Below are 144,179 nucleotides of genomic sequence, written 5' to 3' on the forward strand. Positions count from 1 at the left end.
TATTTACTCATGTAAGCCTATGGTGTAGCTAGATTGAAGTTTTATAGTTAATCATAAGCAAAGTTGGCGATTATAGTCTGTTGTCACACTCAACGTAAATTTTTCTAATTTGTTCTGTTCAAAATATGTCTAAATGTCAGTGTGATTTTAGCAACTGACTGAAAGCGATCATTAGTTCATCAGCTATTATTTCACAGGAACATACAGTTCCACAACTGAAACAATGACCTTCAGTAACATTCAGTGTTCGGTTATAACTTTAATTTTCGTTAGATTGTGGTAACATTTGGTGAACCCCATGTATACAGCGCGCACCTTCTCCATAGAAAACATGGAAAATAGACAGCTAAAAAGAAAATCTAATTCTAAATGCATTTGAATGCTTGCCGGGCTCGTTAGTGCCACTGCGTTTTGTCGAAGCTGTAAAAGTAGAGTCTGTGTTTCCTTACTCTCATGGAAAGGCCATACGGCTGTTGCCCGTCACTCGGTGTGTGAGCGCCACGTGATGCTAGTGAGTGAACTGGAAGCAGCGTGCTTCCGTGTGGGTGTGTATAGCGAGCGCTAGTCACGCGGATTGGCCACGCGGCAGGAGTGCTCTAGTGAGCAGCAATCCGGGACTGTTTGCTGCTGACACTGTGGTATACTAGAAAGTATCGTCGTTGGGTGTCTGTAGAAGGGTACAGGGTGACTTTGGATTCCTATTTGGTGTGTTGAATGGGAACTTGCTGTAAATGTAGGAAAATGTAAGTTAATGCAGATGAGCAGGAAAAAGAATCCTGTGATTTTCGAGTACAGCATTAATAGCTGCTTCATACGGTAACGTCGATTAAATATCTAGGCGCTGCGTTTCAAAGCGATATGAAATGGAACGTGCACTTAATGACGGTATTAGGGAAGGCGAATGAACACGAAGGTTATCACGTGTAGAACATTTGTGCGACCCATTCTTTAGTACTGCTCGAGTTGTTTGCGATCTCCACCATGTCACGTTAAAGGAAGACATCCAATCGATTCAGAGGCGTACTGCTACGTTTGTTACCAGTAGGTTCAGTCAACACAAGTCTTACGGAGATGCTTCCCAAACTCAAATGGAAATCTCTTGAGTGAATACGGCGTTCTTTTCGCAATACACTGTTGAGACAATTTAGAGAACCGACATTTGAATCTGATACCAGAACGATTCTACGGTCACCAACGTATATTCTACATACCTCGAATTCAAGATAAGAGAAATTGGGATCGAACAAAGACACATGGACAGAAGTTTTTCCCTCGCCTCATTTGTGAGTGGAGTACGTATATAAATGTAGAAAGGTGCAGATATACCTTCATATTTCGTATATGAGTAGCATCATATCGTCAGAAAATTCAGAAGCTAAGCATGACTACAGTGGTCGGTGTGCAACATTCATATCAATTAAATAATAGTCAAGATATGTATTTCTAGTTTGCTAGTTAAAGCGTAGATACCACAAATTCTTCATGCCTAGGTGATACGTCTGTAAGGAGGTTATTGTCCGGTATTTTCCCCATTACGGATATTGCATTTATTTTGCTTCAATAAATTTTTTTTGCCAACAATATAGTAGTACTACTACATACAACAGTATATGATATACTGTGATCCTTCCTTAATAATAAATTAGTGAGCGTGGAAGTTGTGTAATAAAGACAACCTTGCAAGACTAGACTTACAATCTCGTCTCTTATTTAAACTTTACTGAAGGAGGAACATTGCTTTTATACTAGCACATGGTTTGTTTTGAGTGATTACTTTTCAAGTGTCACGCAAACGGCTTTAGAATCCTGGTGTTTGTCCTGCAGATTTGAATTTTCCTTGTAAAACCATGTTTTGTGACACACATTGGTTACCTTTTTCTGCTCCTCAGAAACTGAAATGATCAGTTGAAAGCAACACTAAGTATTTTAGCTTGTTGCTGTATCAGGAACTATAAAATCTATCGCTGTCGCTGTTGATGGATCTTAACTAAAACAAGTTTTACCTAATCAGAAAATGTGTTTTCCCGACACATAATGCTACAATTTCTTTCACCTGAAGATTCAGACGTTCGCTTTGCCGCTTATACTTTTCCTTAGTAATGTGTTACGTCCGTGTGCGCGCTTCTCTAACAAAAAACAAAAAAAAGGCTAAAGACCCCAGAAAACGCACCAAGTTATCGGCTGACCAACCAATTTCGTGGCAACCTACGCACGTCCCGATCGATTTCACTGAGGGATTACAGCGCTGCCCTGTTTCTATCGCTGATAGCGAATAGGTTGTGGTAAGTTCATAAGGTCATGTTAAACAAGATGCCGCCCGATTATACACAGAAACAAAAACTGGGTTTTGCGTTGGCTGCTTCAGAGGTAAGAATGCCAAAAAAGTCGAAAGAAGCTATGGGCAAAGAAGTGGCTAATGCATAGAATGTGATTCACCGACACTCTGCTACGTTAGGAGATGAGAGCCAATGATTTGCATAATTACATAAGAAAAGATGGAACATGCTTTTAGGAGCTGCTGAACATCATCAAACTATTCTTAAAGGGAAAGAATACAGTCATGACAGGGGCTGTAGGCTGCGAAGAGAGACTGTTAACTACATTTCGGTTTCTAACCACAAGCAGGAGCTACGATGATCTCAAATTCAATGCAGTTGTAACACCACAATTATTATTTAAAATGATACCCGAAACCTGCAATGTGATTTATAGTTGTATGAAGAAATACATCGCGCTAAAGCAAAGAAATATAAAATATTCAGGTGAAAGTTATTAATTTATACAGATATGTAGAATAAAAGACGTTCCTGCAAGATTAACGAATTCGTTTCAGATTAGAAGAAAGGAAAACTACAGATTTCGCAATGTCTAAAATCAAACAAATACAACAGAAACAAAATAATGAAGCATTTAGCAACAGTTATTACTGTAAAAGAAGTCACAGACATCGCTGACATCGCTCTTCATAGCAGAAGGCTTGGATATAGGTTGAACTTTTTAACACTTCTAACAACAAATTTATCTCATGAATACAAGATCTAATTTATATATATTTACATTTTTAGATTTACTCTCTGTTAAGCATCGTAAATAAAACCTAAAAATCGAAATACAGGCGGTCGAGGGGCTTTTATTCGTAAAATGTATACTATAGTTCCGTTACTTTCTCCATGTGTTATATGAAACCGTTCTCCATTCGTTAAAAGTGAAACGAGTGCTTAATTTCTTGCATTGCTATTGGTATAATCCTAACACGACGTGTCCTACAAACATCTGCAGTCTTTAAATTTCATCAGAAACTGCCATTAAACTTTTGTCCCCATCGCAATCCGTCGGTTATGTTAGAAAAGCATTTAATTCCGCGCACATTGACAAAAGACGAACTTTTGTCGGGAGGTTGGCACGACAACGCTACGAAATGAAGTTGGGGGGAGGGGCAGGAGTGTCTGCTGTCGAGCGATCATACCCAAGCAACAACTCGTCAAGAAAAGTCGGTCGGTTGGTGCTTTTTCCCTTTTTTTTTTTCTTTAGTAATTTTCAATTCCCCCGGAAGGGGGCGGGCTGGCAGCAGCTTAGTACGCTGCTCTACAGCCTACAGACTTTTTTAAAAACGGAAGAAGAAAAGAAACACGAAAAACAGGCGATAAAACGGTGACTTAAAGTGTAAAATGGCGGAAAAATGCGGAATGCTGTCGGTTGGTGCGTGTGTAGGGCCCTTAAATACCCTATAGCGGTCAGTGTATACCCAACAGCGCGACAGGCCAAGTACTGCGGCCGCCGGCAGGTTGGCCATACTTTCCCTATAGGCGCCTACATACGCTCCAAATTCATCGGCCGACCGACCGACCAATTTCGTGGCAGCCTACAGACGTGCCGACTGATTACACTCAGCGGAGCGATTACAGCGAAACCCTGTTGTTTTGATTTGTTTATCTTAAGTTCATTGAGTGTATATTCTACAAGATCCCGCTCGGTTTTAGAGAAGCACAGAAACAGGGGTTTGCCTTGGTAGATTTAGAGGTAACAAGATAAAAAAAAATCCGAGAGAAAGCTCTGGGTGAAGAAGTGGCTAATGCAAGGAAAAAAATTCGCCTCGTCCTGTTACTTAAGGGGATACGGAATCGGATTTTGGGTTAAAAAATCGAATTTTTTTTATTGGCGTATTATATTCTGCCATGATTCCTCTTTAAAATGACGTATCATACATAGCTCTACTACAATTATAACTATTTTATTTTTATATATTTGTGAGATCGGGTATTGCGCTTTAGTTATACACGTCTCTCGTGGCTGACCATGAACTTTTTGGCAGTGCCTTTAAAGTGACATGAATTCAAATATCCCGGTTTCCAGCGACTATTTATACACTAGTTGCCCGAAAATGTTTCTCTCTGGTTTCCTCAAGTTACTCTTTGACTTTGTGGCGGGACTGTTTTGTAAACAGTGTGTTATAAGAAAGTAGTTGTTGTTGAGTTATTTCGTATTTAGTGCTTCATTTTTCGCAGTGAAAATGCCTAGAGCTAAAGCAAAAGTATTTAAAAAGCGTGTGAACTGGCAAAAGAAAAGAAATAATGATTCATTAGCAAAGCAAAGCAGTTCATCATCATCACTGTTGGAAAATGTGAATCCACTTATTACTGATTTGCCGAACGAACTTAGACCAAATGAAACCAGTGCTTCTCATAAAAAACTAAGAGATTTGGAAGAGAAATATAATTTACTTGATAGAGGGAATGAAGTTTTTGAACTCATTGATACGAATATATTGTGTGAAGCTCTTGAAAACAGTTTGTGCTGCAAAAAATGTCATGGAAACGTTTCTCTGAAAGTAGAATCCCATGTTGGCCTGGCTGCCCAGTTTAATTTAATATGCAGTGTTTGTAAATACAGCTGTAAGTTTCCAAGTTCGGTTTCAGTAACTGTAAATAATGGATACAAGAAAACTGAACTTTATAGTGTAAATATTAGGTTAGTTTATGGATTGCGAGCAATTGGTAAGGGCAAAGCAGCTGGTGATATGCTATGTGGTGTTCTAAATCTTCCAAGTGCACCTTCAAAGTTTGAAGCTTACAATTATGTACTAGGATCTGCAGTTGAAGATGTAGCACAGAAGTCAATGCAGGTTGCTGTGGAAGAAGCAGTGGAAGAAAATGACGGCAGTCGTGACCTCACAGTGGCGTTTGATGGCAAGTGGCAGAAAAGGGGCCACACCTCCAACAATGGTGTTGTAACAGCAACTAGTGTTGATACTGGCAAGGTTATTGATGTTGCAATAATGTCTAAATACTGTAGGTGCACAGGCAGGCTGAAAAATGAACACAGTGATGACTGTATTGCTAATTATTATGGTAGTAGTGGTGGCATGGAGGTTGCTGGGGTGAAGAAAATTTTTCATCGCTCTTCACAGTGGTATAATGTTCGCTATGTCAAATATCTGGGAGATGGTGACTCTAAAGCATTCAAAGAAGTTTTGGAAAGCAAACCATATGGGAACAGTGTAAATATAAGCAAACTTGAATGTATAGGACATGTGCAGAAGAGAATGGGTGCCAGGCTGAGAAGGTTAAAATCAGTTATGAAAGGGAAAAAACTAGATGATGGGAAAACCTTGGATGGCAGAGGAAGATTGACTGATTCCATAATAGACCACATTCAGAACTGCTATGGCCTTGCAATCAGGCAAAATACAGGCAATCTTGAAGAAATGAGGAGAGCTATATGGGCTTTATATTTCCACACCGCATCCACGGACGAGCATCCACAACATGGTTTGTGCCCCAAAGGTGAAAACAGCTGGTGTAAATACAATAGGGGACTAACAACAGGAGAGAAATACATTCACCACCACAGTCTACCATCAGCCATCATGGCAGAAATAAAGCCCATTTTCAGAGATCTGGCTGACAGAAGTCTTCTGATGAAATGTCTTCACGGAAAAACGCAGAACCCCAACGAGTGCTTGAATAGTGTGATATGGCATCGTCTCCCAAAAACAGTGTTTGTCGGAATTAATACACTACATTTTGGTGTGTATGATGCTGTGGCAACCTTCAATCTTGGAAATATAACTAAATGCCAGGTCCTTCAAAAGTTGGGTATGTGTGTTGGTTCCCGTACGGTATGTGCTATGTTCTTTTTAGATCAGCACAGACTAAGGCATGCTGATAATATAATCAAGACATTAGTGAAAAAAGCAAGACAGGTGCAGAGGGGTGCCAAAAGAAGACTTGAAGATGATTATGAAGACTGTGAAGGGGGTATTAGCTACGGATCAGGAATGTTTTAATCTTCTTTCTCCGTTTCCCGTAAGTTTACTTTTTACTTCATCTAGGAACATTATCTCAGGTACTGGTCAACCTAGAAGTCTGAAATTTTTATGACGTAGTGACATAGGTCCCTATTACATACTGAAACAACGATTTTTTAATTACTTGATTTACAAAAGACTTAGGGGTGATAGTCTAGTAAAAAGCGATGGAAAAAATTTACTTAAAAATAAATGTACAATATCTCTGTAAGAAAATACTTTGACAATAAACTGTTGTTTCAGTATTGTTGTAACATATGAATGCACATACAGTAAAATTTTTACCTCTCTGTCTCCAGTAGTTTGTGAGAAAATGTTCCCTATAGTAGGCATATTTTAACATTGCGGGGATAGGTGATTCCGTATCCCCTTAAGGAGCTGATGATTTTCGTAATAATCTAAGAATGCATGAATCATGCGCTTCAGAGCTGTTGAACATCATCAAACAATTCTTACCGAAAAAGAATAGTCATGAGAGAGGCTATAAGCTGCGAGGTGAGCCTCTTAGCTACATTACGATTTCTAGCCGTTGGCAGAAGTTAAGAGAACCTCAAATTCAATGCTCTTATATCCCCACGAGTATTAACTAAAATTATTCCTGAAACTTACAATAAAAGACTTTCACCTAATTTATTTATGTATGTAACATAAAAGATGACCGGCAAGTAAGAGAAACTCACTTCAAATCCGAATAACAAGGACCACACATGTTGTCGCGCACAACACCTAATATACACAACAGATACATAAGAAACGAAGCATTTAGCGACTGTTATAACTGTAAGAAAGTCACACACTTTGATTTTCATAGAAGAGGCCTTGGATATAGACTGGACTTTTTTAACACTTACAACAATGAAGCAAATATAATATATAAATTAAAGTTCATTGAACGTCGATATTTCGGTTTTTAGCTTTTATTTCCGACAAGTACCGGAAATAAAACGTAAAAAGAGAAATACAAAAGATCGATGGACTTTTATTCTCTATATACGCCACACGAAACCATTATGGATTCGTTAAAAAAATGAAAAAAAGTGCTTCACTTCTTGCATATCTGTATTTCCTATACTCCTCGCATGACACGTCCCACAGACATCTGCAGCTATTAAATTTCTTCAGAAACACTGTCCTTATAGTGTCGTCCGTCTCGCACTCTGTCACGTATTTCAGAACAACATTTAATCCCACAAGCATTGTCAAAAGTAAGATTTTGTCGGGCAGTTGGCACTACAGCGGTACACACTGTACAGTTCGTTGGGTGGAGTGGAGTGTTCGGAAAGGTCGCTGGGGGCGGTCGGCTGTCTGGTGGTCCTTCCTGCCCGACATCCCGACAACAGGAAAGTTTGTCGGTCGGTCAGAACACCTATACACATCCAATTTGTCCGTCGGTGGATGTGCAGGAGCCGTATCAGAGCTTTGCCAGCCCTTAGCAGTTTGGCCGGCGTGTCTTCAGCCAGCAGTTGGTTTCCGGCATCGCCTCAATAGGAACTAAACCTGGAAGTGTTTGTTTACACAGCCACATAAGTATGCGGGAAATTCTGCACATACAGTGTGGTCAGTGTGGAAATCAAATCGGCAGCAAGGTAAGCCGGCTCAGAATTACATTTGAATTTTTCTTCACGGTCACTATGGGAGCAATACGTGGTGAGGTTGTCGTACATTCCTCGGTTCCTCAGTACATACTGGATTTTGGAAACCTTTTGTGGAGACTTTCGCGTTATAGTTGGCATCTACCTTAAACTGTATGCCAGGTCAGGGTTTCCAGTGTTCTCTCTCGGGGAGGAAAAAAAAAAAAAAAAAATCCCTGCGACCATTTGTGTTGCCCTGAAAGTTACTGAGCTGCGAGTTCGTGTTCATACTATTTACTGTAGCAGTATGGAAGACAGTTGGTTAAATTTTTAGCTAAAACCTGTCGACGAAACGAACATTACTGCATTTACTCATTCTGTACATTGGACGATGTAAGTTTGTGCTACTGCGTTTAGTAAACGTTGTTCGTTGGCATCCCGCTTTCAGATATACTACGTGCAAATAATGTATACCAATATCTCAGTACTAAGGTTTTGAAACGTCTTTTTTGCTACCGACCTGTGTAATGCAGTCAAATAATTTCCACCTACTTTTTAGATTCTCGTGGAAGCAGCTAATGTTGAAGCTCTCATGATTGGATGTGTAAAGATGTTTGTAACTAGTGCAAGGTTTCCAAGAGTGACAAATATAGTAAATTTCATGTTGCAGTGATAAATTTGAGTCGCTGTATCATATTAGCGAAAAACCACACCTGTTAAAGAAAAAAGGTCAAATGGTTTGTGTATGATTTGTTTAAAAGTAAGAAATAAACATCAATAATTCCCGAAGCTATGCGCAACAAATGAGGTGCTGATTGAGAATGCGCAATCCCTCTTATGGTATCTGAATGATTCTCTCATATTTTAAACCGAAGAATCGTTGCAACTCTTACACCTTCGGGCACAGATGATAGAACTGTTCAGGCCACATAACAAAAGGTTGCGCGGTCCACACAGTACACCAAATATCATAAAGTATTCAAATTCTAAGGTTCTAAGTCAGATGCGTACCTTTAAACTAGCAATCGGCTCCTCAGTTGCTATACATAATGCCGAGCGACATTAGAGAGGGTCGTCAAATGTGTATCTAACCTGTTTTATTTCTTACTTTTAAATTATTTGGCAAAACATTTGATACCGGTAGTTTTTCAAAAATTCTTAGTTTGTTGAGAAAGCATGGTCCTTTCTGCAGCGCATTTGCTTTCCAACTGTCTTGTCATCGAACTGTCTCGAATATAGTACGTGAGGTGAAGGAAACAGTTTTTCATACGTAAATATCACACCAATGCAGCTTTTAATACCTGAAAAAGCTATGACCTGAAGAGATTAACTTTTTGACACTCCATTTACATAACTATAAATAGTTAAAATTTCCTTCAAAGTTTTCGTAATTAGCCTTCAGCAGTAATTACGTGTGTGTGTGTGTGTGTGTGTGTGTGTGTGTGTGTGTGTACACTGGTCATTTTGATGCCCCATTCCATTCGTGTATTTCACCAAGAACTCGATATTATATAGTCCATATTTTCAAGTTGAATGTTTACTCTCATGTAACCGTTAGTGTATGTAACTAAGTTGCTCAAGCATCGGTGTTCAAACTATTACGTATTGCACTTCAGGTAAAGTTTATAAAATCAGAAATTTGCGTTAACAGCACAGTCTTTCGGGCTTAGTGATTTTTAACGATTTGTGGAATTTGGCGCATTACATATGGCAGAAAGGATGGTTTGTACACTGTAGGATTACCAGCAGGAAGGGCTAGTGGATTGCAAAAATTTTCTGGCAAGCCTCGTTCCGTAGCAGAAAATCCCCTTTCGCCTGCGATCACAGCTGTTTGTCACAGGCTCAGATCCGAAACTGAGTAAAACGAAATATTTAATCGAAACTATTAAATGATCTAATGGATTAATGAAGCTTCATTGAAAATTTTTCGAGTTAGGTTTCGCTAAATGACATCAAAAGTTTGTAGTGTGAACACAAGACAGTAACAGGAAGTACGTTATGGAAACTTCAGTCTCCATTACCTAGCTTAATCATGTCTCAATAGATCTGTGAGTAAACTACCCATCCTGACATGGGTATGAGCCGATGTAAAAGTAACGGACATAGGTAACCGGACAGTTTAGAATACTGGTTCCCGAGTAATAATTAGGACGTTCATCGAAAAGCTTTACTGTTTTCCACTAAGTGGAGTTTCTCCACCTTGTAGGCCTAATTTAGAAACTAATCTCAGAATTTTTCTTTCCCAAAGAAAGCAGGTGTTGACAGATGTGAAAATTACCGAACTATCAGTTTAATAAGTCACAGCTGCAAAATATTAACGCGAATTCTTTACAGACGAATGGAAAAACTGGTAAAGCCGACCTCTGGGAAGATAAGTTTGGATTCCGTAGAAATATTGGGACACGCGAGGCAATACTGACCTTACGACTTATCTTAGAAGAAAGATTAAGGAAAGGGAAACCTACGTTTCTAGCATTTGTAGATTTAGAGAAAGCTTTTGACAATGTTGACTGGAATACTCTCGTTCAAATTCTAAAGGTGGCAGGGGTACAATACAGGGAGCGAAAGGTTATTTACAATTTGTACAGAAACCAGATGGCAGTAATAAGAGTCGAGGGACATGAAAGGGAAGCAGTGGTTGGGAAGGAAGTGAGACAGGGTTGTAGGCTCTCCCCGATGCTATTCAATCTGTATATTGAGCAAGCAGTACAGGAAACAAAAGAAAAATTCGGAGTAGGTATTAAAATCCATGGAGAAGAAATAAAAGCTTTGAGGTTCGCCGATGACATTGTAATTCTGTCGGGGACAGCAAAGGGCTTGGAAGAGCAGTTTAACGGAATGGACAGTGTCTTGAAAGGAGGATATAAGATGAACATCAACAAAAGCAAAACGAGGATAATGGAAACTAGTCGAATTAAGTCTGGTGATGCTGAGGGAATTAGATTAGTAAATGAGACACTGAAAGTAGTAAAGGAGTTTTGCAATTTGGGGAGCAAAATAACTGATGATGGCCGAAGTAGAGAGGATATAAAATGTAGACTGGCAATGGCAAGGAAAGCGTTTCTAAAGAAGAGAAATTTGTTAACATAAAGTATAGATTTAAGTGTCAGGAAGTCGTTTCTGAAGGTATTTGTATGGAGTGTAGACATGTATGGAAGTGAAACATAGACGATAAATAGTCTGGACAAGAAGAAAATAGCTTTCAAAATGTGGTGCTACAGAAGAATGCTGAAGATTAGATGGGTAGATCACATAACTAATGAGGAGGTATTGAATAGAATTGGGGAGAAGAGGAATTTGTGGCATAACTTGACAAGAAGAAGGGACCGAATGGTAGGACATGTTCTGAGGCATCAGGTGATCACAAATTTAGCATTGGAGGGCAGCGTGGAGGGTAAAAATCGTAGAGGGAGACCAAGAGACGAATACACTAAGCAGATTCAGAAGGATGTAGGTTGCAGTAAGTACTGGGAGATGAAGCAGATAGCACAGGATAGAGTAGCATGGAGAGCTGCATCAAACAGGTCTCAGGACTGAAGACAACATTTTTTTACTTCTAAAACGAGGAGATATAGATTAATTTTCCGCGAAGTAATATTTTCACTGCTGGGAATATACTGCATGTCGTGCTAGAAGTAAAAATGATAATATTCTGTTGGCATTTGACGTATTAAACAGGGTGAAGTAGAAAGGCATGTGGGCCGTCGGTCATGGGTGCGGAGTGGACAGTGTTCAGTGGCTAGATGTCGCCAAAACGAGAAATATTTTTATCCGTGACTTTTTATCCTGTCAGCTCTTCCAGGTTAATGTCGAAAGAGCGGCCAGTTGGGTCAATACCTTCATATGCTCTGATATTTTCAGTTAGCAGTGCCCCTTTACCACTGCACTAGAAGACGCAGTCGTTAGTGTCTGTCAGTTCGGATGACAATATGTAATGTTTATCTATCCCCAGATGGACGTTTCCATTATCATGAACTGTTAGTGGCACAGCTCCCTGTCCCCTTCCTCTTGTTGGGGGACTTTAATGCCCATAATCCCCAGTGGGCTAGCGACGCTGTCTCTCACAAAGTACTAGAACACCACCTTTAAGAATTGGACGTCTGCCTACTCAACACCGCAGCTGCAACCCATTTCCGTGTGGCCCACAGAACGTTTTCAGCTATTGATCTCGCAGTTCGCAGCCCGAGTATCTTACCCCTGATTGAGTGGCACGCCCAAGGCGATCTTCGTGACCGCGACCATTTTGTTATTGTTCTGTCTCCGCTCGGACATCTAGAACATGTTCCACGTTGGTCGCTTAGGAAAGCTAATTGGCAGGCTTTCTCCTCTGCAGCCACTTTTGTAGCTAGTCGTGTGATGAATATCGACAAATTGGTACAGGATACTATTGATACTACTAATCATGCTACAGCAGCAGCGATATACTTCTCCGGCTCATCCCGACGACCACCGGTGCAATGGTGGTCTCAAGATACAGCCACAGCTATCAGGGGACACCGCTTTAACAACACATGCGCAATCCCTCTATGAATGGTTTAACAACATTCAAGAGACTGCGTGCGAAATGCGGTTTTTAATAAGGAAAAGGGAGCTGTCGTGTTGGGAGCAATATGCCTCAACTACGTGATCCTGCACCCCATCGTCCCAAGTATGAACGAAACTCCGCCGCACTTGGGGCCATCCATCACCCATGGCAGTTCCTGGCATCCTTGTCAATGGTAACATCTGCACTGATCCCGTGGTACTTGCCGAATGTTTTGTAGCACACTTTGGTGAAGTTTCCGCTTGCAGTAAATACCATCCTCATTTCCTGGCCCGGAAACACCTTACTGTGTGCCGCCCGCTATCTTTCCATGCACGTGGCTCTCTATTGTACAATGTCCCTTTTAGTGAACGGGAGATTCGCAGTGCTTTGGCAGTGTGTCGCAATATGGGACCTGGACGCAACAAAATTGACAGCTAAATGCTCAAACATATTCATGCCGACAGCATGAAACATATCCTCTGGCTTTTTAATTGCAATTGGCAGAAAGAAATATTTCCCTCCCATTTACGGTAAAGTATTTTTATTCCTGTCCCGAAACTGGGTAAGGACCCACATATTTTAACTAATTACCGACCATTCTCTTTAGCGAATGGGCTGTGTAAGCTATTCAAACAAATTGTCAGGGGCCATCATTGTTGGTGCCTTGAAGTCTGAGGGCATATACAGATTCCAAAGCGTTTCTGGTCCACCATAGATCACCTGGTTCGTTTGGAATCGGCAATGCGCAATGCTTTCACGTATCGCCAACATCTGATAGCTGTGTTCTTTGACCTACAGAAGGCATCCTATACCACCTGGGTGACATCACACTGCATTAGTGGAGTTTATGGGCCAATTTACCCATTTTTATGCAGACTTTCCTATCTTTTTTTTGTCCAAATAGACTCGACTGTTAGCAACCACTATGTGCAGGAAACTGGAGTCCCTCAGGGATCGGTTCTGAACGTAACGATGTTTGCTATCGCCATCAGTGGTATTGTAAGTGCAGTGGGCCCCACAGCTCCTCTGTCACTGTACATGGATCTCTGCCTGCGCTATGCCTCTGCGTCACTGTGCACCCCTGAGCGCCAGCTTCAGGGGGCTGTCTGGAGAGTCCATGACTGGGTCCTGAAACACAGCCACCAATATTCCCCTGCACAATCACTAGTTATGCATTTTTGACTACAAATTGTGCACCCACACCCAGAAATTTATTTTGGTGACCAGTTGCTAGAAATGCCAATTCGTAGGTATTTCGACTACACGCTAACTTGGCCCTCGCATGTCAGCCAGCTTAACTTGCATTAAGAAGCTGAATGCTCTCCGTTTTCTTAGTCAATCCTCATAGGGCGCGGACCGTACAGTTCTTCTGAGGTTTTACAAAGCACTTATTTATCCTGCTTGGACTATGGATGTGTTGCCTGTGGGTCGGCAGCGTTGTTGGTACTGAGCTTGCTGGAGGCTGTTAACCACGCTGGCTAGCGGTTGGCCTTCCATACGAGCCCTGTGGAAGCCGGTATCACACCACAGTGGGTTAAAAGACAGTAGCTTCTGGCAAGTTACACAGTCACGGTCTATGAGATGCCTACCCACCCATGTCACTCAACACTGTTCCACAATCCCCACAGGAGACTCGTCACTCTTCAGCGGATTCGTGCTTGGCTACCACGGGGCCCCAGCCTCTGCAACATTTTTCCCTTCCGTATAGTGTGTCTGTCGTCCTGCTATTCTTTCCCCTCCCCCTCCCCCCCCTCCCCCCCCCGGGAAATACGTCTGGGGAATTCTTTACAATGTTCTGCATTCTGTCGCTGGTGTACGAACAGTCTCACCTTTATTTTTGGCTCCCTTTTCCTTTCTTTGTTTCCCTTCTCTCGTTCCTCCGCTTCAGCGTTAGAGAATGCTCTTTTTTCTTTTTCCTCCCTGTGCTCTTCTGAAGGCTCACCCACGGATCTGACACATAACGGATAATTAGGTAACGTGTAATTCAAAGCCCAGATCGACAGGTAGGGTTCACATGTACCGCCTGGTACAGGCCAGGCACAGGGAGGGGTAATTGCCTGAGCTGCAACCTTCCCAAATTGCAGATTAGTCGCTGTGTCAGATGTTCAGGAGGTGTGACCTGAGGTGTGAACAATCGTCTAAGGCGGGTGCTCCCCCTTGTGGAGGGAGCTCCTAGTTGGAACGAGCGCACCATCGGAGACGCTGCCAACCATGGGGATATTCTTGCAATGAGTCACTCATCTTCCCAATCAACGTCTACAAAACCCGTAAACGTAATGAAGCTATTGATTCGAAGACCCTTCCTGCTGCACTACAGTTTCTTGTGGTCTCACGTACTGAAGACGGTCAGTCCTTCGCCACGGTCAATCCGTTTATTACTGAGGAAGGTGTTGATGCAATTGCTGGCCCTGCGAAATCCTGCTCTCGTTTACAAACTGGCACTTTGCTTTTGGAGACGGCTTCAGATTCTCAAATACAGCTACTGCTTGCTGCCTCGCTTCACCACAGCTACCCTGTTGATGTCAAGGCCAACAGAGCTTTGAATTCTTCCTGTGGTGTAACTAACACCAGGCTGTTCGACGGTCTAACCGAGTCCGAAATACAGTCTTACCTTTCTGGTCAGGCTGTCATCGCCATCCATTGTGTAATGAAAAAGGTAGATTATTCCTTAGAGCCCACGCATACTCTTTTCCTCACCTTTGATAGAGTGGTGCTGCCGTCAAAGATGAAAGCAGGCTATGAAATTACCACAGTCCGGCCATACATTCAGAACCCGATGTGCTGCTGCCAGTGTCATCGTTTTAACCACACTAGAATATCTTGTTGACACCAGCCTAATGTGTAACCTGTGGCAGGGATACACACGAGGACGATTGTCCACCTCCTCTTCCCCACTGTATCAACTGAATGGCAGCCATGCCGCCTCATCTCTGGATTGTCCCATGTACCTAGATGAGTGGGTTGTCAAAGAGGGTCAGGTAATGGAAAAAGTGCCTTACCTAGTAGATCGCAAGTTACTGGCTAGTCGTAAACCCTGTGTTCTCCAGTCTGGCACCTACAGTTCTGTTCTTCTTACCCTCGATCCATGAAGGACATGGCCACGCAAACATGCGACCTGAAATTCGGCTCTGAGGTTGTGAAGTCGCCCAGTGTCAAGGTGGCATCGCCATCCCCCCCCCCCCCCCCGTCCTGCTGTGCAACAAATGGTCAAATTCTCGCCTCAAGGGGCGAAGCGGCAAACTACACAACCAGTAGGCAGGAAAAGACAGAAGTAGTACTCTCATGACGACTTCCTCCGTCCCTCCAGCCAAACACTCGAGACTTTCTCTAATCAGAAAGGCTCGAAGAAGTCCGCCAAAGGGAAACAGTCTTCTCCTTCGCCAACTTGAAGATTCTGTTCGATGGTGTCGCCACGTGGTACTTAGCCCAGCCGCCCTCCGTCTCGTCGGTGCGCACCACCAACCGTTTTACAGCATTTGACTCTACAGACCGACCGCACGAGCAAGCCGATGCTTCTGTGGACCTCGGGGAGCAGGATCCTTCTGCTCCTGTGCCCTGTAGTAGCGACTCCACACCGGCTATCACTCGGCAACCACCGAGTTTACACGCCTCCATCTCTTCCTCCCCAGCCGGCCGCGGTGGTCTCGCGGTTCTAGGCGCTCAGTCCGGAACCGCGCGACTGCTACGGTCGCAGGTTCGAATCCTGCCTCGGGCATGGATGTGTGTGATGTCCTTATGTTAGGTTTAAGTAGTTCTAAGTTCTAGGGGACTGATGACCACAGCAGTTAAGTCCCATAGTGCTCAGAGCCTCTTCCTCCCCATGAATGTCCTCCAATGGAACGTCCACGGCCTTTGGTCCCACAGAGGATTTACGGCTGCTTTTAGCATCGCAGCATTCCCATGTACACTATCAGGAAACGAAATTTCGCCCACACAACCGCTTTGAGCTTTCACGTTACTTACCGATTCGTTTCGACCTTCCCCTTGAGGTCGGCATTCCGTCCCATGGGGGTGTCATGCTGCTCTTATGAAATGATTCATAGTCAACCCATCTCCTTGACTACCTGTCTTCAAGCTGTTGCAGTTCGCCTTTTCCTTCCCTGCCTGTCTTTCTCCCTTGAACCATTTATGTACCTTCGTCCTCCGATGTCACCAGGACAGACTTCCTTCAGCTTATTTGGCAGCTGCCTCCACCGTTTTTGCTACTCGGTGACTCTAATGCGAATCATCCACTCTGGGATTCTCTCAGGACTTGTCAGAGAGGTGCCCTCTTTGCTGACCTTAACTAACTCATCCTCTTCTGCCTTAACACTGGAGCACCCACTTTCCTTTCTGACTCCTCGCACATCTATTCCCATTTGGACCTATACTTCTTCACTGCCCATTTTTCCTATCGTCTTGAATGGTCCGTTCTGACACTTTCTCGAGGGACCATTTCCTGTGTTCTCTCTGTTTGCTGACTCCTACCCTGTCCACATGCACCCCCCAATGGTAGCTTACTAAGGCGCTCTTCCCATTATCACCCTGCCTTCCTCCATTGGAAACGAAGAGGAGCTGGCTTGGGCGATACCCTTCTCTTCTACGAATCGTGAGTACTTCACTGCCGCCTTTACGATGAGGGGGCCAGATCATGCTCTCAGTTTATCCTGATCCTCTGCCCCAGGGCCAGACGCCATCCGCATTCAGATGTGTAGTAACTTTCTCTTACAGGGAAGCAATTTCTGCTTAACACATACAACTGCATCTGGGTAGAGGGCACATTTTCCAGACGCTGACCTGAAGCCACTGTCGTACCCATACCTAAGCCCAGCTAGGACAAAAATCTTCCTTCTAGCTACCGCCCCATCTCTCTTACCAGCTGCGTTTGCAAGGTGATGGAATGTACGATTCATGCCCGGCTGGTAATTTTGCTAGAGTCTCGCAATTTACTGACGAATGCACAGTGTGGATTTCGAGCACGACGTTCTGCAGTTGACCATCTAGTTACTATGTCCACCCGTGTCATGAATGGCTTTCTGCGGAAAACAGACACTGGCCGTGTTTTTTTTCCATTTGGAGAAGGCCTAGGACTCCTGCTGAAGTACTGGTATCCTCCATACTCTTTACACGTGGGGTTTCCGTGGGCACCTGCCATGTTTTCTTCAGGCATTTTTACAAGAGCGAGATTTCAGGGTGCGAGTGGGTTCTGCCTTGTTGGACACATTTATCCAGGAAAACAGTGTGCCTCAGGGTTCTGCCCTGAGTGTCGACCTCTTTGCTATTACTATTAACCCTATAATGGCCTGTCTCCCACTGGGCATCTCTGGCTCCCATTTTGTTGACGATTTTGCCATCTATTGCAGTTCTCCATGGACCTGTCTCACTGAGTGGCGTCTTCAGCGCTGTCTTGATCGTCTTTACTCCGGGAGCATCGACAATGGGTTTCGCTTTTCCACTGACAAGATAGTCTGTATGAATTACTGGCAGCGCAAATGGTTTCTCCCACCATCACTACATCTTGGGCGTCTTGCCCTCTTGGTCCTCCCATGTGTCTTATCTGGCAGCCCGCTTTACATGGTTCCTCAATGCCCTACGTGTTCTCAATGTTACTTCCTGGGGTGCCGATCGAACCATCCTACACTGTTTGTGCCAGTCCTTTGTCCGTTCGAAACTAGACTATGGGTGCTTTGTTTATGCATCTGTACACCCATATCTCTTAACCCGTCTCAACACCATCCATCATCATGGCATACATTTGGCCATGGGCGCCTTCTACACCAGCCCAGTTGAGAGTCCGTATACTGAAGCTGCTGAACTACTATTGTCCTGAATGAGATTTTCACTCTGCAGCTGATTGTGCGCTGATATGAAACTTCCTGACAGATTAACTGTGCTGGACCGAGACTCTAACTCAGGACCTTTGCCTGTCACGGGCAAGTGCTCTACCAACTGAGCTACCCAAGCACGACTCACACCCTGTCCTCACAGCTTTACTTCTGCCAGGTTCGCAGGCGAGCTTCTGTAACGTTTGGAAGGTAGGAGACAAGGAACTGGCAGAAAATCTGTGAGGATGGGGCGTGAGTCGTGCTTGGGTAGCTCAGTTGGTAGAGCACTTGCCCGCGAAAGGCAAAGGTCCCGAGTTCGAGTCGCGGTCCGGCACACCGTTTTAATCTGCCAGGAAGTTTCATACCACATTGCTGGAACTTCCTCCTCAGCTGGTATGCATGCCGTTTGTCTGCCATGCATGGCCACTCGTCCCATGCCTCCTTCTTTGATGATTCCTTTGGCCATCAGTATGGGGCTTGTCGTTTTTATCTGTTCCCTCCTGGAATCCACTTTCGGCACTTGCTACAGCGGTTTAACGTCACGCTACATGCACCTTTCCCGGTGGGTATGAACCCTTCACCACCTTGGCTTCGTGAAGTGGCCCCCTGTTAACCTTGGCCTTCGTTCTCTTCCTAAGGACACTACGGCAGCCTCGATCTATCGCCTCAAATTTCATGATCTTCGCATGAAACTTCGCCATAGTACTCTTGTCTACACTGATGGCTCTCGGACTGGCCATGGGGTCGGGTGTACCTTCGTCATTGGCACCTGTGTCTTTCGATATCAGCTTCTGGCACACTCCTCAGTCTTTACAGCCGAGCTCTTTGCTTTGTTTCAGGCCACGTAGTACATCTGGCGACACAGCCTTTTCAATTGCGACTCACTCAGTGCCCTCCAAAGGCTATGTGCACTGTACACTGCTCATCCCTTAGTGCAGCAGGTACAGGAAACCTGTCACTTGCTCACTGTTGTATAGCCAGTGTCCTGTTTCTGTGGGTCCCTAGTCATGTCGGTCTGCCAGGAAACGACGCTGCTGACGTAGCTACCAAGGCTGTGGTCCTTGTACCTCAGCCCGCGAGTACCTATATTCTCTTCGATGTTATCTGCGTTGCTGTCAGGAGCTGGAGTCCCTTTGGCATCTCCAATGGTCCTCTCTTCACGGGAATAAGCTTATTAAGCCTCTCCAAGCGCTTTGGACGACCACCTCTCGGCCCTCCCGCTGGGAGGAGATTATTTTAACTCGGCTGTGTATTGGGAACTGCCTTTCTAGCTATCGTCATTTGCTAAGTGGCGCTACCCCACCACTTTGTGAATATAGCGCCTAAATTTTAACTATCCGCCGCTTTCTCTTGAATGCCCTTTATAACAATTTACATTCCAGCTCGGGTTTGCCATCTGATTTGAGCCGTTTTAGCGAATGACCCGCGGGCGCAGTTGTTTTTGCGCTCTAAAGCAAAACACAACTGTTCCACAATCTGCAGTTCAGACTGTTTGTGCATAGCCCAAAACTGGAAAGACCAACTGGGATCCGACTCAGTTTTCCACTGAAGAACCTCCTACAGCGTCTGTTAGCCTCTGTTAGTCTGTGTTCTACAGCTCCCTCTAGACATCCCCCATGGGCCGTACTGTCTCCTGCGATAGGGATGGACCTCTGGTTGCCCCAAGGATGTTAATTCTACCCTTCTCAGACAAGTTTCTTTCAATCCTCCACTATTGTTTTAATTCAGTATGCATGTACACAAATGGATCGAAAGTTAACAAGAGTCGGTTACTTTTGCACATGCAGGTAGACATGAGAAAAACACACTGCCGAGTGCCTGCAGTGTATACCTTGTAAAGTTGATTGCTGTATCTCAGGCTTTCCAGTATGTCAAATGCCACGTCACGACGATATTTCTGATCTGTAGTGATTCCATGAGTTACTTAAAAGGCATAACCCTGTGCTCTCCCATAAATCATTTGGTCACAAATATCTGGAAGCTACCGCCTGACACATACGGCTCTGGACAGATGGTGAGCTTCATCTGGACGCCGAGCCACATAGGCATTCCAGCAAATGAACTCGCCCGACCATCTATCTAAATACGCAGCTACTGGAGATCAGCTTGACATCAGGATATCAGGCCCAGACGTCAGATTACAATTCCAAGGCAATAATTTGAGGCTCCGGGAATTGGAATGGCAGGCTACTACGACCCAAAACACGTTGAGAGCGATTGAAGGCTCCAGTAAGGCTCTCGGAAAGATGCCATTGTGTCGTGCCGACTACACATTGACCATACAACTCACCCACAAGTTCCTTCTGTGTCAGGATGGTGGTCCTCACTGCAGCTGCGGTAGCCTACTGACGATAGCGCATGTTCTTGATGCACCATTCTGGTTGATCTGCAGCACGGTCTCAGCTTGCCTATCTCACTACCTAAGGTGCTTATGGGTGATGTGCAACCACTGCCGAAGTGTTGCGTTTCCTGAGGGAGAGTGGATTTTATTCTAACATATAATACTCTTCCACTTCCAATGTTAAGAGCGGTTGTCGGGGCGACTGCCTTCCCCTTTGGCGGGTACCCATTGCGCAACCACAGATTACTTTCCCCCCAGGGGGTCCACAACTCTTTTGTGGATACGTGCGTGGCGAGCATGGGGCCCCGAGCTATTGCAACCTTCTTTCTCTCCAGGGCTGCATTTCCATTCCCCTCCGTGCTCCATTCCCCTCCGTGCTCCATTCCCCTCCGTGCTCCATTCCCCTCCGTGCTCCATTCCCCTCCGTGCTCCATTCCCCTCCGTGCTCCCCCCAGGGGGTCCACAACTCTTTTGTGGATACGTGTGTGGCGAGCACGGCGCCCCGAGCCATTGCAGCCTTCTTTCTCTCCCAGGCTGCATTTCTTTCCCTTCCCCTCCTTTCCCCTCCATGCTCCTTTCCCCTCGCCCTCTCCTCTCCCTCTATTGGTGTCCTTGCTTATGTTGGCCCCCGCTATCCTCCTGGTTCTGTTGGTTTTACACTCCGGCTTTGTTGCGTAATCATCTCCTCCTTTTGGCATTCCTTGGTCCCCCTCTGGGGTTTGACCTCCATTACAAAATTTCTCCTCCATAGTGTGAGCCATTTGGGGAAGAGCACCTTACCTAGTGTCTCTGACGTGTGCCCTCCTAGTACATTCCACCTTTTCTTTCACGTCGTTGTCAGATGCTAGGGTGCATAGCCAGCACGGTAGCCAGCCCATGTGGTGGGGTCGCTATGGACCCTTTTGGTTGAGCCCCCTGAACACACAGGGATCACACTTCTGATACCTGAGCTGTGACCTCCTCATGCATGCCTTGGAGTCGTTGCTCGTCATCCTGGAGCATCGGAACTCCCGGCAATGGCCGCTGTGCCAGACGGCTCTTGCTGTGGCTGTGTGGCGCCCGTGAGGAGAGCCCCTGATCGGAGTGGGTGGTATCAGGGCGGACACTATGCAAATGAAACGCATATGGGTCCAGAACTCTGGCCGTTCTTCTGCGGCCATCTCTCTGCATGGAACTGATTCTTCAAGTGCTGCTTCTCTTGCCCCTTCGGCCTTCCCTTCCATGGCTATCCCCCTGGGAAGGTCAGGCCTGTCAGCTATGGGCGAAACCTTTCCCCTTTCCCCTTTTACCTAGTTTGCACTCGGACTGATGGAGATACTTTCACGAGTACCACACCTTTATTCTTTGTGGAACATGTAGAAGACAAGTTTGATGAAGTGGACTCCCTGACCAAGATGCGGTCGGGTTCGTTGCTTATGAAAACTGCTTCAGCTGCCCAATCTGCGGCCCTTCATGCCTGTAAACATCCTGGCACAATTCCTGTGTCAATTACCCCCACCAGTCTCTAAATATGGTACAAGGTGTGATTTTTCACAGGGACCTCATCCTTCAAACTGATGAGGAACTTCGGGACAATCTTGGACAGCGGGGTGTTCACTTTGTTCGGCGTGTTCAGAAGGGTCCTAAAGACAATCACATTGATACTGGTGCCTTTATCCTGGCCTTTGAAGGGGATACCCTCCCTGAGAAAGTTAAGATTATGGTTTATCGATGTGATGTGAAGCTGTACATCCCACCTCCTATGAGGTGTTTTAAGTGCTTGCGTTTTGGACACATGTCTTCCCGCTGTTCACAGGCCCCTCTCTGTGGTGACTGTGGACGTCCACTCCATGAGGGGAGTCACTGTGTTCCTCCTCCTGTGTGTGTAAATTGTCATGGTAGCCATTCTCCACGTTCACCAGATTGCCCAGTATATAAGAAGGAAAAGAAGATAAAGGAGTATAAGTCCCTCAATCGTTTAACCTACACAGAAGCCCGTAAGAGATATACACGTCTTCACCCTGTGTCCATGACATCTAGTTACGCCTTGGTTACATCTTCACCCCTTCCTCAACCCCATCCCGGACCGCTCTCCTCCCCCACTTCCCTGCGGCTCCCACACCTTCTCCTCTGAGCGCTGCTCCCCCTCCCCAGCCAGAGAAGTGTCCCACTCCTTTGGCGTCTGCCGGTCAAGGGCGCCTCGCCTGGGATGCCCCTTCCCGGCACCTTCCAGGCCAAAGGTCTGCTGCCGCATGATGCCCGCGAGAACAGTGGTCTGTCGGCCCCCAGGTTGCCCGGTCTCTTTCTGTTCCTGATCTTGCTGCAGCTGGCTCCTTTATGCCACACAGCCCTCCTCGATCTCAGCCTGAGAAGAAGAAGAAACAAGTCCCGGGACAAAGAGCCTCTGGTGTCACCAGAGGTCCCTTCCCAGACTTTACAACCGGATTCTGACCTGTCGTTCATGGATGTCGCCCCCTCCTTGTCGGTGATAGGTGGGGACCCGGCGGTATGACTGGCTTTAGCGTGTTCAGCCCCCATTTAAATCATCGTTCTGTAGTTCTCGAATGGAACTGTAATGGATACTATCGTCACCTTCCGGAATTGAAAACCCTTCTTTCGTCTTACTCTGCAGCTTGTGTGGTTCTCCAGGAATCTCACTTTACTGATAACTCACCGACCCTCTGTGGGTTCTGTGTTTTCTGTCGAAATCTGGTCGGACCCCTGCGGGCTTCTGGTGGTGTTTGCATGTTGTTCTGTACAGACATTGCTAGCACGTGGATTCCTCTTCAAACTACATTGGAAGCAGTTGCTGTTAGGGTCCACCTAGACTCTGCGGTCACAGTTTGCAATCTTTATCTCCCTCCTGACAGGACTCTTACACCTGATGCCTTAACCACCCTTCTGCAGCAACTTCCTCCTCCCTTCCTCCTCCTTGGGGATTTTAATGCTCATCATCCTTTGTGGGGCAGTGCCTTTCCATCTAGACGAGGTCTTCTTATAGACCAATTTCTTGCAGACCATGACTTGCGCCCTCTTAATGATGGCTCCCTTCTCATTTCAGTGCCGGTCATGGTACCTTTTCTGCCATTGATCTTTCTCTTTCTTCTCCCTCTCTCCTCCCTTCATTACACTGGTCGCCACACGACGACCTTTGTGATAGTGACCATTTCCCGCTGATTATCTCGCTCCCTTCCCGCTCCCTGATGGACAGGTTACCTCGTTGGTCTTTCCAACACGCCGATTGGCCTCTATACACTGCACAGGTCGTGTTTTCTCCCTCTTTCTCGGGTTGTATTGATGATGTCCTATGTGACGTGTATAACGCGATTGTTCGCGCTTCTAACCTTGCTGTCCCGCGCTCATCTGGACCATTTCGTCGCCGGCAAGTCCCATGATGGAGTACGGCCATTGCCATCTGTGATCGCCGTCGAGCATTGCAACACTTTGAGGCACCCATCCGTAGCCAGCCTTACTACCTTTAAACGCCTCCGCGCTTATGCCCGTTATTTAATCAAACAGAGCAAGCAGATATGTTGGGAACGATTCGTTTCTACCCTTGGTTCTACTGTCCATCTGTCACGGGTATATTGTGGGGAAGGCGAGCCATAGGTTGCGTTTAATTGGCAGGACACTTAGAAGATGCAACAATCCACTAAAGAGACAGCTTACACTACTCGTTCGTCCTCTGTTAGAATATTGCTGCGCGGTGTGGGATCCTTACCAGGTGGGATTGATGGAGGTCATCGAAAGGGTGCAAAAAAGGGCAGCTCGTTTTATATTATCACGTAGTAGGGGAGAGAGTGTGGCAGATATGATACGCGAATTGGGATGGAAGTCATTACAGCAAAGACGTTTTTCGTCGCGGCGAGATCTATTTACGAAATTTGTCACCAACATTCTCTTCTGAATGCGAAAATTTTTTGTTGAGCCCAACCTACATAGGTAGGAATGATAATCAAAATAAAATAAGAGAACTCAGAGCTCGAACAGAAAGCTTTAGGTGTTCTTTTTTCCCGCGCGCTGTTCGCTAGTGGAATGGTAGAGAGATAGTATGATTGTGGTTCGGCGAACCCTCTGCCAAGCACTTAAATGTGAATTGTGGAGTAGTGATGTAGATGTATGGGCTCCACTTCGCTCTCTCCAAGGTTGCCATCGGCAGTCCACCCTCCCAGGCCTTCACCTCCCAGATGGCCTTTGTACGGACCCATTAGTTCTTGCAGAACATCTTGCGACCCATTTTGCAGTGGCATCAGCATCAGCCTCCTATCCAGATGCGTTCCTTCACCAGAAACAGCGGGCTGAAGCTTCCACCTTATGTTTTACCCCTTGTGAGTCAGAATCTTACAACGAACCTTTTACTGAATGGGAATTTCTTTCTGCTCTATCTTCTTCTCATGATACGGCCCCTGGCCCACATTCCATTCATAACCAACTGCTTCAACATCTCAGTGCTCCACAACAGCAACATGTTCATTGGGTGTTTAACAGTATCTGGCTCCAGGGTGACTTCCTTCTCAGTGGAGGGATAGCATTGTGGTTCCTGTCCTTAAGCCTGGTAAAAACCCCATATCTGTTGATAGCTATCGGCCAATTAGTTTGACCAATGTTGTTTGTAAGTTACTTGAACGGATGGTAGCCCGTCGGCTCAATTGGGTCCTCGAATCTCGGGATCTATTGTCCCCTTACCAGTGTGGCTTTCGAGAGGGACGGTCTCCAATCGATCATTTACTTCGCTTGGAATCCGCAGTTCGGCAGGCTTTTTCCCAGCGCCGCCATTTGGTTGTAGTGTTTTTTGACCTTCGCAAGGCCTATGACACGGCCTGGCGCCATCACATCTTACTTACCCTTCATCAGTGGGGTCTTCGGGACCCACTCCCGATTTTTATCCGCCAGTTCCTGTTCCATCGGTCATTCAGAGTTCGAGTTGGTACTGTTTTTAGTTCTCCACGGACCCAGGAGACGGGCATCCCACAGGGTTCTGTCTTGAGTGTCCTTTTCCTCATTGCTATCGATGGACTTGTGGCCTCTGTCGGTCCTTTGGTCGCCCCTGCCCTCTATGTGGATGATTTCTGCATTTGGGTTAGTTCCTCTTCGATTGCATCTGCAGAGTGGCAGCTCCAGGGAGCTATACGGCGTGCCACTGCATGGACCCTCTCACACGGGTTTCAATTATCTCCTCCAAAATCGCGAGTGGTCCACTTCTGTCGCCGTACTACGATCCACCCTGATCCAGAGCTCTATCTCGATGCCAAACGATTGCCTGTGGTCCCACAGTTTCGTCTCCTGGGTCTTCTTTTTGACAACAAGCTCACTTGGCTGCCCCATATCACTCCTGAAGGTAGGATGTTTCCATAAACTCAATGTCCTTCGCTTCCTTGCCCACTCCTCTTGGGGTGCGGACCGTTCCCTCCTTCTCCGTCTTTATCGTGCTCTAGTTCTGTCTCGCTTGGACTATGGTTGTCAAGTTTTGGTTCAGCTGCTCCTTCCACACTGCATGTGCTGGATCCAGTCCACCATCGTGGTATCCGTTTGGCTACCGGTGCCTTCCCTACTAGCCCTGTTGATAGTCTCCTGGTTGAAGCTGGGATCCCCCTCCCCCTTTCTGTTCGGCGGTCCCAGCTTCTGGTGTCTTATGCACTCGCTATCCGTTCCTCTCTCTCATGCTTCCTATTCTATCCTGTTCCCAGACCATTGACGTCGCCCACCCGACTCCCACCCTCGGGCGGGTTTACCGGTTGGGCTCAGCCTTGCGTCTCTTACCCGTGATTTTCAGCTTCCTTCTTTGTCCTGCCTTCCTCGCTCCCTCCCCTCCACCCACCCTTGGTTAGTTCCTCGGCCTCGAATTCGGATGGATCTCCGCCAAGGTCCAAAAGATTCCATTCACCCGGTGGTTTTCAGTTCCTTTTTCCGCCAAATTTTATGGGAGTTTCGGAATGCTCTTGTTTTTTACGCTGATGGCTCTAAATCTGCTGATGTGGAGTATGCCTTCACGTCCTCTGTCGGAACGGAAAATGATCTGCTGCCACCTACATGTGGGGTGTTTACTGCGGAATTGATGGCAATTTCCCAGGCCCTTACCTTTATTAAACAGTCCTAACACAACCGCGTTTTGTTATGTACGGACTCATTGAGTGGCCTTCTTGCTATTGACCGGTGTTTTTCGCGCCATCCCTTGGTCTCTGCCATCCATGACCATCTCGCTGATATTCACCGTGCTACTTGTTCCATTGACTTCCTTTGGGTCCCTGGCCATGTGGGTATCCCAGTTAATGAGCTCGCTGATCGTTTGGCTGGGGGAGCAGTCACTTAACCCCCCCCCCCCGTTTTCTGTAACCTCTCCTGTAGCGGATTTACAGCTTCACATCAAATCCCACTTCGCGCAGTCATGGGCCAATTCTTGGGAGGCTACTCCCCTGTCTAATAAACTTCATGCGATTAAGGTGACACCAGGTCCGTGGCGTTCTTCCTTTCGCCTCTCCCGAAAGGACTCGACCACACACTGTCGTCTCGGCATTGGCCATACCAGGCTGACCCATGGTTTTCTTTTGCGTGATGAGCCACCCCCACTTTGTGGTTGTGGAGCCTTCCAGATAGTAGCCCACATTTTGGTTGAATGCCCCCTTCTTTTGGCTCTGCATGCTAAGTACAGACTCCCCCACACTTTACCTTTGATGTTGGCTGACGATTCCTGGATGGTCTCTCTGGTTCTCGGTTTCCTCCGGGAAAGTGGTTTTTATTCTCAGTTTTAAGGTTTTTAATCTCTCTCTGGTATTGGGGCAGGGCGGTGAGTGTTGGGCGTCTCCCACTGTAAGCAGTGTTCGGAGATTCCCGATTCACCTCCCTGACCGAAATCCTCTTTTCTTCCCCTTTTACTCTGGTTTTACCTTTTTTGGGATTGGTTAGTCTCCTTTTCCCATACGTACTTCTACATTATAGCGGTTGTACCTTTTAAGTCACAGGTGGTCTTGCCTATGCTGCTTCAGCATAGCGTTGGGTTCGTTCTCTTGCTGACTTCCCTCGTTTTGTTTTTACCATTGACAACGTGACTGCTCCTTTACAATTTTAGCCTTTTCCCTTTTATTGTTCTGACTTTCCTGAGATGTCACATTGGCGGAATGGACCGCATTTGAAACAAGGGACTGATGACCTTGCTGTTTGGTCCCTTAAACCTCAAACAACCAACCAACCAACCAACAAACAGATTCCTTTTCCCCCCCTCACCTTTTTGTGCTCTTAGTCCCCCTTGTGCAAGATGCTAAGTGGTTTCTCTCTTTTCTTTTACCTGATTTGGTACAACTACTGTCACGACGTTTTAAACTCTTTGACTTGCTCGTTTAGTTTGAGCAGCCTAGCACCATTGTTTTCGATTCTTACCTATGAAATGTATCTCTCGTAGTGAGGAGGGACGGGTGGCCCCGTTGTTTAGCCCCTTAAGCACACGACCATCAACAACAACAACATTGTACCGTCAAAGGAAAAGTGTATCATCTCGACTGAGGATATTATGCGTGACATGACTCAGAGACTTGGGTTATAGTAGCATTGTTTGTAAAGGCATTTGCTGATTAGATCCATAAGTTAGTTTTATGTGGGATCGGTTCATAGTACTTAGTTTCTAGACCATTTCCTGAAACCCGAGTCTTGGGTTGTCAGCGTGCACCCACGAAGATACGCTGTAAAATAGGAATCAGTCAGGAAAATGCTTTATACGGTCTCTCATTCGCGGAGCTCCATCTGAATGCGGCTTGGGGAAACGTAATTTTCATTGCGCAGAAGGTGTTTTCCAGCAGCTAAGACGATCAAAGAATAATTTATAGACCGCTACGGACTAGACATCATGAAGAATACGTAGGAACGACAAGGAGTTGGTGGCTATCTGTCTCAAGCTAGGGATGGGTTTCTGGGAAGGTGCTAAGAGTGATTCAGAATTGAGGGAACTGTTGAAAACAAATATGTTGACGTAATTGATACTGTCTTCAATGCAAATACTAAACAGTGAACGAGAATTCACATTACAAGATCGTCTTTTGCATAAACCACATTCGTTCGGCAACAGCTGTCCAACATGGGCATTAACGTTACGGACTCTCAACCACACTACCTGCCGATTCGAATCGCATGGAGAACCTGTGTGCTGAGGTAGCTTAATCACTGTCAGATAACTAAGATACCAATTGGCTACAGCTAATGCTCATTGAGACTGCATTCTTGAAGCCTGGGATGAAGTAGACATCTATGACTATCCTCCAAAAACAATGCAGAAGATATCTTCTAATATTTACTCACCTTGAATTTCCACTCTCACCTCTTTCTCTTACACTCTCGTCTCACTTGCCTGTCACTCCATCCTCTGAAGATTAATAAAAAAATCAGTTTTCGTTGAAATTATATTTTCTTGTAATGTCTGCCTCACGCCTCACTTTTTTCCTTACTTTTCTCTATCAATCCTACCGGTACCTATGAAATAGTTCTTTTAAATCCCCATTTGGTTACTGATTCTTCGTTCTGAAAATATCCTTTCCGTTCCCATTTTCTATCTCCCCTCTAAGTTAAAAGACACTGTGACATACTTTCTTAAACGATCTATTATTCATGTCTCTTTTATTTTACTCTTCTACCCTCCAGCCTGTTCCTTGCTCATTCAATCGTAATGATTTTGCTACAGATCTTTCTTGACGTTCACCATCTGAGAACAGAGTAGAGTGGGAGGAGGGTAGAAAATAGTGATACTCGATATACCCTCTACTACACAACGTCTAGACACTTAATGAGTACCTCTGTAGGTGTGGAGGTGCTCTTAAGTGTCTCGTGAGAAATTTCTGCTCAGCAGAAGGCGCGCAGATGAAAGTTTAGACACTGATGCAATGATGGAAACTAATTATTATTTCACAGTCTAATTTGGTGGGGGGAATTGACTGACAAATGTACTAGCAACTTTCCACGTGTTTGACATCGTGATGCAGCTATCGAAATAACTGTGCTTCCTCTCTTCATTGGCAAGGTGACTGAGTTAAATTACTGTATGGGCCTGTATCGACAGTTCCTCTACAGGTGCAAACAAGGGCCAAATGACGGGCACAGTCTCTAGTCTCTGTTCTCCGCCACGTACCACTCCATGGCCCGCAAATTATATACATAGATGTGAAAGTAAGTGTAAATGTGGTAAAATCACGCCGTTACTTATGACAATTTTTACAGTGTGACGTGTTTTTCCCGTATTTCAGTTCTGGGAAACGATATCAGGAGAGCATGGCATAGACTCCAATGGTGTCTACATCGGTAACTCCGACCTGCAGCTGGAGCGCATCACTGTTTACTACAATGAGGCCTCAGGTGAGTTTTTAGATTTTTTAGCAGCCGATACCAGGTATAGCACAATGAAAATTATAAATTCTTCGATGTAACGAGGGGCAGCATGTGTAGGGATATATCAGTAACTCCAGGGTTTCAGAAGACATACGGAAAATATCCACTTCAGTGGATAGAGAATCTCTCGAAGGTTTTAGCACGCCCTACAGGGGCTCAATGAGGGCACTGTTTGTGACGTGGGAACCATCAATACGTGCATGAAATTGACGTCGGTGCTGCTTTTGCTGGAAAGGCGAAAAGACAGCAAATCACTTTGCTTATCTGCAGGCGAGATCTAATTATATGTGGCAGTAGAGCTGATTCAGGGTGACAATTACTGAACTATATGAAAAAAATTAGTTAGAAACTACGGCATGCACATTTCATTCACCATGTACGTGTCACTACAGATATTCTGATCTAAGGTGTTATATGTCCGATATGCCTGCCATCATTGGCGATGATGCGGCTCAGACGAATAGCGAAATTCTGCATGAGCCACTGACGTGTCGGAACATCGATGCTGTCGATGACCGACCTCCTGAATGACTGTTTTCAGCTCAGTAAAGGTTTCGGAATTATTGCTGTACATCTTGTGTTGAATACAATCCCACAAAAAGAAGTCACATGTGTTCAGATCCGGAGCATATGGCGGCCAATCGAGGCCCATACCAGTGGCCTCTGGGTACCCCAGAGCCAGACTGCGGTGCCCAAAGTGCTCCTCCAGGACATCAAATACTCTACTGCTTCGATGGGGTCAAGTTCAGTCTTGCACGATCCACATCTTGTCGAAATCAGGATCACTTTGGGTAATAGGGATGAAATCATCTTGTAAAACCTTCACGTACCGTTCGGTAGTCGCCGTGCCATCAAGAAATATCGCACAGATTATTCCGTGACTGGACATTGCACACCACACAGGCACCCGTTAAAAGTAGAGAGACTTCCCAATCGCGAAATGCGGATTGTCAGTCCCCAAATGAGCCAATTTTGCTTATTGACGAACCCATCCAAATGAAAGTGGGCTTCGTCTCTAAACCAGATCATCCTAATTCCCATCATGCCCCATGTACAATCGTGCAGTTTTAACGTCCTGACGTAAACTGTTCAGAAGTTATGAAGATTGCATTTCATATAGTTCAATAAATGTCATCCTGCATTTGTCTAAATGTGCTGACAGGTCTGCCTGCTGTATCCTCTAGAGTCCTGATTGTTGTTCCAAGGTTTGATTTTATTGAAGCTGATATTCACAAGCGATAAGGACACAAATAAGACAAAAATACGGAGGAAAATTTTTTCATTTTTCCATACTTTTAAGGTTTTTTTCAGTTGATATCATATATCGAAGATCGCTGTGGATGGAGACATCTGTATGAAGTTTCAACTGCGTAAGAATGAATGAGGAAATGAGGTCAAGACACTAAGCAATGAGCAAAATGATTAATTAATGAATCATAAGTGATACCCGCGGCCTAAGTTAATACAAAGTAATATAATACATATGAGCGTTAAGAAAAAATTTTAACATATAAAATAATCCTATTTTTGAAACTTCCTGGCGGATTAAAACTGTGTGCCGGACCGAGACTCGAACTCGGGACCTTTGCCTTTCGCGGGCAAGTGCTCTAGCTCTAGGATTCTGTGAATCCTATTTTTGTATGAAAAACGTAACATAGGTTCAAATTCAATTCTTGTGAAAAAGAAAAAAACAATTTCTTTCAGACTTAAAGCACAGGAACATTTGACACGTGCTACATCGTACAAACTTTAGGCCTCTACAACCCTCTAATCTGCATTTTAATCTATTTTTCTGTATGTTGTTCATCTGAGGCATGTGCTTTGCATTTGATACCCTGAATGGCAGAGATGGTAAAGTTTTTGGTGCTCTTGCCCGTTTTGCTGGTAGACCTTCATCACCACCACCACCCTCATCATAATCATCGACTGAGTCTGATCTTTGCTCTTGCTGACAAACTGTAGAAAATAAGACTTTGTGCAAACAGCAAGCTTGAAAGCTTAATATTGCATGATGTCCGTTCTCATAAATTTATTACTTTGCGTTGCTTGGCTATATTCTAGCCAAACTGCTGCAACAGCAAAATCTATGAAGTTGTGGATCACGTGTACTGTCCATTTGTCAGTTCTGCTTGTCATTGGGTATTTTCCCTCCAATATCAAAGTTGTCAGGTACTAGAATTTTTCCAGACACGATATCTTTACCCTTTCTTGGTATATCAAAAAGTAGTATACCGTTAGATGTAGATAGCACAACGTTCTTAAAGCCGACTGGGTGAGGTTTGACCCTTACATACTGTCTCTTTCTTGAAGAATGAGATTTTCACTCTGCAGCGGAGTGTGCGCTGATATGAAACTTCCTGGCAGATTAAAACTGTGTGCCCGACCGAGACTCGAACTCGGGACCTTTGCCTTTCGCGGGCAAGTGCTCTACCGTCGTGCTTCGGTAGCTCAGATGGTAGAGCACTTGCCAGCGAAAGGCAAAGGTCCCGAGTTCGAGTCTCGGTCGGGCACACAGTTTTAATCTGCCAGGAAGTTTCAAGTCTCTTTCCTACTTGACCTGTAAACTGTATCATCTGCTCATCTATACGTGCATGAGTTGGTCGGGTATGATTTCAAAATGCATTTCTTAGTCGGTCAAGGAGTAACTACCACTTTGTTTGATTTCCTCTGATGCAGCATTATCATTAACCAGTTTCAGATTATTTCTTACCAGGTAAAACATGTATCTGCAATCGTTGGATGTGTTCTCCTTTCCCCAACACATTCTCAATCTAGGGAGCCCCAGTAATGCAATCAGCATACTAACCACTCAAAACTTTAATTCTACTCCAATACCGGCCATTGACTTTACTGTTAGTGTAACATGATGTAAATTTATTTAATAAGCCATATCATCAAATCTTTGGACAATATATTGCGTGAAATATTGAAATGGTGACTCCACAGTTGGAATTTCAGATGTTGCAAATTCTGGTACTTCAGGATTAAACCTAGAAATTAAAGTAAAATAACGTAACCTTTTCAAACTATACGTTAAATATGACATAAAAATTTGTATCTAGCAACCGCTTACTGTCATGTCTCCATTTTGCACCTCTGTTGAATCTCACTCAAAGGTACTCAGTTGTTATCTGATTCGGATGAGGACTCATCAGCTGCTGGAGTTAGTGATCTGACAGCTATATCACGCTCATCTTCAGACAAATCAAAGTGAGAAATATTTGGGTCTTCGACTGCCAAAAGTTCATCAGTTAGGCCTACAGCAAGGAAAATTGGGATTACTGGGTTCATTATTTTCATTACAGTAACACAATAAATATCCAATATATTTACATGTAAGAGAAACACACAATTTAATACAGGATAACGACAGCAAACAGAACAACATTCAGCAAAAAATGAAGATACACACACACGCGCCACTATAACCATGAAACAATGACAGGAGATCTATAGTAACAGTCCCGAGGTATCAGGGATGATACCTGCAATTAAGGAGAACATTTTGTTCATGAAGAGTAGTTTCTTGGTAGAGATATTTACAGGTTAAATGAACCATTTGCGAATACAAGTATCCTTCTAAATGTGTGAAATTGCAAAAGATAAGAATACCTACCTTTTTTTATTCCCGACATGCTGCATGCCATTGTAACACAAACTTTCCTGATGCTGCTGCTACTGCTGCTGCCACCTGTTGATGGCGTGAAGAAGTTTAAACAAATGACGAACAGCATGAGCTGAATGTATACCCTGTGATACCGGCAGGAGCTCTCGCTAAAGCGGTCGAAAAACGAGTAAAAATATATTTTAGACTATAGGCATCTCCCATGATACCTACGGACGCTAGAGTATATAGGAAGGTGGGTATTGGGCCAGGGCCAGCTGAATAGGCAATCTGCACTAATAGTGAAACACAGTTCAAAGACAAGGTCACAATGCAACCCACAGACACATCTAAGGCAATCGTATGTGGTGAATTCGACGTCATGATATAAGCTAATACCTATAACGAGTCAAGGTAAGGATCCCCTTTCTGCCATTCATGTATGTAGGCCAGTTCTATGACTTAACTAATGGTGTGAAAATAGTCATCCATCACACTGAACATACGAAGACAGTTAATCATCCTTCCATTGATCTAGGCCAATTGGATGACATAAAAACGGCGCGAAAACAAATTCCTTCCCTTCACTTACCCTAAAAGCTATGGCAAATACTTAATACCACCAATTATCCAAAGTGGCCACCTTAAAGCTTCTAGATCAGCACACTTGACAGGAGAGTATTCGTCATTATCTGTAAATACTCAAACGTAAGATCACTTGCCATTGCTATTTACAGTTTTGTGGTAATTTGCTATGTTTTTGACCATTGTCCCACTTTCGAGAATGGTCAGCCCAGGATCCACGTAAATACTAGACCGAGGGGTATCTGTTGAGAGGCCAGACAAACGTGTGGTTCCTGAAGAGGGGCAGCAGCCTTTTCAGTAGTTGCAGGGGTAACAGTCTGGATGACTGACTGATCTGGCCTTGCAACACTAACCAAAACGGCCTTGCTGTGTTATACTGTGAACAGCAGAAAGCAAGGGGAAACTATAGCCGTAATTTTTCCCGAGGGCATGCAGCTTTACTGTATGACATTGTAATTGTCAGACAGCAAAGGACCTGGAAGAGCAGCTGAACGGAATGGACAGTGTCTTGAAAGGAGTATATAAGATGAACATCAACAACAGCAAAACGAGGATAATGGAATGTAGCCGAATTAAATCGGGTGATGCTGCGGGAATTAGATTAGGAAATGAGACGCTGAAAGTAGTAAATACGTTTTGCTAGTTGGGAGCAAAATAACGAATGATGGTCGAAGTAGAGGGGATATAAAATGTAGACTGTCAATGGCAAGGAAAGCGTTTCTGAAGAAGAGAAACTTGTTAACATAGAGTATAGATTTGTCAAGAAGCCGTTTCTGAAAGTATTTGTGTGGAGTGTAGCCATGTATGGAAGTGAAACATGAACGATAAATAGTTAAGACAAGAAGAGAATAGAAGCTTTCGAAATGTGGTGCTACAGAAGAATGCTGAAGGTTAGATGGGTAAACAACGTAATTAATGAGGTATTGAATAGAATTGGAGAGAAGAGAAATTTGTGGCACAACTTGACTAGAAGAAGGGATCGGTTGGTAGGGCATATTCTGAAGCATCAAGCGAATACCAATTTGGTATTAGAGGACAGCGTGGAGGGAAAAAATCGTAGAGGGAAACCAAGAGATAAATACACTAAACCGATTCAGAGGGATGAAGGTCGCAGTAGCATGGAGAGCTGCATCAAACCAGTCTCTGGGCTGAAGATAAGTGTTTAATGATTACAATATTGTAATATTGTAACAAATACAGATATTCCCCTATAAACAATTTTCAAATATCAACAAATACGCTCTTGCTACGTACTAAGTCCGTTTCACTGTAAAGATCATATTCCTGCAGGTAAGAGATATTTAAAAATTGCACTCGAAACAATTTCCTGCCCTTGTGCTGCTACTATCACTACAAGGGACAGTATCAAAATAGGAGAGGGACGTAATTTATTTGAAACCACCTAAAAATACAATGTAATAGTCCAAATCATGTTCATAAAGTCTGTTATCACGAATTGCTCTACACATAGTCTGCAGTGTCTAAGCTGTCGCCACCCCAGCCTCTCGTGTGTGCTAACAGCTTGTGGCAAGAGGAACTACAGCTCGCCTAGATAGATAGATCTGTGCTGAGACACTGCCCCGACTGCTCAGTTCAGAATACGGGGCCAGCATCTCTGTGCCTCACACGAGAATGACTCTTGCAATGATCGGCCAGCATCCATACTGAACTAAAGTGTAAGTCCTACCTCCAGCCGCGATAAGGCTGACTTGACAGGTGCATGGAACATTCAGCAGAGGAGAATGTAATGGCTATAATCTTAAATTGCTCTTATATTTTTATTATATGTCTAATTTTCGAGGCTATTTCCAGTAATGAGTCATTAACATTCAATCACTTTAAGGTAATATCAATGCTAGCAAAGTTCTCCTGTACCGTAACAATTTTTTCAAGTCGACTGTTCTAAAAAATGTACTAGTAGCAGTCCCAAATGAGTCTAGTTAGATATTAATTTGTTCGCTATGTATTAACAGGGACATCAGGAACACGAAGAATCGCCAGTACTGACAGGGAATAACTATCCCTGTCAGCTTCCCAATTTGATTCTCCTTATACAGCGCCTCCGCCTACAAGTCTTCCTCGTTTCTAACCTTAGCATTTTCTAGTATAGCATCTCATAATGCTCCACGTTTTCTTCCTTGAAGTTACTCTAAAGTTGTGGCTGCCGACGTCATGTGTGGAGTTTTGAGGTATCAAGTACCCTCCATGTACAGGTGTACTGTCGAACGATCGCGAAATTGTGTTGTGACAGTCTGAGATAAAAGCACTTCATATCTCAAGGCCAGCAGTTTTTGATTAACAGTTTCCTAGAGCAATGATCAAATAAGTCTCATTTCTGCGACTTTAATTACACATTAGTTTCCTGTCACTGTTGCACATTTTGCTTCGTATGTAGGAGTAGTACTATTCTTACCCTGACTTCATGTTTCACAGAGAGAAGGCAAACAATTGCCCTAGACTCTACGAACTGACGTTCTATTACTGTTAGTCACCATCCAAATACCACATGTAGATCACTGTAAGTAGCAGACTTTTTAGAATCTCTTCTTATGGCAGGGCAAACTATGTATTTTGCATATAGTCACACACAAAAAAGTGTTTGCTTGGTATAGTAATACAGTAAATTTTCATGGGTCCATTGATTTCTGAAAGTTTTTAGGGGTGGAACTTCTTAAATGGGGTATGGTTTAAGTCTGCTCAATCCATTGGATCCTTCAGGTATTGTAAGTCTCGATACAGAATTTTGATACATGGTACATTACTTTGAGGTCCTTGGTCGAGGAAAACATATGTCCGCCATTTTAATGTACCACCTGTTCGTAGCACCTGTCATCTGTTTGTCAGTGTTAACAAAGATCGTCCACACTATGCCTGTAAGCCTCTTTTTTTGGTAGATTGTAGTTTTGTAGGGCTGTCACTCTTTTTAGCAGACCATTGCTGTGTGGTACTGCCTCCCACCACTAACAAATGTGCATTAAGAAAGACTAGTCCCACATAGTACATACACCTAACATCGATTCTGATTCTGAAATGCAATTTCCTTGTGAAGTATAGCACGTAATTTAGCTGAGCAATGGAATCAGTTGTGTAACATTGATGTTCACAGAGTTTACAATCAAATAATTAAAACTATAGGCGGCCAGAGCATAGTTTAACCTTTTCCCCAGTCTTGATTGCCTCTGAAGTGTACTTCATCAGTAAATTTCCGTCTGATCACAGTACTCTAATAGGCTAATTACTGAATGGGAATAGTAAAATAGTGCTACATATGTTTTATATGTTTTATACTGACAAGAGCCAGTTCTAATTTGTCAATACGTAAATTTTTTATGGTTCTCAGTAGTACATCCCAGACTGAGAAAGTTTCTCCAGCTTCAGTAATAAGACACGTTAATTCTAATACTTATCATGTAAAGTGGTAGTCGTTGACGTGAATGTTGCAATAGTTCAGGCAATTACAACACACATTTTAACATCTGTCTCTTCCACTTCGCGAAGAGTGTGTATTCGTCAAAAGAATGTACTGTGGCAACTAATAAACATTAAATCATGGGACACTGACACACATGCAAGCTGTAAGACAGCATTGCTGCACTGATGTGGAATGGCTCCAGTCAGCGATGACAGCCTCATCAACCATACAGTATTGTGTTCAGGCAGGTGCAGTTAAGAGTGTAAAGTAAAGCAGGATTCTCAAGCAGGCGGTTTCCATCGAGCATTGTCAATATCCAGGGAACTGATTCTAAAATTTAAGAATGTGTATATATAATGCAACTTAAACTATGAAGAATATTCAAAACACCAACTTACCCACAATGTTTGTGTCCGAAGCATTGGGTAGTGTGTGTATGGTAAAAAGTATCGAATCGATATTTATGCAAGTACCCCAACGTGTGGTCACTCTCCCCAAAAACCAGTCGTAAACAGAGATCAGTGACTTTTCCACCGCTGATAGCGATAGAGATATAGATATAGAGAGATATATAGAGAGATATAGATATAGAGAGATATAGATATAGAGAGATATAGATATAGAGAGATATAGATATAGAGAGATATAGATATAGAGAGATATAGATATAGAGAGATATAGATATAGAGAGATATAGATATAGAGAGATATAGATATAGAGAGATATAGATATAGAGAGATATAGATATATATATATTACTCCGCAAGCCACCTAACGGTGTGTGGCGGAGGGCACTTTACGTGCCACTGTCATTACCTCCCTTTCCTGTTCCAGTCGCGTATGGTTCGCGGGAAGAAAGACTGTCTGAAAGCCTCCGTGCGCGCTCTAATCTCTCTAATTTTACATTCGTGATCTCCTCGGGAGGTATAAGTAGGGGGAAGCAATATATTAGATACCTCATTCAGAAACGCACCCTCTCGAAACCTGGCGAGCAAGCTACACCGCGATGCAGAGCGCCTCTCTTGCAGAGTCTGCCACTTGAGTTTGTTAAACATCTCCGTAACGCTATCACGGTTACCAAATAACCCTGTTACGAAACGCGCCGCTCTTCTTTGGATCTTCTCTATCTCCTCCATCAAACCGATCTGGTACGGATCCCACACTGATGAGCAATACTCAAGTACAGGTCGAACGAGTGTTTTGTAAGCCACCGCCTTTGTTGATGGACTACATTTTCTAAGCACTCTCCCAATGAATCTCAACCTGGTACCCGCCTTACCAACAATTAATTTTATATGATCATTCCACTTCAAATCGTTCCGCACGCATACTCCCAGATATTTTACAGAAGTAACTGCTACCAGTGTTTGTTCCGCTATCATATAATCATACAATAAAGGATCCTTCTTTCTATGTATTCGCAGTACATTACATTTGTCTATGTTAAGGGTCAGTTGCCACTCCCTGCACCAAGTGCCTATCTGTTGCAGATCTTCCTGCATTTCGCTACAATTTTCTAATGCTGCAACTTCTCTGTATACTACAGCATCATCCGCGAAAAGCCGCATGGAACTTCCGACACTATCTACTAGGTCATTTATGTATATTGTGTAAAGCAATGGTCCCATAACACTCCCCTGTGGCACGCCAGAGGTTACTTTGTCTGTAGACGTCTCTCCATTGATAACATGCTGTGTTCTGTTTGCTAAAAACTCTTCAATCCAGCCACACAGCTGGGCTGATATTCCGTAGGCTCTTACTTTATCAGGCGACAGTGCGGAACTGTATCGAACGCCTTCCGGAAGTAAAGAAAAATAGCATCTACCTGGGAGCCTGTATCTAATATTTTCTGGGTCTCATAAACAAATAAAGCGAGTTGGGTCTCACACGATCGCTGTTTCCGGAATCCATGTTGATTCCTACAGAGTAGATTCTGGGTTTCCAGAAATGACATGATACATGAGCAAAAAACATGTTCTAAAATTCTACAACAGATCGATGTCAGAGATATAGGCCTATAGTTTTGCGCATCTGCTCGACGACCATTCTTGAAAAGTGGAACTACCAGTGCTCTTTTCCAATCATTTGGAACCTACCGTACCTCTAGAGACTTGCGGTACACGGCTGTTAGAAGGGGGGCAAGTTCTTTTGTGTACTCTGTGTAGAATCGAATTGGTATCCTGTCAGGTCCAGTGGACTTTCCTCTGTTGAGTGATTTCAGTTGTTTTTCTATTCCTTGGACACTTATTTTGATGCCAGCCATTTTTTCGTTGGTGCGAGGATTTAGAGAAGGAACTGCAGTGCGGTCTTCCTCTGTGAAACAGCTTTGGAAAAAGGTGTTTAGTATTTCAGCTTTATGCGTGTCATCCTGTGTTTCAATGCCATTATCATCCCAGAGTGTCTGGATATGCTGTTTCGATCCACTTACTGATTTAACGTAAGACCAGAACTTCCTAGGATTTTCTGTCAAGTCGGTACATAGAATTTTACTTCCGAATTCACTGAACGCTTCACGCATAGCCCTCCTTACGCTAACTTTGACATCGTTTAGCTTTTGTTTGTCTGAGAGGTTTTGGCTGCGTTTAAACTTGAAGTGGAGCTCTCTTTGCTTTCTCAGTAGTTTCCTAACTTTGTTGTTGTACCACGGTGGGTTTTTCCCGTCCCTCACAGTTTTACTCGGCACGTACCTGTCTAAAACGCATTTTACGATTGCCTTGAACTTTTTCCATAAACACTCAACATTGTCAGTGTCGGAACATAAATTTTCGTTTTGATGTGTTAGGTAGTCTGAAATCTGCCTTCTATTACTCTTGCTAAACAGATAAACCTTCCTCCCTTTTTTTATATTCCTATTTACTTCCATATTCAGGGATGCTGCAACGGCCTTATGATCACTGATTCCCTGTTCTGTACATACAGAGTCGAAAAGTTCGGGTCTGTTTATCAGTAGGTCCAAGATGTTATCTCCACGAGTTGGTTCTCTGTTTAATTGCTCGAGGTAACTTTCGGATAGTGCACTCAGTATAATGTCACTCGATGCTCTGTCCCTACCACCTGTCCTAAACATCTGAGTGTCCCAGTCTATATCTGGTAAATTGAAATCTCCACCTAAGACTATAACATGCTGAGAAAATTTATGTGAAATGTATTCCAAATTTTCTCTCAGTTGTTCTGCCACTAATGCTGCTGAGTCGGGAGGTCGGTAAAAGGAACCAATTATTAACCTAGTTCGGTTGTTGAGTGTAACCTCCACCCATAATAATTCACAGGAACTATCCACTTCTACTTCACTACAGGATAAACTACTACTAACAGCGACGAACACTCCCCCACCGGTTGCATGCAATCCATCCTTTCTAAACTCCGTCTGTACCTTTGTAAAAATTTCGGCAGAATTTATCTCTGGCTTAAGCCAGCTTTCTGTACATATAACGATTTCAGCTTCGGTGCTTTCTATCAGCGCTTGAAGTTCTGGTACTTTACCAACGCAGCTTCGACAGTTGACAATTACAATTCCGATTGCTGCTTGGTCCCCGCATGTCCTGACTTTGCCCCGCACCCGTTGAGGCTGTTGCCCTTTCTGTACTTGCCCAAGGCCATCTAACCTAAAAAACCGCCCAGCCCACGCCACACAACCCCTGCTACCCGTGTAGCCGCTTGTTGCGTGTAGTGGACTCCTGACCTATCCAGCGGAACCCGAAACCCCACCACCCTATGGCGCAAGTCGAGGAATCTGCAGCCCACACGGTCGCAGAACAGTCTCAGCCTCTGATTCAGACCCTCCACTCGGCTCTGTACCAAAGGTCCGCAGTCAGTCCTGTCGACGATGCTGCTGATGGTGAGCTCTGCTTTCATCCCGCTAGCGAGACTGGCAGTCTCCACCAAATCAGATAGCCGCCGGAAGCCAGAGAGGATTTCCTCCGATCCATAGCGACACACATCATTGGTGCCGACATTAGCAACCACCTGCAGATGGGTGCACCCTGTACCCTTCATGGCATCCGGAAGGACCATTTCCACATCTGGAATGACTCCCCCCGGTATGCACACGGAGTGCACATTGGTTTTCTTCCCCTCTCTTGCTGCCATTTCCCTAAGGGGCCCCATTACGCGCCTGACGTTGGAGCTCCCAACTACCAGTAAGCCCACCCTCTGCGACTGCCTGGATCTTGCAGACTGAGGGGCAACCTCTGGAACATGACAAGCAGCCATGTCAGGCCGAAGATCAGTATCAGCCTGAGACAGAGCCTGAAACCGGTTCGTCAGACAAACTGGAGAGGCTTTCCGTGTATATATATATATATATATATATATATATATATATATATATATATATATATATATATATAATTAAACACACTCTTAGCAGTAGTGTTACTTGCTAATTTCATGAAGATGAATGTAGACCAAATATTTAATATATCTATCGTGGGGATGGTAACAAATTTTTTGTGTGAATTCATTTGATTTTTACCGTCAATTGCGCTGTTGCAATGAATGTATTTGTTTTACTTTGTCTATCACCTTACCAGCTGAGCAATAACTTGTACACACATCTATAGCCTTTATGTGTATTCTCTCTCCACAGGTGGTAAGTGTCCTACGTGGAAAGCGAATGGAATGTGGTTATTGGCAAAATGTTTCGTTACTCATTCAACCGCATTTTCCACATTTTATGTGAAAATGTACATGAATATCTCTACTCTTAATGCTTACCATACCTTTTTTCGTTAGCAGCTATCAGTGATTGGATATTCACACCAGGCAAGGAATAATCTGCAGTGTCTGCATGATCACTTGATATTATTCTTCTTCCGCATGTCAACGCAAATCTTCTGCCAACACAATGCTAACTGCCAAAATCCAAATCTTACATGCACTAAAACACGCATGGGCAGTAGTGGAGGTTGAGTTCTGAATTTAGCCATATTAATTACAGCTTTATGCCTACCTACTGATCTTTACACAATCTTGCTCTTTGTTCACCTAACAATGATACCCGTTTGTCCCTTCTTGGGAGTTAGTAATACCGAATGAAGTCAAACTATGGTTGTTGGTTTCGTATATACTCTAAAGATATAAAACGTAACATGGAAATTTCATAATACAGATTCACTGGAGCTCTCTCACAGCTTCTTATATACGCCGAAGATATATTCTATACATTAGTTACATCCGTATTTACACACAGTGAGCTGATAATGTCGATGGGCGTTGTGCGCACATTTGCCTCTCTCGTTTTACTACAAACAAAAGTACGAAATGAACAAGTGGACGTAAAGGGCTGTCACTGCTACGCAACTGAAGTATTAAATGTCGTGTCAAGATGAGTCGTCAGTGGACTACAGGAGGCGAAAATTTGAAACACTGTTCGCGAAACGGCGGCATTTTTAAGCCACGCAAATAAGTTTCCGAGATGTACGGTTCCAGCTGCGACGAGACGTCCCATTTGGTTCATGGAGTGCGTATTTTACGTACTTTTATCATCTCCATCGAATCATTCAGGAACTCTTCTCGGCACTTCAGTGTGCTGTAGCATTTCTGAAGTGAGACGCATATTTAGAATTATCAGTGTCCAAAAGTCGGATCATACTGCGTTCAGCCTAAGGCCGACACGTGACGGGTCATGACATCACTTAAAAATGGACATCTACCGGAAATCATGATACATGGAAATACTATCACTTTCTCAATTAAAAACCAAATCGGACAATATCTTCCGTGAAATCTCGTCGCTCTGCAGACTGAGAATTCTTACTTCCGCCTTCACCACAGTTCCAACAGCACCAAGGGGCACTATTTTATTATCCCCCAGGGGGTCCACAACTCTTTCGTGGATACGTGCGTGGCGAGCACGGGGCCCCGAGCCATTGCAGCCTTCTTTCTCTCCCGGGCTGCATTTCCTTTCCCTTCCCCTCCTTTCCCCTCCATACCCCTTTCCCCTCGCCCTCTCCTCTCCCTCTATTGGTGTCCTTGCTTATGTTGGCCCCCGCTATCCTCCTGGTTCTGTTGGTTTTACACTCTGGCTTTGTTGCGTAATCATCTCCTCCTTTTGGCATTCCTTGGTCCCCCTCTGGGGTTTGACCTCCATTCCAAAATTTCTCTTCCGTAGTGTGAGCCATTTGGGGAAGAGCACCTTACCTAGTGTCTCCGACGTGTGCCCTCCTAGTATATTCCACCTTTTCTTCTACGTCGTTGTCTGATGCTAGGGTGCATAGCCAGCACGGTAGCCAGCCCGTGTGGTGGGGTCGCTATGTACCCTTTTGGTTGAGCCCCCTGAACACACAGGGATCACACTTCTGATACCTGAGCTGTGACCTCCTCATGCATGCCTTGGAGTGGTTGCTCGTCATCCTGGAGCATCGGAACTCCCGGCAATGGCCGCCGTGCCAGACGGCCCTTGCTGTGGCTGGGTGGCGCCCGTGAGGAGAGCCCCTGATCGGAGTGGGTGGTATCAGGGCGGACGCTATGCAGATGAAACGCATAAGGGTCCAAACCTCTGGCCGCTCTTCTGCGGCCGTCTCTCTGCGTGGTACTGATTCCTCAAGTGCTGCTTCTCTTGCCCCTTCGGCCTTCCCTTCCGTGGCTACCCCCTGGGAGGAGGGTCAGGCCCGTCGTCTAGGGGCAAAACCTTTCCCCCGTTATCTAGTTTGCACCAGGACTGATGGAGATACTTTCACCAGTGTCAAACCTTTATTCTTTGTGGAACACATTGAAGACAAGTTCGGCGAAGTGGACTCCCTGAGCAAGATGCGGTCGGGTTCATTACTGATAAAAACTGTTTCGGCTGCCCAATCTGCGGCCCTTCGTGCCTGTACCCATCTTGGCACAATTCCCGTGTCCATTACCCCTCACCAGTCTCTAAATATGGTACAAGGTGTGATTTTTCACAGAGACCTCATCCTTCAAACTGATGAGGAACTTCGGGACAATCTCGGACGGCGGGGTGTTCACTTTGTTCGGCGTGTTCAGAAGGGTCCTAAAGATAATCGTATTGATACTGGTGCCTTTATCCTGGCCTTTGAAGGGGATACCCTTCCTGAGAAAGTTAAGATTATGGTCTATCGCTGTGATGTGAAGCCGTACATCCCACCTCCTATGCGGTGTTTTAAGTGCTTGCGTTTTGGCCACATGTCTTCTTGCTGTACCCAGGACCCTCTCTGTGGTGACTGTGGACGTCCACTCCATGAGGGGAGTCCCTGTGTTCCCCCTCCTGTATGTGTAAATTGTCATGGTAGTCATTCTCCACGTTCAGCAGATTGCCCAGTCTATAAGAAAGAAAAAAAGATACAGGAGTATAAGTCTCTTGATCGTTTAAGCTACACAGAGGCCCGTAAGAAATACGCACGATTGCACCCTGTGTCCATGACATCTAGTTACGCCTTGGTTACATCTTCATCCCTTCCTCCCCCTTCCTTACCCCCGTCCCGGACCCCTCTCCTTCCCCCCTCCCCTGCGGCTCCCACACCTTCTCCTCTGGGCGCCGCTCCCCCTCCCCAGCCGGAGAAGTGTCCCACTCCTTCGGCGTCTGCCGGTCAAGGGCGCCTCTCCCGGGATGCCCCTTCCCGGCACCTTCCAGGTCAAAGGTCTGCTGCAGCGCGGCGACCGCGAGAGCCGCGGTCTATCGGCCCCCAGGTCGCCCGGTCTCTTTCTGTTCCTGATCTTGCTGCAGCTGGCTCCATTATGCCACACAGCCCTCCTCGATCTCAGCTTGAAAAGAAGAAGAAACATAAGTCCCGGGACAAAGAGCCTCTGGTGTCACCGGAGGTCCCTTCCCCGGCTTCACAACCGGATTCTGACCTGTCGTTTATGGATGTCCCCCCTCCTTGTCGGTGACAGGTGGGGACCCGGCGGTATGACTGGATTTAGCGTGTTCAGCCCTCATTTAAACCTTCGTTCTGTGGTTCTCCAATGGAATTGTAATGGCTACTATCGTCACCTTCCGGAATTGAAATCCCTTCTTTCGTCCTACTCAGCAGCTTGTGTGGTTCTCCAGGAATCTCATTTTACTGATGCTCACTCACCGACCCTCCGTGGGTTCCGTGTTTTCTGTCGAAATCGGGTCGGACCCTTGCGGGCTTCTGGTGGCGTTTGTACGTTGGTCCGTACAGACATTGCTAGCACGTGGATTCCTCTCCAAACTACATTGGAAGCAGTTGCTGTTAGGGTCCACTTAGACTCTGCAGTCACAGTATGCAATCTTTATCTCCCTCCTGACAGGACTCTTACACCTGCTGCCTTGACCACCCTTCTTCAGCAACTTCCTCCTCCCTTCCTCCTCCTTGGGGATTTTAATGCTCATCATCCTTTGTGGGGCAGTGCCTTTCCATCTAGACGAGGTCTTCTTATCGACCAATTTATTGCAGACCACGACCTGTGCCTTCTTAATGATGGCTCCCCTACTCATTTCAGTGCTGGTCATGGTACCTTTTCTGCCATTGATCTTTCTCTTTCTTCTCCCTCTCTCCTCCCTTCATTACACTGGTCGCCACACGACGACCTTTGTGATAGTGACCATTTCCCGTTGATTATCACGCTCCCTTCCCGCTCCCCGATGGAGAGGTTACCTCGTTGGTCCTTCCACCGCGCCGATTGGCCTCTATATACTGCACAGGTCGAGTTTTCTCCCTCTTTGTCGGGTTGTATTGATGACGTCCTACGTGACGTGTCTGACGCGATTGTTCGCGCTGCTAACCTTGCTGTCCCGCGCTCATCTGGACAATTTCGTCGTCGGCAAGTCCCGTGGTGGAGTACGGCCATTGCCATTGCCATCCGTGATCGCCGTCGAGCTTTGCAACACTTTAAGCGGCACCCATCTGTAGCCAGCCTTTCTACCTTTAAGCGCCTTCGCGCTAAAGCCCGTTATTTAATCAAACAGAGCAAGCGGATATGTTGGGAACGATTCGTTTCTTCCCTTGGTTCCACTGTCCCTCTGTCACGGGTATGGGCTACACTTCGCTCTCTCCAAGGTTGCCATCGGCAGTCCACCCTCCCAGGCCTTCACCTCCCAGATGGCATTTGTACGGACCCATTAGTTCTCGCAGAACATCTTGCGACCCATTTTGCAGTGGCATCAGCGTCGGCCTCCTATCCAGCTGCTTTCCTTCATCAAAAACAGCAGGCCGAAGCTGTCACCTTATGTTTCACCACTTGTGAGTCAGAATCTTACAACGAACCTTTCACTGAATGGGAATTTCTTTCTGCTCTATCTGCTTCTCATGATACGGCTCCTGGCCCAGATTCCATTCATAACCAGCTGCTTCAACATCTCAGTGCTCCACAACGGCACCATCTTCTTCGGGTGTTTAACCGTATCTGGCTCCAGGGTGACTTCCCTTCTCAGTGGAGGGATAGCATTGTGGTTCCTGTCCTTAAGCCTGGTCAGAACCCCCTATCTGTTGACAGCTATCGGCCAATTAGTTTGACCAATGTTGGTTGTAAGTTACTTGAACGGCTGGTAGCCCGTTGGCTCACTTGGGTCCTCGAATCTCGGGATCTATTGTCCCCTTACCAGTGTGGCTTTCGAGAGGGACGATCTCCAATCGATCATTTGCTTCGCTTGGAATCCGCAGTTCGGCAGGCTTTTTCCCAGCGCCGCCATTTGGTTGCAGTGTTTTTTGACCTTCGCAAGGCCTATGACACGGCCTGGCGCCATCACATCTTACTAACCCTTCATCAGTGGGGTCTTCGGGGCCCACTCCCGATTTTTATCCGCCAGTTCCTGATCCATCGGTCATTCAGAGTTCGAGTTGGTACTGCTTTTAGTTCTCCACGGACCCAGGAGACGGGCATCCCACAGGGTTCTGTCTTGAGTGTCCTTCTTTTCCTCATTGCTATCGATGGACTTGTGGCCTCTGTCGGTCCCTTGGTCGCCCCTGCCCTGTATGTGGATGATTTCTGCATTTGGGTTAGTTCCTCCTCGATGCCATCTGCAGAACGGCAGCTCCAGGTGGCTATACGGCGTGCCTCTGCATGGACCCTCTCCCACGGGTTTCAATTCTCTCCTTTAAAATCGCGGGTGGTCCACTTCTGTCGCCGTACTACGGTCCACCCTGATCCAGAGCTCTATCTCGCTGCACAAAGATTGCCTGTGGTTCCACAGTTTCGTTTCCTAGGTCTTCTTTTCGACAGCAAGCTCACTTGGCTGCCCCATATCAGACTCCTGAAGGTAGGATGTTTCCGTAAACTCAATGTCCTTCGCTTCCTTGCCCACTCCTCCTGGGGTGCGGACCGTTCCCTCCTCCTCCGTCTTTATCGTGCTCTAGTTCTGTCACGTTTGGACTGGTTGTCAAGTTTATGGTTCAGCTGCTCCTTCCACGCTGCACGTGCTGGATCCAGTCCACCATCGTGGTATCCGTTTGGCCACCGGTGCCTTCCCTACTAGCCCTGTTGATAGTCTCCTGGTTGAAGCTGGGATCCCCCCCCTTTCTGTTCGGCGGTCCCAGCTTCTGGTGTCTTATGCCCTTACTATCCGTTCTTCTCCCGCTCATCCTTCCTATTCTATCCTATTCCCAGACCATGGGCGTCGCCCGCCTGACTCCCGCCCTCGGGCGGGTTTACCGGTTGGGCTGCGCCTTGCGTCTCTTACCCGTGATTTTCGGCTTCCTTCTTTGTCCTGTCTTCCTCGCTCCCTCCCCTCCACCCCTCCTTGGTTAGTTCCTCGGCCTCGAATTCGGATGGATCTCCGCCGCGGTCCGAAAGATTCCATCCCCCCGGTGGTGTTCCGTTCCTTTTTCCGCCAAATTTTATGGGAGTTTCGGGATGCTGTTGTTTTTTACACTGATGGTTCTAAATCTGCTGATCATGTTGGGTATGCCTTCACGTCCTTTGTTGGAACGGAAAATCATCTACTGCCACCCTCATGTGGGGTGTTTACTGCGGAATTGATGGCAATTTCCCGGGCCCTTACCTTTATTAAACAATCCCAACACAACCGCGTTTTGTTATGTACGGACTCGATGAGTGGCCTTCTTGCTATTGACCGGTGTTTTTCGCGCCATCCCTTGGTCTCTGCCATCCATGACAATCTCGCTGATCTTCACCGTGCTGCTTGTTCCATTGACTTCCTATGGGTCCCGGGCCATGTGGGTATCCCGGGTAATGAGCTCGCTGATCGTTTGGCTGGGGGAGCAGTTACTTACTCCCCGTTTTCTGTAACCCCTCCTGCAGCGGATTTACGGCTTCACATCAAATCCCACTTTGCACAGTCATGGGCCAATTCTTGGGAGGCTACTCCACTGTCTAATAAACTTCGTGCCATTAAGGTGAATACAGGCCCATGGCGTTCTTCCTTTAGCCTCTCCCGCAAGGACTCGACCACACTGTGTCGTTTCCGCATTGGCCATACCAGGCTGACCCATGGTTTCCTTTTGCGTGATGAGCCACCCCCGCTATGTGGTTGTGGAGCCTTCCAGTCAGTGGCCCACATTTTGGTTGAATGCCCCCTTCTTTTGGCTCTGCGTGCTAAGTACAGACTCCCCCACACTTTACCTTTGATGTTGGCTGACGATTCCCGGATGGTCTCTCTGGTTCTAGGTTTCCTCCGGGAGAGTGGTTTTTATTCTCAGTTTTAAAGTTTTTAATCTCCCTCTGGTGTTGGGGCAGGGCGGTGAGTGTTTGGGTGTCTCCCACTGTAGGCAGTGTTCAGAGATTCCCGATTCACCTCCCTGACCGGAATCCTCTTTTCTTTCCCTTTTACTCTGTTTTCACCCCTTCTTTTTAAGGCTTGGTTAGTTTTTCTATTCCCATACGTACTTTCTGCATTATAGCAGTTGTACCTTTTAAGTCACAGGTGGTCTTGCCTATGCTGTTTCAGCATAGTGTTGGGTTCGTTCTCTTGCCAACTTCCATCATTTGTTTTTACTAATGACAACGTGACTGCCCTTTTACGTTTCCCCTTTATCCGTTTTATTTTTCTGACTATACTGAGATGTCCCGTTAGCAGAATGGAGTCTATTTGAAACAAGGGACTGATGACCTTGCTGTTTGGTCCCTTTAACCTCAAACAACCAACCAACCAACTATTTTATTAGTACATGCAGTTCAGAGTTAACTAGTTACTGATTTGTGTTATGACAGCTGGGAGCCAATCGTGCAGCAGCAGGTACGTGCCGAGAGCCATTATGCTGGACCTGGAGCCTGGTACGATGGAAGCGGTACGCTGCGGGCCCTACGGACAGCTCTTCCGGCCTGACAACTTTGTGTACGGTCATGGCGGCGCCGGCAATAACTGGGCCAAAGGCCACTACACCGACGGCGCCGAGCGCGTGGACTCGGTGCTCGACGTGGTGCGTAAGGAGGCAGAGAGCTGTGACTGCATCCAGGGGTGAGTACACTCCATCACTACTACATTCTTTTTCTTGCAGGGACTACTTGTACTTTGGTCTTCATCAGTCATATCCATTCCTTGATTCGGCACACCAAGACTTCCTCTCCTGTGCCAATCTCATCTCAGGGTAGCACTTGGACTCAGCGTTCTGTATTAGCTAGATATATTTGTCTGTCCATCGCCTAGAGCTTTTGCCTTATGTGGCTTATTCTAGCACTGTGGAATTTACTCCCGTCGTCTTCATGCATGTCCCTTCGCACTGGTTCCTGCATATTACGCTCTTCGCAAAAATTCTGCAGAGGACCACCTCATACAACAATTTACAAAGTCGTATCGAGAGATGTTGCAGATGATCTTAGAAAATTCTCCTCCTGCCTAAAATCGCTAAGTGGAACAGACTTCAACTCACTCTTCGACCAGTCTGGTGTAACTTAAGCTTTGATTTTGTCGTTTTCTATTGCTACACACACTTCCATGCAACTGGAAAAAGAGCAGGTAACTCTCACATATAAGGTGGTCAGAAAGTGTCTGAACAGCTTTGTTAGGCTGTTGCACGGTAGGTTGCGCTGAGACATAACTGACAAAAGAAAGGCACTTCGCGCCATTTACGGTTTACTTAGCATTAAAGTTAGCCAATCAGGTAACTGCGCGCGAAAAATCAAGCAGCCTGCTTGAGACAGTGTCGCCAAACCGAACAAAAGCAACTTTCGCTCACGTTTTAACAAGTGATAACTCACGGACCCGCAGATGTGCGTTTTAGCATGTGCAATTGCCAGCATCTGCGCGCGCCACTATCTGACTAGCTAAAGTCAATGCCAGTTGAATCGGAAACAGCGCAACGTATCGATTTTCTTTCTTTACAATTATTTCTCAGCACAATCCACCCTGCAACACCCTTAAAAGCTTTTCAGACATTGACTATCCTGTTTAAGAATAATAGGGTAATTTTGGGTATAATCGGGTAGCTAAGGAGAAAGCTAGATAACAATGATTTTCATTTTTTGGGCGCCGAATTTATTTCAGTGAAAGATAAAAATGCATAAACTTAAGTTACATACCATACGATACAATACCATAAACTTTGTGATCAAAAGTATCCGGACACGTGGCTGAAAATGACTTAAAAGTTCGTGGCTCCCTCCATCGATAACGCTGGAATTAGATATGGTGTTGGCCCACCCTTATCCTTGATAGCTTCCACTCTCGCAGGCACACATTCAACCAGGTGCTGGAAGGTTCCTTGGGGAATGGTAGCCCATTCTGCACGGAGTGCTGCACTGAGGAGAGGTATCAATGTCGGTCGGCGAGGCCTGGCACGAAGTCGGCGTCCAAAAACTCCCAAAGGTGTTCCATAGGATCCAGGTCAGGACTCTGTGCAGGGATGTTACGATCGTGTAACCACTTCGGCACAGTCCCTGGGATATGAACATGTACTCGATCGTTTTGAAAGATGCAATCGTCATCCCCCAATTGCACTTCAACAGTGGGAAGCAAGAAGGTGCTTAAAACATCAATGTAGGCCTGTACTGTGATAGTGCCACGCAAAACTTGTGCAAGGCCCGTCCATGAAAAACACAACACCATCGCTTCCTATTTTTACTGTTGGCACTACACACGGTGGCAGATGACATTCACCAGGCATTCGCCATACCCAGACTCCGCCATCGGACGCCACATTGTGTACCGTGATTCGTCACTCTACACAGCGTTTTTCCACTGTTCAAGCGTCCAATGTTTACAGTCCTTACACCAAGCGAGATGCCGTTTGGCATTGCCGTTTGGCATTGCCGTTTGGCATTGCCGTTTGGCATTGCCGTTTGGCATTGCCGTTTGGCATTGCCGTTTGGCATTGCCGTTTGGCATTGCCGTTTGGCATTGCCGTTTGGCATTGCCGTTTGGCATTGCCGTTTGGCATTGCCGTTTGGCATTGCCGTTTGGCATTGCCGTTTGGCATTGCCGTTTGGCATTGCCGTTTGGCATTGCCGTTTGGCATTGCCGTTTGGCATTGCCGTTTGGCATTGCCGTTTGGCATATGAGCAGCTGCTCGACCATGAAATCAGTTTTCTCACCTACCGCCTAACTATAATAGTACTTACAGTCGATCCTGTTGCAGTTTGGAATTCCTGTGTGATGGTCTGGATAGATGTCTGCGTATTTCACATTGCGACCCTCTTCAACTGTCAGCGGTCTGTCAGTCAACAGACGAGGTCGACCTGTACGTTTTTGTGCTGTGTGTGTCCCTTCATGTTTCCACTTCACTATCACATCGGAAACAGTGGACCTAGGGATGTTTAGGAGTGTGGAAATCTTGCGTACAGGCGTATGACGCAAGTGACAATCACCTGACCACGTTCGAAGACGATGAGTTCTGCAGAGTGCCCCTTCTGCTCTCTCACGATGTAAAGAGAGCCGGCCGAAGTGGCCGTGCGGTTCTAGGTGCTGCAGTCTGGAACCGCGAGACCGCTACGGTCGCAGGTTCGAATCCTGCCTCGGGCATGGATGTGTGTGATGTCCTTAGGTTAGTTAGGTTTAACTATTTCTAAGTTCTAGGGGACTAATGACCTGAGAAGTTGAGTCCCATAGTGCTCAGAACAATTTTCTTAAAAAGAAATGACTCCCGGTTCTTCCCCAAACCCGATTATACCCCAATTTTCCGTAAAAGAACAGACCCACAAACGTAGATCCATATCCTTAACAACAGTTTTCTACAGAATTGTTCAGTGAGTTGAAATATACTAAAGTTTTTTGTGACAGAAAAGATCTTATCCACAAATCAGTACGGATATAGAAACCATTGCTCTTGCGATACTTGGCTTTCCTATTTCTCGTACGATATCCTGTGAACCATTGACGAAGTGCATCACGCAGATTCCATATTCCAGAAAGTGTGTTCATACTACAGATTGACGAAGATCCGAGAATAAGGAATATGTTCTTATGTATGTGAGTGGCTCGAAGATTTAATTAATAGAACCTCGTATGTTTTCCTGGATGGAGAATGATCATCAGTCAAGGGTATCATCAGCAGTATATCCAATCTGCTTTTCAAATCCGGATCACATGAATATGTTTCTTGAAACGTCCACCGAATGTAATACCCTTTCTGTACAAATTTTAGACCCATAAAATCTTAAAACGCTTACTAAACTTTTCCGAAGGAACAGAACAGGAATAGCTCATTTTGTTCAACGTAATGTTAATGTACACAAGTACATATGAATTACATGAATATTATAAGTTGGGATAAGCACATAGGCTATTATTAACAACGTCTAAGTAACCCAGCTTGTAACACAGGTACGTGGAGTGGACACGCTTGGCTCAGTATGTTAGACTGTCTTTGTTCAATCATTACTAGACATCACTCGCTCGCTCGCCCGCCTCATTGCCTAGTGTATTTCTTTTCTTTCATTATTACTCCCAAAATAGCACAGCAACGATGGCCAGATTCAGTGTCAGTGCTGAATGTCTTCATCACTGTTTGCTTCGTGTATCAGTATGATACCCTTTTTTCAGTAAGCTTCTGTATGGTTAAAATGGCTCTGAGCACTATGGGACTTAACATCTGAGGTCATCAGTCCCCTAGAACTTAGAACTACTTAAATCTAACTAACCTAAGGACATCACACACATCCATGCCCGAGGCAGGATTCGAACCTGCGACCGTAGTGGTCGTGTGGTTCCAGACTGAAGCGCCTAGAACCGCTCGGCCACACCGGCCGGCTAGCTTCTGTATGTTCGCAGCAGAAGAGTGGAATATGCCTGAATAAGACTCTTATTTTGGTTGTGTTGTAAGTTCCTCAGCTGTCCTTTATTTTCCGATTGTAGCTTTAATCACGTAAATCGTCCTTAAGCAAACTTTTGTGCTTAATTATCTCTCCAGCAGGAAAGGGAAGGTGACATCTTGGTCATGGTCAGGACACGGAGCAATTGTGCTGTTCCAGCGATAGCACGAGAAGACCATAGTGGGCCCTGTGTTCTTGCTACATGCCGTCGCGGCTGCTGCCTCTTAGTCCCCTCTGCTGCTGTGCATTTTGAGTTACTATCTCTCATGGATTTCTTCGCCTTCATCATCTTGCTACCCAACCTGTGTTACCTCCATACACCTTGGCAGGCCCTCTCTAGTGGCTGAGCGTGTCTAACACTTCATCGTTCCTCATGGATATTCTTGTCTAGCTTGATTCCATTTTTCCTACTTAAGTGGTTCTAGTCGTGTCCCTTCTAGTTTCTATTTCCGAAAAACCTTAGTTTTGCTGCTTAAATTTTGTTTCCAAAAACTCTCTCTCTCTCTCTCTCTCTCTCTCTCTCTCTCTCTCTCTCTCTCTCTCTCTCTCTCTGTGTCTGTACGGCTTGCCCGCTCTGTGTGTTCCCATGTTGAGCCAACAGCAGCTTCAATTGCGATTACAATGGGCACTGCGTCATCAAGATTGGACCGTGGATCAATGGAATCGTGTCGCCGGGTCTGATGACTCCCGTTTTCTATTAAACCAGGTTGAAGACGAACGGTTGCTCGAAACATGTAGCGCGCCACGTACTCAGGCCAGTGGGAGCTGTATTACGTTATGGTGCATATCAAAGTGACTTCAGTGGGACATGCGGTAGTATTCCAAGGCACCATAACTGTGGATTACGTGAACATTATTAGGAACCACCTGTAACCCCTAAAGCTTGATGTCTGCCCCAACAGCGATGGCATCTTTCAGCTGGATAACTGTCAGTGTCACAAGACTAGAATCGTTCTTCAATGGTTCGAGAAGCGTGATAGCGAACTCACGCTGATGTCTTGGCCATCAAGTTCGGCTTATCTGAACGCGATGAAACCCAACTGGAACGTTATCGGGCGCCAGCTTGCGTCCACAAACAAACCGCCTGTAGTGATTCTTCAGTTTCTCCCGGCGTATTTGTTCCTCGAACAGTCCACGGGCATACTGCCGGTTCATAGTGTCCAATGGGCACAATATTTCGGCGATCAGACATGTCGCCATCGTCAGGTGCGCTGACGTTAGAGGACCTGACGATGGCGATATGTCTGATCGCCGAAATATTGTGCCCGTTGGACACTATGAACCGGCAGTATACCCGTGGACTGTTCGAGCAAACTGCCTGTAAATTACGGGAAGTGTGTGGCCTGCTACGCATAGGCATCTGGTGCCACAAACTTCTGGAAACCTCTCAAGTATTTATCGAATCCATGGCACGCAAAATGGCTGTTGAATTGCTTTCCAGAGATGGACCAACACGCTTTCGCGTAGGTTGTCATAATGTTTTTGCCGGCCGCGGTGGCCGAGCGGTTCTAGGCGCTTCAGTCCGGAACCGCGCTACTGCTACGGTCGCAGATTCGAATTCTGCCTCGGGCAAGTATATGTGAGATGTCCTTAGGTTAGTTAGGTTTAAGTAGTTCTAAGTCCAGGGGACTAATGACCTCAAATGTTAAGTCCCATAGTGCTTAGAGCCATTTGAACCATTTCATAATGTTTTGGCTCATCAGTGTATGTAGACCTACAGACAACATACGTTTCCCATGAGACACTTCGCTTGTTAAAGTTATCTAGCTGCCTTAAACGGTCTGCTGCTCCCAATTATTCCTCGTTTTTCTCATATTCCCTTCAAAATATTGACGTTAACAAAGCTGTTACTTTTGACGCTTAATTTCTTTATTTAATGTAAACTCTTCTGTCCAGACATGGATGTTTGTTTTTATTGTCTATAGTGCCGTCATTTACTAGTGCGGAGAAACCGAACGGGTCAATTGACAGGCCTTTCATCTGATAATTTAGAATGGTCATCATAAAAAGCTAGTCTATTACCTACGCCTGGACTTAGAGTACACCAGTAACAGGAATTATTTGTCTGCTCCAAATTGTATAATTTATGTTCTCAATGTTAAAAGAAAAGGTAACTCGCAAAATTTATTTAGTGTCCTTCCAATCTAAGTTAACTGTACAGTAACGATGACACATTACAACACTGTGAAATGAAATGTCGACAAGACAGTCTCATACCTCGTCAGAAAGAGCTACTGACGATCGGGTGCAAGGGAGAAAATTTCTGCCATAATGAAACACTGCTGATGAAAGTGTTTTATACTTCAGACTTGGTCATTTTTCTAACTTAAGCGTACGGTAGGTTGAAACAGACGTTTTGCCTTTGTTAAAAAAAAAGCATTCAGTGACTGTAGAGTAAACATTACGAATACATACATGTTACCGTCAAACAGTTAAGATACTTGTCCTTCCAAGTAAGAGTATGTAAAAAAGGATTATGTACTCGCATAAAGATGTAGTCTGACTATACAACATGCTCTGAAAAGTTACTGGATGTCATTCTTTCAACAATTTGCAGCAAGCTTAAGACTAAAAATTACGAATACCTTTGGCAGTTGTTGTGGGTTACAGATGCAGATTTATTTTGTTAATAAATAAGATTTTTCGTTAATGCTTTGCGTCCTTCACGCAAAAAACAGTGTTTCAGGTGGTAAGTTAGAGCAGTTAAAATGCTTAAATACAAGCAGACTTGTGTTCACAATGAATAGATAATCGCCAAACATGACATTCGTTTGCTGCAGATAATGTATGGTGGCTGTACCTCGTTTAAACCGAAACATGAAAGGTTTCGAATGCAATGAAATACAAAAACTTTCTGAACTGACGTTCCTTGTGTGTGTGTGTGTGTGTGTGTGTGTGTGTGTGTGTGTGTGTGTGTGTGTGTGTGTGTGTGTGTGTGTGTGTGTGTGTGTGTGTGTGTGTGTGTGTGTGGGGGGGGGGGGGGGGGGGAGTGAAATGCCTCGTTTCTTTAATCGCGACCAGAAAACTGCTCACAACCACTTCCAGATCACGATGCAAGAAGTTAGGACGACAATGGATTCTGACATACTCGTAATACTGCCGGAACTCACTGTGGCCTTTGGGGGAAATCTGTAATTTCAGAAAGTGCAAGCTGAACGTAAGAGGGTCGAGGACTGACGGAATAATGCAACATATTGAACATAAGGCACGTGTTGCACGTGTTGCACGTGTTGCACGTGTTGCACGTGTTGCACGTGTTGCACGTGTTGCACGTGTTGCACGTGTTGCACGTGTTGCACGTGTTGCACGTGTTGCACGTGTTGCACGTGTTGCACGTGTTGCACGTGTTGCACGTGTTGCACGTGTTGCACGTGTTGCACGTGTTGCACGTGTTGCACGTGTTGCACGTGTTGCACGTGTTGCACGTGTTGCACGTGTTGCACGTGTTGCACGTGTTGCACGTGTTGCACGTGTTGCACGTGTTGCACGTGTTGCACGTGTTGCACGTGTTGCACGTGTTGCACGTGTTGCACGTGTTGCACGTGTTGCACGTGTTGCACGTGTTGCACGTGTTGCACGTGTTGCACGTGTTGCACGTGTTGCACGTGTTGCACGTGTTGCACGTGTTGCACGTGTTGCACGTGTTGCACGTGTTGCACGTGTTGCACGTGTTGCACGTGTTGCACGTGTTGCACGTGTTGCACGTGTTGCACGTGTTGCACGTGTTGCACGTGTTGCACGTGTTGCACGTGTTGCACGTGTTGCACGTGTTGCACGTGTTGCACGTGTTGCACGTGTTGCACGTGTTGCACGTGTTGCACGTGTTGCACGTGTTGCACGTGTTGCACGTGTTGCACGTGTTGCACGTGTTGCACGTGTTGCACGTGTTGCACGTGTTGCACGTGTTGCACGTGTTGCACGTGTTGCACGTGTTGCACGTGTTGCACGTGTTGCACGTGTTGCACGTGTTGCACGTGTTGCACGTGTTGCACGTGTTGCACGTGTTGCACGTGTTGCACGTGTTGCACGTGTTGCACGTGTTGCACGTGTTGCACGTGTTGCACGTGTTGCACGTGTTGCACGTGTTGCACGTGTTGCACGTGTTGCACGTGTTGCACGTGTTGCACGTGTTGCACGTGTTGCACGTGTTGCACGTGTTGCACGTGTTGCACGTGTTGCACGTGTTGCACGTGTTGCACGTGTTGCACGTGTTGCACGTGTTGCACGTGTTGCACGTGTTGCACGTGTTGCACGTGTTGCACGTGTTGCACGTGTTGCACGTGTTGCACGTGTTGCACGTGTTGCACGTGTTGCACGTGTTGCACGTGTTGCACGTGTTGCACGTGTTGCACGTGTTGCACGTGTTGCACGTGTTGCACGTGTTGCACGTGTTGCACGTGTTGCACGTGTTGCACGTGTTGCACGTGTTGCACGTGTTGCACGTGTTGCACGTGTTGCACGTGTTGCACGTGTTGCACGTGTTGCACGTGTTGCACGTGTTGCACGTGTTGCACGTGTTGCACGTGTTGCACGTGTTGCACGTGTTGCACGTGTTGCACGTGTTGCACGTGTTGCACGTGTTGCACGTGTTGCACGTGTTGCACGTGTTGCACGTGTTGCACGTGTTGCACGTGTTGCACGTGTTGCACGTGTTGCACGTGTTGCACGTGTTGCACGTGTTGCACGTGTTGCCGATAGACTACACTACAAGGATAATTCACTGGACACAGTAACAACCGTAAAATACGAAAGCAAAGGGACCTAAGGCGGAATGACCACATGGAACGTGTTTTAGGAAATTCGGATGCTGGCTGCGATTGATTGGAAGAATTTCAAGGAACTGTAATTCATTCTCCAGATACGTTAAGTACAAAACACTTGTTTGGTAGATCTTAGACAACTATTAGTCAGTCTGGGAGCTTTACCAAGTAGGATTAAAGAAAGATCCCTCGAAGAGAGGTACATGTCGTCAGATGTAAGTTCAGTAAGTGCGAGACTGTAGATTCGAAAAAGACAGGCAAGGTATTGTTTCCACCCAAAGAAATCGTGAAAAATGACAGTGATGGTGAAACAGAAATCATGGCCCATAGGAAGGCTTACAGTTATTTTTTACACGTACTAGTAAAGAGTGGTACAGGAAAGGGGAATCCTTAGGAACACACTTGACCTGCAAAGTATGGACGTAGACACGTAATGAGTGGATTGCACTTTTTGGACTTGAGGAATACTGAGGTTAGTACGATCCAGGCGCAGTCCGTGCCCCTTTAATGTAAAAATAAGGTAACTCCAGTCCCAGAGAATCATGAGATGTCGACCAGCCCAAGGAGTCATTTCAATGCAACATGAAAATGTCACACCGATCTCCCAGCAGTTGTCTGTGTCATAGATGCTGGAGCTATAGCTGAATAAAGTAGCTGCCAATTGGCCTGAAGAGGGTAGTTAGCTCACAAATGAAAATAACGGCAACTGAACCCGATTCCTCCAAGTGAGAGAGAGGTGCTACCTGCTCATATTCGTGAACATAACAAAAAACATGACTTAAGTACCAGCATTGACGGTTTTGGACTCGTTTGTTGCAGATTCCAGCTGACTCACTCCTTGGGAGGTGGCACGGGGTCAGGCATGGGAACACTTCTCATCTCGAAGATCAGGGAAGAATATCCCGATCGCATCATAAAAACATACTCGGTGCTGCCGTCGCCAAAGGTGAGTACCCAACTCCTCTGCTCTGTCGGTCTCAATATCCTCTGAACTTTTAAGATATTAAGAACTACTTGTTATTACCCAAAATATGAAGATGGAATGTATTGGTTTACAAACACATCGCCTTTTAAGATCAGTCTGAGTGTTCGCCATATTTGCGGTATCGGCATAGCGTCTTTTGGCCGAGAAAATTTCCTGAGTCTAGAGTTAGATCCCAGCCACTGCTTTCATGTGGAATAAGATCAACAATGGTGGCCAAATACTTTCGGCATAATTCACCCTCGTTCTGCGAACGTTCTTAACAAAGATAGCGCAGAGGACAGATTCAGGACAACTTTTGTCCTTAGGGTGAAAACTGCATCTAATAGGCGAAAGAATCACTCACGATCATCGCCCTGAGGATGCAGGAGCCAATGGAAAGCATGCATCAAAAACACACACTGTGAATGCATGGGACATGTGCCAAGTAATTTAAGAGGGGCCAGGAAAACTCCATTCGCAAAAGATGATTCTCGAATAGCCCTACATCCTGAACTCTGGGAAGGTTTTCCAAAGGAGAGGTGACAACAAGAAAAAGATCGCATGACTATCGAAAGAGCAACACTCTAAGGGGTCGAAGCGTGGAGTGTCAGAAGTTAGAATGTGGCAGGGAAGCGAGTAAATCTGAAAAGGGAAATTCAAGGGTTAAGTCTAGATTGAGTGGGGTATTTCTTGTCAGAAGAATATACGGTAACAGCAACAGCAGTATTAAATGGTGTAAGGGTCGTAACCCGTTATGATTAGGAATGTAGGATAGAGTTACTGTCCACCCCCAGGTGGCTCAGAGTCCTTTTGTGAGTACGTGTGTGGTCAGCATGAGCCCCGAGCTATTGCAGCCTTCCTTCTTTCCAGGGCTGCATTTCCTTGCCCTTCCCCCCCTTTCCTCTCCTTCCTCCTTTCCTCTCCTTCCTCCTCCTTTCCTCTCCTTCCTCCTCCTTTCCTCTCCTTCCTCCTCCTTTCCTCTCCTTCCTCCTCCTTTCCTCTCCTTCCTCCTCCTTTCCTCTCCTTCCTCCTCCTTTCCTCTCCTTCCTCCTCCTTTCCTCTCCTTCCTCCTCCTTTCCTCTCCTTCCTCCTCCTTTCCTCTCCTTCCTCCTCCTTTCCTCTCCTTCCTCCTCCTTTCCTCTCCTTCCTCCTCCTCCTTTCCTCTCCTTCCTCCTCCTCCTTTCCTCTCCTTCCTCCTCCTCCTTTCCTCTCCTTCCTCCTCCTCCTTTCCTCTCCTTCCTCCTCCTCCTTTCCTCTCCTTCCTCCTCCTCCTTTCCTCTCCTTCCTCCTCCTCCTTTCCTCTCCTTCCTCCTCCTCCTTTCCTCTCCTTCCTCCTCCTCCTTTCCTCTCCTTCCCCCTCCTTTCCCCTCCTTCCCCCTCCTTTGCTCTCCTCCCCCTACCCTGGCCTCGCCTCGCCTCGCCCCGCACCCCACCCTGGCCTCGCCTCGCCCCGCACCCCACCCTGGCCTCGCCTCGCCTCGCCTCGCCCCGCACCCCACCCCGGCCTCGCCTCGCCTCGCCCCGCACCCCACCCCGGCCTCGCCTCGCCTCGCCCCGCACCCCACCCCGGCCTCGCCTCGCCTCGCCCCGCACCCCACCCCGGCCTCGCCTCGCCTCGCCCCGCACCCCACCCCGGCCTCGCCTCGCCTCGCCCCGCACCCCACCCCGGCCTCGCCTCGCCTCGCCCCGCACCCCACCCCGGCCTCGCCTCGCCTCGCCCCGCACCCCACCCCGGCCTCGCCTCGCCCCGCACCCCACCCCGGCCTCGCCTCGCCTCGCCCCGCACCCCACCCCGGCCTCGCCTCGCCTCGCCCCGCACCCCACCCCGGCCTCGCCTCGCCTCGCCCCGCACCCCACCCCGGCCTCGCCTCGCCTCGCCCCGCACCCCACCCCGGCCTCGCCTCGCCTCGCCCCGCACCCCACCCCGGCCTCGCCTCGCCTCGCCCCGCACCCCACCCCGGCCTCGCCTCGCCTCGCCCCGCACCCCACCCCGGCCTCGCCTCGCCTCGCCCCGCACCCCACCCCGGCCTCGCCTCGCCTCGCCCCGCACCCCACCCCGGCCTCGCCTCGCCTCGCCCCGCACCCCACCCTTTACGTTGGCCCCGCTATCCCTCCGGTTCTGTTGCCTTTGCAGTTTGGTTTTGTTGCGTAATCACCTCATCCTTTTGGCATTCTCTGGTGCCCCTCTGGGGTTTGACCTCCATTACTAAATTTCTATTCCACAGTGTGAGCCATTTGGGGAAGATCACCTTACCTAGTGTCTGACGTGTGCCCTCCTAGTTCATTCCACCTTTTGTTTCATGTCGTTGTCTGATGCTAGGGTCCATAGCCAGCACAGTAGCCTGCCCTTGTGGTGGGGTCAGAGGGGGTTCAGAAGGGTCCGAAGGACAATCGCATTGATACTGGTGCCTTTAACCTGGCCTTTGAAGGGGATACCCTCCCTGAGAAAGTAAAGCTTATGCTTTATTGATGTGATGTGAAGCTGTACATCCCACCACCTATGCGGTGTTTTAAGTGCTTGTGTTTCGGTCATGTCTTCCTGCTATTCGCAGGCCCCTCTGTGGTGTCTGTGGACGTCCACTCCATGAGGGGAGTTCCTGTGTTCCCCCTCCTGTGTGTTAACTGTCATGGCAATCATTCTCCACGTTCACTAGATTGCCCAGTTTCAAAGAAGGAAAAGAAGATACAGGAGTAAAAGTCCCTTTATCATTTAACCTACACTGAGGCTCATAAGAAGTGTGCACGTCTTCACCCTGTGTCCATGACGTCTAGCTATGCATTAGTTACATCTTCACCCCTCCGCCCCCCTCCTCTGCGGCTCCCACGCCCTCCCCATCAGGCACCGCTCCCCCTCCCCAGCCGGAGAAGTGTCTCACTTTTTCGGCGTCTGCCGTTCAAGGGTGCCCCCTCCTGGGATACCACTTCCTGGCAACTTCCAGGCCAAAGGTCTGCTGCCACGCGACGACCGCGAGAACCACGGTCTGTGGGACCCCAGGTCGCCCGAACTCTTTCTGTTCCTGATCTTTCTGCAGCTGGCTCCTTCATGCCGCACAGCCCTCCTCGATCTCAAACATAAAAGAAGAAGAAACATAAGTCCAGGGACAAGGAGCCTCTGGTGTCGCCAGAGGTCCCACCCCCCACCTCCACAACCTGATTCTGACCTGTTGTTCTTGGATGTAACCCCCTTCCTGTCGGTGACGGGTGGTAACCCAGCGGCATGACTGGCTTTAGCCTGTTCAACCCTCATTTGAATCATCGTTCTGTGGTTATCCAATGGAATTGTAATGAATATTACTGTCACCTTCCGGAGTTTAAATCCGTTATTTCGTCGTACTCTGCAGCCTGTGCGGTTCTACAAGAATCTCATTTTACTGATAGCTCACCGACCCTCTGTGGGTTCCGTGTTTTCTGTCGAAATCGGATCGACCTCCTGCGGGCCTTTGGTGGCGTTTGTACGTTGGTCTGTATGGATGATGCTAGCACGTGGATTCCTCTTGAACCTACATTGGAAGCGGTTGCTATTAGGATCCACCTGGACTCTGAGATCATGGTTTGCAATCTTTCTTCCCCCGACAGGATTCTTACACCATCTGCCTTAACTGCACTTCCTCAGCAACTTCCTCCTCCCTTCCTCCTTCTAAGGGATTTTAATGCTCATCATCCATTGTGGGGCAGTGCATTTCCATCTAGATGGGGTCTTCTCATAGACAAGTTTCTTGCAGACCAAGACTTGTGCCTTCTTAATGATGGCTCGCTTACTCATTTCAGCCAGTCATGGTACCTTTTCTGCCGTTGATCTTTCTCTTTCTTCTCCCTCTGTCTCCTCCCTTCATTACAGTGGTCGTCACACTTCGACCTTTGTGACAGTGATCATTTCCCGCTGATTCTCTCGCTCCCTTCCCTCTCCCTAATGGACAGGTTACCTCGTTGGTCTTTCCAACGCGCCGATAGGGCTCTATATACTGCGCATGTCTTTTTCTCCCTCTTTGTGGGGTTGTATTGACGTCCTACGTGACGTGTCTGACGCGATTGTTCGCAATGATACCTTTGCTGTACCGCGCTCATCTGGACCATATCGCCACCGGCAAGTCCTGTGGTGGAGTACGGCTATTGCCATCCGTGATCGCCGTCGAGCTTTGCAACACCTTAAAAGGCACCCATCCGTTGCCAACCTTATTACCTTTAAACGTCTTCACGCTAAAGCCCGTTACTTAATGAAAGAGAGCAAACGGATGTGTTGGGAAAGTGTTTCTTCCCTCGGTTCTACTGTCCCTATGTCCTGGGTATGGGCTAGACTTAGCTCTCCAAGGTTGCCATCGGCAGTCCACCCTCCCAGGCCTTCACCTCCTGGATGGCCTTTGCACGGATTCGTTAAGTCTCTCAGAACGTCTTGCCACCCATTTTGCAACAGCATCAGCCTCCTAACCGGCTGCTTTCCTTCACCAGAAACAGTGGGCCGTAGCTGCCGCCTTATATTTTACCCCTTGTCAGTCAGAATCTTACAACGAACCTTTTACTGAATGGGAACTTCTTTCGAATGATACGGCCCCTGGCCCAGACTCCACTCATAACCAACTGCTTCAACATCTCAGTGTTCCACAACGGATGCTTAACCATATTTGGCTCCATGGCGACTTCCCTTCTCAGTGGAGGGATAGCATCGTGATGCCTGTCCTTAAGCCTGGTAAGAACCCCCTGTTTGTCGAAAGCCTTCGGCCAATTAGTCTGACAAATGTTGTTCGCAAGTTACTTTAACATATGGTAGCCCGCTGGCTCAATTGTGTCCTCGAATCTCTGGATATATTGTGTGACTTCCGAGAGGGACGGTCTCCGATGATTTACTTCGCTTGGAATCCGCAGTTCGGAACTTTTCCCAGCGTCGCCATTTGGTTGCAGTATTTTTCGACCTTCGCAAGGCCTATGACACAGCTTGGCGCCATCACATCTAACTTACATTTCACGGGTGGAGTCCTCAGGGCCAACTCCCGATTTTTCTCCGCCAGTTCCTGTTCCATCGGTCGTTCAGGGTTCGGGTTGGTACTGTTTTTAGTTCTCCACGGACCCAGGAGAATGGCATCCGACAGGGTGCCGTATTGAGTGTACTTCTTTTTCTAATTGCTATCGATGGACTTCGGGCTTCTGTCGGTCCTTTGGTCACCCCTACTCTGTATGTGGGTGATTTCTGCATTTTGGTTAGTTCCTCTTCGATGGCCTCTGCAGAGCGGCAGCTCCAGGGAGCTATATGGCGTGCATCTGCATGGACCCTCTCACACGGGTTTCAATTCTCTCCTTTAAAATCGTGGGTGGTCCACTTCTGTCACTGTACTAAGTTCGATGCACAACGTACTTGTGGTCCCACAGTTAAGTTTCCTGGGTCTTTCCGATAACAAGCTAACTTGGCTGCCTCATATCATACTTCTGAAGGTAGGTTGTTTCTGTAAACTGAATGTCCTTCACTTCCTTGCCCATACCTCTTGTGGTGCAGACCGTTCCATCCTTCTCCACCTTTATCAGGCTTTAGTGCTGTCTCGTTTGGACTATGGTAGTCAAGTTTATAATTCGGCTGCTCCTTCCACACTGCACCTCCTGGATCCAGTCCACCATCGTGGTATCTGTTTGGCCACCAGTGCCTTCACTACTAGCCCTGTTAAGTCTCCTGGTTGAAGCTGGGATCCCCCCTCCCCTTTGTGTTCGGTGGTCCCAGCTTCTGGTTTCTTACGCAGTCGTTGTCCGTTACCCTCACACTCATACTTCCTATTCTATCCTGTTGCCAGATAATGGAAGTCACCCACCTGATTCCTGCGCTCGGGTGGGTTTACCGATTGGGCTCTGCCTTGCATATCTTCGCCATGATTTTCAGCTTTCTTCTTTGTCATGTCTCCCACGTTTCCGGCCCAACACCCCCCACCCCTCTTGGTTAGCTCCTCGGCCCCGAATTCGGATGGATCTCCACCGAGTTCCGAAAGATTCCATTCCCCCGATGGTGTTCCGATGTTTTTTCCGCAGAATTTTATGGGAGTTCCAGAATGCTGCTGTTTTTTTTTTTTTACACCGATGGCTCTAAGTATGCTGATCGTGTGGGATATGCCTCCACATTCTCTGTTAGCGCGGAAAATCATCTCCTGCCACCTACATGTGGGGTGTTTACTGCGGAATTGATAGCAATTTCCTGGGCCCTTACCTTTATTAAACAGCCCCAACACAACCGCGTTTTGTTATGTACGGACTCGATGAGTGGCCTTCTGGCTATTGACCAGTGTTTTTCCCGCCATTCCTTGGTCTCTGCCATCCATGACCATCTCGCTGATATTCACCGTGTTGCTTGTTCCTTTGACTTACTTTTGGTCCATGACCATGTGGGTATCCCAGGTAATGAGCTTGCTGATCGTTTGGCTGGGGAGCAGTCACTTACCCCCTGTCTCTGTAACCCCTCCTGCAATGGATTTACGGCTTCACATCAAATCCCACTTCCCACAATCATGGGCCAACTCATGGGAGTCTACCTCCCTGTCTAATAAACTTCGTGTGATTAAGGTGACACCAGTCCCATGGCGTTCTTCCTTCCGCCTCTACCGAAAGGACTCGACCACCCTGTGTCGTCTCCGCGTCTGCCATACTAGGCTGATCCATGGTTTTGTTTTGGTCGTGGAGCCTTCCAGTCAGTAGCCCACATTTTGATGGAATATCCCCTTCTTTTGGCTCTGTGTAGTAAGTACAGATTTCCCCGCACTTTACCTTTAATGTTGGCTGACTATTCTCGGATGGTCGCATTGGTTCTCAGTTTCCTCCTTGAAAGTGGATGTTATCATCAGTTTTAAGGTTTTTAATGTCACTCTGGTGTTGGGGCAGGGCGGTGTGAGTTTGGGTGTCTCCCACTGTAAGCTGTGTTGGGATATTCCCGACTCCCCTCCCTGGCCAAGATCCTCTTTTCTTTCCATTTTACTCTGTTTTTATCACTTTTTACAATTGGTTAGTCTCCTTTTTCAATACGCACTTCTCCATTCTAGCGGTTGGATGCTTTTAAATAGCAGGTGGTCTTGCCTCTTCTGCATCAGAGTTGGAATATTTCCTGCCTCTAGCATAGCCTTGGGGTTGGTCTCTTGCTGACTTCTCTCATTTTGTTATTGCCATTGACGACACGACTGCACTTCTACGTTTTTTAACCTTTTCCCTTTTATCGTTCTGACTTTTCCGAGATGTCAAACTGTGAGACTGGAGCACATTTGAAACAAGGGACTGATGACCTTGCTGTTGGGTCCTTTCAACCCCAATGAACCAACCAACAAGAGTTACTGTGAACAGTTCAGTGACAATTGGTTCTTGTCAGAATCGACAGCAAACTAATGCCAATAACACTAGTTCAGATACAGATAATGACGACTCTCGCAGATGATGATGATATGGTGATGATATGGTGATGAGGGTGGTGATGATATGGTGATGATATGGTGATGAGGGTGGTGATGAGGGTGGTGATGAGGGTGGTGATGAGGGTGGTGATGAGGGTGGTGATGAGGGTGGTGATGAGGGTGGTGATGAGGGTGGTGATGAGGGTGGTGATGAGGGTGGTGATGAGGGTGGTGATGAGGGTGGTGATGAGGGTGGTGATGAGGGTGGTGATGAGGGTGGTGATGAGGGTGGTGATGAGGGTGGTGATGAGGGTGGTGATGAGGGTGGTGATGAGGGTGGTGATGAGGGTGGTGATGAGGGTGGTGATGAGGGTGGTGATGAGGGTGGTGATGAGGGTGGTGATGAGGGTGGTGATGAGGGTGGTGATGAGGGTGGTGATGAGGGTGGTGATGAGGGTGGTGATGAGGGTGGTGATGAGGGTGGTGATGAGGGTGGTGATGAGGGTGGTGATGAGGGTGGTGATGAGGGTGGTGATGAGGGTGGTGATGAGGGTGGTGATGAGGGTGGTGATGAGGGTGGTGATGAGGGTGGTGGATGGTACATGAGGATAAGAAATGCGTAATTCAGTAAGAACAGTAAGAAATCTTCTAACCATGCGGGTTATAACGCTGTAGTAGGTGAAGGAAAGAAGAAAGTTACGATAGGAGACGGACTTGGTAGCTAAAAATGAGAAAGGACAAAGAATAACAGATATGCTATAACTTTCAACTAGTAAAAGCGTAAAAACTATTCAAAAGGCACGAGAGGTGGTACACTTGTAAAAGGCCCAGGGACACGAGAAGATTCCATCTGGATTAAATCATGGTCCGATTTCGAAATCGTTTTGGATTGTGCGGATTATTCATGAGCAGATACAGATCCGGATCAAAATTTAGCAGTCGAGTAAACTGAAGTATAACAGAATCGCTCGCACGAAACAATGTGGTAGGGAATGGGACACTGAAATACTGAGGAATAATGATATTTGTTTGAAGTACTCTGAGACTGTAGATACTGCGGTAATAACAAAATAGGTAGTGAATTGAAGAGAAGGACTTTACTAAAAAGACAATGACTGAAGTTGGACAAAAGTATGGGTATAACGAAGATAGCGTCGAAGGAACTGCACATTACATAATTGGTAGACGAAAGGAGGCCAAAAATGTTAAGGAAAAGACAGGAATGCAATTGTATGTCACGTATGCATAAAATTAGTAGCATTTGCATAAAAACCAATTTGAAATGTCTGTAGAAACAATGTTGGCCTAAAGAAATCGGAGAGATGGCTGGGAGAAGGACTGAGTCAGGAAATGGAAAAGATAAAACAAGTTTCTTTGAAATTAAAGCAAAAGCCGTAATACTGATAGAGTAGTGATAATTTCCTATTAACCGCAGAAGACATAGCGCATGCTGGAAAGAGTATGTTGGACAGTGCAAAATGGAGGATTTCTTGGGGATGATAGAAGAAATGGTGGTCGATATACAATATCCAGTATTTAACAGTTTTCGAATATTTGCGCTGAATTAAGACAGGAGGGATAGAAAACATTATTTCCCAATGTCTAAAATCATTCGGGAAGTGGCAACCAGGCGACTATTAAACATGATGTGCAGAATTTGAGAGAGGATACATGCCATCAAACTATTGGAAAATATAATCTATGCAATCGCAAAGTTAGTAAGAGAAGTGCCAGAACTGTAGCAGTCAGCGTAAAAGATCATGCATGCAGTTTTCTGACAAGAATTAAATACAAAATGAAAATAAATTTGAGAACACAGATTGTTAGTTGTCGATCAGTTTGGCTTTCGGAAAGGTAATGGCCCAAGGGAGGTCGTTCTGCCGTTTCGATTAATAATGCAAGCAAGTGTTAAGAAAAACGACTGCTACGGTCGCAGGTTCGAATCCTGCCTCGGGCATGGATGTTTGTGATGTCCTTAGGTTAGTTGTGTTTAAGTAGTTCTAAGGTCTAGGGGACTGATAACCACAGCAGTTGAGTCCCATAGTGCTCAGAGCCATTTGAACCATTTGTTAAGAAAAATATACATTTTCGAACTAGAAAAGTTACGACGTTACAAATTCTGCATAAGATTGGAGTGACCTATAAAGATGTGTAATACGCAAAATTTAAAAGGACAAAGAGAAAATAATAAGCTTGGAAGATCAAGAACAAGGTGCTCAGATTGAAAAGTCTTTCGTCCCCTGGTGTTCAGTCTATACAGCGAAAATGCAAACATGAAAATAAAAGAAAGGTTGAAGAGAGTGGAAATAAAATTAAAGGTGAAAGGACATTAATGATTTGATTCGCTGATAACATTGCTACCCTCGGTGAAAGTGAAGAATTAAAGGACCTGTTGAATGGAAAAGTCTGAGTTCTGAATATAGATTAAATAAGCAGGAGTCGACGTAATGGTACGTAAATATAATGATAAACTTAACTTCAAAATTGGTAACACAAGCAGGTGAAGTGAAGGAATTCTGCTGCCTGTTAAGCGAAAGAACGCGTGATGGACGAAGTAAGCAGACTGACAGAAGCGAAAAGGGAGTTCTTGCCCAAAAGAAGTCTACTAGAATTAAACATAGGCCTGGTTTTGAGAGAGAGATTTCTGAGAATAAAGTTTGTAGCACAGTGTTGCATGGAAGTGAACCATGGCAAGCGGGAAGGAGAATTTACTGACGATCTTGTAATTGTCAACGACTGTTATGGACTCGAAGCAGTTTAGCAGTGTGGATACTTGCTTGAAAGGGATAAGAAGATGCGGTTCCAAAGAAACATTGCATCGTTAAGTCGGAATAACACACACTTCAATATCACATTTATCCGCCGGCTCCGGGCAAGCTACTTCAAAGTAAAATGTCTCCCCTGTACAGGAATATACATATTCTATGTAAGAGTATAGGTTGTAGACACATCGTTGACATCTGGAATTTTGGATCTGGGCACGAGTCGTCGGATAACCGACTGCTCGCCATAGGTGGGAAATCTGGGTTCTAGTCCCGGTTTGGTACAAATTTTCATTGCCATTCCATAATACAGCTGATGGTTGTCCATATTTACAACTATGAATACATTTCATGTATCTACTGAAGTTAGTTTGACTTGGTACAGAAAGTCACACAACAGCGGTTCGGGAAGGATTGGGCGTAACGTGTGATAAGCAATCTGCTGTCAACTCAGCAAGGGGCATCCCGTCAAAACCCCTTGCTGTTGGCTGGGGTTGCTTCACATACGCTGTCCCGTATTACTCACTAATTATACTTGCGCTTAGGTGCATAGTAAAGATGGACATATCAAAGTGATATGACAGATGTAGTACACCTTACGACCAAATAAGATTGTTCAGATGAAAAGTAACTCATTATATGAAGATGAAGATGCGGATGTAATATAACCTGTTACATATGTCCGTTGCCATTTACCAAAGGAAGATGCAATCCACAGCTGCTTCCTTCCTGTAGCACACTTCTTCATGGTTTACAACTTAGCGTCTTCATTCAAATATCTAATTCCTACATTCCAGTTATTATATGAAAACAAAAATTGTCACGGACTTTAGGAAATGTTTGTTTAGCGAGAGGGCACAAATATGTTGCAATAGTTTTTGTTTGCACACTTCGTTTCCACGAAAAGCAAAAAACTTGAGTAAAACATGTTTTTTCCATGCTGGTGTTTGCTAGTAAAAACCCTTCAGAGACATAATTTATAGTTAGTATGTATTAGCCTCTCCTACTTTACTTTTTGCTGCTGCAAAACCCAGTGATTGAATATTTTGGCATTCAAATTCAATACAGCTTGCAGTGTTTCACCACATCTGCAAATCAATTTCCTAATAGTTTCACAGCTTCTGGAATTTCTCATTCTTCAGATTCAACATAGTCATCTATCAGCAGGGGCATGCGTGGCTTATAGTTTGAATTCAAATTTTGATAACTCCTTTCAAATTTTTATTTTAAAATCCTTATCAAAATAATCTCAATCGCTTTTACTCAGTTCATTAGTTTCAATGTACAAGGTAACAATTACTGAACTATATGAAATAAAACGTCCTAACTTTTGAGCCGTTTGCGTTAGGACGTCCAAACTGCTCTGGTGCACGCGGGGCATTACGTGAATTAGTAGAGTTTGGTTTAGCGACGAAGCCGACTTTCATTTGGATGTATTCGTCAATAAGCAAAATTTGCGCATTTGGGTGTCTGACAATCCGCATTTCGCGATCGAGAAGTCTCTTCACCCTCAACGGGTGACAGTGTGTTGTGCAATGTCCACTCACGGAATAATCGGTGCGATATTCCTTGATGGCACGGTGCTACCAAATGGTATGTGAAGGTTTCGGAAGATTATTATCCGAAGTGACGCTGATTTCGACAAGATGTGATTCATGCAAGACAGAGCTCGACACCATCGAAGCAGGAGTGTGTTTGATGTGCTGGAGGAGCACTTTGGGGACCGCATTCTGGCTCTGGGGTACCCAGAGGCCACTTTGATGGGCCTCGACTGACCACCATATTCTCCGGATCTGAAGACTGCGATTCCTTTCTGTCAGACTGTACTGAAGACAAGGCGTACAGTAATAACCCTATAACCGTTATTCAGCTGAAAACAGCCATTCGGGAGGTCGTCGAGATCCTCGATATTCCGACACGTCAGCGAGTCATGCAGAATTTCGCTATTCGTTTGCACCTCACATCGTGGCAATAATGGCAGACGTATGGAACATATCATAACCTAAATCCGAATATCTGTAGCTACGTTTACATACTTAATAAAGTGTGTGCCGTAGTTTGTAACTAATTTACGTTTTCTCTTCTCATATAGTTCAGTAATTGTCGCCCTAACTTCTAATACTTTGTTGCATCATTTTAATCATGGTATTAACTTTTTATTCCTTTTCATCTGCAGTTTTTCTCCATCCGATTTTAATCCCCTTATGTTTTAACTGTGATTTAAATTCTTCCGTTTTACCATTTTGTATTTTTCATGTTCCTCCATGTATTATTTCTATTCATTTTGACTGATTTACTGTAATCCCTACTTTTGCTTGAATCTAAATCTGTGTTATTTTGTCCATACTTCACTTAGTTATACAAACATGTAAAACAGACTCTATCAGCATCCAAAATACGTACGTCTTCCTCCGAAAAATAAATTTGACTACATTGCACAGATAATATAAACGTCTTTTGTTTTGTAACAGTTACGGATTTTGAAACGTTTAAATACCATAATTAAATAATTAAAATAGCGTGTACAAAGATTGCAAATGTAAAGAGAATAATAATGAAAATGATAACAAACTGTAATTAAAATAACAGCAAGGTTAGCAATAAAAAGTAATACTTACCCCAATTAATTGAATAATTATCTAAGTTATTCCAATAAAAGCCTGAAAATACAAATTTTAAAAGCTCTCAACAGGATTCTAACCCAAAACCTTCAACATGTCATGTATGTCTTAATCACTACACTACGCTGCCACTTCAGAAAATAGTATTATACGCAAAATAGTGCGCACATTTGTATCGAACTATTCTTTCGCATTGCAGTTGCTCACCTTTGGGAAAACAGTGATAAATGTTGCCGTTTTTCAAGTAGTATTAATGCATTGTGCCACGCAGCAACTACTGACACTTGCTCATATTGACACGAATAAGCTATTTTCGTTTGATGCACACCACAACGTACGTGTTCAGATGAATGCACAGAAACTACTGTTACAGTACCTGTGTGGCGCCAGTGTTCGCATTGGCGTCTGGGCATTTTTTCTCGCCAGGGGTTAGAACGGCATTTCTCCTTTTTATATATACCTCGAATGTAGCCACACATTGTTCTTTCCGTAGGTGTCGGACACGGTGGTGGAACCGTACAACGCGACCCTGTCAGTGAATAAGCTGGTGGAGATTACAGACCAGACTTACTGCATTGACAATGAGGCACTGTACAACATATGCTTCCGGACGCTGAAGGTGCCTAATCCCAGCTATAGCGACCTCAACCACCTCGTCTCACTCACAATGTCAGGAGTCACAACGTGTCTCAGGTACGACTATTAATAAACAGGAAGAACTGTTAATGGCTGCGATGTCTCATTTTTCTCGTCACGGTTAAAGGTGTGTTCAGCCAAATTTGTATTTCCCTTTTCGCACAGCATAATTCGCAGCACCTGGATAAGAATACTGATTAGACTGTCGAAACAGTACGAAAATGGATACAAACTATGCTGAAAATAAAATAAAGCATTTTTCTCTATCCCCCCTCTCTTTCCCCCCCTCTCTTTCCCCCCCTCTCTTTCCCCCCCTCTCTTTCCCCCCCTCTCTTTCCCCCCCTCTCTTTCCCCCCCTCTCTTTCCCCCCCTCTCTTTCCCCCCCTCTCTTTCCCCCCCTCTCTTTCCCCCCCTCTCTTTCCCCCCCTCTCTTTCCCCCCCTCTCTTTCCCCCCCTCTCTTTCCCCCCCTCTCTTTCCCCCCCTCTCTTTCCCCCCCTCTCTTTCCCCCCCTCTCTTTCCCCCCCTCTCTTTCCCCCCCTCTCTTTCCCCCCCTCTCTTTCCCCCCCTCTCTTTCCCCCCCTCTTTCCCCCCCTCTCTTTCCCCCCCTCTCTTTCCCCCCCTCTCTTTCCCCCCCTCTCTTTCCCCCCCTCTCTTTCCCCCCCTCTCTTTCCCCCCCTCTCTTTCCCCCCCTCTCTTTCCCCCCCTCTCTTTCCCCCCCCCTCTCTTTCCCCCCCCCCTCTCTTTCCCCCCCCTCTCTTTCCCCCCCCCCTCTCTTTCCCCCCCCTCTCTTTCCCCCCCCCTCTCTTTCCCCCCCTCTCTTTCCCCCCCTCTCTTTCCCCCCCTCTCTTTCCCCCCCCTCTCTTTCCCCCCCCTCTCTTTCCCCCCCCTCTCTTTCCCCCCCCTCTCTTTCCCCCCCCTCTCTTTCCCCCCCCTCTCTTTCCCCCCCCTCTCTTTCCCCCCCCTCTCTTTCCCCCCCCTCTCTTTCCCCCCCCTCTCTTTCCCCCCCCTCTCTTTCCCCCCCCTCTCTTTCCCCCCCCTCTCTTTCCCCCCCCTCTCTTTCCCCCCCCTCTCTTTCCCCCCCCTCTCTTTCCCCCCCCTCTCTTTCCCCCCCCTCTCTTTCCCCCCCCTCTCTTTCCCCCCCCTCTCTTTCCCCCCCCCCTCTCTTTCCCCCCCCTCTCTTTCCCCCCCTCTCTTTCCCCCCCTCTCTTTCCCCCCCCCTCTCTTTTCCCCCCCCTCTCTTTTCCCCCCCCTCTCTTTTCCCCCCCCCTCTCTTTCCCCCCCTCTCTTTCCCCCCCTCTTTCCCCCCCTCTCTTTCCCCCCCTCTCTTTCCCCCCCTCTCTTTCCCCCCCTCTCTTTCCCCCCCTCTCTTTCCCCCCCTCTCTTTCCCCCCCTCTCTTTCCCCCCCTCTCTTTCCCCCCCTCTCTTTCCCCCCCTCTCTTTCCCCCCCTCTCTTTCCCCCCCTCTCTTTCCCCCCCTCTCTTTCCCCCCCTCTCTTTCCCCCCCTCTCTTTCCCCCCCTCTCTTTCCCCCCCTCTCTTTCCCCCCCTCTCTTTCCCCCCCTCTCTTTCCCCCCTCTCTTTCCCCCCTCTCTTTCCCCCCTCTCTTTCCCCCCTCTCTTTCCCCCCCTCTCTTTCCCCCCCTCTCTTTCCCCCCCTCTCTTTCCCCCCCTCTCTTTCCCCCCCTCTCTTTCCCCCCCTCTCTTTCCCCCCCTCTCTTTCCCCCCCTCTCTTTCCCCCCCTCTCTTTCCCCCCCTCTCTTTCCCCCCCTCTCTTTCCCCCCCTCTCTTTCCCCCCCTCTCTTTCCCCCCCTCTCTTTCCCCCCCTCTCTTTTCCCCCCTCTCTTTTCCCCCCTCTCTTTTCCCCCCTCTCTTTTCCCCCCTCTCTTTTCCCCCCTCTCTTTCCCCCCCTCTCTTTTCCCCCCCTCTCTTTTCCCCCCCTCTCTTTTCCCCCCCTCTCTTTTCCCCCCCTCTCTTTTCCCCCCCTCTCTTTTCCCCCCCTCTCTTTTCCCCCCCTCTCTTTTCCCCCCCTCTCTTTTCCCCCCCTCTCTCTTTCCCCCCCTCTCTCTTTCCCCCCCTCTCTCTTTCCCCCCCTCTCTCTTTCCCCCCCTCTCTCTTTCCCCCCCTCTCTCTTTCCCCCCCTCTCTCTTTCCCCCCCTCTCTCTTTCCCCCCCCCCTCTCTTTCCCCCCCCCCTCTCTTTCCCCCCCCCCTCTCTTTCCCCCCCCCCTCTCTTTCCCCCCCCCCTCTCTTTCCCCCCCCTCTCTTTCCCCCCCCCTCTCTTTCCCCCCCCCCTCTCTTTCCCCCCCCCCTCTCTTTCCCCCCCCCCTCTCTTTCCCCCCCCCTCTCTTTCCCCCCCCTCTCTTTCCCCCCCCCTCTCTTTCCCCCCCTCTCTCTCCCCCCCTCTCTCTTTCCCCCCCCAAAGGTATTCTCCAACCAATGCCGATGTTACTCCATCATCCTAATTTTATGTTAGTCTTTTCTGACGATAAATCAACGCACTGTTGCTGCTAATGCATCCTTAATTACGTATCCATCTTCGTAGTCTTTTCAAATTTTTCTTGGTTTCTTAGGAAATTTGTATTGGACGTTTCCCACTCACCCTTCTCGATGCATGTATGGCGTGCGATGCATGTATGGCGTGCGATGTAGGACAAAATAGTGCGGTAGGGTGTTCATACATTTCTTGACCCTGGTGTGAAGTGCGAAAATGTAAAAGTAATCGAACATGACATAGGTTAGCGTCGAATACATAGTATCAAGTTTATCCGGCGTCAGTGTTATAATGAATCGATAAAGTACTTTATATTTCCTATGATATATTTATACTTCCAAAATTTGTAAATCGTTTTCACAATGATTGAATTCATTTTCCTGTCCAATAAGGTATGTAGGTAACCAAGCATTACCAGTTAATCATTTCGCAATCAAAAATTTGAAATAGTCTTATGTTGATAGGACACATTAGAGGCATCAAGTAACAGTAAACTTCGAAATAGAGGAATGTGTGTGGTGGTAAAAATTGTAAAGGTGAGCAAGGCTTGAGTACTGTAAGCAGGTTACAGTGAATATACATTGATGAAATTAGAGACGGTCTCCTCAAAAGACGACTAACGGGTTACAGAGCTGCCTCTTAAGATTCTGCTAGTGATACCATTTCACAGAACGTATGACAAATAGGTATCACATATAACGTTGGTCTAGTAAAAGTATATAAACAGTAGAATGATGGTATGCCAACAAATAGGAAAAATGTATAAAGATTATCGCTATTGATGTTTTTCCTTTGGCATATTGATACATCGTTGTCACTTGTACAGGTTCCCTGGGCAGCTGAATGCAGACCTGCGTAAGCTTGCTGTGAACATGGTTCCTTTCCCGCGTCTGCACTTCTTCATGCCAGGCTTCGCTCCGCTTACATCACGCGGTTCACAGCAATACCGCGCGCTCACCGTGTCGGAGCTCACACAGCAAATGTTTGACGCCAAGAACATGATGGCCGCCTGTGATCCAAAGCACGGGCGATACCTCACCGTTGCCGCGATCTTCCGCGGTCGCATGTCCGTAAAGGAGGTAAGTTACGGGCTCTTCTAAGTGTATGTAAACCTAAAAAGTTGAGACAAATAACAAATTTAAACCGACATGTTGATAACAGAAAACATATTTCAGCCTTTGATTGTTTTGAGAAACAGGTGAAACACGCTGCTGCTGTTGTGCTTTCGTCGACCATCTCGTCACGTTTTGCATTGGTACTCACCTGTTAAGGCATGTGTACGCGAGTGCTTATGTTTGCAGGCATTTTTACGTCGGATTCCCTTTGCGCAATTACTAGCTCCCTACTATAGAAGTCAATCGTATATTCCCTCGACTGGTCAATTTTCCATGGGTGGCGTTCATTCACAAACTTAAAAAGATCTCACTGTCAGTATTAACTTTCTAAATTACTTACAAAATTGGCAGTTCCGGTTTCTGGAACATAGCTCAACAGAACATGTCAACTAACATTTATGCTCTTATTCATAAAATAGTCTGTACTGCTGTAAAATTCAGAGCTGAGCTGAGCAGAGCGTGGCAAATTGATTATACTTCTGCCTTCTAAAATGTATAGTACGATCTGGCTGTAAGTAATACAATTGACAATGATCGTTAACTGTTGAATGGAGCAAACTACCACAATACGCTTAAATCAGACAGCGACTGCAGCTGCTGTGAATGTGTGGTGTAGTGAGGGAAATTCACTCTGAAGATTCCTTGTGCTGGTGCTCCGAAATGCTCATCAAGCACATGGAGAAATTTCGAATTCAGTGGCCAGCATGGCTCTGCATCGTGTTCAACGATTGACGTCCATATCCTCGTTCGGATCAACTTCGCGCCCAGACTCATTGGTCAAAGCTCAAATACACTTACCTCCAACATGACACAAGATTACACTTCTCTGCTCCACGGCACCCGAAGGAATTCTGCTAATCTCGTCCACGACAGAAAACTGAGTCCCCACTTTCTCAAACGTTATGCAAGTCCACGAACACGACGTGTGAATTATGTGTCAAAACGTTAAGAACCACCAATCGAAAATGGTAGTGCTCTCTTGCACCAATTACACATCACCCCTTGTACTGTACAGCCTTCTTCCAAAAGCTGGGGAAAAACTATATCCCCATGCTAGCATATCTCGAGGCATCGAACATGAGTTCACTGTAAAGTTTCCTGACGTCACGATCGGTGTCCGTAGACACACCTATTTTGCGTGCACGGGAAACAGTGGCATCGGCAAAACGCAACAGCCCTCCGAGAGAGACAGCGTCAGGCGTACAGCAGAGCCGCCCCATTTCGGATATTTCGGGGACATGTTTTCACATGTCCAGCTAATAACGGTCATGGAATGAACATATCCTTGGCCAAGAGAAATTGTCAGTGCATCGGCTTTTTGCAGCTCGGCGAAAGCAGTCGTCAAGAGTTCTGCCTCTGGCCTATGGAACAATACGCTGTGGCGCGCTCTGGGCTCACCGCTTGCCGTAGGCAGTGGACCTCCCATCACCCATCACCTCTCCAGTGCCTTAAGCCATGTCCTCTGCCTCTGCTTCCGCTGTGCTGACCAGTCGCCCTTCACTCTGTCGATACCTATTCTCAAGACCCATTGTGTTCTCCGAAGTGGAATCAGTAAACTCATCTGCCACAGCCATGGCTTCCGACAAAGCAAGCGCTCAGTTCCATCAGCTCTAATAACTTCACGCATCTAACTAACATTTAATTCAGGGTTACAATCACAGACAACTCTCTTTAGTAGCCTCATTGACCATAGAGCCTTCCTAACCTAATGAAAGTACCTTAAATGTATGTGTCTGCTTGAATGAACAATTAAAGCGGAAGAAAGGCAGGACCGAAAGACTTGCCGTCTTTAAATTTTTCTGTATGTTGTGTAGTTTTTGCAGTGTCGTTTTCTGAAACAGAGGTACTTACGAAGAACATTGTATCATTTCCATCGTCATATTACAAGCTACCAAGATTACATTCGATATAGTCATCAAGGTAACAAATTAACGCAGTGTAGTGTTCTAAATCTTAATGAGATTTAAGGGAAGGAAGTGGTAGTTTGAAGTGGTATGACGTAGCAAAACTGAGGACGCCAGTAATAACGTGTCAGATTAGTTCATGTATTCACAACTGCCAACAAACCTGCCAACAAACCTGCCAGTAATTGACCTAGTCCCGTTTTCGCTTAATGTGGGCACATTTTCACAGCTGTGAAATCCACCAATGAAGATGGGCCATAGAACATGTGTACATGTGATGCTCTTAAAAATGACATGCGGAGGCATGTAAGTGTCAGTAATTTGTCGTTTCATATTGTAGCTGCCATTTGCGTGAGGCCATGTGAATTAATTGATGAAATTCTATATGTATAATGTCCACTACAAATGACGAAAGGCTGAAATAGCTTCCGGAGATTCTATAAACATAATTTGAAGTCAACATTGTCCACAACCATCGTTCCAGTTTAAACTGAAATGAACAAAAATGCTGTATCGTCATAATCGTAAACAGCACGAAGCGTTCCTAATGTGATTTTCCACAATGATATGTTAGATGCTGCACAGGGTTTTCGCGATATAGATAGTAAATCGAAAAATTGCTGTCTATCGCAGAGTTAATGGATTTCTCTAAACCTTCCCCCCCACCCCCACCCCCAAACTCGGCTAATGTGAAAACTAATCTCCCAGATCTCCCAGGATGGTGAGAGAAACGTCGTTCCCCTATCATCTACTGCTCTTAACGTGATGCTGCTACTTAGAATAGCATTTCAGCAATCTTGGCAGACAACAGCTACTGGCTCATTAAAACTGTTTTGGTCTCTGTAGGAACGGATTGGCTTAGGGCGATATGGATTCCACTGAACATAAAACTGCGTTACTCATACACAGATTAAACAAGTGTGGCAGGGGCCTTCGTAGTCCAGTGAAAAATTACCAACGAGTGTTGCACGATGCGCAAATACTTCATTTTTGCTGTGTTTCTGTTGATAATGATTTGCTTACGTAACTGGTGACTCGGGTAAATGCGGAACCAAAAGGCTAAAACCAACACCTAAAAGTAAAGAGTTTCTAAGCTTATATCAAAGTTCTATCCTCGTTAATAAGTAACAAAGGCAGATCCACCAATCCATCTCTAACGTCTAGCTGTCCCAGAAGCATGTGTCTATCCCAAACGCGATTGCGAAGTGCATTTCACTAATTGTAAAATATTCAAAGAACAGCAATCAGGTCATACGGCGAATGTCCCAGTATGTGGTCTGATTGAGACAAGTATATTATTGTTTAAATCATCGCTCGTATGGTCAGTCTGTCTTACCTCTACCTTTCTCAGCTGTTACTTACTAACGATAATTGTGATTAGATCTTAATCATGTTTATTCCTATCACATCGCTAATTTACTGGAGCGGTTTGGCCAACAGAACTTACCTCCCACTCCTGGCGAACCACTGTCTAACGTCCCCCGCTGCATGAGGATGAAGGATTCGTCAGAGCCAGGGGTCTGTCTGGTATGAACTCTTGCAATACTAGCAAAGAAGACAGCAGACCACCGGCTAAGTACGATCAGCGAACTTCTACTGTCTTTACCTGGAGTACTGAAAATCGGCTTCCACTTAGTGTCATTCAAATATCAAATTTTTAAAGTGCATGGGACACCTGTACCCTTAATATTATGCATGTATAGAGCTACCACAAAATGTCTTTCATATGAGCCGACAACCAAACAAATGTATATGGTCGTAATTTGGATGTAAAAATAGGCGCTATAACTACCTCAAGTACTATAGGCAAAGACAGTGTGAATGACATGGTGAGTGAATCTTAGAATAATTTGTAAAGTGCTAAATCGAAAATATTTTGTAGAAACAGCATATACAGGTATGATGCATCTCTTCATGCTAGACTAACCCATGCAAGTATATCTTATCTGCATAACTACTGCAATCCACATCAGTTTGAATCTGCAGTTTTATTTATTCCGTGATCTTCCACTACAGCTTCTACACTCCTTTTTTTCCCCTCCTGCATCAAACTAAAAATTTTTTGATGCATTACTATTTGTCCCATTAACCGATTCTTTTAGTCAAGCAAGAAATTTAGTTTCCCCCGATTTGATTAGTGTACATTATTGGTTACTTGATCTACCCATATAATCTTCAGCATTCTTCTGTAGCACCACATTAAACACGCTGACTGCCACAAGGCCACATTTGGCGCTCCAGGGCCGCTGACAGCGCGCCCACCAATGGCCTCTTGGCAGTCAATGTCCTGAATGTGGCGCTACAGAAGAATGCTGAAGATTATATGGGTAGATCGAGTAACTAATAATGCAATTAATCAAATTGGGGGAAACTAAATTTAAGAGTTAACTTGCCTAAAAGAAAGAAACGTTGATCAGAGACATGCTGAGGCGTGCCCGCTGCCGGCGGCAGTCAACATGTTAACGAGCTGTGTTCTTTACACGTCACTTCCTTTACAGGTTGAACTCACGTCAAATATCTTCTGGAAAGGAAAATAATTTCTAATTTTGAAATTGGTTTTAGGTGTAGACAAATTTCTTTCCGAAATGCTTTCCTTGCTACAGCCATTTCGTATTTTCTATGATCTATAATTCAACCAACATCAGTTACTTAGCTGCCAAAATAGCAAACCCCATTTTTTAATCCTATTCCCTCAGCGTCACTTCATTAAATGTTATACCACTTCCTTTGTTTCACTTTTATTGATGATCATATTATAATTACCCTTTCTAGGCACTATGCATTCTGTTCAAACTGCCGTTCAGTCGCTAGCCTTAATTGACAAAATTACAGGCTCATTAGAAAATCTGTTTCCATTTCTTCTCCTTCAACTTTAATTGCCTCTCCAAAATTCTCCTTGATTTCCTCTACTTGCTCCATGTGCGCATTAAATATTGTGAAGACTACCTTCTCTCTCTCTCTCTCTCTCTCTCTCTCTCTCTCTCTCTCTCTCTCTCTCTGCAACTGCAGCCTGATTTCTGTGCAAGTTAATGACATTTCGCTTTCTATCTTTCAACTGAGCTGCCTTCATAATTTAAAAATTTATTCCAGTCAATATTGTAAATCAACAAATGCCATAAACGTAGATTCGCCTTTCTTCAACCTATCGTTCAAGAAAGTCGGCAAGTATAGCGCTACGAACTTCCAAATTTCTCTCGATAGCCTAAATTATCTCAGAGGATACCTTCAACCACTGTTTCTATTCAGCTTTAAATAATTGCTTTTGCAACTATGGCTTGCTGTACTGGTTGTACTTTCGTCAACGTAATATCGATGCATTTTCTCAGTACATAAGCTGTTCAAAGCCTGTTGTCTTCCATTTTCATTAGGTATTAGGGCATATACTGAATGCTGATACAGCATGGACGTATTACATCAAGGTGAACTGTTAAGACGCATTTACCGTGTACAGATAACCACAGCACGAGTGACAGTAATTTGTACTTGCGACATACAACCTGACACAGGATGCGCACACGTAAATGCTCAGATATCTCCTACATATATTCTAGTGCACATCAAACAACTGACGTATGAAACAAAATTAGATACATATTTGCGAAATGTCTTGGAGTTCAATCAAAAAAGTCTCTACTTTCCACTCTAGAAATATTTTTTCTATTTGCTATTTCGCATTTTTTGGGCAAAAATTTGTTTACTCTGGCATAGCACTTTCAGGCGATTTTTAAAAAATTTATTCGAAAATTATAATTCGATATTTATTAACGAACATCTCCATTTAATAATTCAGAATTTTATTGAGAGTACGTAAAATTTGCTGATAGCCAGATCATAACCAACGTCTTAAAAATAACGAGACTGGTAACCTATCGGATCTCAAAATTGTATACTTAAGAAGGAAATCGAAGACCATCTTCCAAGGTGATCTTGTCAGTGTTATAATGGACTTGTTATTCTGCCAAATTGACACTATTAACACAAGTTTATGTAGAACATACGCTGTTGTCCCAGTGAAAGCACCCGAAATTGTTTACAGGTGGACGAGCAGATGCTGAGCATGCAGAACAAGAACAGCAACTGCTTCGCAGAGTGGATCCCTAACAACGTGAAGACGGCCGTGTGCGACATTCCGCCCAAGGGCCTCAGCATGTCCTCTACGTTCATCGGCAACACAACGGCCATACAGGTAAAAAAATGAACTAAAACGGTGTGTCCAAAGCACGCTGAAAACTAATACTCACAAAGTGGTCCATATTAAATAAAAAGAGTGCAAATATTGTTAACGAAGTGCGAAATCCATTCGCTTATAGCGCACTGCAACGTGGCGGACGGCAGCTTCATGTAAGTCATATAACCGCCCCACCACTTTACTCGCATACTTTAACACTGGAATACCTCTGATAGTAAAATCTCATAGGCTCGATGCATACGAACGAGTCAGCAATGTGCTCGGAACGTCAGATATTGTTTCGGTACATGCAGGGCCTCATAATACCGGTAATCCCGCAGTAACAGTAGTTTGTATGGCAACGGGTATGGACGCATGCAGAAGAAAGCAAATAGATAATGCTCTCCCCCGGGATCTAGTCATTTGCTGGTTATAGCAATTCCACGTTTTTAACACGTACAGTCATAGACAAAAAAAACTGACGGCCGGTCGGCCGGCCGCCACAGAGACCAAGTCAGAGTCGTTCACTTCAGGTGGCCAATAAAACTGACCGCCTCTGACAATGCTAAGTCCGGCCATCTGCACAATATGGCAACGCTAAAAGATGCGGAAGTTTCAGGAGGAAGTGTTGTGTATTTAGGAGATACTCTGCCGTTGTGTTAACTCGTGGGCTAGTGGATCCTGCATTCTAAACTTAGTCGTCTAAAGTTATGAATATCGAAGATAACTCGCATCACATTTTGCCCACTTGTAATAAAAAATACTTTCAGAAACAATTACGCAGGACAGCTCGTGGTTGCGTCGCTATCAATGCAGCCTATGCTCGAACGTTTCCTCGCGATGCATCAGCAACCGGTCACCGGCCAGACGCCACCCGCCGCCTGAAATCGGCCGCCGCCAAGTTGAACGCGGCGCCACGCTGTCTGTGTATGCATCAACCGTCATTTTCGAATTTGGAGTTCTAGTTGTCATCTTGCAGTTAAGCATTGGATTTTGCACACTTCAAAATCATAAACTACCGTTAAGTATTGTAAAATTAGGTCGCAAGTGGAAAGAGGTGTAACATCTGCAACACAATACTTACTTTAGGTATAACAGAGGGGTGAATGCAGAACAAGTAGCTCGAAAGATTTGAACTGTATGTGGTGCGAATGCTTTTGGGAAATATGCGCCGGAAAAAGATATTCTTGTTTCAACAAAGATCTTTCTAGCATGATTGATTTTCCATATTAAGAAAGTCTTGACTACTGATAAAGTGATGAATTACCATATAACCACCATACGACATTTGCATTCAACAGGCAATCTTCAGAAGTTTGGTGTAGGAATCCTGCACGCTCTAATTCGAAACAACTGAAATCAACGAAGTAACTATTAGTGCAGTTTTGCTTGATCATCATCAGGTCGCTCATTGCACATTCCTATGCAAAACTCTTACTGGTGACGAGTTATGAAGCCTTTATCGTTAACTTCCTAACAAGAAATGAAAAGCTGAGCCCCCAAAAGACGTAAACTTGGGAAGAGAGTAGTGTGAACATAATACTTTCCATCTGGTAGCTCCAAAAGTGCAGTTTGCTCTACGAATTCTTCCCCAAGGGTGTGTCCATCATAGCTGGAATTTGTTGCCAACAATTGACACCTTTCGATCGCAGTGTAAGAAAATCGACTGACAAAACATAACCGCATGTGCTAATGCATGATAACGCACTCTGTTAATTTGAGACAGAAAACTATCCAGGAGATTGATAGGGAAGTCATTTCTCAGGAACTTGTATCGATGGGAAGTCATCTCTCAGGCACTTGTCCCTCTCATCGTATACTCGTAAAATTTTACCTTTCCCGCTCTTCATCGATCAACCGTCAAGGCAATTCATTTCTAGACGAAAATGCTCTTTAAATTACACTGGTTTAATAACTTTGTTAGAACCAGTAAGTTTCTACAGACGTAGAATTTGGAAACAACTTCAGCGTTGTTATACTGTGAAAGGATATACTGTTGCTGATATAACTGCGTTTTCCATTACTTTATTGAAGACAACTGTAATCATCAAAGAGAAAGTAAATATTCACTTCACTAATACAAATTAAATTCAACTTACTACGGAAACATCACGACGGCAGTCTACCTTAATAAAGCATTACATGCCTGTAAGACGACTGTGCCTATTTTAACACAAATTAATAGGATATTACCGACTTTTGATCTCGAAAAGGTCTCTATTTACTTCATGTCTTGTATCATACTCAAATATTATGAAAATGCGGCGGATCATAGGTAGAATTATGTTTTCACAGCAACAAAAAATGTCGGCAGAAAATAAGAGTGGTATTACGAATTTTTCAGTACCATAAGGTTTTCGTTCTGACACTAAGGGGCACTGAAAGTAGCAAGACGAATTTTCTCGAGCGTTCTTAAGATTTCCTTAATGAGTTTCTATCTGCCTGCTTGTAGCTCTGCCACAAAAGAATTAAAAGTACGGCTTTCAGTGAGACTCGAAAGGCGAACGAAAACGGCTTGTAATCGGCAGACAAGCACGTTACCTCGGAGCTAGCGAAAAGGTGCGCCGTCTGTGAGTTACTTATCGGCACAGTAGCCGCTATGACAGATAAGTCGCAACATTTGAGACGAGAGTAGTTGTACTTCCCGTTTCCAACGACTTTCGTGGACTCAAAAGCATTAACTGATATCCTTATATCACTTCTCAAGATAAAACACATGATTCAATTGAAACGACAGCATAATATCAAGTGCATTTAGCGAGGTAGTTCTGTGCCATCACGGAAGTAACTCGTCTGTCGCAGAGTTGCCAAACATAGACTGCGTTGTTGCCAAGTTTCAGTTATACGCTCAGGAAGGATACCAGCTGATGCGTTCTGAGAGTGACATCGGAAGTGGCTATAGCTTCGTCTTAAAGTTGTGGCTCGCAAGGGCCGGAATATACTCATAATATTTCAATGAGTCTTATTCGCATTTCTGTAGCTAGGTTTAGGGGCTGGAGTGGAATTACCTATAATACATCGAAGCACTGAATGCAAAGGAAACGTCATAAATAAATAACTGCGACGATTATTTGTGTTTTACTGTCTTAATCGGACCGAAACCTTGAAAGCGTAATCACCAGACGCGACTCACAATTTTGGAGCTTCTCCATTGTTTGAGTTGACAACGTATCTTTGCTATATAATATTGTTATTGAGATCACTGTCAGTGGCACATCTGCCAGAAGACAGGCATGACCTGGCTGCTTTTTGTCAGCTTTTCTGGCGTATATTCTCCCGTTGCTCGAAACGTGAAGACTTAAGGTAAATTCGAATATTCCATATAGCGAAAATCTGATGTTTCTTTTCTTCCAGCTCTAACATTAAAAAAACAGGTTGCAATAAGCAGCAGGAAAGCGCCTGTGAACCAATAATTAATAATGCAGTCATAATTAGTGGAATCTGACAAACTCCATCTGTCATCTGATCATTGTGAAAAACTTTTTTCATCTGCACAGCACCACAATATGAACTCAAGGGTTTCGTACGATTCCTATACTTAATTTCGTTGTGATCGTTTTCAATGACATGAGAGGAGAGGCAAAACCATCTGACTTGAAACACACTTTTTCCAGTGGGATTGGAATATTTGGCTACAGTTGCAGTAGCACTTCCAGTGTGGTATCAAGAATGTGACCAATCATTCACTGCTGTAGTATAGGCTAGGACAGAAAGAAGCAGGTTTCCCACAAAGTAAACGGAGAGACCCTGTCGCTGTCACTTATTAAACATGAATGGTTCAGAAAATTTCAAATATATCTAGTGAAATGAGTAGGTTAATGCAGCTCCAGTCCGTCATTATCACTGAGTCGCCAAACATTTTTGAAGATAGGGTGTGTGTGTGTGTGTGTGTGTGTGTGTGTGTGTGTGTGTGTGTGTGTGTGTGTGTGTGTGTGTGTGTGTACTTTGTGACATGTCCGAAAGAACGGACACCACACATATTTGCATATGCAGGGTTTTTCAGGAGGAATAGTAGATATTTTAGCAGGTGGTGGTATAGACGAATTGCATAAAAGAATTCCATACAAATGGGTCCATTTTTATTGAGTACAGAGATACAGCTGTTAGTACGTAACCCTAAAAAACTCAAAGCAAAGGCAATTGAGGACGTTCAAAGTTTATTTTCAAAAAATTCTCCCCCAACTTCAATCCAATTTTGACTTCTCTTGATAGCACCAAGTGTAGCTCTTCTGAGGTCGTCTTTGCGTTCTTTTATGAGGGCTGCACTATTCTTAATCCGAACGATCAAATCGGCTCTTGAGTTAACTTTTACTTTGTATATTTCACCTTTTAACCATCCCCACAGGCAAAAATCAAAAGAAATAAGGTCTGGGGGCCTCAGTAGCCAAGGAAAGTGGCCATATCTACTGATCCATCTTCCGGAAAATGTTAGGGTTGGATTGTCACCTGACGACTAGAATGTGCAAGAGCCCCGTCATGCTGGAGGAACATAAGCATTCTTGCAGCAAAAGGAACCTCTTCCAATAATGCTGGAATCTCATTTTCAAGGAATTGTAGCCAACGGGTTCTTGTAAGGACCAACAAATGAAACGAAAATGCATTGACCCCAGCTGTATGTACTCAAATATTGGACACATGTTGTATGGCATTTTTCTGCGATTCATCTGTACTACCACGTCCTACAATATTTACTATTCTCCTGAAACATACTGTATAATTATTCAGGTCTCGACGGAACCTCGAAAGTTTTTAGTGCTAGACGCACGTCGTCATCCGAAACCTCGCCGGAATACAGAGTAGCTGCAGGCGAATGGAACAATTGATGGATTGGGGGGGGTGGGGGGTGGGAGAGGGAGGGTACCGCGTATGTGGTATGCGGCAAAGATGAGAATTTTCATCAGACGAGGAGAGTGTATAGATAGGTCCTGCAGGCATCTTGGACGTTGTGTCCCGATAGTGCAATGGTCAGCGCTTCTGCCTAGTCAGCCGGAGATCCAGGTTCGAACCCCTTGCGATCACGCGTTTTCATCTGCCGCCGCTGCTGTATTTCAACGCCCTGTGACTGTGTGGAGGTCTGTCCTTCGATATTTAAGATGAAATTGTTTTTTGGGGCAATACTGTGATTTGTGAACATTTGTCCATTATTGTGGCGCATATTTAGTCAAGTAATGAATGGTAAGAATACAAGCATTTACGAACAGTCAAAGCAGGAAGCAGCTGATCACTTAACGAAGTGCAACATAGTCATTTCAGTTCCATAGCTGATGGTAATATTTGTCAAGCAATTTTCTGTAGAATTAATGTAGCACCTACACGATTCTCTCTGTAGTCGTACTGTATCATTAGCAGCCTGTGAATGGAGTACTATGTTCGTTAAATCAGATTACTCAAGCTGATGCCCAATAAAGAGAAGCGACGACGCCACCATTAACGTTACTATAAGCAGTAACACCATACATCCACTGCAACCCAGACCATTATCATGCAGTTGTTACTCGCAGTGATTACAAGTCGCTGATGTTCGTCAAGAATAGCGTAAAGCGCTTCGTGAATGTGAAGTTCCATTTGTATTACGCGTAGGACAGAGAGAATCCTAAATAACAGTAAGAGATTACCCAGAGAAGTAAGAGTCCACGTATTGTCTCAAGTTGTTGCAGTTTGATATTAATGTAGTTCCCGATGGTTTCACACTAACGGTATCTTTTGGCTATCTGAGTACTGATATGGGAATTATCAAAGTGATTCCTAGAACACTCAACTACCTTAACACCTCATTTTGGAGTGAATATGACTAGGAAAGCGACGTTAGTTTGGCGTTTCCGTCCGTCTCCTGACGACTTACGAATGAAGTCTGAAGTGCACTCACAGTTGTCTGCCGCATGAATTCTGTAAAGCATTTCTGAATACAGACATGTGCAAATATCTTCACTGCTCTAGGGAAACTCGTCTTCGTTGAATTTTTTCCATATCGTAATTAGCACAGTAACATAAGGCTCATTCTGTTGAACTTGATGCCCACAAATCCTTATATAAGAATCTGCGAGCGGTAATAATGTATGAAACAGACTGTTGGACAGAAAATAGAGCGCTCCCTGCTTTTTGCGTTTCCGATAGGGTCTACGATAAGACTCTGGTGCCATTCTATGCTTCAGAACACTTCATACTAAAACAAAAGCTATTGTATGAGAAGAGGAAATGACTTATATGCTTCTCAGAAACTTTAGTTTTTCATTTTCTCACTTCATACTAAAACAAGGGCATTGATATGAGAGGAGGAAATGAAATACTCTTCCAAGACATAATCTTTCCTTGTGTGTTACTACTGCGTGCATGAAAGCTCTGCAGTTAATTTTTGTGTATTGGATAATTTTGATATCACCTCACATTACTTTGGGAGAAGGTACCTATTTTCTTTGGATCCAAATAGTGGAGATTTCCTCACTGGTTAATATTCTGATGACTAATGACATGATACCCGTTCCAGTTGCTCCGTGGCATCTGTGAGTAGATTGTCACGCTGGTTACTATAAGAACATGCGGGCAGTGATGTCCGCTCACTGCAGTCAGAGCCAAGGTGATGTCTTTATGTTTACGGCCAAGCGTCTGCTGCAGTGTCCACGCTCAGCCAACATAAACAAATCACGGTGGCACTGGGTGAGATTTTTCATTTACTTTGCATTGTAAGAATTGTGAGGAGGAGACTGAAAGTAAATGGACTTGTACGCTAAAGAGCTGCGACAAATCAAAGCTTGCCCGACTATCAGTTAATTGTCCACATGGGTTTTGTGGACGAATATACCTTCAGTAACCAACCCAACCACCATCATTACGTAAGATTTCTCGAAGGCGTCAGGGCATTGATTCCATTAAGGTCCTCGATAATGTAGCGTGATGGTTTACTTCCCACCATACGTTTTTTATATTCGACCAAAGGTCGCGTACATTTGTAGGTCCACATAGCAATGACTTCGTTACCTCTGTCCACATATTCTCTATCGGGTTGACCGTGGAACAAACGGCAACAGCTTTATCCTCTCTTGGCCCTGAAATCAATCTTGCACTGCTCTGCTCTGGCGGAGGGGGCTCTGCTCCTGTAAATAAACTGTTATCTCGTTACTTCATATATTTATATTTAAATAAGGTATTTGTAATAAGCACATTGTATTAGTATTTTCCATAGTGTTTAAGAATGCAGGCCCTGTCATAGATAAGAAATCTAGATTCAATAGTCTGATTAGGAATGTGGTTTATCGAATCAATCATGTGATGAGAGTCGTAGTCGGAAATCCACATTAAGACTGACTGGCTGAATCCGATTAGAACGATCTGGCATCGAACTGAAACTACAGAAATGGGATAATTTGAACGTCTGTATTTCAACAACGCTGCGCTCATAAATTCCTTTGGTGGAGTAACAGGTAACAACTGTCTAAGAAAAAGTGAGGAATATGTCTACTAGCAGCAACGTAACGTAATTATAACCTATATTTATGTGATGCAAATATTGAATCGAACAATATACATCTATTTCAGTGGTAGGAAGACACACCATATTAAATTTGCTGATGACAATAATAATAATAATAATAATAATAATAATAATAATAATAATAATAATAATAATAACCCCGTGGAGGCCCGGGAAAAGAATCGGCCTCCGGTATGTTCTGTCAGTCGTAAAAGGCGACGAAAAGAACAAACCACTAATAGGGCTAACCCCCCTTTTAGTGTGATTACTTGGTTCAGGACAGAACTAAACAAGCCTCGGACAAGCGCCGTCATGGTCGGGGACGACGCTTGAACCCTATGCCCGCCCACAATGGTAACAACACTGCTAGCCAACTGGAAAATGATTTAAATCCAAATAGAGGTGTTTTGCAGGATATGCTTCCTGCAACCACCCTAGAAGGAAAACAAAGACAGAGGATGAGATGGTCAGATGAAGTTAATCGACACCTCATGTTCTGTTATTACCAAGCAACAAACCTAGGAACCAACACAACTGGATACAGATCACAAGTATACACAACATTTATTACCTGATACCCGGAATTAAAATTTTTAACAGAACAACGACTAGCTGATCAGATCCGTGTAATAATAAAAAATAACAGGATACCCCAGTCAGAATTAGAAAACATCAAACAACAAGTACAAGAAATACTGGAACAAAAAGAAAATACAGTAATGGACTCAAACATCCCAGAGCAAACAAACAAAGAACAACATGCACCAATTAAACAATCAGAGGAAAACGAAATCTTAAGACAGCCACCAGAACAAGCACAAATAGAACACGAAGTGACACAGATGTTAGATATACAAGAAAAATTTCAGCTAACATATATAGAATACAAAGACACAAATACAGACATTAGACCATTCTTGCGTAGACCACCAAATAACCCACAAGTAGAAACAACAATAAAAACTATCAACACAATCATACACAACAAAATAAATGAAAACACAACTATGGAAGAGTTACAACTACTGGTTTATATAGGAGCACTCACTACACTAAATATACACACTAGGCAGAGATCAGAACCAACCAACACACAGAAGAAACCCACAAAACCAGCATGGCAACACAGGCTACAGATCAAAATAGAAAAACTGAGAAAAGACATCGGACAGCTAACACAATTTATAAGAAATGAAATCTCGGAAAAAAACGAAAAAAGTTAGGCAAAATCTCACAAGAAGCGACAGAGCAATTAGACGAAAAGAAGCAGAAATTACAAGCATTAGCCAAACGACTCAGAAGATACAAAAAAAGTGAAAATAGAAGGAAACAAAACCAAATATTCAACACAAACCAAAAGAAATTTTACCAGACAATAGATAACACACACATTAAAATAAACAATCCACCAAACAAAACAGACACATACAAGATGATACCACAAATGCCTAAAGTGATAATTTTGCAACATGAAGTCACCCAAGCAATTAATTCTACTCACAATTGGAAAGCCCCTGGAAATGATAAAATAGCAAATTTCTGGTTAAAGTAGTTCACCTCAACACATTCACATCTAACTAAATTATTTAACAGTTACATTGCAGACCCATACACATTCCCTGATACACTTACACATGGAATAACATATCTGAAACCTAAAGATCAAGCAGACACAGCGAACCCAGCTAAATATCGCCCCATAACATGCCTACCAACAATATACAAAATATTAACTTCAGTCATTACACAGAAATTGACACATACAACACAGAACAAAATTATAAATGAAGAACAAAAAGGCTGTTGCAAAGGAGCACGAGGATGTAAAGAGCAACTGATAATAGATGCAGAGGTGACATATCAAGCTAAAACTAAACAAAGGTCGCTACACTACGCATACATCGATTACCAAAAAGCTTTTGATAGTGTACCCCACTCATGGTTACTACAAATATTGGAAATATATAAAGTAGATCCTAAATTGATACAGTTCCTAAACATAGTAATGAAAAACTGGAAAACCACACTTAATATCCAAACAAATTCAAATAATATCACATCACAGCCAATACAGATTAAGCGTGTAATATACCAAGGAGATTCATTAAGTCCTTTCTGGTTCTGCCTTGCTCTGAACCCACTATCCAACATGCTAAATAATACAAATTATGGTTACAATATTACTGGAACATACCCACACAAAATCACACATTTGCTATACATGGATGATCTAAAACTACTGGCAGCAACAAATCAACAACTCAACCAATTACTAAAGATAACAGAAGTATTTAGCAATGATATAAATATGGCTTTTGGAACAGACAAATGTAAGAAAAATAGCATAGTCAAGGGAAAACACACTAAACAAGAAGATTACATATTGGATAACCACAGCGACTGCATAGAAGCGATGGAAAAAACAGATGCCTATAAATATCTAGGATACAGACAAAAAATAGGAATAGATGATAGAAAAATATAGACAAAGACTAACAAAAATACTGAAAACAGAATTGACAGCAAGAAACAAGACAAAAGCTATAAATACCTATGCTATACCAATATTGACCTACTCATTTGGAGTACTGAAATGGAGTAACACAGACCTAGAAGCACTCAATACACTTACACGATCACAATGCCACAAATATAGAATACATCACATACATTCAGCAACAGAAAGATTCACATTAAGCAGAAAGGAAGGAGGAAGGGGATTTATCGACATAAAAAACCTACATTATGGACAGGTAGACAATTTAAGAAAATTCTTTCTAGAACGAGCAGAAACTAGCAAAATACACAAAGCAATCACCCACATAAATACATCGGCTACACCACTACAATTTCGTAACCACCTCTACAACCCTTTAGATCACATAACATCAACAGATATGAAGAAAGTAAATTGGAAAAAGAAAACACTACATGGCAAGCACCCGTATCATCTAACACAGCCACACATCGATCAAGACGCATCCAACACATGGCTAAGAAGAGGCAATATATACAGTGAGACAGAAGGATTCATGATTGCAATACAGGATCAAACAATAAACACCAGATATTACAGCAAGCATATTATTAAAGATCCCAATACCACAACAGTTAAATGCAGACTTTGCAAACGACAAATAGAAACAGTAGATGTACAATACTAGCAAATACAGAATACCCCAGAAGACATGACAATGTACCAAAAATAATACATCAACAACTTGCCATACAACATAAACTAATAAAACGACATGTTCCCACATACAGGAATGCACCACAAAATGTACTGGAGAATGATGAATAAAAATTATACTGGAACATAACCATTATAACAGATAAAACAACAGCACATAACAAACCTGACATCATACTCACCAATAAAAAGACGAAATTAACACAACTAATCGAAATATCCACACCCAATACAACAAATATACAGAAGAAATCAGGAGAAAAAATTGAAAAATACATCCAACTGGCTGAGGAAGTCAAGGACATGTGGCATCAGGATAAAGTTGACATTATACCAATAATACTATCAACTATAGGAGTCATACCACATACTATCCACCAGTACATCAACGCAATACAGCTACATCCAAACTTATATATACAACTACAGAAATGTGTAATTATTGATTCATGTTCAGTTACCCGAAAGTTCCTAAATGCAGTGTAACATATACCGTACAGTTAAAAGGAAGTCACGCTTGATCAAGGTCTGCGTCACTTTCCATTTTTGACCAGACATAACGTCTGAGAAAAGAAAGAATATTAATAATAAAGGCGCCTCCCCAGGTGGCAAATAGGAGAAAGCGTCCCAGATATGGATGGTACTGAGGAAATCGCCGTTGAACCCAAAATCCAGACACGTCTCAGTGAAAAATCACCGGTACTCTGGTCACCGTGTGTTAGCTCAATGAACTTGGCTGAAAATATTTGGTTTCAAAGGCTTCGACACAAGCAAAAATGAACTGTGCAAGTAAATTCAATTTGCAGAGAATATCGGAGATCTCTGGTAAACTTCCCTGCAAGCAGAAAACATTCATTGGAACGCTAAATATCAATACACTGATTCAAGCAGGAAAACATAATCTCACATAAGAATTCGACCGACAAAAAATTCTCAGCCTTGCTCTTCAAGAAACATGATTAACTGATAATGAAATTTTGCATTACGGAAACTATCACATCATAAAGAGGAAAACACAGCAAAAGATAACAAAAGGCTCACAAACCTTCGGCATGGTATTTCTCATACACAGATCCGTCATCAACTCCGTCAAAGAAATCACACCCATTAACAATCGACTTATCACTATGCGCATCCAGAGCGCCAATAAAAAAATATATATTCTTCAATGGGCATGCACTCACCAACATCGAAAACAAGAAAAACCCCTAAAATGTCGAAAAATCTGGAACACACTCGAAGAAACCATGAGCAAAATTCACCAAGAAGAACGTGAAAATGCTAATGCGAGACTTCAACGCTCAATTGGCGACAGCAAAAACCTATAGAAAAATCGTCGATAAAAATTCTACACATCGAAACACTAAAACCAACAGAATACGTCTGATTGACATTTGTCAACAGTTCAAACTCAAAATGTCTACCCACTTTAGGAAAAAATCAGCTCCGAGGTAACAGGCTTGCCTACCAGTTGCAAGCTGCTTTCGTTCGCGTTTAGACACTTGCTGAAAGCCATATTTTTCATTCTTTTGTACCAGAGTTTCAAGCAGAGAGAGAAACTCAATAAGACAACCGTAAGACAACGCTCCCCCAAATTTTCACTAAACCAGTGTAGTTTGAAGAGCATTTTCGTCTAGAAATGAACTGCCTTGACGGTTGATCGATCAAGAGCAGGAAAGGTAAAATTTCACGAGTATACAATCAGAGGGACGAGTGCCTGAGAGATGACTTCCCTATCAATCTCCTGGATAGGTTTGTTCCTAAAAATGGTTCAAATGGCTCTGACTATGGGACTTAACTTCTGAGGTCATCAGTCCCCAAGAACTTAGAACAACTTAAGCCTAACTAACCTAAGGACATCACACACATCAATGCCCGAGACAGGATTCGAACCGGGGACCGTAGCGGTCGCGCGGTTCCAGACTGTAGCGCCAAGAACCACTCGGCCACCCCAGCCGGTTTGTTCCTAAGATCAACAGAGTGCGTTATCATGCATTAACACACGTGATTTAGTTTTGTCGGTCGATTTTCTTACACTACGACTGAAAGGTGTCCATTGTTGGCAACAAATTCCAGCTGTGATGGACACACCCTTGGGGAAGAATTCGGAGTGCAAAATGCACTTTTGGAGCTACCAGATGGAAAGTATTATGTTCACACTACTCTTTTCTCGAGTTTACGTCTTTTGGGGGGCTCAGCCTTTCATTTCTTGTTAGGAAGTTAACGATAAAGGCTTCATAACTCGTTACCAGTAACAGTATTGCATAGGAATGCTCAATGAGCGACGTGATGTTCAAGCAAAACTGCACTAATAGTTACTTCGTTGATTTTAGTTGTTTCGAATTAGAGCGTGCAGGATTCCTACACCAAACTTCTGAAGATTGCCTGTTGAATGCAAATGTCGTATGGTGGTTATATGGTAATTCATCACTTTATCAGTAGTCAAGACTTTCTTAATGTGGAAAATCAATCATGCTAGAAAGACCTTTGTTGAAACAAGAATAACTTTTTCTGGCGTATATTTCCCAAAAGCACTCGCTCCTCATACAGTTCAAATCTTTCGAGCTGCCTCTTCTGCATTCACCCTTCTGTTATACCAAAAGTAAGTATTGTGTTGCAGATGTTACACCTCTTTCCACTTGCGACCTAATTTTACAATGCTTAACTGTAGTTCATGATTTTGAAGTGTGCAAAATCCAATGCTTAACTGCAAGATGACAACTAGAACTTCAAATTCGAAAATGACGGTTGATACATACAGCGACAGCGTGGCGCCACGTTCAACTGGGCGGCGGCCGATTTCAGGCGGCGGGTGGCGTCTGGCCGGTGACCGGTTGTTGATGCATCACGAGGAAACGCTCGAGCATAAGTTGCACTGATAGCGACGCAACCACGAGCTGTCGGGCGTAATTGTTTCTGAAAGTATTTGTTATTACAAGTGGGTAGAATGTGATGCGAATTATCTTCAATGTTCAATCAGATATAACTTTAGACGAGGGCCGAAATGTATTTAAAAAAAAAGACAGTTGGACACGAACACGCGATTTCAGGTTAAGAATGCATAATTGCGACTAGCCCACAGGCTAACACAACGGCAGAGTATCTCCTAAATACACAACACTTCCTCCTGAAACTTCCGCATCTTTTAGCGTTGCCATATTGTACAGATGGCCGGACGTAGCTTTGTCAGAGGCGGTCGGTTTTATTGGTCACCTTAAGTGAACGACTCGGTTAGTCGATGTGGCGGCCGGCTGGCGATCAGTTTTATTGTCTAAGACTGTACTTTCTAATAATCGATGATACTCCCAAAATCGTTAAACGATGCAAACTTTTAACAGTTGGGATTTCGTACTACTATTTGCGATGTGTACCCAATACTTCATGGTATTTCTGCACCGATTCGAATTGCACATCCAAGCCGAATACATATATGGGAGGCTGACGGTAGCTGTTGTCTGAGTTACAAACACGAGGCTACCTCCCAATTGTTCCATAAGGACTGCAGCTTCGTGGTATAGCTCCACTACCTGAAGTGTACTACTGAAAAGCTTAGAGTTGGCATACGAACATGAAAATGGCAGATACTGAGATACGTGACAGCGGAACAGAATAGCATCTACAATCGCTTAATAAAGGAAACGCATCTGGGCCAGAAGTGAAACCTGTAAGATTCTACACAGACGATGCGAAAGAACGTGCTTTCCAGTACAAGCAGCATTTCATCGTAAGTCGCTGGAGCAACGAACGGTACGTAGCAATTGTAAAAAAGCGATAGTCATTCCCGTTTTCAAGAAGGGTCCTAAGACAGATTGAAATAATTACAGGAAGGAAGGAAGGAAGGAAGGAAGGAAGGAAGGAAGATTGTGTTTAACGTCCCTCATTAGAGACTGACCACAAGCTCGGATTGTCTCAAGGACGGGGATGGAAATCGGCAGTGCCCTTTCGAGGGAACTATCCCGGCATTTGCTTGGAGCGATTTAGGGAAATCACAGAAAACCAAAATCTGGATGGCCGGACGTGGGTTTTGAATAGTCGTCCTCCCGAATGAGTGTCCAGTGTGCTAACAATTGCACCACCTCGCTCGGTACATAGTTATAGGACTCTACCACTGATGTCAATTTGTTATAGAATTATGAAACATGGTTTATGCTCTCGTATTATGACGTTTTGAAGAACGAAAATCGCCATAAAACTCAACATGAATTTCGCAAAGAGATTTGTGAAACTCTGCTCGCTCTGTCGTTCCATGAGATCCATAGTGCTCAGGTTTATGCCTTGTTTCTAGACTTCAGGAAGGCATTTGACACCGTCCCGAACTGTCATCCAGAGAAAAAAATAAGAGCTAATCGAGTATCCCGAGTATCGTACCAGATTTACTACTGCGTTCAAGGCTTCCTTGCAAAGAGAACACCACGTTGCTCTTAATTTAACAAAATAGATGTAAAGTAATTTCAGCAGAACGCTAAGAGTGTATGAAAGAACCATTGCTTTTAATGATATATTAGATGAGACAGCAGAAAATGGCAGAAGCTCCACAACATTGTTTGCAGGTGATAGTTTCCTACAAGAAAGTAGTAATGCAAGAAGGCAGTAGCTATTTGCAAAAGAACTTGGAGGATTGATGAATAGTGCAGAGAAATGCAGTTCACCCAGAACGTAAATAAATGCAAGATACTGCTCACACATCGCAGAAATAAACTAGCGTGGAAATACCCCACTGATGACAAATTTTTAGAAGTCGTATCAACCGTAAAATATCTAAGAGTAAACGTCCAGAGCGACCTTACGTGAAAGAACCACGTAAAATAGATGTCGGACAGATTCATTGGAAGGGTCTCAAGGCGACATCTACGAAATAAGTAGCTTAAAAAACATTACGTCAATTGACTCTTCAGTACAGCTCCTCACTCTGGAACACCTACCAGGTAGGACTAATAGTAGAGAGCGGAGAGTTTAGTCACAGAATATTTCACTTAGCGCAAAAGCGTTTCAGAGATGAACAAACTACACTACCAGGCGCTGCAAGAGGGACATCGTGAACCACTGCGTGGTACGAGAATAGACTCGCGGCCCTTCTTTTCCTGTCGTAACAGGAGCTTAATAGGAGTCTCTTTATTTGGCACGTTTTTGCCTTGGTAATTGACTATACTTTGGACCAATTCTCCCTTTTGGCCCCCACACCCGCCCCTTCTGGCCTTCTTGTTCCCAACGACGACGGAATTTTCGTGGAAGACAATGGCCCATGTCACCAGGCCACAACTGTTGGCGGCTGATTTGAAAAGCGTTCTGGGCAGTTCTATCGAATGATTTGGCCATTCATGAGACATTTTTTGGGACATAATCGAGAAATCCGTTCGTGCACAAAATCCTACGCCGGCAATACTTTCGCAATTACGGACGGCTACAAAGGCAGCATGGCTTTTATTTCTGAGGGATTTCCAACGACGTGCTTTGTCCATGCCACGTCTCGCCACTGTTCTACACTGGCCAAAAGGTGGTCCGTCATGTTAAGAGGTATGTCATGACTTCTGTCAACTCAGTGTATGAAGCACCGCACTTCTGAGAAAACGTAGCTAAGTTCATCCAGTAAGATAATGCGGAAAGAAGTAAGAACTACCATCACACTCATGTCTGGTTCCATCCTACACGCTGAGGCTGAATCGCTATCGTTGTCATGTACTGCATTAGGGTTTTCGTACGCACAGACGTGAACGCTACGATAACTGAAGATCCCATCACTTGTAAAGCAGCCTTATCAGTGCCAACAACTGACAATGCACGAACACAGCACACTGCCGCGACGTGCGTCGACAAAGATCTTCTGCTAAGGATGTTTTCGGGATTTAAGCATTTCACCCACTGAAAGTGATGAGTTCACAGGAGATTGTGATGCTGAATGTTACAGGTGAGGTAACTCCTTGCCTTCGATCAGTCAGTATATTAGCTTTTGTCCAAAATATGAACGCGTTCTAGCTCGCAGCTCCATAGGTCTTGGGGTCTGCCAATGTTACAAACCCTTCTTTCCAATGTGCCTTTCTCTCAAAAGCACTGTGTAAATGTATTTACACATGGTAACTGCCTCTTGAGATACCTTTAAGTATGAAGCTGAAGTGCTGCCGCAGCATTTCCATCCGCAAGGCCGTATATGTAGTGCATGTCACTTATCTCTCTCACCAAATAAATCTTTTGTGACGTGATGGATGTTACTAACATACGCAAAACAACAAAAGACAAGCTAAAAAGAAATGACGAGATCACCTGTAACGAAGAATGTAATTAAAAATGTAAGTCTGAGGTGCATTACATAACGGGGAATTCCTCTCGGGATTCGGACATTTTCGGCCCATTTTCATATGGGCTTCTTGTAATGGGTTGGTGACAGGAACAGTCATTCACTTACGGACACAATTTACACACACCATGTGTATATGTTGTCATATATTAAATTGATATTATTAATGTAAGTAATACGCAACTCTAAAAATGGAATACAATACATACAGGGTTTCCGAAATTCCCCTTACAAACTTCCAAGATTTGTAGACTGGAGCGAGAACATAATAATTTGAATAGGAACCCATGTTCGGAAACGTACCGTTTCTTTTCACGGCAGCTTCAGTTTACATGTGTAAGGCGTCCACGTCTGCTGAGGGAAAGTCTGAGTTGCTTCTCCTGGTATGCAATAGAGTAGACAGGATGATGTGGACTACCAGTTGAGTCGCATGCAAAGTATAATTTAAGAGACCCCTGTAGAGACAGAGGAAGATCTGCTCTCATGAGTTCTGGTCGCTGCACTAGAAACTGAAGATATGGCATGTGGGATGGCGAGGGTGTACCACAACAGGTTTCCTAAGTAAACTATCTTTAACAAAGTTTGTGGCCGCCATATCGAGCCGCTGTTATGCATCAGTACTGTCCTGTGCGTACAGTACGCTGAGTTCTTTTTTGTTTTAGAATAATATAAAAACGTAATGTTAAAGTGTCAATACAAACAATTGGGATTATAAATGGATGTTCAGCTATATTTCCTTTCCAATTGTACTGCGTCACTCCTAATTAAATTCCTCGAGGAGAAGTGGACACGTTAAACATCTGAACAGAAACTGTCAGAATGTTATGTACTTACTCCCCTCTAAAAGTCTTAGAAGCTTGTAACAGGAATCCCAGATCACCTTGTATATCATGAAGTTTTCCGTGCTTTTTGAGTTACACATTGATAGCATTCATAGAATCAGTACAAAGATAGATTTTTAAGTAGATAACTATAGTCCAGTTGTGTGTTCGAAAATGGAATAACGAACATCTCAAGTATGGGAAATTTAGAACATTGTCAAATAATAATTCACAATTTAAGTCTCTAGCTGCTCTATTAAAACATACTGCGGGTAAAAGAACGTTGCTACGGTGGAGAGCCGTCAACCTAAACGAAAAAGTAGTGATCCATGCTACTGAAACAGATGCCACAACCATAGAAGATAGCAGAACAGTATAAAAATGGCTCTGAGCACTATGAGACTTAACTACTTAAACCTAACTAACCTAAGGACATCACACACATCAATGCCCGAGGCAGGATTCGAACCTGTGACTGTAGCGGTCATGCGGTTCCAAACTGACGCGCTTAGAACCACACGGCCACACCGGCCGGCGCAGAACAGTATACTATAGATCTGTGTAACCGATATAAATGATGCGTAATTTTCAATAATCGTCACTCGCACGCACTCCACAGACTTCTTTCGTTTCTGGGTTATGTCAAGTACTCAACTGTGCGCGACATGGTATCCCGTTATTTCTGGTGTCATTTGTGAACTGCGGCAATTCTGATAAGAATACGAACTTTTTTCAGGAATTGTTTCGGCGTATTTCAGAGCAGTTCGCTTCCATGTTGCGACGCAAGGCTTTCTTGCATTGGTACATAGGCGAAGGCATGGATGAGATGGAATTTGCAGAGGCAGCCTCCAACATCGACGACTTGATCAGCGAGTACCAGCAGTACCAGGTTAGTAGCGGATGTTTGGTGAATCTAAAAAAGAAATGAGGCGATGTAGCAGATTTTGATAACCTTAAATAAAGTTACCCTGCCACCTACATGCTACCTGGTTACTCCTGCCTTAAATGCCACTTAAGTCGAAACGAAGAAGCCTTTTGGCAGTTTTAATGTTCACAGAAAATAGGCTTACCTTATTTAGTGCTACGCCTTTTCCATTAAGCGTAATAAATATGGTAGATGCGCCATCACTACATAACTGAATGAATGAATGAATGAATGAATGAATGAATGAATGAATGAATGAATGAATGAATGAATGAATGAATGGACTGGTCCGTGTACTGACCATGTAGCTACTTGTCTCCAGTTTGTTGTAATAATAATGTAAGCAGCTCGTGGTCTTGGAGTAACGTTCTCGTTTCCGGCGCACGGGGTCCCAGGTTCGATTCCCGGCGGGGTCAGGGATTTTCTCTGCCTCGTGATCACTGGGTGTTGTGTGTTCATCATCATTGACTCGCAAGGCGCCGAAGTGGTGTCAACGAAAAAGACCTTGCAATACGGCGGCCGAACTCTCCCGCCTCCCGACGAATAATGCCATACGATCATTTCATTTTTAGTAATAATTATTATGAACCAGTTGTACAAAATACTAAACAGAATTAGTATCTCGAACTACGAAACTATACTCCGATGTTGCAAATGTAGCCCTATTCTTGCAACCAGTGGTTTCACTATAGCTAAAACGAGTTAGTTGTCTGAACAGCAAGTGTTGAAGTCTTATAAGGTATCTTCAACATTTGGTATGTGTCGGTTAGCATTATTGCAAGAAAATAGTAATTCACGTGGTATTTTCCTTCACTCTCATCGTCATTTTTGCAAATACGGTTATTCGTGAGCAACAAATTACTATAAATACTTGTATGTGTCCTCGAAAAACTGCACGATGTCACAAAATAATGTACACTTTTTGGAACTGAAGCCCTTCAGTGTAAATCGGACAGAACTGTAAAGTTTTCCGTGTTGTATAGGTTAAGATGTAAATTAGCGGTATATATTCAAAACTAAAACCATGCTGAAATAAGACTACGGTTAAGATTACTGCTGCTAAGACAGTGACATAACTAATGTATTTTTTATAATGGAATAGCATCGAAAGCTTGCTGGATTTGACCTCTTAGATCAGTGTTTGTATTCTTGCGGTATACATTGTTTCCTTGTTAGTACCCAAAAGGTTGAACATAAAAGGATTAAATGTGGTGATAGAACGAGTACCCTACAACACTTCCACTTTGCCCTATCCATCTCGGAGCGACTTGGTGACTCAAATTTCCTGTTGCAAAAATAAACTTAATTTTCAAACATTTCGTTAAGTCCTGTACTTCTCAGATGCAACATTTCTTGTTAAGTCACCTACTTCGACTGGGCGGTGTCTTGTATCAGTCATCCATCTACTTAGATCATGGTTCGGCCTGAAGGTCTTTATTTCTTGGTTTCGGTGCAGAAATTTGTCAACCTACGTAGATAGGCTTGTTCATGCCCATTCACTTCACTCTGTGTTGATACGTGCTAGTTCAATCGACGAAAAGCTCCATTAAAATAACACCGACCAGGTAGCATGACTCAAACTTAGTGGCAGTATCTGTATATTTTTAGAAAAGACCTGGCGTTCGGAATTCTAACTAATTGCATTAAACGTTAAACGTTCAATTAATGAGCCTTTAATGTGTCTGAAAAATCATCTTAGTGGCTATCAAATCCATATTCACTGCCTAAACTATTATCATTGCAAGCTTGTTACTGTTTTACTAAGTGTCTTCACACGCAAAACAGCCACCCGAATAAATTGTGTGTTCTAAACAACCAGTGACCCACAACTATCCGCGAGTTAAAGTAGTTCAGTCTTCTTCTTTTAAAGAAGTGCTCGCCGTAATGCTCCATGAATGTTCATGACACACCATGTGGAGTTCTAAAACGACCAGCAATTTCTCACGCAAATAACTTCCAAAGTAATTCAATAAAGAATTCTCAAACATTTCACTAAACATTTTTAAATTTGTACTCGATTCATATTTATGGCAAAACATCTGAACGAATACATGATTCTAATCTTAGCCGAAATTTGTGTGGTACCGGTCCACACGTTCCGTTCACTAAGACGGCTGATGTTCGACAACTCGATACACAGGACTGCAGCACAGTGCGTTTCGCAAAGTGCGTAGAATACTTAAATCTCTTGTGCTGATTGTCTGTCCAGATAATCAGAAAAGCTCCTGCCTTCAAATGCTGGCGATAATCAATAACTCGTCCAACAGGATTATGAAAGAATTTATGAAACGAAATTCAAATAAAATGAACTCCGAATTATCGCCAGCAATTAAACTTTTTCTTTCGTTTTGGCTGTTTTTATACAAAAGAAAGCACAGTGGACACGAGTCTCATGCCTCGTGACTGCACAAGATTTTTTCCAAGCATACTTTTCCATAGTTTTCAGTAAAATAAAACATTCACACTTCACGTATGTCCTCTATACGCTCACTCTAACCACAACATAATTAAATAATATTGAAACGACTGTTTCTACTTCAAGCAACTATTAAAGAAATTTTATGTACTAATCTTCAATAAAGAATTCTCAAACATTTCACTAAAAATCTAATCTTACAATCCATAGCTCTGTTTCGTGGCGAAAGAAAAGTTATTTTCAGATTAAATATATCTCCGAAAGTATTGAAGATTATGATCTGAGGTGATGAAAGTACAGTCGTGGTAGCGACAGGATTACAGTATGTAGAGTACGAAAATACGAGTTTCCCCCGGCAACAGAACCAGACACTGTTAAAAATCGCGTACTTCACTGCAAGGAATAACAACTCGGGATAATGTGCTACGTTAGACTGTGACAGGCTCGTCAAAGAAGCGGGGCCTGATAAACCGTCCGGACGGAAAACACCAGAATATTCGTGGTAGGCTAACGTGCCTAGCTTCAGTTACGTATGGATTTTCTTTAGCCCAGTGCACGCAGCTTTCACAATTAATTGTTCCGTAAAATTTAAAGGTTACGTCATCCGGCAAAATACTTAGGTCCTCGAAACATTTAACTTCACAAATTTTGATGAACAACTAACGAAATTAATTTCCCGTTTTGGCATCAGCTACATTCAGAATGTGTCGGAATGTAAGCCTGCTAATCTCGATCCATTGTCCTTCGTTGTCAGTGTGACCGAGATTTTCTTCCGCTACATGCCTTCACGCAATCTACCGTTCCCTAGACTTCAACCATGCCTCGGATTCTTGTAACTCTTAACTGCAAAGATCAAAGGTGGTACTGCCCAAGTAAAATTCTTAAACGTCGTTTGTTTTCTAGAAACACTTCAGCACCCACTTCATACCTGCAAACGATAATGTCACGTCTATTTAGAGTCCTGCAAGGAATGGAAGCGTTGTTAAGTTTTGCACTTCATTCTGATTCAGTGCCCACAAACATACGAGGGTTATTCCAAAAGTAAGGTACGGTTATAAAAAAAATCAAAACTAAAATGTTTTTTCAAAACAATTGTTTTATTTACATTCCTTACATCTTTATCTATTTTTCTACATAACTTCCATACTTATTTAAACATTTGTCACATCGTTCAACAAGCTTTTGAATGCCCATGTTATAGAAATCGGCCGCCTGTGACGATAACCAGTCCTTAACTGCTTCTTTCACTTCATCATCTGTGTCGAAGCGCTTGCCGCCGAGAAACTCCTTTAAGTAACGGAACAGGTGGAAATCACTTGGCGCCAGGTCCGGACTGTAAGGAGGATGGTCCATCTGTTCCCATCCAAATTTCTTGATCAGAGCTTGCGTTTCATTTGCAGTGTGGGGTCTGGCATTGTCATACAACAACAAGATTCCAGACGACAAAAGACCACGTCGCTTATTCTGGATTGCACGTCGAAGTTTAGTCAGGGAAGCGCAGTAGGCGGCTTTATTAATCGTTGTTCCTCTCTCCATAAAGTCGACTAACAATACTCCACGTCTATCCCAGAACACAGTCGCCATAACCTTACGTGTTGAGATTGTCTGCTTTGCCTAGACCTTGACTGGCGATGACGTGTGACGCCATTGCATTGACTGACGTTTAGACTCTGAAGTGATGTGAGAAACCCATGTCTCATCCCCTGTGACAACATTGTCTAAAAGACTGTCACCTTCCTTATGATATCGCTCCAAAAAATCAAGAGCAAAAGCCATTCTTTTCATTCGTTGGGGCTCAGTAAGCAGCCTGGGAACCCAGCGGGCACACAATTTGTGAAACTTCAAATGTTCAGACACAATTCTGTACAAAGTTGTTCTACTCACATTCGGAAAATGCATGTCTACGTCTGTAATAGTGAATCGGCGATCTTCACGAATTTTTTTGTCAACCGCATTGACCAAATCGTCTGAAATCACTGATGGTCGGCCACACCGTGGTTCATCGTGCACATTATCCCGTCCTTCATTAAAAGCTCGCACCCACTTGCGCACTTTACTGTCGCTCATTATGTTAGGACCGTACACTTCAGTAATCTGCCGATGGATTTCCGCCGCTGAATTGTTTCTTGCAGACAAAAACCGTATCACTGCCCTTACTTCACAATCGGCGGGCTGATCAATTGTCTTAAACATTGTAAAGTGACACTGTGAACTACACTCAGCAACAGTAACAAAGCGAATGGCGGCGTTTGACGCGCAAGGCTTGCCGGGAGTCGGCGCGCATGCGTGTTTTGTCATTGGCGCCAAATTTCAATAGTTACGGCGAATCGGACCTTACTTTTGGAATAACCCTCGTATTTCCCTTTTTAATCAACATTTTTGGAACAGTGATCAAAAATTCTTAAAATTTTTCTTTCAAAAATTCAGGCTTGATCACACCACTTAAGAGTTTCAAGAACATAGGTGACTGGTTTCGGTCATATCACATGATCATCATCAGACCTGTAATTTAATTTAGAAAGTAATAGAAACCTTACTAGATTGACAAAATATGACAAAATGCTTATAAAGATAAAATACAATAAGACTTGTTATACCCAAGGCAACCTTCGAAGATGGTAGGTGGAGCACTCTTCTCAGCTGCTGTGATGTCAACTGGTGCCAGCAAGTGACGGGCATTCGCTTAAATACGAAGATGCTCCGCCTACCTCTTCTCCCTCTACCTCACGTCAACCAGTGCAAAACGGGTTCACATAATCGTCAAAACGTAAAAAAAAAAGTACAATAATAACATAAAAGTAGTTATCTATAAAATATATCTTTACAACCATGGAACTACTTAGATATTGTATAAAATGTCAATTAAAAGCTTTAAAAATAACTGTACAGACTATGAATGAATGCTTAGTGTGCCCTCTATGGGCTAAGGTTGTACTACCACAATGGTTTCAAAGTCAACGATGTTGTGAAGATCTTTGGCATTGTGGCATTATATCGATATGAGTTGTGACTTGACTGCAAGTATACACCTATGCTAGATTCAGTCTGTCTTATATTAACATTATTTGGCACTGGAGATACATGTAATAATGAAATGATCAGCTGGCGAGTGGTATGATATTACATTTTTTTAAATGTCATAAAACTGGTTTATTAAAAATGGAGTTATATTTCGTAATATTTCTAGCTGGAAGTTTAAGATTGTGATATAAATATTCATGTACTGTTCGGAGGTACATTTCTGCCATGGATAGAACTGGGTCCTATGATTTTCTGAACAAAACAGTACATACGTGTTCATAGAATTTCGTCAAAGAGATCATAAAAATGTTTCTCACGAAAATCCAGCTGTTCATTGAGAAGCACTGACGGTTCATCTCTCTAATGGGTATATATATCTCGATCTCCTCCAAACTATCTAATAATAAGCCTTTATTAGCGCAATGAAGGACTTGCAAATTCTGTTGTACCGTCCCTTCAGCATGCTTATTAAAAGTTATATGATGGCCGAAGACTGATTTTGTTCGTGCGGTGCTATTCTGATGGTCATGTGATATGACCGAAACCGGTCACCTATGTTCTTGAAACATAAGTGGTGTGATCAAGACTGTATTTTTGAACGAAAAATTTTAGATATTTCCCTGCTTGTAAAAAATAAATTCAGTTCCACAGAGTTCATTTTGCGACAAGCAGGAGTAGTTGGGTTGAACTGAACTTGAAATGCGAACATTTTACGTTAGGATTTACCGTGACTTATTGACAGTAAATGAAACATAAAGTTTACTGTAACCAGTCAACGGTGACTGGTAACAGTAAACTTGTTGTTTCATTTAATGAACTGAACTTGCTGTGACAGCCTACTAAGATGTGCGTTTCGTCTGCAGGAGGCGACTGCAGAAGACGACGACGACCAGGGCGATGACCAGGACGACGAAGTAGAAGAGGCTGCCGAGGATAAGGTGGCGGATGTCTCCGCGTACAGCCTGGACGACACACGGGTTGTGGGCTAGCCATACCATATTTACGTTTAATAAAATCAAAATATGGATTGATAGCGGATGTTGCAGTCACAGATATAGTTATGAGCGCAGAACTAAGTATTGCATGCATCAATAAACATGTTTGAAGGGACGTATTTTTGTTTGATCTGCCGTAACGATTGGTCCCCTGAAATATGTTCTATGTAATTGGTAAATTAGTTTATTTACGAGAAGAAATGAAGAAGATGCAAAATTTAGATTTAATCAAAGTTTTTTTCCATTGAATAGTTGTATTTGGTCTTCTGTTACAGTAATCTGGTTAGTCTTTGTTCTAAATTTCATATCGAAAATCACAACTGCGAAGTTACACACAAAGAGCGAGAAAACTGTGGCTTGTGTGGTCAGTAAGAAATACAAGAACATAATTTATTTATCTCTTAATGAAAACATTTTTCCACCTGTAATACAGTATTTCAATCGTTAAAGGCACAAATAGCGCTTCTCCACTTTTTTACACTGAGTCATTTAAATTTTCGTATTTGTGGAGACAACACATACAGTTTTATGTAGGAAGAACGTATCTATCACATACTTCTGGCCTACAGGCGAGGTTTAAAATTTCAGTATAATTGAGAAACGACTCTTCTCCGGCAGAGGTGCTATTTATGCTTTGAATGTGTGCATGAGAAGTGTTCTGTCTGTTCAGCACGTGGTATGCCACTACCGTCCTTTGAATGTCAAACGGCAGCATGGCATCTGATAATGAGAAAGTGTTTTGTTCGAAGTGAAAAAAAGTGAAAAGGAACTTAAAAATATCGAATACAAATCAGAACATGTGAAGGAAGCAAAAGTAAATAGTTCGGCATACATCAACTGTGCTTCTAAGGTCGTCACAAAGAAGAAAATTGGATACGATTGCAAATCAGTACGCTGCAGTTTCACTGTAAATTTTGATCATGCAAAACGTTTGCTGTTGAAAACAGTGCTTCAGTGTGTCATTAACAGTTCCATAATCGTGTGTAAAAAGGTTACGGAGCTGTCAGAGGGATCATTATGAGATATCCACAAACTTTTGTAGCAAATAAAGATGAACACGATTAGTATAACAAGCACTGCTGAAGTTGTAAAAGTTAACAAGGTAAGGAAGCAAAGATATTTCGCACATGCTATTTCATGTATTATGTTACATAACGTTTAGTAATATGTCAAATATGTGCCAAGGCATTTCAAAATAGAAATGTGACAAAAGCTCGTGCTCGCCGTTTGACATGTTTCTTTACTGTCTGGAATGTCTCCAAAGAACACAAAGGGTAAAAATGTCACTAAATGCATCTCCAAGGGGCCAGTATTCCAGTAGTCGAGCAGTTACGCTCATATCCAACAAAAAAGGGTCATTATAAATAACGAGATGAAAATATTCGACTAAGAAACTTAATATCAAAATAATGAATAGCATTTTTGTGGAGAAATATCCTGAATAGATTTCGTATTTGTTGAAGAACTTTATTTTTGGAAGAACGGTTCACACTGATAGAAGTCTACAAATTGCTATTTCCTGTAAATGTAAAGCCGTAGCAATAAAGTTAAGTGTAGTAGTAGTAGTAGTAGTAGTAGTAGTAGTAGTAGTAGCAGAGTATACAGTCCATACGAGGAGACCAAAAAAGTTCACAAGCAAAATGGAATCCTTGTATAATCTAAGTAAAGAAAACAATGAAATTGCTATAATATGTGTAATTACATGCAGAATCTGCAGCTGCCGAAGATGTCAGTACAGGAAGCGCTCTGCTGCAGGCAACTTCCCTTCAAGGTATTATATATTCACAATATGAACTACACTGCAAAACTTTGCGTACAGGTATATCATGAGGGATAGGCCAAGAAACATCTGGATGAAGTTGCTCTTCTTTCTTAGACTACATTAATAGTGAAGTACAAAGTTCTACTACATAACTACAAATTTCCTGGTGGTTTTCTAGGTCAGAACAAAAATAAGTGTTGGATTTCTTAAAAACCACTTGTTAGCACTGAAAGATTACATAATTTAGACCATTATTTTCCCGTACGTGGTCATTCTTACACGCCACCTGACTGTAATTTCGATGTTACAGAGAGATTCGCATATCAGATAGAATATATCCATTGCATGAGGAAGTAGTGTTAATAGTATCTTCGAACAAGAACAACATATTTAGTATTAATAATTTACAGACTGCAAACATTTTTGATTTTCATAACTGGTGACAAAAATAGGTCTCCTTCAGGAAGTAAGTATTTTCGGTGGAGTCTATGCGAATAACGGTGAAAAAATGAAAAGTAATATTCTATGTATGTGCATTTATGGAGTTTAGATATGAAGAGCATCTTGTCGTAGGAAGGAATATCACTGATGGACTGATTGTTCATAATTTTCAACTATTGCTTTGCACAATCAACCGTCCATTGTTGCCATGTGCTCCTCCTTTTCTGCAGGGCTATGTGGAACTAAATGAGAAGAAACCAACCGATAGACAGAAACTGAAACCATTCACACCAACAGTATATTGTGACTACATAATTAACTGGTGACAAATTCTGTCGATAAGGCTTATTCCACAAGATACTTTTATGTTTTCTTTACTGAATTTCTAACATTTGTGTAGCCTTATGATGTGACAAATATAAGATTTTCATTTTATTTCAAACATGTTCTGCGTAGATATTTGAGTACTCAAATTTTTTGTTACAAGGGAAGCACCCCCTTCCCCTTCCCCTCCCCCTCCATTAGATTTAGTGGTAAGATGGTCCTGTGGATATCCCGTCAAAAACTGAACACAGATCAAGCATGAAAACAGGAATGTGTACTAGACTTTGAAAAAATAACCAAATCGAAGCAGTGAATGATCGAACTTTAAGATTGGAAACATCGAGGGAAATGTGCAAAGCGAAGTGTCGTGGTTGTGTGGTCACGGTGTTTGAATGCTTCGCGGGAGATAGTTCAAATCTCCCTCACGCTCTATTTTTTTCTCAAATTTATGTCCGTCCAGTCATTGACATGTCTGTTTCCGCTTCTCTAGTCTTGGTAATTGTCGTACCCTACATCGGTTATACAACATGAGTCATATGGTAAGAATAAGAGTATATTACCGCCGTAAGCGCACATTATAAGGTGAGAGCAGGCGAGATGCCGCATAGACCTCTCACGGAAATGAAAACAACAAATACACGGGTGAACAGTGTTACAAGAAAAAAAAATTGTCAAAACTTTCAAAACTGAACTAAAGAGGCATAACAAGTGGTACTTGCATAGAAAAAAAATAGACACGTACGTCTGGAGGACAATTCATTACACTTCGTTGTTGTAAACGGAAGTTACAGCACAATACACACACATTAATGACCCGACGGACAGTTCATAACTTTGAGAAATAAAAAAATGTTTGAAATCGGATCTCTCCTTCGCAGTCCAACACTGTAATCACATAACCACGACACCATGGCCGTGTATATTCGGTAGATGTTGCACATTTTTAGCTTGGACTGCTCATTGTTTTTATTCTGCTGATTTTTTTTTCGTAGTTAAGTACATCTTCTTTCTGTTTTCATGCTTGATCTGTGTTCAGTTTTTGAAGGGCTATCCACTGGGCCATCTTACCACTAAATCTGGGGGGGGGGGGGGGGGGGCCTGTGATGGGGAGTTGATCTGTAAACCCCTAGCACAGGACAGGAAGAATGGGTCTCATGATCTGCTACCAGAGTAAAACTTTCCTAATAAACAGATTTGTTGCTTTACGTTTCCTAGTTTACTTCTGAAAAATGTAGGCTTTTGTCTTGGTTTCGTGTTATCGACAGAATGTATAAATATGTGCACTTAACACTAGATAATTAAAAGAATTCCATAGCTCTCGGCGCCATATTAACGCCTACGCTTAAAGTGCTTGATAGAGAGTTCATTTAACCACCTTCCCACTAATTCTCTATTATTCCATTCTCGAACAGCGCCTGGAGAAAACGAACACCTATATCTTTCTGTGCGTGCTCTGATTTCCCTTATTTTACAACGGTGATCTTTCTCCCTCTGTAGGCTGGCATCAATAAAATACTTTCGCATTAGGAGGAGAATGTTGGTGATTCAAATTTCGTGATAAGTTCCCGCAGCTACGAAAAAGCCTGTGGTTTAACGATCTCCACCCCAAATTGTGTATTACGTCTGTGAAGTTGTCTCCACTATTTACAGATAATATAAAACGTGCTACCCTTCTTCGAACTTCCTCCATGTATTCCGTGAATCTTACCTGGTAACTATACCACACTGTGCAGCAGTACTCGAAAGGTATAGTGTAGGCACTTTAATGTTGCATCTTCTAATGTTCTGCCAACAAAACTTTCTTCTGTTTGCCTTCACAACAACATTTTCTTTGTGCTCTTTCCAATGTAAGTTATTCATGATTGCAATTCCTAGGTATTTAATTCAATTTACGGCCGTTAGATTTGACTGATTTATCGAGTAACCGAAGTTCAACAGATTCCTTTTAGCACTCATGTGGATGACTTCACACTTTTCATTATTTAGGGTAAATAGCCAAATTTCGCAGCATACAGCTATCTTTTCTAAATCCTTTTGCAATTGGTTTTAATCTTCTTATGACTTCACTAGTGATAAACGACAGCATTATCTGCAAACAACGTAAGATGGCTGCTCAAATTGTCTCCTAAATTGCTCATGAAGGTAAGGAACAGCAAAGGCCCTGTAACACCATCTTGGAGAATGCCAGAAATGACATCTGTTTTATTCGCTGTTTTTCTGTCAATTACTACAAACTTTACTAGTATAGAATTATTTTTTCATTTACTGGAAAATGACAGCGCGCAGAAGTATTGTTGCAGAAGTAAGATTCACTGGGATCGTGTTCTAATTTTAACACATGTAAATCCGCTGTTCCAACAAATACAATAATTCCATCTATAAAGTACAGAGGAGTCGGTGCTCGTTCGGGGACAGGGAAGGGGGGATCAGATAGTGGTACAATAAGTACCCTCCGCCACACACCGTAAGGTGGCTCGCGGAGTATAGATGTAGATGTAGATGTAGATAAGAATTTGCTCTGGATCCAGATTCTTAAATTTTATTCGAGAAGAAATTCGCAACATAGCCGATCGATATACAACACAAACAAATAATTAAAATTTCAGAAAAAATTGGGCAAGTAGCTAACTCGTTGGTCCAGCTCTGGCCTTCATGCAAACAGTTTTTCAGCTTGGCATTAGTTGAGAGTTGGTGGATGTCCTCCTGAGAGATATCGTGTCGAAATCTGTTCATTTTGCGCATTAGATACCCACAATCCCGAATTGGCTGAATGTCTTTGCCCATAATGCCCCAAACGTGCTCAATTGGAAGTGATGGGCAGCCTTGGTGGCAAATCTAGGGTTGGGTAGTACGCTTTTACTGGTCAGCGGGGCTCAGTTCCAACCAGGACTCAATGACGAGAATTATACTCTAGTAGTCTAATCAGAGATTCCATGCCCCGATGATAGCGAAGACGTGTCTGCAGGCGCCCCCAGTCAGTGGTGAGATACCAACCCGTCAGTCACCTGCCATACAGCCTGCCAACCATGAGCAATGATCTGTGGTGCCTTTTCATTTCACAGCAAGACCCCTTTGGTTGTCAGCCGCGGAGCACTTACATCACAGCGGTGCATCGGCGATATTCTATGCCCCTTCTGTTCATCGCAAACCATCATGGGTTTACATTTCAACTAGATAACACCCGCCCACAGATGGCGAGAGTTTCTACTGCTTGTCTTAGTGCTTGCCAAACCCTACCTGAGCAGCCGCTGGTGAAGTATCAGTGCAGCAACGAGTCGCATATTTAGCTTTCGTATTTGTTTTGTAGTTTGATCTTATTTTCTTTCCGAGTGTTTGTGCGCTTGCATATTTAATTACATAAAATCCTTGCGTATTCTCGCATTTGAGGAGTAATATTGCTTATTGATAGCCGTAGAGTATAAATTCGCGGAGTCGTTAGATATTAGCAGTAGGATGGATAGGGTGTGTGCGTACTGCGTGCGGGCACAGGAGGAACTGGCTGCGGTTCGCGAGGAGCTGAGCGTGCTGTTGGCCACTGTCAGCCGCCTTCAGGCTGCTGCGTCGAGGTGCAGCGACGGCGTAGGGTCTGGCGCGTCGCTTGAGACATCCTACTTGTCGCTTGCTGCGTCCGCTGACTCAGCCGCCGAGGCACCTTCTAATGTACCTGGCGTGTTGGGGCCGCCCTCACCTCAGGGTGAGTCACGGACTGCAACGCGTTCGCGTCGCTCGAGGCGGAGGGTCAATGTGGAGGCTGCCTGGCTGGCCTCGCCCGTTCGTCCTGTTTGGGCAGGTGGCCGCTCCTTCAGCAGGGTCAGAGCAGGCACACAGGGGCAAAGGCTTGCTGGTTATCGGGCGCTCCAACGTTAGGTGGGAAATAGCGTACAGGGCTGGAAAGAACTCCAACGTGCACTCGGTTTGTCTGCTGCGGGGGGGGGCTCATCCAAGATGGGGAGGCGGCCTTGCCTGCGGCTATCGAGCGTACAGGGAGCAGTCTTCTGCAAGTAGTTGCCCACATCGGCACCAGTGATGCCTGTCGCTTGGGTTCTGAGGCGATCCTCAGTTCGTACAGGCAGCTGGCGAATTTGGTGAAGACCGCTGGCCTTGCAGGTGGGGTGCAAGCAGAGCTCTCTATTTGCAGCATCGTTCCCAGAGTGGATTGGGGTCCTTTTGGTTTGGAGACGAGTGGAGGGTCTCAACCTGAGGCTTCGTCAACTCTGTGACAGTCTTCGTTGCAGATTTCTAGACTTTCGCTATTGGGTGGGGAATTGTAGGACGCCCCTAGATAGGTCAGGGGTGCACTACACAAAGGAAGCGGCTACTCGGGTAGCAGAGTACTTGTGGCGTGCACATGGGGTTTTTTTAGGCTAGGCAGTAGTGTGAGGTGTCCTGATGAAGACTCACCAGTCGACGTGCAGGCAGGGAAATCAGGACGCGCTCAGTGTAATGGCGCTTCAGCTATCAAGATATTAGCAGTAAATTTTGAGTGTTCGGAATAAAGTTCCTGAATTTGCAGCCCTCCAGGAAGTGTGTGGCGCGCAAATTATTCTCAGGACTGAGACCTGGCTGAACCCTGAGATAGGAAGTTCTGAAATATTTAGTGAGGGTTGGAACGTGTATCGGAAAGACAGATTAGACACCGTAGGAGGTGGTGTCTTCATTGCAGTTGACAAAAATATTGTCTACTAAGGTCGAAGTAGTGTGATTGTGAAGTTATCTGGACACGTTTAACAGGGCTAGGGGAAATAAAGTTAATTGTGGGGTGTTATTACCGGCCACCAGGTTCCACTGTGACAGTTCTAGAATCATTCAAAGGGAGTCCACATTCTGTATCGCAGAAGTACCCGGATCATGCTATATTAGTCGGAGGCGACTTCAGCCTACCTAGTATAGACTTGGATGTCTATGGATTCATTACAGGTGGTACAGACAAGCCGTCGTGTGAATTACTTTTGAACACATTAGTCGAAAACTGTCTTGAGCAGCTAAATCGACAGCCAACGCATGATGGAAATATTTTAGATCTGGCAGCCACGAACAGACCAGACCTCATCGACGGTGTCAGTGTTGAGACAGGGATTAGTGATCATGATGTTGTCATTACGACTATGGTTACGAAAGTTAAAAAGTCTGTCAAGAAGGCTAGGAGAGTATTCTTTCTAGTAAGAGCAGATAAGCAGTTGTTAGCATCCCACTTAGTAAATGAATCAACTTCATTTACTTCCGGTACGATGGACGTGGAAGAAGTATGGGCAAATTTTTAACACATTGTAAATCACGCATTGGACATTTATGTCCCGAAAAAGTGGGTTACGGACGTAAAAGACCCACTGTGGTTTAACAGCGCAATTCGGAGAATGCTTAGAAAGCAAAGGCAGTCGCACTCGCGGTACAAGAAAGATCGGGAGAATGAGGGCAGACAAAAGTTAGTAGAGATTCGTGCTGCTGTAAAAAGTGATGCACGAAGCATTTAACCACTATCTCCATCATACTTTAGCAAAAGATCTTGCTGAAACCCCAAGGAAATTCTCGTCTTACGTAAAATCGGTAAGTGGGTCGAAAGCTTCCATCCAGTCACTCACTGATCAGTCTGGCCCGGCAACGGAAGACAGCAAATCCAAAGCTGAAATTTTAAATTATGATTTATAGGATGCTGTACTTCGAAACATTGTTGTGTGTTCTTGTAGTCTGTGTCTGGAGATGTTTGTACAAAAAAAGGGAGCAGTCAAGGAAGAAGAGACAGTAACTCATTTGTGTTGAGGGGAAGCGATCACCGAATTCGTGGAACAGTTCTGAGAGAGACTTCCATCCGTTGATATAGAAGAACTGATTACCGCTGAGTGTCGCGTGTGTAGAAAGAAAGAGCAGGTTCACAGTGCTTCCTTAGGGATGGAGAGCATAGGGGCATGTAGTCGGTATTGTCAAAGTTACTGTGGCTTACATTGTGTAGGCTTTGTATATATTAGATTGTAAAGCTACTATTGCTTATGTTATGGGATGAGTAGAGAGGATGACTGTGTGTGTGTGTGTGTGTGTGTGTGTGTGTGTGTGTGTGTGTGTGTGTGTGGTGGTCGTCGTCGGTGGCGGCGGCTGGCGGGTGCGAGCTGTGGCTGCCTCATTTCGCGGGGGTTGTAGCGCGCGCGGTGAAGCGTCAGTCAATCGTCACTTATGGTCCGTTAGAATCGCTAATGGGGGACAGAAGGTTCTTCTATTGTGGAATGGAATTTCTGAAGCGTCTTTGCCGGACCGCAGTTAGTGGGGAAGGCCGATCGCACGCGGCTCTGCTTGGAGTGCGCGTTGTGTGTGTAAATAAACGCTTGGTCTTTAAGGGCGCCTACCTACAACTTTGGCCTGCGTTCGGCTGAAGCTCAGGGTTGCACTCCCGCCTGATCACATCAGCACGTGTATGTAGGTGAGCACGTATTTGGATAGGTATTTCACAGGTGTTACGTATGAGGGAGGTGCTGCCACTTCATGTTTGCGGAAGCCGAGCAGGGGCTGTGCAAGTTTAGAGATCTTAGATTTACGGCAGTTATCGCTGCCTCCTGTGTATTCAATGGATTGTGCTTGCATGCGTTGATTGCATTATTTCGATATCGTGTCGGTAGGCCTTCATATGCGCTATTTGAATAGCTTACGAGTATTTAGCGTGTCTACACATCATTGTGGTGTATTATTTAGGAGCAGTTTGCAGGTCTGGACTGAAATTATTTGCGCAAATTAGGAGCTGTTTGGGTATTTAGAAGTAAATGTTTTGCATTATTTACGAGCGGTTCACATGTCTGTAGGCTGTGCTATGGGTTATTTTTAACTGTTTACAATTAGCAAGCGTGTGTCTAGAGCATTATAAATGAGTTATGTGGGAGTGGTTGGCAGGTCTGTATGATATGGGGAATGTCAGAGCGTGTGTTCTGTAATACATATACTCCATCCGTAAATAAATTGCCCCCAAATAAATAAATTTTCTCCTTCCATCAGCCTAGTGCGGGCAGAGTCCTTTTACTAACTGCCCCCTAGGAAGTGGTGGTACGCATCGTTTTCAGCAATATTCTTACGTTGGTAGCAAAGACGCAAGTGAGCTTTGTTTATTGGCAGATTTCACACTTGGCGCCTGATCGTAGGAGGTTGTGGTGGTCGGGTGGATGAGGTTAGTGCAAGTGTCCTTTCTTTACGCGCAATTTTCTTAGATCGGTCGCGAAAGCGTAAGCGACCTGTCTTTACTGCCAGAATTCAAACTCGGCGAGGGTTTCTGGGAGGAAGTGGCGGTCGGTTGGCTGAGGTTAGTAAAAGTGCCCTTTCTTTAAGCGCAGTTTTCTTAATTTGGTAGTGAAAGCGCAAGTGAAGTTTCTTTACTGACAGAATTCAAACTCTGCAAGGGTTCCTAGGAAGAGGCGACGGTCTTCTAAAAGTAGTAGAAAGTAGGTAGTTGAACACCTTTGCATACATATATGAAATTGTAAATTGAATTATTTAATATGGTTAAAATTGAAATGGAATTAAGTACTTAGGTAATTGATAGGTTAGATGGGCGATGTGGGTGTTAGCATATTTACAGAAGACTATGTCAGTCGTGTATTGAGGGGGTGTTCTGTTAAGTCTGTACATTGTGCTACCCTCTGCAGCGGATATATTTCAACTATAACTGTAAAATGAATGTGTGAGAATAAAGGTGTGTGTGAGCAGAAGTTTTACTGTGTCCTTGATTTCACTAGCGTGTAGCAACATTTTGGTGCCGAACCCGGGAAAACATGAAGAGATAGTGCTACTACACATTAAAGTGGACTCGACGCCGGCGGAGGTGGTTTTGAGCGACTTCAATCTCAAAATCTGGTCTCGTCACGCCACGTTCAGCTCACACAGATAAGTTGCGGCATTGCTCTGAAATTGTAGGAAAGGACACTGTGGGGCGATTGATTTGTATGTGATGTTACTTGGTGCATGTTTGTTGGTGGCAGAGCAATAGAGGGCAGTTGGCGTATTATTTGCAAAGCATAAATGGGACTTGCTAAAGTACTGGTAGACTGCAGCGCCATCTGTTAGCAACAGCGACCACTACTAAAGGTCGCGGAAGTTGAAAACTGCACGGTCGCGCCATCTGTTGAGAACTACAAACGTCATTAGGGGACTGATAACGGTTCACACTCCAGGACAGCGCCATCCCTTAGCGACAGACAGCAAAACCACCAACTCACCATAGCAGAAGCAGTAGCTACGAACTTCGGGAGGCTGCGCCGGAAGCGGACGACCTTGCGATCGAATGCGACGCGTTTAGTCAGCCAAATAAACGCCTTCGATGGTTCTACAGCTGCAGAAGTAGAACACTTCCAGGAACGCCTTCAGGAAACAGAAGAGTTGACCCGACTGAACGATACAATCCAGGACTTGCTGGATGACTCCGAATACGAAGCCGACACGGAAGCTTGTGAGGAATATACTGATAAATGCAAACGGGCCCTCTGAAAGGCCTTCTAGGAGGAGCGCGCTCAGGAGACAGAAACGCGACGTCAGCGGCTCAACAACACGCCTGTATGGACATAAAATTGCCTGCTATCAAACTGCACCCATTTTCAGGGGACATAGAAGCTTGGCCTCGATTTTGGGAGCAGTTCACAGCCTCCATAGACGAGAATCCGATGGTGTCAACATTGAACAAGCATGTATTCCTCCGTGGTTACCTTGATGGGGAACCTAAGGACTTGGTCTATGGCATTGCTGTTACAGCTGATACATATGAGCAGACTAAGCAAATTTTGAAATCCAAATATGAGGATAAGAACAGAATTATCCAGTCACCTAGATTTCTTGGAGAATCTTAACACTTCGACTTCAGGCAGTCCAGAGGCTCTCAATTCCACCTACATTGAGTGCCATATGCGCATCCAAGCACTACGAGCTCTAGGAGAAAATGTGGACTCTTATGGGAGAGTGCTTGCACCCAAACTTCTTCGAGCCTTTCCTGAAGAAATAAGCAAAAATTGGCTTGTTCATGCCCGAAGGCAAAAGATTGAAGAAGAGAACCTCACCCACGTTATGGAGTTCATAAATGAAGAGGTGGAAGGAGCTATCAACACACGCAAAATTCGTGGCGATACTGTACCACGCGAAAATTACGTACCAACAGCATCTGCCTTCCATGTAAAGGTTAAAACGAAGAGGGACAAGAAGAAACAACAGAATTCAGAGCCCTTCTGTGTGTATTGCGGCGAAAGAGGGCACTGGGGCCAAGACTGCCAAAAGACTACAAGCTTGCAGGCAAGAATCGACGCCCTCAAGACAATGAACCGTTGCTTTCTATGCCTGAGACGTGGCCACAACAGAAATCAGTGTTTCAAACGGGGAAAGGCGTCCTGTGCGAAATGTAAGGGGAGCATCACATTTCTATCTGTAGTAGCCATACCACAACAGTAAATAAAATTGAAACTATGACTTCTAACTTCACATACCTGCAGACTGCTCGTGTATCACAGGACCCACTGGTAAGAGCAGACAGACACCTGCCATCCTGGGCACAGGGAGTCAATCGAGTTTCATTCACCATTCACTGATCGAATCTCTCCAACTAAGTGTCATTGGAAGCAGCACTCTCGAGATAACTACTTTCGAATCCAGTTACAGTTCATCACTCTCAAGGAAGAAGGTGCAGTTTAATATGATGGGATGCTCCACTAATTCCCACATATCAGTAACAGCCTTTGAAAGCACAAATAATTTTTCACAGCAACCAACAGTGCCACAAGATGTAGGAGATATGGCCTTGAGGGGTGGTACACCACTCGCAGATCCTAAGGGAGACACTGAAGATCTACCTATTGAGATCCTGATTGGAGCTGATTATTACTGGAGAATCGTGACTTTGGAACGACCAATCAAGATATCACCATCATTGGTTCTTCTCCCATCAATCTCTGGATATATCCTCAGTGGAAACAGATCTAGCACCACCGTCAACAGAGCAACTGTCAACTTTATTCAGGGCAGCTGCAGTGATATATCCGATGAGTCAGTGCGCCGATTTTGGGACCTGGAGACAATCGGGATAACAGGACATCAAGAGCGAGCATTAAAACCCATGGACCACCCCATTTATCAGGAATTCCGAGAATCATACTGTGTGTAATATGGCCACAGAGTTGTATCTCTGCCTCGAAAGAAGGATATGCCTCTCTCCTGCAACCGCACAACTGCTGAAGCGCGTCTTCGCTCCTTACAAAACAAGCTGCGAGGGAATGAAGAGCTGAAGGTCATTTACCATGAGACAATGTCGAAATATATTGAGAAGAACCAGGTAGAGATAGCACCTGAGGACTGTACTGCGGGAAACACATTCTAACTGCCACACCATATTGTGAAGAAATGCATCAGTGGAAGTGTGAAGTACAGAATAGTCTACGATGCATCCTCACATGAGCCAGAGTCTCTATCGCTGAATGATGCCCTCGAAAAGGGACCAAATTTACTTCCGGATATTCTAGCAATCTTACTAAGATTTTGCACACTTCCGGTGGGTTTAGTGTGTGATGTGGACCAAGCTTTCCTGCAGTTAACGTTGAAAGAAGAAGACAGAGACCTCACAAGGTTCCTTTGGTATTGTTGAGCAAGCTGGAAGTGGTGCCTACATGACCACAAATGACGTGATTACATATCACTTCAAACATTTGCCATTTGGACTTGCACCAAGCTCATTCCTGTTGTCAGCTGCTATAAGGGAGCTAGCAGCACTAAATAGTGAAAAATATCCACTATCCTCAGGACTTGTAAACAAGTCAGTGTTAATGGACGATTTCGTAGCCAGTGTTAGAGACAGTGACACCGCTGCAACTGTTCACCATGAACTGACAGAACTTTTCCAGCAGATAAGTCTTCCATTGTCCAAATGGGCGACTAATTTGAATGACCTGAAGGCAATATGGGATGTCAAAGACCACAACACAAGTTTTAGGAATTAATTGGAACACAGATGATGACTCCATCTGCAGTGACTACGAGAAGACAACTGGATACAGATCACAAGTATACACAACATTTATTACCAGATACCCGGAATTAAAATTCTTAACAGAACAACGACTAGCTGATCAGATCGGTGTAATAACCAAAAATAACAGGATACCCCAGTCAGAATTAGAAAACATCAAACAACAAGTACAACAAATACTGGAACAAAATAATGTGCAATCAGAAGAAGAATAAGAAAATACAGTAATGGGCTGAAACATCCAAGAGCAAACAAACGAAGAACAACCCGCATCAATTAAACAGTCAGAGGAAAACGAAATCTTAAGACAGCCACCAGAACAAGCACAAATAGAACATGAAGTGACACACATGTTAGATATAGAAGAAAATTTTCAGCTGACATATATAGAATACAAAGACATAAATACAGAAATTAGACCATTCTTGCATAGACCGCCAAATAACCCACAAGTAGAAACAACAATAAAAACTATCAACACAATCATACACAACAAAATAAATGAAAACACAACTATGGAAGAGTTACAACTACTGGTTTATATAGGAGCACTCACTACACTAAATATACACACCAGGCAGAGATCAGAACCAACCAACACACAGAAGAACCCCGCAAAAGCAGCATGGCAACACAGGCTACAGATCAGAATAGAAAAACTGAGAAAAGACATCGGACAGCTAATACAATTTATAAGAAATGAAATGTCAGAAAAAAACGAAAAATGTTAGGTAAAATCTCACAAGAAGCGATAGAGCAATTAGATGAAAAGAAGCAGAAATTACAAGCATTGGCCAAACAACTTAGAAGATACAAAAAAGTGAAAATAGAAGGAAACTAAACCAAACATTCAACACAAACCAAAAGAAATTTTACCAGACAATAGGTAACACACCCACATTAAAATAGACAATCCACCAAACATAACAGACATGGAACACTTCTGGAACAACATATGGTCAAACCCAGTACAACATAACAGGCATGCATGGTGGATACAAGTAGAAACAGACACGTACAAGATGATACCACAAATGCCTAAAGTGATAATTTTGCAACATGAAGTCACCCAAGCAATTAATTCTACTCACATTTGGAAAGCCCCTGGAAAAGATAAAATAGCAAATTTCTGGCTAAAGAAGTTCACCTCAACACATTCACATTTAACTAAATTATTTAAGTTACATTGCAGGCCCATACACATTCCCTGATACACTTACACGTGGAATAACTTATCTGAAACCTAAAGATCAAGCAGACACAGCAAACCCAGCTAAATATCGCCGCATAACATGCCTACCAACAATATACAAAATATTAACTTCAGTCATTACACAGAAATTGACACATACAACACAGAACAAAATTATAAATGAAGAACAAAAAGGCTGTTGCAAAGGAGCACGAGGATGTAAAGAGCAACTGATAATAGATGCAGAGGTGACATATCAAGCTAAAACTAAACAAAGGTCGCTACACTACGCATACATCGATTACCAAAAAGCTTTTGATAGTGTACCCCACTCATGGTTACTACAAATATTGGAAATATACAAAGTAGATCCTAAATTGATACAGTTCCTAAACATAGTAATGAAAAACTGGAAAACCACACTTAATATCCAAACAAATTCAAATAATATCACATCACAGCCAATACAGATTAAGCGTGTAATATACCAAGGAGATTCATTAAGTCCTTTCTGGTTCTGCCTTGCTCTGAACCCACTATCCAACATGCTAAATAATACAAATTATGGATACAATATTACTGGAACATACCCACACAAAATCACACATTTGCTATACATGGATGATCTAAAACTACTGGCAAATCATGCCAGTTTTTTGAGTTTCACCGAAAATGCGAATAAAATACTTTCTGCACCACCCAAAATTTTCGTCGTTTAATATCCGTTGATAACTTGTACTGTACTTCTAATTCCGAAGCTGTAGGTTTTTTACAGAACCTACATGTAGTATGTAATCGATATAACAGTATTTGTTTCTGAAAATTTATAGTCGATTGTAATTATAATGCAAATATTGAATATTGCTGGGTAATGGCCACAGAAACTTTATTTTAAATGTACCAATAGAAAAAGCGAATTGGCAATAGCTGTTCTATGGCTCATCTTTGCATATGGAGAGTCTCTGTCGTGCTGCAAGCAGAGAGAAAGCAGAACAGCTTCAGTCATGAAAGAGTGCGGAAGTGTTTGATGGGCGCTCCCGCAGATGCAGTGTGCAGCTATGATCGCGCCAGTGTAGGTGCATCTAATTCGTTAATCCGCTAGTATTGATAACACGGTAGGAGTGGACAGGCAGCAGAGTAAGTCGCAGTTCTAACTATTGCCTGTCCCATAAGTACCCGTGGCACTGGAGACGACTCGTGTTTCTTTACTAGCAGCAGCAACATTAGTAGCTCAGCATTATCGTCGGGTACATTCTTCATCGTCCGTCCTGCTACAAAATCGCAGGCTATTAAGTGACAAAAATATAACTAATATTCTGGAGGCATTTCTTTCACAAAGTATGACTAACCTTAATAATAAGCTGCAATATTTGTTGTCATTGTCCTCAGACATTGTTACCAAGAGGGTCCCTTTCGTTTCCGTGCAATCACAGTGTGTCGTAAAAATATGAAAATTGATTAACTGTTTACTGCCAATTTTGTTTGTTTGCTAATGAACAATTTGTCTAAATTTTCTGCCTCTCTAACTGTTCGCTCTTGTATGGCATAACAGAGGCTTAACTAATTTGCAATTTTAAGTATTGTGTAAATTCATTCACTCAAATCAACGTAAAATTTCACTGTCAAAACTAATAACTAAAGATACAGCACAAATTAAGAGTGTGCAGTTTCATTTATTCTGTATGTAGCTTAACGGGTGACTGCTGCCGGCTTGGTATATATTTTATTTTTATATTAAAAGTAAAATCTGTTGCTCATTTGCTTGGATTAAATTCATTTCAATCTTTCACTAATTAAAAGTAAGTTTCTTGCCTTTTCATAATTTTTACATTATGTTACACTGAGGTTACTGAAAATCATTTTTTTTACATAACGAAATTTAAGTTATAGCCAGTCATTTGTTTAACCAGTAACGGTATTTAACTTTATTTTAAAAATTTAGTATATCAGAATAAGTAACTGCAAACTCGGTGCTTTCTGATTCATTTATTTCCTCGAGTACTTTAGTGTTGTGGAAAAGCGTGACAACCTTCTGTTGCCATGCAAGTGATTATTTGCTTAAATTTCTTTGCCATTACTTTTCTTAAGATTCTGGAGATTCATTGCCCTAGTGGGCTAGCGACTGTTTAATTATCCTCTCGTTTACTAATCACTACCTCTTTTTGTATTAAATATTAGGTGACACCTTTCTCCCCCTGTGTGGTTCCTGAGTAATGGCAATATATTCTCCCAAATCAGAATTATCACCAGTATTTCGATTAGGTTTTAAAATAGATCGTTCCCTCAGAAGGGTCTTTCCTCCTCCTAACCGGTACTACACACACTAAGAAACGTTTTCCATAACATTGGTTGTGGGAGTTCTGGAACCTGTACAGAAAATTCGAATATTGATCAACATAAACATCATTTCAGATACTTTTATTGCTCATGAAAACCACACACTGCATGTTGTACCACCATACAGCGAGGCCTTCAGAGGTGGTGGTCCAGATTGCTGTACACACCGATTACCTCCAATAACAAGTAGCACGCCCTCTTGCACTGATGCATGCCTGTATTCGTCGTGGCATACGGTCCACAAGTTCATAAAGGCACTGTTGATCCAGATTGTCCCACTTCTCAACGGCGATTTGGCGTAGATCCCTCAGAGTGGTTGGTGGGTCACGTCGTCCATAAACAGCCTTTTTCAATCTATCTACGGCATGTTCGATAGGGTTCATGTCTGGAGAACATGCTGCCCACTCTAGTCAAGCGATGTCATTATCCTGATGGAAGTAATTCACAAGGTGTGCACGATGGAGGAGCGAATTGTTGTCCATGAAGACAGTTGCCTCATCAATATGCTGCCGATATGGTTGCACGATCTGCCGGAGGATGGCATTCACGTATCGTATAGCCGTTACGGCGCCTTCCATGACCACCAGCGGCGTACGTCAGCCCCACATAATGCCACCTGACCGGGTTGCCTCCAAACACATTTCTGACAGTAGTCTGGTTGAAGGCATATGCGACACTCACTGGTGAACAGAACGTGATTTCAATCCTGAGCCGTCCATTCCGCATGTTCTCCGGCCCATATGTACCACACTGAATGGTGCCGTAGTTGCTAAGATAGACCTCACCGTGGACGTCGGGAGTCATGTTGCGCATCATGCAGCCCATTGCACACAGTTTGAGTCATAACACGGCGTCCTGTGGCTGCGCAAAATGCATTATTCAACATGGTGGCGTTGTTGTCAGGGTTCCTCCGAGCCATAATGCGCAGGTAGCGGTCATCCACTGCAGTAATAGCCCTTGGGCGATCTGAGGGAGGCATGTCATAGATAGTTCCTGTTTCTCCTCCATGACTGAACAATATCGCCTTGGTTCACTCCGAGACGCCTGGAAACTTCCCTTGTTGAGAGCCCCTCTCAGCACGAAGTAACAATGTGGACGCGATGGAACCGCGGTATTCGGCGTCTAGGCATGGTTGAATTACAGACAACACGAGGCGTGTACCCCCTTCCTGGTGGAATGACTGATACTGTTCGGCTGTCGGACCCCCTCCATCTAATAGGCGCTACTCATGCATGGTTGTTTATATCTCTGGATGGGTCTGATGACGTCTTTGTACAGTCAAAGGGACTGTGTCTGTGATACAATATCCAAAGTCAACGTCCGTCTTCAAGAGGTCTGGGAAATGGGGTGATGCAAAATTTTTTTTTTATGTGTGTGTCGTTTGATATGAGGGTGGAGAGGAAGGATATTAGGAGTTCCTTTATTGGTCTCTGCATTGCATGTTGTCGTTGGCGGAAATAGGCTTTTTCCACTGGAGTTTTTTTATTGCTTGTCATTGGTGGAAATCGGCGACAAGGAGACTGAGTGGCGTCAGCAGCGTAGCGCTGTTTACTAACTGCCTAGTATCGATTAGGGCGCGTCAGCACTGTGTACAATCTGCTGTGGCCTACCGCACGCCTGTTGCTTTGCGAGAGCTGTCTTTCCGCAAAGCTATGTCCTATATCCTTGTAAAAAGAGATCTACGGATGAATAAAGCAGCAGCAGCTGCTGCTGCTGCTGCTTTCACTGGTGGCAGCCAAGACGCTAGGGGTCGGTACCCATCTTCCCTATTCATACTGTCATGTCGCTTGGCTATTTATTTAGCATCTCTTATGTTCCTCCTCGAGCGAAACAGCTGTTTCGTCAGTACGCGGACCTCTCGAAATTCAATCTTCATCCTGCACTGTTCCTGTTATCCTGCCACCGCTGATTTGTTGTTTTGTTTGAGACGGATATATCTCTGGTTTTCAGATAACCTCTCACCTACATACACTAGTCCACATTCGCACCCGATTTCATAAAATCCGGCTGCATGAAACTTCTCAGTTGTATCTTTTGTCGAGCCCAGAACGTCTTTTATTTTGTTGTTGGTACGAAAAATCGGCTTAATGTCTGCCCGACGGAGAATTTTATCCAGGCGTTCAGTGACCCCTTCTACATATGGTAGCAGGACGGTGTTCCGTGCTTCGATCTGTATTTCTTTATTGTCCTCCTCCTTTGGCGCCATAGTTTTATGTGTCATCCTCATGTCGTAGCCAGTAGCTCCAAAAATGGACCAGAGGTTCTGTAGTTCAACTTTGAGATAGTGTTCATTGCTGATCCTGTAAGCTCTCTTAGTTAACTAATATAGTTAACTTAATATAATCTACACTTCAATGTAAAATGTTAATAACATACATTTACTTTACACTTACAAACAAATACCAAAACTCTGGTAAACCCTAGTAAACCCTAGTACAAAAGGTAAAACAAAACAAAATTTTGTTCTTATTTACATTAATATTTCATAAACTTCTTCCCATATATAGTTTCCGGTCCATCTTCTACATTATGGCTTAACTCTTCATAATTGTAGCTACCTTATCACAATACAAGAACGACAGTGACATGCAATGCATACACACCTTTAAACCAATACCACTTAACATAACAAAATTAAAATACTATCAAATACACCCTCATTAAACAGTTTTCACCATCACATCAGCTATAATCAATAATCTGTTGTAACCTACTTGTATTACTACAAGGTCCAGCTTCACCTGAATATTTTGCGATTTCAATTAAAGATATTATAAGTCTAGAAAGATTCTCTGATAAGAGTGACATACAAAGATGTACCTTAAATAGTCATCACATATTGTTAATGATGGAGTAGATTTCTCTGAATGGCATGAGACACAGCCAAATTATTTTAATTCAGAAGCCTCATCTAATGGGACCCAGGTAAACATAATAAACATTTAAAATAGCTATTCCTAGCTTATCATCTCAGTGCCACCCATTCTTAAAATGTTGAAATAATTTTACAGTTCACATTACAAACATATAACTTTACCCTCAAATTATAAATAACACCTTTAACCAATAATATTCGCTTGTAACCATCATCTAGCTGGCACTAACAATGCTGACACAAAATCAATTGCTAACTTCAAAATCACTTGGAAATTACATCAATGTTGTTGTGGTCTTCAGTCCTGAGACTGGTCTGATGCAGCTCTCCACGCTACTCTATCCTGTGCAAGCTTCATCATCTCCCAGTACCTACTGCAAACTACATCCTTCTGAATCTGTTTAGTCTATTCATCTCTTGGTCTCCCTCTACGATTTTTACCCTCCAAACTGCCCTCCAATGCTAAATTTGTGATCCCTTGTGCCTCAGAACATGTACTACCAACCGATCCCTTCTTCTAGTTAAGTTGTGCCACAAACTTCTCTTCTCCCCAATCCTATTCAATACCTCCTCATTAGTTATATGATCTACCCATCTAATCTTCAACATTTTTCTGTAGCACCACATTTCGAAAGCTTCTATTCTCTTCTTGTCCAAAGTAGTTATCGTCCATGTTTCACTTCCATACATGGCTACACTCCATACAAATACTTTCAGGAACGACTTCCTCACACTTAAATCAATACTCGATATTAACAAATTTCTCTTCCTCAGAAACGCTTTCCTTGCCATTGCCAGTCTACATTTTATATCCTCTCTACTTCGACCATCATCAGTTATTTTGCTCCCCAAATAGCAAAACTCCTTTACTACTTTAAGTGTCATTTCCTAATGTAATTCCCTCAGCATCACCAAACTTAATTCGATTACATTCCATTATCCTCGTTTTGCTTTTGTTGGTGTTCATCTTATACCCTCCTTTCATGACACTGTCCATTCCATTCAACTGCTCTTCCAAGTCCTTTGCTGTCTCTGACAGAATTACAATGTCATTGGCGAACCTCAAAGTTTTTATTTCTTCTCCATGGAATTTAATACCTACTCCGAACTTTTCTTTTGTTTCCTTTACTGCTTGCTCAATATACAGATCGAATAACATTGGGGACAGGCTACAACCCTGTCTCACTCCCTTCCCAACTACTGCTTCCCATTCGTGCCCCTCGACTCTTATAACTACCATCTGGATTCTGTACAAATTGTAAATAGCTTTTCGCTCCCTCTTTTTTACCCCTGCCACCTTCAGAATTTGAAAGAGAGTATTCCAGTCAACATTGTCAAAAGCTTTCTCTAAGTCTACAAATGCTAGAAATGTAGGTTTGTGTTTCCTTAATCTAGCTTCTAAGATAAGTCGTAGGGTCAGTATTGCCTCACATGTTCAAATATTTCTACGGAATCCAAACTGATCTTCCCCAAGGTCAGCTTCTGCCAGTTTTTCCATTCGTCTGTAGAGAATACGCATTAGTATTTTGCATCTGTGACTTATTAAACTGATTGTTCGGTAATTTTCATATCTGTCAGCACCTGCTTTCCTTGGGATTGGAATTATTACATTCTTCTTGAAGTCTGAGGGTATTTTGCCTGTCTCATACATCTTGCTGATGGTAGAGTTTTGTCAGGACTGGCTCTCCCAAGGCCGTCAGTAGTTCTTATGGAATGTTGTCTATTCCAGGGCCTTGTTTTGACTCATGTCTTTCAGTGCTCTGTCAAATTCTTCACGCAGTATCGTAATTCATCTTCATCTACGTCATCTTCCATTTCCATAATATTGTCCTCAAGTACACTGCTCTTGTGTAGGCCCTCTATATACTCCCTCCACCTTTCTGCTTTCCCTTCTTTGCTTAGAACTGGGATTCCATCTGAGCTCTTGATATTCATACAAGTGGTTCTCTTTTCTCCAGAGGTCTTTAATTTTTCTGTAGGCAATATCTATCATACCCCTCATGAGATAAGCCTCTACATCCTTACATTTCTCCTCTAGCCATCCCTGCTTAGCCATTTTGCACTTCCTGTCGATCTCGTTTTTGAGACGTATCTATTCCTTTTTGCCTGCTTCATTTACTGCACTTTTATGTTTTCTCCTTTCATCAATTAAATTCAGTATTTCTTCTGTTACCCAAGGATTTCTACTAGCCCTCGTCTTTTTACCTACTAGGTCCTCTGCGGCCTTCACTACTTCATCCCTCAAAGCTACCCATTCTTTTTCTACTGTACTTCTTTCCCCCATTCCTGTCAATTGTTCCTTTATGCTCTCCCTGAAACTCTGTACAACCTGTGGTTTAGTCAGTTTATCTAGGTACCATCTCCTTAAATTCCCACCTTTTTGCAGTTTCTTCAGTGTTAATCTACAGTTCGTAACCAATAGATTGTTATCAGAGTCCACATCTGCCCCTGGAAATGTATTACAATTTAAAACCCGGTTCCTAAATCTCTGTCTCACCATTATGTAATCTATCTGAAACCTGTCAGTATCTCCAGGCTTCTTCCACGTATACAACCTTCTTTAATATTCTACAGCATAGTGAATGCATTATTGTGGCCAAGATAGACACGAACCCCACGCCTGCCACAGTAGTACAAGTTTATATGCCAACTAGCTCTGCAGATGAAATTACATCAAATTAGTGCAAAAAGAATATTTGGTCTAATAAAAATTCCATTGGATACAAAGAGTAAGTGAATAGCTAAGCAAGAATAAAACTTTTGATTAAACAACAGAAGTTCTTGTAATAAGATATTGCCACTTATCTTAAAACATCACAATAATTTCAAGAAAATTAATTTAAAAAATTAGAACACAAATCCTTTATGATCATAGTTTTCCTACTATATGTAGATAATGAAAAATATGTGGCTTGTATCATGATAAATGTATTATATATTGTCAATACCATTTATTCTTTCTATTCTGTTAATAATGAAGGATTAAGTAATGATATTGTTTAAATTAATATTAAAATTAGTTTAGAATAACATGTCATGATATGCCGATACCCCTAATGTAGTATTATATATAAAATACTAAATCAGTTCATATAATTATTTTATTACATTATTATAATAGAACTGGTTTATTAAAATAATAACATTAATTTAATAATGATAATTCGTATACTATATATTAATACTGTAAATTTTTTAGTTATGTTACTTTAAATAAATCATTAGATGGTTATTATTTCCAAAAGCACATAGCTCCATATTTTAATAAGAATATTCCGAAATTTTAATAAAATAATAATATATGTAAATAAAGTTTGGATGTTAAATTAAGTTACTCCTTTAAATACACCGAGAAACGATAAAATTAAAGCTCTATTTCATTAATTTAAGTGGACAAAAAGAAAACTATCTATACATTATGTTAAAACATTCAGTTTATGTGTATATAACAAAAATGGAGAGTGTGTTGAAGGTCTGACAGATGATTAAAATAAGTTTTATCTGAAAGATAGGTGTCTTATAGTCCTCTATTAAATATACAAATTACGTAATTAAGCCCTTAAACCTTACCCATAACACAGAAATAATTTACTATTAGTATTTGAAAAATTAAGAAACGTAAATGTTTTCTTAAGAAATTAGAGATTTTACAAAATGTTTTATTTATACAAATAAATAACACTATGATACAGTAACTATACAGTTTTTGTGAATGACCTAAATCGATATAATTAATAAATTCCATAATTCTGATGAAGACTGATACAGAAAATACAACAAATTAGTTATTTTGGTAAATTTTGAGTAGTTTTTCATGAACAACCTACATTATATAAACTGTAATATAAAAAAATCAATTCTACAAAATATACTAAGGCAATGAAAAGGCAATAAAATTTCATCCACACAGATACTCTGCAAATCACATTTAAGTGCCTGGTAGAGGATCCATTGAAGTACTTTCACAGTTATCTATTATTCCAATCTCGGACAGTGCACGCAAAGAATGAACATGCAAATCTATCCGTATGAGCTCTGATATCATTTATTTTGTCGTGGTGATCGTTTTTTCCTGTGTAGGTCGGTCTCAACAAAATATCTTAGCATTTGGAGCAGAAAGTTGGTAATTGGAATTTCGTGAGAAGATTCTATAGCAACGAAAAACGCATTTCTTTTAACGATTTCCAGCCCAAATCCTGTATCATTTCTGTGACACTCTCTCCCATATTTCGCGATAATACAAAACGATCTGCCTTTCTTTCAACTTTACTGATGTACTCCATCAGTCATATCTGATAAGGATCCCACACTGCACAGCAATATCCTGAAAGAGGACGGTTAAGCGCAGTGTAGGCAGTCTCCTTAGTAGGTCTGTTACATTTTCTAAGTTTCCTGCCAATAAAATGCAGTCTTTGGTTAGCCTTTCCCACAACATTTTCTATGTGTTCCTTCCAATTTAAGTTGTTTATAATTGTAATACCTAGGTATTTAGTTGAATTTATGGCCCTTAGATTTGACTGATTTATCATGTAACCGAAGTTTAACGGATTCTTTTTAGCACTCACGTGGATGACCTTGCACTTTCCGCTATTTAGGATCAACTGCCACTTTTTGCATCATTCAGATAATTTTTCTAAATCGTTTTGCACTTTGTTTTGATCTTCTGATGACTTTATTAGTCGATAAACGACAGCGTCATCTGCAAACAATTGAAGACAGTTGGTCAGATAGTCTCCCAAATCGTTTGTAAAAAGAAGGAATAACAAAGGGCCTATAACACTACCCTGGGGAACGCAAGAAATCACTTCTGTTTTGCTCGATGACTCTCCGTCAATTACTAAGAACTGTGTCCTCTCTGACAGGAAATCATGAATCCAGTCATATGAGTGAGACGAATTTCTATAATCACGCAATTTCAATACGAGCCGCTTGTGTGGTACAGTGCCAAAAGCCTTCCGGAAACCCAGAAATACGGAATCTATCTGGAATCCCTTGTTTATAGCACTCAACACTTCATGTGAATAAAGAGCTAGTTGTGTTTCACAGGAACGATGTTTTCTAAACCCATGTTCACTGTGTGTCAATAGACCGTTTTCTTCGAGGTAATTCATAATGTTTGAACACAGTATATGTTCTAAAATCCTGCTACATATCGATGTTAACGATATGGGCCTGTAATTTAGTTGATCACTCTTACTACCTTTCTTGAACATTGGTGTGACTTGTGCAACTTTCCAGTCTTTGGGTACAGATCTTTCATAGAGTGAGTGGTTGGGTATGATTGTTAAGTATGTTAGTATGGAGCTAATGCATCAGCATTCTCCGAAAGGAACCTAATTGGTATACAGTTTGGACCAGAAGACTTGCTTTCATTAAGCGATTTAAGTTGCTTCACTACTCTTAGGATATTTACTTCTACATTACTCATGTTGGCAGCTGTTCTCTATTCGAATTATGGAATATTTACTTCGTCGTCTTTTGTGAAGGCATTTCGGAAGGCTGTGTTAAGGGGCTCCGGAAGGGCTCAAAATCATGAAAAGTTCAATTTTTACTTTTTTGCGTTTTCTGAATCTGCAGACTATTACCTTTTAATAGATATATAATTTATTCAATTCCGAAGACTACAACTATTTTTAAATTTTTTTTGAAATGTGTTCTACATGGGCGTGACCCACTGTGGCGCTGTTAAACTGCTGTCAAATGGTGATATTATTAACGTCCGTGTTCATCAGGTACATTTTAGTGATGTGAGATAAAGTATGTGTTGTGGCTAACCTGTGATGGTTCAATATATATCGCTGGTGTGATTGTCGATTGTTTCATGTTTATTTACTCTGTCGTTATCTCGAAAATATTCGTAATTAATTCTGTTTCTTGAGTCTCTGTTTTGTTGAAGTATAATAATGAGTAAAAGTAAAGTTATTAGAAATCCTCTGAAGGCTTTTAAGAAAAGGAGGAATGTTGGAAAGCCAAAGGTATGTGTTATTACTGTAAACAATAAAGACGATAACCAAATGAGTGAACCTAACCTCTCAAGTACACCTGCCCATAGCAGTCAAAGTGGGAAAGAAAATACTTCACAGAAGAAGCTTGGTTCAGTGAGTGAAAACTATGAATGTTTTATGGGCGAATCGGATGTGAATGAAATATTTGATATGTCGGTTCTCAAAGGAATTTTTTCAAACTGTGTAAGATGTATTCATTGTAGTGAAGTTGGTCTGGAACTCTCCATAATAAAGCACGCAGGACTTGCTAGTGAAATACAACTGAAATGTGATAAGTGTTCATACATGACCACCTTTTGGAACAGTAAGGTGCAAGGTATTTAGAAATATGGGAATGAAGATAGGTTCTAACATGGTACGAGCGATGCTTGCTTTGGACAAGGAACGCCTTTGGGCTGCAGACCGGGCTGTAAAGAGTCTAGAAATACAAGCAAGAGTAAACAGGAGGAGGAACAAGAGGAAGCTGGAGGAGGAGTTTGCAGAGGATGAAGATAATCCATCCTATGGACCAGGAATGCACTAAAAAGTTAATCCAATCTTTGTCACTCGATTCTCAAAACTTTTATTTTCTCATACTAATTACATGTTTTCTAAGGATCTTCCAAACATATTTGTTTCAAACTTTCAGTAAATGTTACACAGTACCTTCTGCATAATTTAACACAGCCTTTTTCCAAAAAACTGTATATTTTTGAATATATAAATAAAAAATTGCAAAAAATGTTGTGAATTTTCATTACAATTGGAAAAAATCATCTTTAATAACTGAACTAAAATTTTGTAGAATCCCTGTGTTAAGTTGTAGCCCATATTCCAATAAATAATCTGTAAAAAGTTCAACTTCCTACCTCAAATACTTTGTGAGGAAAGATGTAATTTATAAGCGTTATTTTAACATTGCAAGTATAGGGCGTTCTGGAGCCCCTTAAGTAACTCTGCTTTTGCAGCGCTGTCTTGGATAGTATCTCCATTGCTATCACGCAGAGGAGGCATTGATTGTTTCTTGCCACTAACATACTTCACATACGACCTGAATATCTTTGGATTTTCTGCCACGTTTCGAGACAAAGTTTCGTTGTTGAAACTGTTATAGGCATCTTGCATTGAAGTCCATGCTAAATTTCGAGCTTCTGTAAAAGATAGCCAATCTTGGGGATTTTGCATCTGTTTAAATTTGGCATGTTTGTTTCATTGTTTCAGCAACAGTGTTCTAACCCATTTTGTGTACCTAGGAGGATCAGCTCCGTCCTTTGTTAGTTTATTTGGTATTAATTCAAATGAGTAATAGAACAAACAAAATTTAATATGACATATCTGGAGTAACACAAAAAATTTTCAGTATAAATGAAATATTCTACCGATAAGTAATACATAGTATCCCTTCCTAAATAGTTTCCAGTACATTTACTATGTTAGGACTGACCTCTTCTTAAATGAAAGGATCTTTTCACAAAATTTTGGTAGAATAACTAACAATGAAAGTGATGAGTGATGTGTGCACACCTCAGAATCAGTATCACTTATTTTAAGTGAATTAAGTTACTATCAAATCGTCATTATTCATAAACAGTTTTTGGCTATCAAATCCATTATAAACAAAAATATTATTTAACCCACCTCCTTTTAAATTTAAGCTCCACTACTGCCTGAAATATTTTTTAATTGTAAAGTGAGAGAATTATAACTTTAAAAGGGTTCTCTAATGATTGAGATGTTCAAAGATATAAATTCAGTGGAATAATTCATGTATCATTGTTAATGGGATAGGTTCCTCGGAACGGAATTCTTTGGGTTTATAGGGATCTGGTAAGTACAGCTACCATTACAAATTATAGTGTGAGAGAGACTGTTATTTCAAAAATGCTCTTAATGTGCAACACAGAGCAATGCTGAAAGTGGCCCCCACAAGGTATATCAGAAATGCAAGATGTTTTATCAACAGATGATTTTAAGTGAGCAATGTCTGAGATGCAGCAGATGATGTAGTTTGTAGCCCTGAATTTAAACACAAGTCCTAAATTGGCTACAACAATGTGAAAAGTGTCTGAAAAAACAACTGTCAACAATCTAGGGCAGAACTAAAATCACGATCACTATGTTCCCGGTGATTAAAACTAACCTGTAGGAGCAAACTAAAGACAGAAAGAACACATTTTCAGTGCTAAAAGTAAACGAATCATTGGTTCCCTGAAGCAACCCTCTTATTAGCTATATGAGCTGCCAATCTACTAACCAATGAGCAGTCCTCTTTGCCATGTGGTTATAAGATTACAGGTGACACAGATTCCAAACCAAAAAAGAATGATAGGAAGACAAAAGCAAATAAAGTCAAGATGATGATGAAAGTGACACAGTGAAGAATTAGAAATAAAAAAATTACATTTAAAACGATTAATTGAATAAAAATAATAATCAAACTCATTTAATTAGATTGAGAAATAAGAAAAATTCGCCACAATAGATTAAATTCGAATGTTCGAACTTACTACACGTCAGGATAATACGCTAACTATTGTGGTAAGCCACATGATTTGTTTCAGCACTTATTTTTGATTGTAGTGCTCCAGTTGCAATGACGAACTGCAGCCTTCAAAAATTTTGTGTCACACAGTGTCCCATAGACCTTATCTAATGTAAGCAAATATCTGTAATTATGACAGCCCTATATGTGATAAGTAGCATCTTGTGCAGAAGTATCCAATAGTGTTTAGTCAGCACTGTGTAAGAAACGTGTGTATTTCATTACTGCCATTCTCTGTGTGCATTGTGTTTGGTGTGGTTCTCATTAAATACATAAAATACAAAGAAAAATCGCCAGATCATGACTCAGGATTCAAACACATGGAGAAAAAATACTGGATAAGCAATTGGAAGCGAACTCAATTGTTATGGCAGTTTGGCAACAGCAAACAGTGGATGACTTTAGGTGTTCTGATTGAAGGAAACCATTGTGTGAAGTGGGAATTATAAAGTAATTTTAATTGGACAATTTATTGTTTAAGTTCCTCAGATTCCCAAAAAGACCCATAACAAAAATAAACACTTTACCTTATAAACAGATAGTTTTATTCTTACTTTATAGATAGTTTCAAGGCACCCGGAAGGTGAAAATGTGAAAAATAAGGAATTTTTGTTTTTTGCATATTAAAATTTTACTTAGTTTTCTGATTAATTTGCTTCAAGAATCACATATCTAACTTACTTATAAGTATGTAGCAATAAGTAAATAGAAAGGGCCTGCACTCCTCTTTGTGAGAGTTTTCTCACCTGTTTGAAGGGTTGTTCTTGTTTGTTTGTCAGTGAAAGATTTTAATATCTTTTGAACTTTCCTCTATTTTCTTTGGTGATAGGAATAGGGATTTTGCGTTGTATGGATTCTGTGCAGATGTTGGCAGTTCCGGCAAAAAAATAAGACATTCGTATATCAAAGTTTATTGTTGTGTGGTTTTCAAGTGCAGTTTTGAGTGTGTTTGAATAATCATTTTTAGCGAAAATTCTCCAATTGAGTAACAGAACTTTTAAATAGCGGAAAGACAAGGGAAGAAGCATGTTTGGATGAATATATCTGCAAATGTATAAGTTAGATCTGAAGCAGATATTGAGGCCTCTTCCTCCAATTACAGTTCATCCAAGAGGAGACTGAATACTAGTGAAGACAGCTACAATAAAATACCTCATGAAACAGATCAAAACAATGTAAATGAAATATTTGATGTACGTGTCAGGTATTTTTAAAAATTGCATCGGGTGTAATAATTGTAATCAGGAAAGTTTCGAGCTTCAAGTCAAGTGACATGTAGGCCTTGCATGTGAATTAATGTTATTTTGTGACATGTTTGATTACAAAGTATCATTTCTTAATTGTCATTCTGTACAAAGTGAGTCAGGAAAGTTATTTGAACTTAATTTGAGACTGGTTTATGTCCTTCACTCTACTGGGAAACATGCAAATACAGGACAAATGATGGATCGTATTATGAACTTAAAACAGTCTCCCACAACATTTAGTATTTACAATAAAATAGTAGAGTCTGTAGTGGAAGTTGTTGCACAAGAAACTACGTTGGAAGCAGTTGAAGAAGCCGTTAGTGTCATGACAGTGTCAACAAAAGGGCGCTTACTGTAGGCTTAGGCAGTTCCTGGCAAAAGAGAGGCCATCAGTCACTCTGATGTGGTAACAGCCACTAGTGGGGACACTTCAGAAGTGATTGATATTTTATCAAAATATTGCAGATACCCTGACAGAATTAAAAATAAACATGCTGAGAGCTGTCAATTTCATTACAGTGGAACCAGTGGTGGTATGTAAGTTGAAGAGGTTGGTTGGTTGTTTTGGGGAAGGAGACCAGACAGCGAGGTCATCGGTCTCATCGGATTAGGGAAGGACGGGGAAGGAAGTCGGCCGTGCCCTTTGAAAGGAACCATCCCGGCATTTGCCTGGAGCGATTTAGGGAAATCACGGAAAACCTAAATGAGGATGGCCGGACGCGGGATTGAACCGTCGTCCTCCCGAATGCGAGTCCAGTGTCTAACCACTGCGCCACCTCGCTCGGTAGTTGAAGAGGCAAAGAAAATTTTTGAAAGGTCTATTTCATGATACAACGCTAGATATGTCAGTTCCTTAGATGATGCTAACTGCAAAAGTTTGAAAACAACTGAAGAATTGAAACCCTGTGGTAACAACATCCAAAAAAAAAGTTCAGATGTACTGGTCACATTCAGAAGAGAATGGGGTCAGGACTAAAGCAGCTGAAAACAAAATTAGAAAGAAAGCAACTTGCTGATGGAAAGCCTATTTCAGGTAGGAACAGCCTGACAGATGTCACAGACAGATAGCAGAGATATTATAGAGTTTCTTTAAGACAGAATACTAGATGTGTAAGTGATATGAAAAGGCAATTTGGGCCTTATTTTGTCATACAATGTCGACAGAACAAAACTGAGCACAGTTTTTGTCCACACAGTCCTTCGTTATGGTGTAAGTACGATAAATTGAAAATACAAGAGAAATTTATAACCACAAACACAATTTACCTGCAGCAAAAATGGAAGAAATATAGCGAATGTATAGAGAATTATCAAATGGAACATTATTGGAGAAATGTCTGCATGGAAAAACACAAAATTGCAATGAAAGTATGAATAATGTAACTCTGAATCACGTTCCCAAACGGCTTTTGTTCAAATTAGTATGAGGGCAAGTCAATTATTATCCGCAAAGCAGTTATAAAATTTTATAGTAACCAAATAGGAAACTTACAAGAAAATCATTTTTCGACATAGTCTCCTTGCGTTTCAACACACTTGGTCCATCGTTGTACAAGCTTCCTGATGCCCTCATAAAAGAAGGATCTTGGTTGAGCTGCGAGTAAGGAATGCACAGCTTCTTTCACTGCATTGGTAAAATTCTACCTACGTAGGAAGATTACTGTCACTTTGTCGTGACCTACCGCTCCTGCAAGCTACCGTCAGTAGTAAATGGTTTCTTAAATTCGTGTGGTCTACGAAATTACTGGCCCTGCGAATTATTACCAGGTATTAATAATTTCTAGCGGAAGGTTTTAACTAACTGGTAAAAATTTGAACGCAATGGATAATGCAATATTTTTGAATGACTACAGAAGGTACCTATACAGGGCTTAATAGGCAAATGACTCAGAATTCGACTGTGGTACTGACTTTCGCCTATTCTTTATGATGGAAGGAGCAAATAATCACTCGAGGGTAGAGATTAATTGATGTTAATTCAGTACTGACGGTATTTCAACAACTACTCGTGTTTCTCTTGCAATATACATCACCAAAACTGTTCTCTCTAGTTAACATGGTTCAGTTTCGCCATGTAATTATGGAGTGGGACAGGGGACTGCAGACCTGGCTACAATGTAATTTTATACAAACAAACAGTTACACCTAAACCCATGCTTATTACATTCAATTGCCATAGGTGACTCAGAACAAGTTCAGCGAAAACACTAAAAGCAAAACTAGGTCAAGGTGGAAGAGTATTTCACAAGTCTTTATCAAATCAATGGGCATTAAAATCTGATACTCTTCCTAAGGGCACAAGTTTAAACCACGTATTTTTCTTAATGCACAACATCGCCAATAAATCAAATAGTTATGGGGGAGCGCAAGAAACATCATCACTTCAATGCTATTCAACACACGTAGCCAAGTTTTGGTAGCCTACAAAAATCCAGAAAAATACAGACACACAAGATTACTTCTTACCTATTTTACACTCGCCCACTATCGTATGATTATTCATCATGTACAATACATTTTCCGACCGAAACTACAATTTATCAATGTGGCAGTTGCTTCAACACACCATGTGGCGCGAAAGAAAGCTCAAAAAGAAAACATATGGAAAATAAATAAAAATCCCCCAAAATATTACTACAAATGAAGGAGCAGATTAAAATAAATTGAATGAATGAACCTGCGTTAAGCACAGAGCAATAATATGACCATGAGCTTAAGGACCATGGTGTGTGGGCTGACCAAGGCTCAAACACAAAGTTCTCCTGAAATTCGAATAAATTATGAAAATAAGATCCCTTACGGGATTTAGTGGTAATCGCACACCTGATTTCAACATCTGGGCTACATTACTGAGCAGATTTTCGACAATCTAATATCTTTGTTAACATTACGAAAACAAGGGCTGTGTCTCCATGTATGTCCAGCACCACGATACAGGAACAAGTTGGCTACTCGACCAGACACCTCACCTAACTGTTCTTCGTTCAAGAGGTGGTGGAGGGAATGGTTCGCCAACCTAACAGAGCCAATACTTGGGCCTTCACAATCTCTCTGACCTGACTTGCCCACCATCTTTGCTAAATTTATTCACGTTTAGGGGTTGCTACTACCTTACCACAGAATGACTCTACACATGCAATGCTACGACCTCTGACCAGAGATTTCTGCTACATCACATACTATCTCATTCATACAGTCCAAGGTCGCATATGGGAAAGGATACAAGGAAACGTGGCACACATGAAAGAAATCGAATAAATAAATAATCAACACTTGGTCCAATCTCTTCTGTTTGCTATACACGGAATGCACTTCTGTAGGGACAAAACACTCTGATTATTGTTCTCCCGTACCGGAATTTATTGGAAAAAATATGGAATGGGACAACAAATTCCATTTCTAGTGAAAAAAGCCTATTTAACTTGTAAATTTTGATTCTCGAAAACTAAAACTCTCTCATAGCTAGCTAGTCTGATGATTTGTTTGATAATTAAAAGTTGTGTAACCTCGTGACCACAAAACAAACAAATCTTCTCCGAATCAGCATAAAAGATAATATTTGGGTCAAATTTATAAAACTCTAATTCCTCTCTCTCAAAACCCACCCTATTGGAAGAGAGGGAGAGTTTTTGTATTAGCGAATCAAAATTTATGAAGTAAGTAAAAATTTTTTAATTAGCTGTAACCATTTTCTACGCAAAAATGATAAAATAGATATTCTTGAATTACTGTGACAACTACCAAGAATCAAAACACTTGTTTAAGATAAAATGTACATAGTATTTTTTGTAGAATCTGATACAGCAATAAAAAAGTTCCTATTTGAAATTTTAAATTGCCTCCCACACCAGCCCCAAAGGGCTTGGGAGGTGGGCTAATTTTAGCACCAGCAGATGTCCCCCTCGAAAATAATCAACTTTAGAGTCTACACATATTTTCGTGTTGAGGCTTATTTTTCGAGTTATTCTGGTTCATCAGCTAAAAATTTACACCCTATAAAATAAAATTTTTTATAGATCTAATTAGATATGTATATTAATTAAAACAATTGATTATATTAATTTAATAGAAATGTAAAAAAAATATTATTTCATTATTCATGCATTAAACCTACAAAATATTTAATTATACCATTATAAATGATTCATACAATAATGATTTAGCGTTTCTTCTATATTAGTAACTAAAACTTTTGACAAGATTATAAAATCACATTTTAATACATGTTATTGAAATAAATTGTATAATGATAGATACAATACAAATTTAGAGGTATATTAATTTATGTTTTAAATAAAACGATAAAGGGAAAATTAACTTCCCAACACATAAAATTTAATGAAGTAAAAGTAGACTACACATATAAAACATTAAAAAACTTAATTTACGTATTAAATAAAGAGAAAGACTTGCCTGATAAGGGACTGACTTAATAGGTTGAATAGTGTTTGTCGGGAAGAGAGCTGATCTAAAGCTTAACATTATATTTTGAATTTAACAAATGATAGGTTCATAACTCTAAAGCTTACCTCTCTACGAATAAATAAGAAGATATTTATATTAAATAATTAAGTAAAATTTGATTCCTATGAAACTACATACATCAGGTAAAAGTTCATTTCCACAAATAACTCAACAATAAATAATTTTCGTAGATGACTCTAAAGTGAGAGAAGCTAATAAATACCGAAAATTTGATAAACCCAATTTAAAAGCTTTTAAACTTTCTTTTCTATTTGGAATAAGGATTGCTAAGTTATTTGAATTATTCAAATTATGGTAATTAATACGTTAATGTAACAATTCCATAATAATCGATTATTTTAATAGTAGTAATACTCTGAAATATTTTGGTAGAGATAATATCAATTGCCGATAATTTAATTGTGTAATTATTGTATTGTGATAGCAATTATAATTTAATTAAATTAAAAATATATCAAAAACGATTTATGTTTCATAGATTATATAATAATAATTTAATGTATTTTATAGAACGCCATAAATATATTTTAATATAAAAAATTTGTCATACAATTTTTAAAGGTAATTCCTTAAAAATACTAAGTAAACTTCTGCTTACAATAATTAAATTAAAAAATAACTTTATTAAATGAAACATTCTTTATAAACATAGTGTCTTAGAAAACAAGTTAGATTTCATTTTTACAAAATAAATTACTATAATTTCAATACAATGTATATATATATATATATTGTAATGTAAGTGGTTTATGAAATATCAATTTAAATTTACATAAGTAAAAGTAAACTTAAGTCCTTTTTGTTTTAATTTTTTCAACCTCTGGAATTTATTTATTCAACTCTATTTAGGTTGATTTACAAAAGGTATATATATATATATACCTTTTGTAAATCAACCTAAATATATATACCTTTTGTAAATCAACCTAAATAGAGTTGAATAAATAAATTCCAGAGGTTGAAAAAATTAAAACAAAAAGGACTTAAGTTTACTTTTAGTTATGTAAATTTAAATTGATATTTCATAAACCACTTACATTATCAGAAACTGTAATATAAAACCTCAATTCTTCAAAATATTCAGCAACAAAAAATAAAATCTCTATGAAACAATAAAAAATGTAAAATAACATAATTAATAGTTAAAACATCCTAATTTTTAATGAAATTTTTCAGTACAAGTCAAATCTATACTAATAAGTTGTACCTTGAACCGTTTCCATGATACTCTTGCCAGTACATCTACTATGTGACAACGTATCTCATTAAGTGAAGTTATCCTATCAAATATTTTTTACAGTATATCCAATTTTGTGTGAAATGTGCAATGTTTACATGACTCAGCCTCAATATGAGTTCAATGATCTTAAAAAAATTGCTACACAATTCGCTATTAGTCATGGTGTAGGTCTGAATGGAATGAGATATGGTCATATCCTTTGAGTTTAAAGATGATAACTAATAGTACACTGGGAAGTATAATTAACATTAGAAGTATTATGGTAGCTAATAGTACTATATTATTTAACTAGCTCAGATCATGAAACTGCTCAGAAAAATTTGACATTTCATTTAACATATTTGTTATTTAACCTTTGCATTAAAGGTAAGTACTTTATCCAGTATTTCTGACATGTATCAATTTTGTAACTATGGTTGCTGACAGGAATTATGCTTTAAATGAAGCAATTGCTAACGCCAACTCCACTTGTTAATTAGAACAAATTACTTAATCAGAAATATGTAATTTAAAAAGACCAGTATATAAACAATTATAGAGTTAATAAATAAACAAGAACAAAGCTTTTGAGTAGACAAACTCCTTTTAGATAAATATAACTGATTATATTACAACATTGTAAAAATTCGAGAAAGCGAAGAAGAAATAATAAAAAATAGTGATACAAACTCTTCATGATAATCTCATGTTCCTTAATATATATAAATACAGATAAATATAGAACCTTGGGTGTGTTGAATGTAATATTGCCATCATCATTTATTTAGTCTTTCTCTTTGTTAAACATATCCAAAAATTAAACAATGTAAATGTTCACTGTTACAATTATTAACACTTCTACGAGAAATGTCAAGTGTAACTTCTGATGTAATTTTAATTTTATATATGGAACAGCAATTTTAAATGATACATTAAGAAAAATATACTTTCATAATTAAAATAATTGCTTATATTAAAAATGATACACTTACATCAAGTAAATAACAGTGCAATATATTTATACTATATAATATTTAATTATATCAAGATGAACTATTAAGAGGATAACAATTCCTGTCAGTCCTTAAGGAAAAAGTTTTACAAATTTTGATACATTTTCAAACTCAAATAATCCGTTAATATTAATAATATAAAAGGTAATATGCAATTTCTAAATCAATTAAGTTATTAAATAAAACTGTTTTTAATTTTAAAGATAAAATTAAATCTGTCATAAAGAAAACTAAATAGATTAACAAAATAATACGATTATAATTCGAACACTATTTAGTTC

At 42.9% G+C, this 144,179-nt stretch overlaps 1 protein-coding gene across 1 annotated transcript; it reads left to right on the top strand.

The window, feature by feature from the left end:
- The first annotated feature begins 7,836 nt into the window (after nt 1-7,836).
- Nucleotides 7,837-107,499, top strand: LOC126471193 (tubulin beta chain-like). Its single transcript, XM_050099305.1, has 9 exons — nt 7,837-7,893; nt 29,752-29,860; nt 49,574-49,820; nt 59,188-59,314; nt 72,558-72,757; nt 76,014-76,266; nt 82,243-82,392; nt 100,885-101,037; nt 107,374-107,499. The coding sequence occupies exons 1-9, from the start codon at nt 7,837-7,839 to the stop codon at nt 107,497-107,499; spliced, it is 1,422 nt and encodes a 473-aa protein (XP_049955262.1).
- The last annotated feature ends 36,680 nt before the right edge of the window (nt 107,500-144,179 follow it).

Source organism: Schistocerca serialis, chromosome 3 (genome assembly GCF_023864345.2).
Source record: "Schistocerca serialis cubense isolate TAMUIC-IGC-003099 chromosome 3, iqSchSeri2.2, whole genome shotgun sequence".
In the NCBI taxonomy this organism is placed as follows: domain Eukaryota; kingdom Metazoa; phylum Arthropoda; class Insecta; order Orthoptera; family Acrididae; genus Schistocerca; species Schistocerca serialis.

Bases quoted from the DNA above. Each gene is read 5' to 3' on its own strand.
- LOC126471193 (XM_050099305.1), top strand. From the start codon at position 7,837: ATGCGGGAAATTCTGCACATACAGTGTGGTCAGTGTGGAAATCAAATC. The intron at 49,821-59,187 runs GTGAGTACACTC...CGTTTGTTGCAG, and splicing joins AGCTGTGACTGCATCCAGGG to ATTCCAGCTGACTCACTCCT. The intron at 59,315-72,557 runs GTGAGTACCCAA...TTCTTTCCGTAG, and splicing joins CGGTGCTGCCGTCGCCAAAG to GTGTCGGACACGGTGGTGGA.